At 46.7% G+C, this 135705-nt stretch overlaps 1 protein-coding gene across 5 annotated transcripts; it reads right to left on the bottom strand.

Annotated features, from left to right (window-relative positions):
* Window positions 1-14063: 14063 nt before the first annotated feature.
* Window positions 14064-127006, bottom strand: scaf11 (SR-related CTD-associated factor 11). Of its 5 annotated transcripts, XM_072485056.1 has the most exons (15): window positions 126803-127006; window positions 114356-114443; window positions 81028-81194; window positions 74623-74700; window positions 72582-72664; window positions 70458-70513; window positions 69970-70073; window positions 59435-59538; window positions 56816-56935; window positions 54264-54379; window positions 48186-51836; window positions 32524-32879; window positions 28959-29201; window positions 28059-28178; window positions 14064-15612 (listed from the first exon to the last, which is right to left on the bottom strand). In XM_072485056.1, the coding sequence occupies exons 2-15, from the start codon at window positions 114414-114416 to the stop codon at window positions 15466-15468; spliced, it is 5406 nt and encodes a 1801-aa protein (XP_072341157.1). In that variant the 5' UTR covers window positions 114417-114443; window positions 126803-127006; the 3' UTR covers window positions 14064-15465. The 5 variants fall into 5 exon arrangements, with proteins under 5 accessions (XP_072341157.1, XP_072341159.1, XP_072341158.1 ...); XM_072485058.1 differs by lacking the exon at window positions 28959-29201; XM_072485057.1 differs by lacking the exon at window positions 74623-74700.
* Between the last annotated feature and the right edge of the window lie 8699 nt (window positions 127007-135705).

The raw sequence follows: 135705 nt of genomic DNA, 5'->3' as shown, positions 1-135705 counted from the left end.
TCCTCGATGGAGCAGGGCAGGTTGCAGGTCTTTACAAAGTGATAGAACCGAGTGACCCCCGGGTGGCAGAGGTCTTCGTGGAGGGTTCGGAGACGGTCCACTTGTGCGTTGGTACACCTGCCGCAGGATAGGGCATCGGAAGGTTTGTTCAGGTTTCCGGGACGATACAAGATCTCATAGTTATAGGTGGAGAGTTCGATCCTCCACCGCAAGATCTTGTCGTTCTTGATGTTGCCCCACTGTGCATTATCGAACATGAAGGCAACCGACCGTTGGTCAGTGAGGAGAGTGAATCTCCTACCGGCCAGGTAATGCCTCCAATGCCGCACAGCTTCCACTATCGCCTGGGCCTCCTTTTCCACTGAGGAGTGGCGGATTTCTGAAGCATAGAAGGTGCGTGAAAAAAAGGCCACGGTTCTGCCCGCGTGGTTGAGGGTGGCCGTCAGAAGGGTCGCTCTCGACTTGGAAGGGGAGGGACTCGTTGATTGCGTGCATCGTGGCCTTTGCGATATCCGCTTTGATGGGGCTGAAGGCCTGGCGGGCCTCTGTCGACGGGGAAAATCGTGGACTGGATTAGCGGATGGGCCTTGTCCGTGTAGTTGGGGACCCACTGGGCGTAATAAGAGAAGAAGCCCTGGCAGCGTTTCAGGGCCTTGGAGCAGTGGGGGAGGGGGAACTCCATGACGGGGCGCATGCGTTCGGGGCCTATCACTCCATTTCGCACTACGTAGCCGAGGATGGCTAGACAGTCGGTGCTAAACATGCATTTTCCCTTGTTGTATGTGAGATTCAGGGCGTTTGCGGTCTGGAGGAATTTGCGGAGGTTGGCGTCGTGGTCCTGCTGGTCATGGCCGCAGACGGTGACGTTGTCGAGATACGGGAACGTGGCCCGCAAACTGTACCGATCAACCATTCGGTCCATCTCCCGTTGGAAGACCGAGACCCCGTTAGTGACGCCGAATGGAACCCTTAAAAAATAATAGAGCTGCCCATCTGCTTCGAAAGCAGTGTATTTTCGGTCGCTCGGGCGGATGGGGAATTGGTGGTAGGCGGACTTAAGGTCCACCGTGGAAAAGACCTTGTACTGTGCAATCCGATTGACCATGTCGGATATGCAGGGGAGAGGGTACGCATCCAGCTGCGTGTACCTGTTGATGGTTTGACTATAGTCTACGACCATCCTCTGCTTCTCCCCGGTCTTTACAACTACCACCTGGGTTCTCCAGGGACTATTGCTGGCCTGAATTATGCCTTCCCTCAGCAGCCGCTGGACTTCTGACCGGATAAAAGATCGGTCCTGGGCACTGTACCATCTGCTCCTAGTGACGACTGGTTTGCAATCCGGGGTGAGGTTCGCGAACAGGGAAGGCGGATCAACCTTGAGGGTCACGAGGCTGCAGATAGTGAGTGGGGGTATAGGGCCGCCGAATTTAAACGTTAAGCTCTGGAGATTACACTGAAAATCCAATCCCAGGAGTGTAGCAGCGCAGAGGTGGGGAAAGACGTAAAGCCGGTAGTTTCTGAACTCCCTCCCCTGCCCCGTGAGGTTCGCGATGCAGAACCCTTTTATCTCTACCGAATGGGACCACGCCGCGAGAAAATTTTTTTGATTACTCGGGTGGATTGGAAGGGAACAGCGTCTTACCGTATCAGGATGTATAAAACTCTCCGTGCTCCCAGAGTCGGTCAGGCAGGGCGTCTCGTAGCCGCTTACAAATATAGTTGTTGATGCTGTTTGGAGCGTTCGGGGCCGCGACTGGTCCAGGGTCACAGAAGCTAGTCGTAGTTGCTGCACGGGGCGTTTTCTTCAGGACCCGTGTGGCCGTCCATCTCAGGGTCCTTAGACGTCAGCCAAGATGGCGGCGTCCACGGGTTGCACACGGTCGGGGGTGGACAAGATGGCACCGTCCATGGATCCCACGTTGCCGGGAGAGCACAAAATGGCGGCGCCCATCCCTCCCGCATGAAGTCCGGGATCCAAGGTGGCGGCGCCCGTTGGCTGCACATGGATCGCTGGGGGGGGGTTGAGTTTGGGGTTCTCCCCCGGAGATCGCGGCTACCTCCCGGGCCTGGCACACAGCTACGAAATGCCCCTTTTTCCCGCACTCTTTGCAGAGGGCCGTGCAGCACATTCGGGAGTGTTTCCCCTGCCCACAAAAGTAGCAGCGGGCCTCCCCCCCCCCCCCCCCCCCCCCGGGGTGATCTGCCGCTCTGGCAGCGCAGGCCTGCCGGGGGGGGTTCGGTCGTGGCGGGGGTCCATGGCGCCCAAGGGGCTGCCGCGCGGTGGGGGGCGTAGGCGCGGGTGTTCTGTGACGCCACATCAAACGAGGCCGCGAGGGCCCATGCCTCTTTGAGGCCTAGTGTGTCTCTTTCCAGCAATCGCTGGCGAATTTGGGATGAAAGCATACCTGCCACGAACGCATCTCGGACCAGCAGCTCTGTGTGTTCATTAGCCGCAACCGATGGGCAGTTGCAGTTTCTCCCCAGTATCAACAGCGCATTGTAGAATTCGTCCAGCGATTCCCTAGGGATCTGCCATCTCGTCGCGAGCTGGTGGCGTGCGTCGACCTGATTGACGGGCCGAACGTAGATTCCTATCAGCATAGCGATCGCCGCCGGGAAATCTTCCGCATCCTCTATAAGCGTGTAGATGTCAGGGCTCACCCTGGCATGCAGGACCTGGATTTTCTGTTCTCCTGTAACTGTGCTGCTGGGGAACAAGTCTGCATAATAAATTGTAGCACAATCAATCACTCACGAGATGAGATGAGGAGTCGTCGAACGATGGCTTTATTACGCAAACTTGTTCCCCAGCAGCACAGTTACAGAATGTGGCTGCTGGGAGAACCCGGGCTCTTATACTCCGCTTTACTGGGTGGAGCCAGCAGGCGGCTGATCCAGTGTCTATCCACCTATAGCCTCTCAGCATACCAGGGTACCTTAATACCCCTAATACATACCACCACAGACGTGCAGACTCCACACAGACAGTGACCCAATCCAGAAATCGAATCTGTGACCCTGGAGCTGTGAAGCAACTGTGCTAACTTCTGTGCTACCATGCTGCCCACGGGTAGAAGATACGGGTGCACTCAAGAATATGAAACAATGCATAGATACCAAGTTGGAAGCCGATAGAAACAAAGTCTTCAAAGCGAAGGCAGAGGCCATTTCAGTGGGTGACTACGGGCGCTGGAGGCAAATGTCTCCTCGAAGAGCAACGCGGCGGTGATGTTGATGGCTGCTCGTCAAACATCGGATGGAAATGTCTAGCCAGAACACTTGAAAACAAGAACGAATGATTCGGCGAGTAGGACCAACAAGGGTTTGAAAGGCATGGAAAGAAATCAAATATGCCGAGAAGCACTGACCCTGAGCAACAAACAAGAAACAACTGGCACGATGTCGTATATGATGGCCTCGTGAAAGAAAATGATGAGCTTTTGAAATTGAAACAGCACCAGGCACTAAACATGAAGGAACAGAAGACACGAGCTGTGCTACGGGAGGAGAAGAGGGAACTAGAAATCCTGCAACTGGCCTCTCAACGAGCAGAAACAGATCATGGAGAAGAATTTGCAAATTATAAACCTGCTCAACACAAAAATGAACTTCCTTCAGCCAATTATTGAGTCTCTGGAGAGAGAGAAACCACATGACAGGGAATTGCTTTGCATTGGAGAACAAACTTATTCAGTCGAAAAAAGCATTTGAAGCAATAACGGAACTGCTGTGTTTAAACTGCAGAAGCTACACTCAAGATAGGTAAATTGCATCAGAAAATCAAGCAACTGAACATCCAGAAGGAAGAGCTAAATAGAGAGACAGGAGGTATAGAAATCTGCCTGCAAGAGAAAATGGCAGAGCTGCAAGTGGTGATGGATAATCTCAGGAATATTAAAGAACAGCAGCTCAGTGCAAAGAACAGCAGCTCAGTGCAAAGAACAGCAAACTCGAGCAACTACAAAAAAAGATGAAAGGGCAGTCTGACGATGAAGAGGTTAAAAAAAGAGCTGAGTATCCTGAAATTGATAGCATCAGAAGGGTCTGGATCACAGGACACATCCTAGTACTTCTGGAAAAAAAACGCTCATTGCAACCTAAAAATGCAACTCTGTGGATCGCCAAAAGTTACCTCAGTGATCCCATTCCAGCATTAGATCTCGGACAACAGCTCCAGCTCATAGTCCAGTGTATGCAAGATATAGAAACCGAGAATCAGAAACTGTGGGACTCACTTGAGTAATACAACAAGCAGTTTGCAGAAGTCAAGAATCAGGAAGCAACAATAAAAGCACTTAAAGAAACAATCAAATAAGTATGAGCAGACCTTGAGCAGCAAAGCAGAAAGCCTTGCTCTTGGGAAAGAGCAGACATTACGGAATGACTTCATGAAAAATGACGGGAAGTTGCAGAAGACTCAAACATTTTTGGCCTCCAGATTTGAGACTGATCACAAGGTCTTAGTATTACAAGCAGTCCTGGAATCAACTCAGACTGAGCCATGTGATTCAAAAGCAAAGTATGATGCAGAATCAACTGCCAAGTGGATTGTCATGGGAGTGTCCCTTTAAGAAAGGTTTTTGTCTTATCACATGGCTTCAGTTATGTCATTGTGTGGGTGGAGCTGGCCTGTGGTTCTGAGGTTTTTACTTTCGCTTTGAGTTTTGGACTGGTTTGAACTGCACAGGTTGAAAGAAGTGTCTCTCTATCTTCATTTTAAAAGCTGTTTCCAGACTGCTTGATAACTTAAAAGAGATAATTGCTTTCTGGAAGAATTCAAACCTGCTGTTTGGAAAAGTATCAATAACAGGTCTTACACCAGTAACAATGCCGTGTGCTGGGCCACACCTTTGAAAAGAGGTTTCTAGTTTTACTTGGATTTTGTTATTGAATTGGAACAGTTAAGGGGGAATTCATTAAGGGTAATACATAGATTACTGTAGCTGTGTGGGGTCTTTGTTTTTGTAGCTGATAAAAATTCTTACTGCGTGTGTTATACAAATGTTGACTAAAGTCGTAGAATAAAGCTTGTTTTTTTAAATTAAAAGCACCTAAGAAGTCTGTTGAATAACACCTGAGGCAGTCTCTTGAGCTCTTCCTAGTTAATTTCAACAAACACTTATAGGTCAGGTGAACTCCATGATATACTTTGGAGTTTTCTAAACCCTGGTCCACAACAAATTGGGGGCTCGTCCAGGATAAAAGTCTATCTTTCGTGATTGGGTTGAACTTAAAGACAGTGAGGGGTGAGCATATTTGCTTTTGCTTTTCAAGTGTTGTTTTCAAGTTTAAATAGGGAGTGTGTTGTGAACAATGGCTCTTTTAGAGGCTCAGAAGTTTTTGGGGGTGGAGAAGGTCACACGCAGTACCTTACAAACAGAGACTAAAGGAAGGCGTTTAGATTTGGAAAAACATTGCAGTTAACATTGATTGATTGATATTTATTGTCACGTACAAGTACAGTGAAAAGTATTTTTCTGCGGCCAAGGGAACGTACACTGTACATACATAGTACACAGAAGAATAATCGACAGAGTTCCAAATAGTGATTGGTCATAGTGTGGAACAAGGCCAAACAAGAGCAGCATAGGGCATCGTAAATAGTGTTCTTACAGGGAACAGATCAGTCCAAGGGAGAGTCGTTGAGGAGTCTAGTAACTGTGGGGAAGAGGCTGTTCCTATGTCTGGATGTGCGGGTCTTCAGACTTCTGTATCTTCTGCCTGATGGAAGGGTCTGGAAGAGGGCAAAGCCTGGGTGTGACGGGTCTCTGACAATGCTGTCTGCCTTTCTGAGGCAGTGGGAGGTGTATACAGAATTAATGGGAGGATGGCAGGCTTGTGTGATGCGTTGGGCTGAGTTCACCACTCTGTAGTTTCTTGCAATCTTGGACCGAGCAGTTGCCATACCAATCTGTAATGCAGCTGGATAGGATGCTCTCTATCGCACATCTGTAGAAGTTTGTGAGAGTTGATGCAGACCTGCTGAATTTCTTTAGCTTCCATAGGAAGTAGAGACGTTGTTGGGCTTTCTTGATACGGAAGCATGGGATTCAGGGTGATTTAGCAGTTTGGATCAGAAATTGGCTAGCTGGAAGAAGACAAAGGGTGGTGGTTGATGGGAAGTGTTCAGACTGGAGTCCAGTTACTAGTGGTGTACCACAAGGATCTGTTTTGGGGCCACTGCTGTTTGTCATTTTTATAAATGACCTCGAGGAGGGCGTAGAAGGATGGGTGAGTAAATTTGCAGATGACACTAAAGTTGGTGGAGTTGTGGACAGTGCGGAAGGATGTTTCAAGTTACAGAGGGACATAGATAAGCTGCAGCGCTGGGCTGAGAGGTGGCAAATGGAGTTTAATGCAGAAAAGTGTGAGGTGATTCATTTTGGAAGGAATAACAGGAAGACAGAGTACTGGGCTAATGGTAAGATTCTTGGCAGTGTGGATGAGCAGAGGGATCTCGGTGTCCATGTACATAGATCCCTGAAAGTTGCCACTCAGGTTGAGAGGGTTGTTAAGAAGGTGTACGGTGTGTTAACTTTTATTGGTAGAGGGATTGAGTTTTGGAGCCATGAGGTCATGTTGCAGCTGTACAAAACTCTGGTGCGGCCGCATTTAGAATATTGCATGCAATTCTGGTCACCGCATTATAGGAAGGATGTGGAAGCATTGGAAAGGGTGCAGAGGAGATTTACCAGAATGTTGCCTGGTATGGAGGGAAGATCTTATGAGGAAAGGCTGAGGGACTTGAGGCTGTTTTCGTTAGAGCAAAGAAGGTTAAGAGGTGACTTAATTGAGGCATACAAGATGATCAGAGGATTGGATAGCGTGGACGAGGGGACATAGCTTTAAATTGAGGGGAGATAGATATAAGACAGATGTCAGAGGTAGGTTCTTTACTCAGAGAGCCCTGCGACAGTACTGGACTCGCCAACACTAAGGGTATTCAAATGGTCATTGGATAGACATATGGACGATAAGGGAATAGTGTAGATAAGGGAATAGTGTAGATGGGCTTTAGAGTGGTTTCACAGGTTGGCGCAACATCGAGAGCTGAAGGACCTGTGCTGCGCTGTAATGTTCTATGTTCTATGAGTGGACCAGGACAGACTGTTGGTGATGATGACCCCCGGGAACTTCAAACTTTGGAGCCATTGATCGGGGGGGGGGGGGGGGCGGGGGGGGGGGGCATGCTATGGTTCCTGAAGTCGATGATCAGTTCCTTGGCCTTTCCAGCATTTAGAGAGAGGTTGTTTTCGGTACACCATGCAACCAAATGATCTATCGCCCTTCCGTAGTCTGATTCGTCATTGTTTGAGATACGACCCACTACAATCGTATCATCTGCAAACTTATAGATTGAATTGGAGTTGAATCTCGCCATACAGTCATGTGTGTACAGGCAGCACAGTAGAGGACTGAGCACACATCCTTGCGGGGCCCTGGTGTTGAGGACTATTGTGGAGGTGGTGTTGTTACCTAGCCTGACAGATTGCGGTCTGTTGGTGAGGAAGTCAAGGATCCAGCTGCACAGGGAGGGGTCCAGTCCAAAGTTGCAGAGTTTAGTTATTAGTCCCGTTGGGATAATGGTGTCCAAGGCGGTGCTGTAGTCTATGAACAGCCATCTGACGTAGGTGTCCTTGTTATCGAGATGTTCGTGAGTTGATTGTCGGGCCAGAGAAATAGCATCTGCTGTGGATCGGTTGCCACGGTAGGCGAACTGCAATGGATCGAAGGCCATCTGAGAGGCTGCCGTTAATCCGCCTCATGACTAGCCGCTCAAAGCATTTTATGGTAACAGACGTCAGGTCCAACGGTCGTTAGTTGTTGAGGCACGCTACCTTGTTCTTCTTTGATACTGGTATTATGGTGGTTTTCTTGAAGGAGGTGGGAACCTCGTGGCGGAGAAGTGAAGTGTTGAAGATATCTGTGATATCTGGTCAGTGTAGGCTCTGTGCTCGCCCAGGGACTCTGTCGGGGCCCGTCGCTTTCCGCGGGTTTACTTTCAAGAAGGCAGCTCTTGCCTCCCGAGGCTATAATAGTGGGTATCTCCAAGGCTGTTGTGGCAGATGGCACTGATGTATTGGCTGACTGAATAAAGCAGGCATAGAACTTGTTCAGTTCATCAGGGAGGGATCCTCCAGCCCCAGAGATTCCGCCTGGCCTTGCTTTGTAGCATGTGATCTCATGTAAGCCCTGCCATAGACATCTTGGGGTTGTGTCATTGGCCTGGGACTCTAGTTTGATCCAGTATTGTCTTTTGGCGTCCCTGATGGATTTCCGTACGTCGTACCTGGATTTCTTATACAGGTCAAGGTAGTCAGCCTTGAACGCCTCTGTCGGGAACTTTGGCAAGGAGTGGACCTTAAGATTGAGCCAGGGTTTCCGATTGAGGAACACCCGTATTGTCTTCTTTGGTATACAGTCCTCAACACACTTACTGATGAAGCCTGCATACTCGGAGCTACGAGGAGGCCGAGGCGGCAGGCCCAAGGCCAGGGTACTAGGTAGGGAGCCCCACCCTGTACGAGCTGGACTGAGCTCATCGGTCATTAAGGCCGAAGCCCAAAGTGAACGAGCCGCCAAGCGCAGTAATTATCTGCTTCCATAAGTTTTGCATGAAGGAGAAGGTATTAAGCTGGGCGAAGCAGGAGCGTGGGGTGCTGTGGGATGGTACTGCGGTTCGGATCTACCAGGACTTGACGGTGGAGTTGGCAAAAAGACGAGCGGTGTTTGGGCAAGTAAAGGCGGCTTTGTACAAGAAGGGGGTGCGATTTGGTGTGGTGTACCCGGCGAAGTTGAGAGTAACATATAACGCCAAAGACTTTTATTTTGAGACAGCAGAGGCGGCTGAGGCGTTCGTGAGGGCAGAAGGCTTGGGACAGACGTGAAGAGCGGAACTGGAAGAGAGACTGTGGACTGTGTTTGAGCGGCTGGAAAATGTACAAATGTTACAACTTTCTTTTTATTGATTTGTATTGAAATTTACTTCTCTTTGCATTGTTACAGAGTTCAAGTTAATGGCGTTCTGTGTTGCGACGGTTAAATGTTTTGTTAGTGAATTGTAGGGGTTGGATTGTTGGGTTTGTTTTGGTGTTTCTTTCTCTGGGACTGGGTGGAAGGGGGCTGAGAGGTCTTGGCGGGGGGAGCCACCCGCGCGAGCTAACTAATGTCAGTTAGTGAACGGGGGTGAAGTGAGAGGAGGGCTGCGGACGTTGGAGCCTGGATAGCAGGCTTCAATGGGCCTATGAGGCGAGCAAGAGGGGGGTGGAGGGATGGATGTTGGGGAATGTTTTTGGAGGGGGGTGGAAGGGGTTCGATGGTAACAATGGACGGGCGGGTCAGGCTTATGGGGCAGGGCCCGGTGGTATGATGATGGTGGATAAAAAAGGTGTTGGGGGGGGGGGGGTGGTGTGTGTGTGTGAGTGTGTGTGTGTGTGAGAGAGAGACCCCCCCCCAGTAAGGATAGTCACGTGAGCGGGCTAGGAGGTCCGGTCAAGGGTGCTTGCACATCTTAAAAGTTTGAAAGCCGATGTAGCAATGCTGCAGGAGACTCACTTGAGGGTGAAGGACCAGGTGAGACTTAAAAGGGGCTGGGTTAGCCAAGTGTTCCAAACTCTGCTAAACCTCATCAATACGAAGTCTTACAACACCAGGTTAAAGTCCAACAGGTTTGTTTCGATGTCACTAGCTTTCGGAGGTTTCACTAGGCATGAGTTTGAATCACAGGCATGTAAATTCAAACTATATACATATACATTGATTTCGAGGAAACTAGGTTTCACTACCATCGAAACCTCATCAAGTCAGGTCTCATAACTGGACCAGTGTACGCTCAAGAAAAATATAGATCAAGGTGCGTATAGATACCAAGCCTGTCTTGAGAGAGGAAACAGAAAGGAACAAAGGTTCTTCATGTTTCAGCAACAGATCTCTTAATAAGCAAAATGTTAATGATTCTGCAAAAATAGACCAAAGAAAACAAGTCAACCATATATTTCAAAACCACAAGCACAGGAAAAGACCACGTCAGGCAACAAAGGCGATTCAGCAGCAGCATCCTTCGAAAGCCTGATTGATTGAACTGATGAACAGTCACTTTTACATGACCAAAATCAATGTATATATATATAGTTTGAATTTACATGCCTGTGATTCAAAATAATTTTGACAGGAAGGATGTGATGATAGGTAGACTATCATCTGTATGTAATAGGAGTGGTTCATCATCCCTGTAAATGCTATGATCTGCATTATAAGTTCTACATTTTATTCTTGTAATTCTACCATCCTGCCAGCAGGTGGGACAGGTACAGAGTCCCAGGACCGGGGACATACCATGTGCTGTGGCAGAAGGTGTTTGTCAGGAGTTGTTAGCAGTCGCAGTTAGTACTAGCTCTGTTCTTTGTTCATATCAGCCCAATCAAAGAACTTACATAGGTGTCGTGGTCCATTATTAGGGGTGCAGAGAATTTTCTTTGTTCAACAGAAGATATTTTCCAGGATGTTATTTGTGATCCAGAACCTACATTTAAAAGGTGGATTTTTCCCAGAGTTCTTGAGCAAGCATGTTAAACGTTCATATATGAAAGTCTGATCAGAATTTCTATCCATTAATGTTTTGCATTGAGATAGGGTTTTTCTTTTCACAATGTGGTCATGACATCTAAAATGCTAGTCTATTTAATGAATTGCGACATGAAGTTTCCTGTTCTGCGGCAGTATTTTGGTCATCATGTGGGTTTTTCATAGGTTACCACTGTCTCAGCAGTAAGTGATGAATAGTATCAGGTGACCAGTGCCATTAAAAAAATAGAGTATTGTAAAAATTCTTATTTTCATCGCAAGGTGGAAGTATAACAGTGAAGTTCTTTTTATCAGATCATGGAGCACATGAAATGTGTAACAGTGCAGCAAACTACACCTACCCCATAATTGACCTTCACGATGGTATTAACTTTACCCCTCTTTACCCCCTCCCAAATATCTGCAGCGACAAACGTGATGTCAGGAAATAGCCTGAGTTTGAGCCAATGTCTTGGTCTTGAAGGGAGAGCAGAAAAATGTTTGTAAATATGTTTGTAAATAAAGTATTTACAGTGTAAACCAAAAGGGTTTTATTAATGTAAACTATGTACATCAAATAACAGGACTATTTACAAAGATAGGTCAGATACATTAATTTAGCAACCCGGGAAAAGAATACACACCTTGTTTAAAATTAAAGATAAGCAATTTTTTCCCTTAATTCATTCTATGCAACATTATCTGCATAAAGGGATCATGTTCAAGAGACTCGGAGGATTCAGTTAAGATGTGCTAAGGACGCTCGATTTGTGCAGATAACCATCAGCTAAACTGTCCTTATTGCTGAAAAAATCTGCAACCTGTTAGGTTGTAAAATTCCAGACATGGGCCTTTTGGAATACCCTGAATGCATCCTGTAAACTGCAGTTTGCAACTTCAACCCGCTGATGATCACGACTGTATGTAAGAGCATAACTATTGTATCCTGTTGAGCAATGACAAAAACAAGGCCATATCAAGTGCCTATCGTTGACACACTATATAACAAACCTACTGTTATTAGTTCATCAATACCCACTCAGTGGCTTCCACCTAAACCAAGGTCTACTTGTATTTGTTGGTGCAGAGATGTATATCTAGAAAGTATTGTGCCAAGCCAATTCGACTGAAAAAATATATGATCTTTTAAATGGTGCAACTGTAAAATCATACTCAATAGTATCATTACCATTGTCCCTAGTATTCCTTGGAAGACTAGTCAAAAATCTACTACAACAAAAACAAAATATTGGACAATCTCAGCAGGTCTGACAGCATCTGTGAAGAGAAAAGGGAGCTAATGTTTTGAGTCTGGATGACACTTTGGCAAAGCTGGGGCCAGCGATAGGTGGAGATTGATGAAGATGTTGAAGACGAGACAAAAGATGTAAATGGAGGGGATAAGAAGGGTGCTGATAGTGGCACAAAAAGAAATTATAATATGCGAATGGCAGAACAAAGATGAGCAAGTGGAGTAGGTAGAGGGGGAACAATGGTGAGGGGAAAACAGATCAATGGAAGAAAGGGAAAATTGGTAGAAATAAAAATGGGTTATTGATATGGGGATTGACATATTTGTTACTGATTATTGTTGGTGGGTGTAAATTTGGGCGAAAGTGCGAAAAAGGAGAATAAAGACATTTTTAAAAATAAAGAAATAAAAATGGGGAGAAGGTGGAGAGAGCTCAGTCTGAAGTTGTTGAACTCAGGGTAGCACAAGTGGATAGCATTGTGGCTTCACAGCGCCAGGGTCTGTGGGTCACTGTGCGGAGTCTGCACGTTCTCCCAGTGTCTGTGGGTTTCCTCCAGATGCTCCGGTTTCCTCCCACAGTACAAAGATTTGCAGGTTAGGTGGATTGGTCATGATAAATTGCCCTTAGTGTCCAAAATTGCCCTTAGTGTTGGGTGGGGTTTCTGGGTTATGGGGATAGGGTGGAGGTGTTGACCTTGGGTAGGGTGCTCTTTCCAAGAGCCAGTGCAGACTCGATGGGCCGAATGGCCTTCTTCTGCACTGTAAATTCTATGATCTATGAAGAGTATTAATGAATGAAAAATGTGAAATACTTGACTATTCCATCATTTAAATATATTTTAGCATAGAAACATAGGATGGTTACAGTACAGGAGGCCATTCAGCCCATCATGTCTGTTCTCACTTTTGAAAGGAATAATCATGTAGTTCCACTTCCCTGCCTTTTCCTGCAAAATTTGCCCTTTTCATATAATGATCCAATTCCTTTTTGGAAGCTTTAACTGACCCTGCCTCCACCACACGCTCAGGCAGTGCATTCCAGATCCTAACCAGGTGAGGAAAAACTTTTGTCACACATGTCCTTGTTGCTTCTTTTGCCAATTAACTTAAATCTGTGCCCTCTGGTTCTCGATGCTTCCAACAATGGGAACAGTTTTGCTCTATCTATTTCATCCGGACCCCTCATGATTTTGAATACCTCCCATCAAATCTCTCAACCTTTTCTTCTCCAATGGTTCATCTTCCCCATCTGGTTCACTAATATCCTTTCGGGAAGGAAATCTGCCAACATTACCTGGACTGGACTACAGGTGACTCCAGATCAACAGCAGTGTGGTTGACTCTTAAATGCCCTTTGAAATGGCTAAGCAGTTGAACGGCAATTCAGGTTGGGCAATAAATGCTGGCCCAGCCAGCGATGTCTACATCCCATGAATGAATTTAAGAACTCCCAGAGTCAACGCGTCCTCATCATGTGCCAGGCTCAGCCTGATAACAATTCAAGGTGGTTCACCGGGCACACATGACGATGGCCCAGATGAGTAGGTTTTTTGAGGTGGAGGACAGGTGTGTGATGTGTGCAGGAGGGTCCGCAAATCATGTCCACGTGTTTGGAGTGTTGGAAGGTCCAGGGGGCGAGAGAGGCTGATGTTTTGGCCTTTGCCTTCTTGGTAGCCTGGAGACGGATCGTATTAGTGTGGAGGGACTCGAAGCCCCTGAAATCAGGGGTATGGGTTAGCGACATGGCTGGGTTTCTCAGGCTTGAGAAAATTAAGTTAGCCCTGAGAAGATCAATGTTAGGGTTTGTTCGGAGGTGGCAGCCGTTTATCAAATTCTTCAGGGAAAACTAAACGGTTAGCAGGTTCAATTGGTGGTAGTGGGGTGGGGAGTGGGGTGGGGGTTAGGGAGCAAGGGAAGTTAGGTTATTTTTTTATTAGGCTTAGGCGGGAACAGTGAGAGATTGGGGGGTGTTAAGCACTGAATTATGTTTACATTTGTATTTGTATCTTTTGTGGTTATAAAACCATAAATGCCTTAATAAAATGTTTGTTATAAAAAAGAAAGAATTTAAAACTCTGTAACTGAACATCCTGATCCCTAGAATGATTCTTGGGATTGTATTCTAGTACCTCCACATCCTTCCTAAAGTGTGGTGCCCAGAATTGGACGCGGTACTCCAGTTGAGGCTGAACCAGTGGTTTATACGGGTTTAACATAACTAAAATGACTATTAGGAGATTGAAAATTATTTCACAAAGATTTTAATTTGGCATCTTGAAGGGCATAAACTGCTGGAGTCAATTTATTTCCCATATTCATTAATTCATAAAATTGAGAGAAGCTTTTTAGCAAAACTGACATCTGTAACATAAAATATACAACACATTGTAGTCCGATAAATTAGTTCTTTTCTCAAGTATGTTCTACTACTATGGAAGTGTCAAGCCTCTTGTAGCAGTAATGCAAACACATAAAGGAAAACCCAGTTCAGGGACATTCAAAAGCAAATGATCAGAAAAGGAAGGGATCAATGAATAAGTATGACTGCCTATTGCAAAATTCTAGAAAGATAACCAAAAACGAGAATCAACTTTATGGTATTGTTCTACATAATTATTAGCTCCAACACACAAATATGATTAAGCAATGCTGACAAAATTGATTTCGAATTTGTAGAAATTCAAAACGTGAGTTTTTGAAAATATTGAAAGAATACATTTCACTCAATAATAAAGTCCTCAAGCTATATGTGTGTGAATGATATTTCCATTGTACGGTCTAATCTAATCTCCTGGTAAATTGTCTATTGCCATGATTCGTATGAGAATTATCTGAATAACATCAGCTCCAAATATGAAATAATTACCGTGGAGGAATGTACCATCACTATCAACAGAATATCAATCAAAAATAATTCAACTTTTATAAAGGATATTTCATTTGGAGTAAAAATAGATTGACCCTGGATATATTTAAACCCATACATGTGTCCATCAAGACCCAGAAACTAGTTTGACAAGCAGCAGAAAATTTATTTTGCTCTGTTGGGCAAGTATTACAGAATACTCCTCACATTTTTAACCATTCTTTTCTGCTTTTCTCAAAAATGAAACTATAGAATCAAATCTTTTATCAAACATTTCCCCACTGAGCAACAGTCCGAGCAGTGTTAAGCAATCATCTTTGTTTAGACCCTATACGCACTAAAACAGCTGATTAGCCTCTGACGCAAGTCTTTAGTGCAACTACATGATCCAGATCCTTCCAGTTAAACCTGGAAGCTTTTGTACAGCATACAAACGGTTTACAAAAACACTTAACTAGAGTTAACAAAAAAAATAGCAAGAGATAATTTGATACATTAGGAATTCATCTAACAAATATCACATTTTATACAACTGATCTAGTGACAACCCACGTGAGGGGCCAGGGCAGATCATATTATACTTAAGTATCCTTACAACTCCAAATAACTAACAACAGCATGCTTTCATTTCACGTTATTGTGTTGTCTCAAATGTTTTGATTTTTAGAAAAACACCTAATCTTTGTCGGGGAAAAAAATATATGAACCAATAGATAACAAAGTTCCGACTCAGCATTCTATTTTGGGTTCATGTTAACACTGGCAACCAATCTGCTACCGCTTAAAAAGATTTGTTCCCAATGATACTGCATTCTTCAGGAGTTTGCTTTGGGTTCCCTTTCCTCGCGTGTTTGTATTTCTCTACATATGCTTTCACAAGATTGGCTACTTTTCCTGGGATGACTTCTCCACTCTTGCTATGGCAAACCTAAGGAACAAAACATACAAGATAAAATGAATCTATTCAATGAATTATTGTAAAATAATTACATTAGGGGGTGGGACTGCTGCCTCACGGCACTGAGGACCCGGATTCGATCCCTGCCCCGGATCATTGTGTGGAGTTTGCACATTGTCCCTATGTTTGCGTGGGTCTCACCCCCACAACCCAAAGATGTGCAGGCTAGGTGGATTGGTCACGTTAAAATTGCCCCTTAATTGGGAAAAGAAAAGAATTGGGTACTCTAATTTTTTTTATTTTTTTTAAACTGACGGAGAGAAAGAATGCTAACATAGGAAAATACTGACGGGTAGGTGGCTCAGCTACCACATAGACAGACAGCCATTGCGGAGGGAGGTAGAGATCAAGGATAATCCACCACCTACTGCTCAACTTGACAGGGGCAAGGGACTCTAAGGCAGCGACAAAAGCCTGAATATTGGAGGGGGATTTTTTTTTACGACCTGTGTTTTGATCAAATGCTGTGAATTCTAGCGCAACTTCAGAGTTTCAGCACCTGGCATAATCTTTGCCCACTATGACTGGTTGCACCATAGGAGTAGGCCCCAAAAGGCCAGCTCCCCATTCCATAAGACGATGGCTGGATTTTCACAACGCCACTTTGGTACCGTACCCCTCGATTTCCTTAGAACACAAAATTTGATCATCTCGGCCTTTTGTGTACACATCCACTGAGCACCCACGGTCCTCTCAGAACTTTTTGTTTCAATAAGATTGCTGTTGCCATTTTGATACCATTTCATTTTATGAAGGGGCTTGAAGAAAAATAAATCACTCCAATTTTCCAGGGCTTTCTTTCAGTTTTCTGCAACTAGCTCTACTCCTGTTTGGAGGCTGTATCTGTCACATTTTTTTGCTTTTATAGAGGTGTTCGTTCTTGTCACTTTTATTTACTTATTTGCAGATTAATTTAAAGAGACTTGTAAACTACATTATGTGGCACCTCATTAAGTTTGATACTCTGAGGCCAGGTTATAAATTGTTACGAGCTCCGTGGAGACCTTTAAAAATAAATTCAGACTTCCAGTTAATAGCTAAAAGGATAAGACAAGATTTCACTTTTAAGACTTTTACTCTAACAAAAGACTACCTGGTTTAACACAATGGGCTAAACAGCTGGCTTATAATGCAGAACAAGGCCAGCAGTGCGGGTTCCATTCCCGCACCGGCCTCCCCGAACAGGCGCCGGAATGTGGCGACTAGGGGCTTTTCACAGTAACTTCATTGAAGCCTACTTGTGGCAATAAGCAATTATTATTGTTATCTTTGTAGACAGCCACAAAACAGAAGTTTTCCCTTTTACTTTTAGCACTACTGAAATAAGCACACCACCAATATACTTTACACTGTTCTTTAAGTAGACAATTGATTCTCCAGGAACTAGTCCACGGTGATTCTTAGCTCTTAAGGGCTTTTTTCTGTTCTTTTCCTTTCTCAGCCTGGTAACCTGTAATGTCAGAACTGTCTTTCCCAGTGGGGTCTCTATTGGAAACAATTTTTCTAGCGCAAGTTAAGGCATCTTCCAGCCTTGTTTTAACTCCTCACAAATTTGGCCATTTCAATCCAAGCACAAGCTCTCGCCTGCATTCCTGCCCAGTGAATCACAATGTCTTGCCCACAAGTCCCAAAAGATGTGCTTGTTAGGTGAATTGGACATTCTGAATTCTCCCTCAGTGTACCCGAATAGGTACCGGAGTGTGGCGAATAGGGGATTTTCACAGTGACTTTATTGCAGTGTTAATGTAAGTCTACTTGTGACAACTATAAAGATTATTATTTAAGCTGGTATCCCACTGCCGGATCTAACCTCGTCAGAGAGTTCTCAGGGATCTCTTATAGTCTCTTTACCCTCTCAAAGCCCACCTCCATGGCAACGCTAATCACATGGGCCTTGAATCCAAGTAGAAGTGCTATGCTCGAGGCCCCAACTCTTGGGAGTAAGTGGACAGTTTAAAGCATGACTGTTTACAACCTGACATTCTCATCACTTTCCTGGGACTTGAGACTTGGTTTATCTACAGGCAGCTGCCATTGTCTCCAAGTGCGAATACCTTGCGCCTTCTTCCCAGGGAAACAATTTGGGGCCCCTATAATCTATTTAAACCACCGAGACTTGCTGTCAGGCAGACTGCCAGAACAGGTCACATGACCCCACCTTCATTTTACCTTAAAGGCACAATCCCAAAACAATTGTAGCAAAAATCAAATGGATGTGTAATTGAATCAAAGAAATGCAAGGACAAAAGGAGGCTAATTCATCCATTATGCCTGCTCCTCTGCAAACACAATCCTTTGGCTAGCTAGCTATCATATCCCTATTCCTGTTTTTTTCTTTACCGTCAAATATTTTTCCCCAAGTGTATAACTAACTTAAATAAAATGTACATGAAAGATGTTGGCAACCCAATCAACTTCAATTGTCACATGCAGTAATATGTTTCACATTTACATAAAATCATTGGTTCTAACCTCTTCTTGTGTGGCAATCATAGAATCCCTACAGTGCAGGAGGCCATTTGGCCCATCAAGATTGCACCGACCCTTCAAATGAGCAATCCCCCCCATGTCCAACCAACCATCCCTCCAACCCCATAATCTAACCTACATATCCCATGGCCAATCCACCTGCACTGTATATCTTTGGACCGTGGGAGGAAACCAGAGCACCCAGAGGAAACCCACACAGACACCGGGAGAACGGACAGTAACCCAAGGCCGGAATTGAACCCGAATCCCTGGCGCTGTGAGGCAGCAGTGTTAACCACCGTGCCATACTGTGCTTCTGGGAATGACCCTAAATTTATGCCCCTCGTCAATTCACCAACCAGTCAAAGCAAGCACGACTATTCAGTTACATCATCATAGAATCTACAGTGCAGAAGGAGGCCATTCGGCCCATCAAGTCTGCGCTGGCCCTTACAAAGAGCACCCTACTCAAGCCCACGTATCCACCCTATCCCTGCAACCCCCCACTTAACCTTTTTGGACACTAAGGGCAATTTAGCATGGCCAATGCACCTAACCCACACATCTTTGACCTGTGGGGGGAAACCGGAGCACCCGGAGGAAACCCACACAGACACGGGGAGACCGTGCAGACTCCGCAGACAGTGACCCAGCCGAGAATCGAACTTGGACCCTGGAGCAGTGAAGCAACTGTGCTAACCACTATGCTACCATGCTGCACATTCTTTTCACAATTTTGTAAAGCTCAGATGTTTTCTTAATCTTTACTACTCCAATGAATACATTCAGAAGCTTTACAATCTCTGGTCATTACAACACTCTTTCCTCCACTTTATCCTCAAATATATAAAACATTTCACTGACTCAGACGAGCCTCTGGCTTGTGACTCACCAAAATGGTGAAGGTTCATTGGGATGGTAAACGCATTGAGAGAATTTGCGGGGAGCACGGAGACACAAAGTCAAAGGCTTCGGAGAGAGCGCACAGATCTCCAATCATCTCATCTGCCCAACCCTCCATGTTACAGGGTCTGCAGATTGTGTGCATTAGACTGATCAGCTACTTCAGGGCCCATCAAACCAGAGTGGCAGCATGTAATCCTTGATGCCAAGGAATTGCCTATGATCATCCTATATTTTAAGTCAAGATAAAGCCAGATAACATTAACGGGATGTTTGAGGCAGGGCGGCACGGTATCAGTGGTTAGCATTGTTGCTTCACAGCGCCAGGGTCTGGGTTCAATTCCCGTTTGGGTCACTGTGCGGAGTCTGCACGTTTTCCCGGTGACTATGTGGGTTTCCACCCACAAGTCCCAAAAGATGTGCTTGTTAGGTGAATTGAACATTCTGAATTCTCCCTCAGTGTACCCGAACAGGCGCCGTAGTGTGGCGACTGGAGGATTTTTACAGTAACTTTATTGCAGTGTTAATGTAAACCTACTTGTGATACTAATAAAGATTATTATTATTTTATAAGAATCTATATAGGTCAGAGCCACCTAGGGAGGTGTTGGATATGGAGGAGTTTCTGGAGGGGTTGGAATGTCCAAGGTGGAAGGAGGAGGATTGGGAAGGGTTGGAGGTGCATTGTGGGTGGAGAAGGTGCAGACAGCTATTGGGTGAATGCAGAGTCGCTTCTGGAGACAATGATGCAAGTGTTCATTTCACTCTTACTAAAGAAGGTTAAGGACCCAGTAGTGTGTGGGTTGCATCGCCCAATTTCCATATTGAATGTGGATGCTAAGATCTTGGCCAAGGGTTTTTTGGCCCCCCCCCCCCCCCACCACGGCGGATGGATTTGTGGACCAGGAGTGGTCTAAAAAGAAAGGAGCAGTTGGAGCTGTACCTGCAGCACAGGAGATGACGGAGGGTCAGGGACCGGCCCTACCCTCTCAATGGTCGACAGAGCAGCTGGTGGGCTTCTTGAATGAGAGGTTCACCCAGCAGAGGAAGGAGAATCTGAGGGACCTGGCGAGGGTGGTGGATCCGATAAAGGCGGGGATCGACCGCCTGGAAAAGAGGCTGGAGGCCCAGAGTCAGGCAATGCAGAATGAGGAGGAGGCAGTGGGGGAGCACGAGGAGCAGCTTGCCTCGATGGTGGCCGGGTTGGGGCTGATGCGGGATAATCAGAGGCGGCTGCAGGAGAAGGCGGAGGGTCCCGGAGTCAGAATTTGAGGATCGTGGGGCTGCCGGAGGGCAGCGAGGGAACAGACGCTGGCTTGTATGTGGCTCGGATTTTCGAGAAGTTGCTGGGAGAAGGGGCTTTAACGACCCTTGGAAGTGGACCGGGCGTACAGGGCGCTGGTGAGCAAGCCGCAGGGAACGAGCTGCCGAGGGAGATGGTGTGCCTGCACCGGTTCCTGGATAAGGTCCGGATCCTGAGGTGGGTCAGGCAGACGAGGCAATGTACCTGGGAGGGCAGTGAGCTTTGTGTGTATTAGGACCTGGGTGCGAAGCTGGCCAAGGGGATAGCGGGGTTTTAATAAGATGAAGGCGGCCCTCTTCAAGAAGGTGGTGAAATTCGGTTTGCTGTACCCACCGCGTCTATGCGTGACCTACAAGGGGCGTGAGCTGTACTCTGGGATGCCGGAGGAAGCGATGGACTTTGTCAGGAACAATGGACTGGCAGGAGAAGGAGGACATTGATCTTTTGAGGAGATGCTCGCTTTCTGTGCCTTTGGGTTTGTTTTTCTATTCTTTAGGGGCCATTGCACAGTGTTTTGCCTTTGTGGGGGATGGTGGGTTGCTCTTTTCTGTGTGTTTGGGTTGGTGTTGTTTTGTTTGCACCGGGATAATGTTTGAGCAGGCGTGGGAGGGAGAAATCAGGGAATCAGCGGGGTTAGGATGTTAGGCGCCATGGGCAGGAGCTACCAGACTAGCTGGGCGAGCTGGGAAGTGAGCAGGTGGTTACTGTGTTGATGGGAGTTGGGTTGTTATCTTGTGGTGTGGGGGGAGGGGGGAAAGACTGCTGACAGGGGAGGTGTTTTTAAAATGTGGTATGGGGAGGGTCGATGACGGTGGGCATCCAAGGACAGGTCAAATGGGCCAGTCAAGTGGGCTCGTGTGTTCGTACATTTAAGGAGTTTAAAGGCAGACCTGGCTTTTTTGCAGGAAACACACCTGAAGATTGGGGATCAGACTAGGCTCAGGAAAGGGTGGGTAGGGCAGGTATTCCATTCAGGATTAAAAAGGAGGGGGTAGCAATACGGATTAATAAATGGCTGGTCTTTGAAGTGGGGTGGAGAGTGGTTGACTCTGGGGAGAGGTATGTTATGGTGAGTGGATAATTGGAAGGGATGCCGGTGCTGCTGGTGAAAATTTATGCTCCGAACTGGGGCAATGTGGAGTTTGTGAGGTGGGTGTTGAGGAAGATCCCTGATCTGGACACGCATCAGTTGATAATGGGGGGAGGGGGGGAATTTAATACATTTCTGGATCCCTGGTTGGATCGGTCGAGACCGAGATCAGGGACGGTGTCGGCGGTAGCAAAGGAGCTGAAGGGGTTTATGGAGCACGAGGGTGGGGAGCGAATCCGTGGAGGTTTGAGAGGCCGCGGGCGGGCGAAGGACTTTTTCTTTTTCGCCCATATAAGACCATAAGACATAGGAGCGGAAGTAAGGCCATTCGGCCCATCGAGTCCACTCCACCATTCAATCATGGCTGATTTCAACTCCATTTACCCACTCTCTCTCCATAGCCCTTAATTCCTCGAGAAATCAAGAATTTATCAACTTCTGTCTTACCAAGACACTCAACGTCCCGGCCTCCACCGCCCTCTGTGGCAATGAATTCCACAGACCCACCACTCTCTGGCTGAAGAAATTTCTCCTCATCTCTGTTCTAAAGTGACTCCCTTTTATTCTAAGGCTGTGCCCCCAGGTCCTAGTCTCCCTTGCTAATGGAAACAACTTCCCTACATCCACCCTATCTAAGCCATTCATTATCTTGTAAGTTTCTATTAGATCTCCCCATAACCTCCTAAACTCCAATGAATATAATCCCAGGATCCTCAGACGTTCATCGTATGTTAGGCCTACCATTCCTGGGATCATCCGTGTGAATCTCCGCTGGACCCGCTCCAGTGCCAGTATGTCCTTCCTGAGGTGTGGAGCCTAAAATTGCTCACAGTATTCTAAATGGGGCCTAACTAATGCTTTATAAAGCTTCAGAAGTATGTCCCTGCTTTTATATTCCAAGCCTCTTGAGATGAATGACAACATTGCATTTGCTTTCTTAATTACGGACTCAACCTGCAAGTTTACCTTTAGAGAATCCTGGACTAGGACTCCCAAGTCCCTTTGCACTTCAGCATTATGAATTTTGTCACCGTTTAGAAAATAGTCCATGCCTCTATTCTTTTTTCCAAAGTGCAAGACCTCGCACTTGCCCACGTTGAATTTCATCGGCCATTTCTTGGACCACTCTCCTAAACTGTCTAAATCTTTCTGCAGCCTCCCCATCTCCTCCATACTACCTGCCCCTCCACCTATCTTTGTATCATTGGCAAACTTAGCCAGAATGCCCCCAGTCCCGTCATCTAGATCGTTAATATATAAAGAGAACAGCTGTGGCCCCAACACTGAACCCTGCGGGACACCACTCGTCACCGGTTGCCATTCCGAAAAAGAATCTTTTATCCCAATTCTCTGCCTTCTGCCTGACAGCCAATCGTCAATCCATGTTAGTACCTTGCCTCGAATACCATGGGCCCTTATTTTACTCAGCAGTCTCTCGTGAGGCACCTCATCAAAGGCCTTTTGGAAGTCAAGATAGATAACATCCATTGGCTCTCCTTGGTCTAACATATGTACAGGATGTATGCCTGAATTGACTTTTCTGTGCTGGACAAGACACTGTTGGCGGGGTGGTCGACGTGGAGTATTCAGCAATTGCTGTGTCGGACCATGCACCGCACTGGGTGGACTTGCGGATACACAAGGGAGGGGGTCAGCGCCCACAGTGGAGACTGGATGTGGGGTTTTTTGTTGGACGAGGAAGTTTGTGAGTGGGTGAGGGCGGCCATTCGGGTATATGTGGAGCTATATGTGACGCTGAATGACACGGGGGAGGTTTCGGAGGCCACGTTGTGGGAGGCATTGAAGGCAGTAGTGAAGGGGGAGTTTATCTCGATATGGGCACACAGGGAGAAGGTGGAGCAGGTGGAGATGGAGAGGCTAGTGGAGAAGATCTTGCAGGATGACAGGATTAATTTGGAGGCCCCAGAGGCAGAGCTGTTCAGAGCGGTAGAAACTGCAGATGGAGTTTGGGCTTTTATCCACGGGGAAAGCGGTAGGGTAGTTGAGGAGGGCGAAGGGGGCGGTCTACGAATATGGGGAGAAGGCGAGCAGAATGTTGGCGCATCAATTGAGGAAACAGGAGGCAGCGCGGGAGATCGAGAAAGTGAAGGACGGGGGGTGGGGTTTAAGGGATTTTTAAAGTAGGCTGCACGAATTGGAATCCCCAGCTGGGCTGGAAGGGATGAGGCGGTTTTTGGAGGGGTTGGAGTTCCCGAGGGTGGAGGAGGACCTGGTGGAGATAGACCCCCATTGGGCTGGTAGGTAGAGGTGGTGGAGGAGCTGGAGGCGATGCAGTTGGGCAATGCCCAGGCCCGGATGGATACCCAGTGTAGTTGTATAGAAAGTTGTGTGGGTCCGGGGGCCTTTGCTGGTGAGGGCGTTTAACGATGCGAGGGAGCGGGGGGTGCACCCACGACATTATCGTAGGCCTCGATCACCTTGATTCTAAAATGCGACAAAGATCCGGAGCAGTGTGGGTCTGAGAGGCCGATCTCGTTGTTGGACACCAAGTTATTGGCCAAGGTCTTGGCCTCGAGAATTGAGGATCGTGGGCCAAGGGTGATAGGGGAGCACCGAATGGGGTTCGTGAAGGGGAGGCATCTGTTGGCCAACATCAGATTATTAAATCTGATATTGATGCCCCCCCGAGGATCGAGACGTAAAAGTGGTGGTCGCCATGGACAAGGAGAAGGCCTTAGATCGGGTAGAACGGGGATATTTATGGGAGATGCTGCGGCGGTTTGGGCAGGGATTTGTGGGCCCGACTGCTGTATCGAGCTCCGGTGGCCAGTGTGCAGACAAACTGGGTGAGGTCGGATTATTTCAGACTGCATGGGGGGTCGAGGCAGGGATGTCCACTCTCTCCATTGCTCTTTGCCTTGGCTATAGAGCCGCTGGGAGCGTTGAGGGACTGGCAGGGGATAGTATGGGGGGGTGGGGGGAATGGAGCATAGGGTCTCGCTTTATGCGGACGATTTGTTGCTGTACATTTCCGACCCTCTGGGAGGTATTGGGGGAGATTATGAGGATCTTAGAGGAATTTGGCCGGTTTTTGAGGTATAAATTGAACATGGGCAAGGGTGAGGTCTTTCCAATCCAACGAGGGGGCAGGAGAAGAGATTGGGCGAGATGCTGTTCTAGGTTGGGGGGGGGGGGGGGAGAGAAGAGAGCTTTTGGTACTTGGGCATTAAGGTGGCGCGTGAGTGGGAGCAGCTTCACAAGTTCAATTTGGCTCGGTTGGTAGAGCAGATGAGGGGGGACTTTAGGAGGTGGGATGCGCTCCCATTGTCATTGGCGGGGAGGGTTCAAACGGTAAAGATGACGGTCCTCCCGAGGTTCTTGTTCGTGTTTCAGAGCCTCCCGATTTTTAGTGGGGGAAGGTCGGCATGGCAGCGGATGGAGGCAGCCTCATGTAAGGACACGGGTTTGGCGGCACGGTTAACTCTGCCATTCTCACAGGCCAGGTACTCCACAAACCTGGTAGTGGTGGCAGCCCTGATGGTCTGGGGACAGTGGCGGCAGCACATGGGGTTGGAGGGGGCTTTGGTTTGGGCACCAATATGTGGCAATCGCCGGTTTGTTCCGGGGGGATTCAGAGGGTGGCAGTGGGCGGGGATCGGGTGGTTTGGGGATTTGTTTATCGACAGCGGCTTTCCGTGCTTGGAAGGAGAGTTGGAGGAGGAATTTAAGTTGCCCGGTGGAAATAGGTTCCGTTATTTGCAGCTGAGGTACTTTGTGCGGATGCAGGTATCGACCTTTTCGCTTCTGCTGCCCCAGGGGCTACAGGATAAGGTGGTGTCGAAAACGGGAATAGGGGAGGAGACGGTATCGTAAATTTATAAGGACCCGGTGGACTGGGAGGGAGCCCGAATAGGGGAGGTGAAGCAGAAGTGGGAGGAAGAGTTGGGTAGGGAGCTGGAGGCTGGGTTGTGGGAGGAGAGTTAATGCATCCTCGTCGTGCACCAGGCCTTAGCCTTATACAATTTAAGGTGGTCCACAGGGCACATATGACTGTGGCTCGGATGAGCAGGTTTTTTGAAGGGGTGGGGGATAAGTGTGGGCATTGTGCAGGGGGGGGCCCGCGAATCATGTCCATATGGTCTGGGCTTGTCTGAAACCTGGGAGATTCTGGCAGGCCGGTATTATGTCGGAGGTTCTGAAAGTAAGGGTGGTCCCGAGTCCAGAGTTTTGGTGTGTCAGAAGACCAGTGAGTCCAGGGGGCGAGAGAGGCCGATGTCTTGGCCTTTGCCTCCCTGGTAGCCCGGAGACAGATCTTGCTAGAATGGAGGGACTCGGACCCCCTGGCCAGGGTGTGGGTGAGTGACCTGGCAGGGTTTAATTAAGTTCGACCTGAGGGGCTCGGTGGAAGGGTTTGCCCGGAGGTGGCAGCCGTTTATCAACTTCTTTGGGAAAAATTAAGCTGTCAGCAGGGGTGGGGAGTTAAAAAAGGGAAGGCAGGGAGAGTCGGACTAGGTGGAGGTGGGTTAGTGGGGAATTTTTGTTGGGATGTTAGTTATCTAAAGCCATTTTGGCTGGTTTGGGGGGGGGGGGGGGGGGGGTTGTTCATTGTGTTAAAATTTATAATATAAATGCCTCAATCAAATCGTTTTTAAAAAATAGAGTAGAATGGGGTAATTTGTTTGCGGTACTGGAACGGTTTGGGATAGGGTCTACATTTGTGTTGTGGGTTCGGTTGTTATATAATGCGTCCGTACAAATAATGTGAATTCAGGATACTTTCAGCTGCATAGGGGAACGAAGCAGAGATGACCTATGTCCCCCATCTTGTGGGTGTCCTTGTACGCTGATGATCTCTTGTGCAGGCCGCATCAGGTCCCCACAATGGGAGACATCATGGTTTTTCTGACGTTTTATGGGGAGTTTTCAGGGTATAAATAGAACTGGGTGAAAAGTGTGTTTTCCAGTCACTCCACTGGGAGGAGAATGAATTTGGGGGGTGGGGTTACTATTCCATTTAATGGGTTCTCATTATAAGTACTTGGGTGTGCAGGTAGCTCAGGATTGGGCCCTGCTCCATAAGTTGAATTTTATGAGCTTGATGAGTAGGGACAAGGCCGATTTACAGAGGTGGGTATAGTCTCCCTCTGTAAGGACAATCAGTGAAGGTGAATACTTTACATGTTTTTTATTTCTGTTCCAGTGTTTGCCGGTTTTTCTGCCACAATCCTTTTTTGGGAGAGTGGAGAGATTGAATTTGTCCTTTATTTGGCAGGGTAAAGCGGCTAGCATTCAGAGGATGGTCCTTCACGTGGAGTGGCAGTCAGCAGGCTTGGCACTGCCGAACTTGATACATTATTACAGGGCAGCGAATGCGGAGAAGGTACTGGGGATAGAGTCGGGGTCATGTAGGGGGTCGAGATTAAGGGCGCTAGTGACTTAATCTGCGCTACCATTTTCTCTGGGAAATTATTTAGCGAGCCCAGTGGTGGTCTCTCCACTGAACATATGGAGACAATTTCGGCAGCACTTCCAAGTTGGGGATGGTCTCGAAGCTGGCACCAACTTGTGCGAACAGCAGATGCCATGTTTAGGGGATGGGAAGAGAAGGGGATGAGGGATTTGTTTCTGGAGGTGCGATTTGCGAGCCTGGAGGAGCTGTCGGAAATATTTGGGCTGTCGCAGGGAGATATATTCAGGTATCTACAGGTTCTCAATTTCGCGAAAAAGATCTTTCCGGTATTCCCTGTGGTGTTGCCTTCCTCGTTGTTGGAGAGGGTTCTGTCTCTGGCAGGGATGGAGATGGGGAGTGCTTCGGGATTTATGGTAGGATTATGGCAGAGGACGCAGTGCTTGTGGAGGGGGTTAAGGCCAAGTGTGAGGAGGAGTTGGGGTTGGAATTGGTGGATTGGGTGTGGTGCGAGGCCCTGCAAAGGGTGAATGCAAAGACTTGATGTGTGAGATGAGGGCTGATACAGTTGAAGGTAGTACATAGGTTGCACTTGACTAGGCTGAGCAGGTTGTTTGTGGAAGTAGAGGATGAGTGTTGTGGGAGGGTCCCTGCGAATCATGTGCACATGTTCTGGTCGAGCCCTAAGCGCGCTGGGTTCTGGGTCTGCTTATTTAATACATCGGCGATTCTGCAAATTGAACTGAAGCCCTGTCCCTTAGGAGCCATTTTTGGGGTGTTGGACCTGCCAGAGCTGCAGATGGGCTGGGATGGTTGTCCTGACATTCGCCTCGCTGATTTTTTGAAGTGGGCGCTGATGGGGTGAAGGTCACCTTCTCCATCCAGTGCCTCAGTGTGGCTGGGGGATCTTATGGAGTTTTTATATCTCGAGAAAGTTAAGTACACCACGAGGGGCCCAATTGATGGATTCTACTGGAGATGGCAGCCGTTCATTCTGTATATTGAAGAGCTGGTCACTGTTAGTTCTTAGAGGGGGGGGGGGGGGGGGTTCAGGGTGGTTTGTTATTGTTTTGCTGTTCTGTATAAAATTGGAAAAAGCTGAATAAAAATACTTTAAATAAAAACGGCTCAACAAATAACCAACTAATCAAGTGTGTAAATCCAAGGCACATAGTCCTGTGTGGTGAAGTTACCGTAATTCCCTCTCACAAAAAAATATATTTTCTTTCAATCATATTCTTCACCAGCATCAAGAATCTTGTGTAAAATTACAATCCATTTACCTTATCCACTGCCTTGCGGACAATTTCTTTATATTCATCCTTGGTAATGTCCTTCTTTTGGTAATAAGGCTTGATGGCTAGTTTCACTTCTTCCACAGCCCTTTCTTGAATAGTACATTTCTATACATTGGACAAGAAAAGTAGTTCACTTGGATGTTCCACGTTGAATATAAACCTCAGCAAGTATGGAACAGAAGGTTCAAGCTTCAGTCATATTTGGGCGGCAGGGTAGCACAGTGGTTAGCACTGTTGCTTCACAGCACCAGGGACCCGGGTTCGATTCCCGTCTTGGGTCACTGTCTGTGCAGAGTCTGCACGTTCCTGCCATGTCTGCGTGGGTTTCTTCCGGGTGGTCCAGTTTCCCCCCACAGTCCAAAGATGCGCGGGTTAGGTGGATTGGTCACGCTAAATTGCCCTGAAGTGTCCAAACTTTAGGTGGGGTTGCTGGGTTATAGGGATATAGTGGAGGTGTGGGCTTAGATAGGGTGCTCTTTCAGGGGCTGATGTAGACCCGATGGGCCGAATGGCTTTCTTCTGCACTGTAAATTCTATGAGCTATGAACCATCACCAACAGATGGCAGCAGTGGCCAAGGAACAATGATACTGAAATACAAACCAGGTGTATAATTTATAATTCACAGGCTCATAATCTTTAAGAAGATTACAAGCTAAGATGTTCACATGCAAAAATATATAGGTGGAAACAAATCCTAATCATTGGAAAAATAGGCATGCATCACACAAAACTGAAAAATAAAATTAATATCAGTTTCTAGATTCCTGGTATGTTCATATTATACAAAAACAATCACATTCAATCAACAATGTAGCGATAACTCTCCGATATGGGAACCTAATTCATTGGAAAATAAAGCAACCAAAGATACTGCTGGACTTGCCTTGTCCTTTTTGGGTTTTTCTGTTTCAAATTCGTCCTTCAAGCTCTCTCTTTCTCTTTCTAGTGTAGGTTTTGAATTTGAAAGAGCTGCAAAGACCTGTTGCACAGACTGAAAGGTTGAAGAGGAAATGTCTATAGAAAGTGGAACTTGCAATGTCTTGCCTGACACTCCAGTTGGAATGGGGATAGAGGCAGTACTGCTCTGCAAATCCACCTCGGGAACACTACATGGAGGAGGGATAATCTAAAAAGGAAGTGAAGAAAAAAAATCAAGTTCTTTGTAGTTAGCCATAGAAGCAGCAAAAAGAAAATTCACAAATACAAAAACACAATATTTAAACATCAATTTTATGATGTGCCAACAGGACTGGGAAAATCCAATGAGTGGCTTTCATTCCAACATTTTTGGGCTATTGTGCACAAACTCAGATCCTCATGTGCAACAGTGTACCAAAGAAACAGTCAGGTTGGTGCAGTGGTTAGCACAGCTGTCTCACGGCACCGAGGACCCGGGTTCGATCCTGGCCCCGAGTCACTGGCCATGTGGAGTTTGCACATTCTCCCCGTGTCTGCATGGGTCTCGCCCATACAACCCAAAGATGTGCAGTGTCGGTGGATTGGCCATGCTAAATTGCCCCTTAATTGGGAAAAGAAAAGAATTGGGTACTTTAAATTTAAAAAAAAAACAGGTCACATGCAGACAGAACTTAGTAGGTAGCCACCTTCCTAGGTCGTCATCTGATGTGATAATGCAATCAAGTATTGGGCATCATATTACATATTACGGAACATAGAAATCCTCACAGACCTTTCAGGAAGGCAGCAGGCTAACCCCATTATTTAAAAAAACATATTTACCCAATCTGAATTTACATAAAGACGGTAATCTGCTTATTTCTCATTTATCCATCCAAATATCCAGGACATGGACTCGTACAAATCCTGGATTCAACCTTTCACAACAAAATTGCAGGCTGTGACTGTGCCTTTAGAACCTATTAGCGCAATTAAATTGATTCAAAGTAAAATGTATCGTCACATGAAATTCAGCAACGGACGACAGTGAACATTGCTGGTGGGTGAACATGTCTTCTCAAAAATTATCAAACGAAGATTCAATGGGTTTTATGGTGAGCTATACGCCAAACCCCAGAAGGAACAACACAAGATGTAAAATTGTGTGACAACCAGGAAATCTGTAATGCTGAAAAAAAAACATGCTATCAAAGCTTTTCATTTTGCGCTCATCAGGATAATTCACAAGAAATTACCAACTGAGGGATCAACAATTTATATTATCTGAGTGGAGTTTACGGATTGGCTTGCAAGTGGATTCTGATTGGTAGAGGCATTGTCATGGAGACTGCAGCATGGAGCAGTTAACTACCCAGCTTTGTTCTTTTTAGATTATCCCTCCTCCTAGATGGCATAAGCAGACCTTCTTATAAATGTAATGCAAATCAAATACAAATATGTGCAACTATTCATTTATTAGAAACCCCCCAAGAATATCAAGATCAAATGCCCCAAGACCAAAACCACTTGAGCTGAAGTAGTTTTGCCATGTTACTTCCAATCTACAAACATAACTGTTTGTTATGTTACTATTTGAGCAATATGTAACTGGGCTGGTTTACCACAGGGCTAAAGAGCTGGCTTTTAAAGCAGACCAAGGCAGGCCAGCAGCACGGTTCAATTCCCGTACCAGCCTCCCCGAACAGACGCCGGAATGTGGCGACTAGGGGCTTGTCACAGTAACTTCATTTGAAGCCTACTTGTGACAATAAACGATTTTCATTTCATTAACTTTTTTTAAAAATCTCAGATTATGGGTGATGCTTTTATCGCCCATTGCCCACATTAATTGCTCATTGCAAGTTGCTCAAAGGCAGGGGTGGCTTAGGTCATTTTATATTACATTAATCACAAAAGCATCAACAACAAAGTACAAACTAGAGTTCTCCATGAGCTGGAGACAAATTCCCTCACATCATAGAATTTACAGTGCAGAAAGAGGCCATTCAGCCCATTGAATCTGCACCGGCCCTTGGAAACAGCATCCCTCTTAAGCCCACACCTCCACCGTATCCCCGATACCCCCACCTAACCGATTTGGACACTAAGGGCAATTTAGCATGGCTAATGCACCTAACCTGCACATCTTTAGACTGTGGGAGTAAACCGGAGCACCCGGAGGAAACCCACGCAGACATGGGGAGAACGTGCGGACTCAGCACAGCCAGTGACCCAAGCCGGAATCAAACCTGGGTCCTGGAGTTGTGAAGCAACAGTGCTAACCTCTGTGGTAGGGGTAAGTTTTCACAACAATTTAGAAGATGTATGGTACATGCTATAATTATTTGATTTATAGAATTAAATTTTATAAATTCATATGGTAGGTCTTAATCTATGAACTCTGGGTTACTAGTAAAGCAACACAATCATTTCACTACTGTGTGGTGCGTGCAAGCGCTAAATTAATCTTCACTTTAAAAAAAAATGATTTCATGGGATGAGCGTGTCGCTGGCAAAGCCAGAATTTGTTGCCTGTACCCAATTGCTCTACTTGTACCTTCTTGCACTGCTGCAGTCCAAGTGGTGCAGGCAGACCCACAGTGCATTTCAGAAAGGAGTTCCAGGATTTTGACCTAATGACAGTGAAGGAATAGTAACATAATTCCAATTCAAGATGGTGAGTGGCTTTGAGGGGAGCTTGCAGGTGGTAGTGTTCCCATGTGTCCACCTCTAGGTTTGAGGTGCCCAAGGTTTAGACGGTGCTGTTGAAGGAGGCGTATATGCATCTTACATTGGTCCACACTGCAGACACTGCGTGTTGGTGGTGGAGGGAGTGAATGCTTAAGATGGTGGATAGGGTGCCAACCCAGTAGGCTGCTTTTTCCTGGATGGGGTCAAGCTTCTTGAATGTTGTTCAAGTTGCACTCATTCAGGCATATGAGTATTCCTTCATATTCCTGACTTGTGCCCTGTGGAAGATGGACAGACTTTGGGGAGTAAGGAGGTGGATTACACACCTCAGATTTTTCAATCTCTTAACTGCTCTGTAGCCACAGTGTTTATATGGCCAGCACAGTTCAGTTTCTGATCAATGGAAACCTCCATGATGTGGTTGCCAATGCAATCCAACAAATTGCTTTGGCCAGATCTCATTATATTTTAAACAGTTAGAATGTGAATAGCATACATGATGTTGGAACAAAAACAGTATGTTAATAATGAACTTTAAAGAGCTTATATTAGACTAAAATGTACCAATGCTTTTCAAAGGATTAGAAGTCTGGATTAAGTGTACATAGGTGAAGTATATCCTCAAAAAGGTGTTTCTTAATCTGGAAGCATTTTTAACTTTCAATATATTAACTAATAAAAGAATCACAGAGAAAAATACTGTAATCATGCAAATGCAGCTAGCATTTAACTGAGTTACAAGCTTTCCAACTGACTGGAAAAGCAAACCTGGATAGTCCCTGTAAACATTAACAGAACACTTCCTCCAGCTCTCATTTGAACACAGTAAAACAGCATTTGTATCTGTCTGCAGAACTTACCTGAGGTTGTGCCATGTCATGCTGCTGAATTGCATAGTTCACTGATTGGGCTGGTGGAGGCGGAGGTGGTGGGGGAGGTGGGCTGTTAGGCAGGTTTCCAGCCATAGTTGGTTGCACTGCAGGAATTCCTGCATGCACATTCAGTGGAGGAGGAGGGTGGATGTATGGATTATGGAAATGCATTAAAGGGGGTGGTTGGTGGACGTTTATTGGATAGGGAAAGACGTTCATTGGTTGGGGTGGTGCATTCATTGGCTGTGGTAAAACAGGTGGATGCATCATATTAACTGGTTGCTGAGAACCATTCATTTGCTGATTTGCTTGGTCGCCGAAGGCTGGCACCCCATGTGATGAATCTGCCAAAAGAAAAGACAACCATTAATGGAGAGGTATTGAGGGCGTCTCGGGTCATTCTTCAGGTCTGTGACAATTCATTCAAAAATCTCTGTGAACTTTTGCCATTAACTTTTTTTTTTTAAAACTTCACCCAAGCACTTTGTTTGGATACACATTTGATATTACCTTATTAAATTAACCAGCAGGGCAAGAAGACGAAGGAAGGAGGAGGAGGCCGTCGCAGCACAGCGACCAGTTCACTTTGATGGGGGACGAGCTGCGGAGGGTGGTGGAGGTCAACAGAGGACTCCGAGCAAAGCTCGAGGACTTGGAGAACCGCTCGAGGCGGCACAATCTGAGAATTGTGGGCTTGCCCGAAGGGACAGCGGGTCCAAGGCCAACAGAGTACTTTGCTAAGAAGTCGGCGGAGCTGATGGGGGAGGGTGAGAACCCCTCCCGGTACGAACTGGACCGAGCTCATCGGTCATTAAGGCCGAAGCCCAAGGTAAATGAGCCGCCAAGAGCAGTAATTATCTGCTTCCATAAGTACTGCATGAAGGAGAAGATGCTAAGCTGGGTGAAGCAGAAGCGCAAGGTGCAGTGGGATGGTGCTGGAGTTCGGATCTACCAGCACCTGACGGTGGAGTTGGCAAAAAGGCGAGCGGCGTTCGGGCGAGTGAAGGTGGCACTGTACAAAAAGTGGGTGCGGTTTGGTATGGTATACCCGACGAAGCTGAGGGTGATGTATGATGCCAAAGACTTTTATTTTGAGACAGCGGAGGCGGCTGAGGCGTTCGTGAGGGCAGAAGGCTTGGGACAGACGTGAGGAGCAGAGATGGAAGAGAGACTGTGGACTGTGATTGGGGAGCTGGAAAATATATAAATGCTATAACTTTCTTTTTACTGAAGTGTATTGTAATTTACTTCTCTTCACATTGTTAGAGTTCAAGTTATTGGTTGGGTTGATTGGCATTCTGTGTTGCGACGGTTATATCTTATTTTAGTGAATTGTATGGGTTGGATTGTTGTTTTTGTTTTTTCTTTCTCTGGGACTGGGTGGGAGGGGATGGTATATCTTGGCGGGGGGAGCCACCCGCGCTAGCTAGCTAAAGTCGGCTAGTGAACGGAGGTGAGGTGAGAGGAGGGTTGCGGACATTGGAGCCTGGTTAGCAGGTTTTGATGGGCCTACGAGGCGAGCGAGGAAGGGGGAGGGGGGATTGGTGCGGAGAGATGTTTATTCGAGAGGAAATGTAGTGGGGTTTTTGGGAGGGGGGAAGGGGTTCGATGTTAATAATGGATAGGGGCGGGTCAGGCTCATGGGGCAGGGCTCAGTAGTATGATGATGGTGGATAAGAAGGGTGAGAGACCCCCAGTTAGGATAGTCACGTGGAACGTGAGGGGGTTAGGAGGTCCGGTCAAGAGGTCAAGGGTGCTTGCGCATTTTAAAAGTTTGAAAGCTGATGTAGCAATGCTGCAGGAGACTCACTTGAGGGTGAAGGACCAGGTGAGACATAAAAAGGGCTGGGTTAGTCAGGTGTTTCACTCTGGATTTGACGGAAGGGCTCGAGGGGTAGCGGTAATGGTCAGCAAAAGAGTACGCTTCCAGATGGAGAAGGTGGTGGCGAATCAGCGGGATAGATATGTGATTGTGACAGGGGCGCTGGAGGGGAGGTTAGTGGTGCTGTTAAGTGTACACGGTCCCAATTGGGACGATGTGGGATTCGCAAAGGTGTTTGGGGCCATCCCCGACTTGGACACACACGAACGGATAGTGGGGGTGGACTGGAACTTGGTGCAGGAGCCAAGGTTGAACAGGTTACGGCCGCGCTCGCTGGTCCCATCAGGGGGGCAAAGGCGTTGGCTGGGCTAATGGTGGAAATGGGAGGGATGGACCCTTGGAGGTTTCTGCAGCCGAGGGAACGGGAGTACTCCTTTTTCTCAGCAGTCCATAAGGTATACTTGCGGATCGACTTTTTCGTGGTGGGGAAGGCTTTGCTGGCTGGGGTTAAGAGGTCGGAATACTCGGCAATTGCAGTGTCAGATCATGCTCCGCATTGGGGGGATATGGTGCTGGAGAAGGGGGTAGCGCAGAGGCCGGGGTGGAAATTAGATGTGGGATTTTTGGGGGACCAATGTTCTGTAACAAAATTGAAATGGTAATTAAGGAATATGTAGGTTTCAACTGTACGGGTGAGGTGTGAAGGCAGTTATCTGGGAGGCTCTAAAGGCGGTAGTGAGGGGTGATGTGATTTTGTTTAAGGCCAGGGTGGACAAAGAGGAGAGGTTGGAGCCGCAGAGGGTAGTAGATGAGATGGAGGAGGTAGATCGGAGTTATGCAGAAGATGGGGACCCAGCGAAGCTGGAAAAGAGGAAGGAACTACAGGTGAGCTTTGACCGGCTATCTACCAGGAAGGCGGTGCGCCAACTGAGGTGAGCAAGGGGTGCAGTTTACGAACATGGAGATAAGGCAGGTCAGCAGGTCTGCTCTGGAGGGAAGCAGCAGCAAGGGAAATTGTTCAGGTGAGGGATAGGGCAGGGAAGTTGGTGGTGGTTCTGGATCTGATTAACAAGGTTTTTGAGGAATTTTATGAGAGGTTGTACAGGTCAGAGCCACCTGGGGGAGACCGTGAGATGCAGGAATTTCTAGATGGGTTGGAGTACCCGAGGGTAGGAGAGGGGGGGCAGGGCTTTATTAGAAAGAGCGATAGTGGAGCAGGAGATAAAGGATGCGATTGGGAGGATGCAGTCGGGGAAGGTGGCAGGGCCGGATGGGTTTCCGGTGGAATATTATAAAAAATTCAAGGATAAGCTGGCACCCCTGATGGTGGGGATGTTTGAAGAGGCGATAGGGAAGGGGGTGTTACCACAAACTTTGGGGCAGGCATCGATTTCCCTGTTGCTAAAAAAAATATAAGGATCCGACAGAGTGTGGGTTGTATAGGTCCATATCGCTTCTGAATGTGGACGCAAAAATATTGGCGAAGGTACTGGTGGGTAGGCTGGAGGAGTGACTCCCGAAGGTGATAGGTGAAGATCAGACGGGGTTCGTGAGAGGGAGGCAGCTCTTTTCAAACGTTAGAAAGGTATTGAACGTCATTATGGCACCGGCAGAGGGGAAGGAAACAGAGGTGGTTGTGGCACTGGACGCTGCGAAGGCGTTTGACCGGGTAGAATGGGGGCACTTGATGGCAGTTCTGGAGCGGTTTGGGATTGGACCAAGATTTGTGAACTGGGTAAAGCTACTATATAAAGAGCCGAGGGCGAGTGTCTCACAAACAACATCAGCTCGAGATATTTTACTCTCCACCGTGGGACTAGGCAGGGATGTCCTATGCCCCCCCTGCTGTTTGCACTCGTGATTGAGCCGTTGGCCATTGCATTAAGAAGTTCGGGGGTATGGAAAGGAATAGTGCGGGGGGGGGGGGGGGGGGGGGGGGGGGGGGGGGTGGATAGAGCATAGGGTGTGCTTATATGCCGATGATTTGCTGTTATACGTGTCGGAACCGAGGGAATATTGGAGCTGCTTTGAGTGTTTGGGTCTTTCTCGGGGTACAAACTAAACCAAGACAAGAGTGAGTATTTTGTGGTGTCTCGGCCGGGGGTGGGGGCAGGGGTGGGGGGCTGCCAATCCGTAGGGCAGGGACTCATTTTAGGTATCTGGGGGTGCAGGTTGCCCGGGAGTGGGGGGGGGGCTCCACAAGTACAACATTTCTAGTTTGGTGGGGAGAGTGAAAGCTGATCTGGCAAGGTGGGATGGTCTCCCTCTGTCACTGGCGGGTCGGGTACAGGCGGTTAAAATGAACGTATTGCCGCGATTTCGGTTTATTTTTTAATGCCTGCCGATTTTCCTGCCAAAGGCTTTTTTCAGAGAGATTGAGGGAAGGATTACTCCGTTCATATGGGGAGGGAAGGTGGCCAGAGTTAGAAAGGTGCTGCAACAGAGGAGAAGGCAGGCAGGGGGTTTGGGTCTTCCAAACCTAATGTATTACTACTGGGCGGCGAATGTGGAGAAGGTGCGGAGCTGGGTCAGAGGGGTTGATTCCGGACTTCCAGTTGCGGCTTTGCCTAGGTAGGTCTCACGTTCGGCAGCTCCCGCCAAGAACGGACTTTTGGGTCCATTTGAGGAGACCCAGCGGCCTGTACGACGGTTCCCAGTGTGGGAAGGTGAGAGTGTGGGTGCCGGTACTGTAGGGGCAGGTCCCCGCTGATGAAGGCGGGGGTTGGAAACCCGGGGTTGGGGAGCTGGGGTGAGGTCGCAGAAAAAGGGGCTGCGCCATAGGGGGTGGGGCCAGCTCGGAAGGAAAGCGCGGGCTTTTTCCCCGCGCTGAGGGGCGGGGCGGGGCCTGGGGGGGTGCTGGAGGAGAGTGCACGTTGATCGACGGGGGCAGGTGGGGGGATTCCCACACTGGGGGGGTCGTTGGAATGGCGGGAGTGGCCGGGGTCAGCAGGAGTCAGCTGACTTATGGGAATGTAATGGAGGGAGCAAAATGGCTGGACGGTGATCTGGTTGGGGGGAGGGGGGGAGGAGGGAAAGAGAATTGGGTTGCTGCTGTATTGGCCAGAGGGGAGCTGGAGGTAGAAGAGGGAGTCCGGGCGGGGGTCCGCCGCTTGGGGGACTGGAGGGCGCGGGAGGCACGGGCACGTGGCTGGCCTAATAAAGGGGATGGCTAGTCGGAGGGGGGGGGGGGGGAGGAGTAGCCCCCTGATCCGGCTGAGACCATGGAATGTGAGGGGCCTGAATGGGCCGGTCAAGAGGGCCCGGGGGTTCGCGCACTTAAAGGGACTGAAAGCAGACGTGGTCATGCTCCAGGAGACACACTTTAAGGTGGCAGATCAGGTCAGGCTGAAAAAGGGATGGGTAGGGCAGGTCTTTCACTCGGGGCTGGATGCGAATAATAGAGGGGTTGCGATACTGGTGGGGATGCAGGTGTCGATTGAGGCGATGAATATTGTGGCGGATAATGGAGGTTGATACGTGATGGTGAGTGGTAGGTTGCAGGGGACGCGGGTGGTACTGGTGAACGTATATGCCCCGAATTGGGATGATGCCGGATTTATGAAACGTATGTTGGGTCGGATCCTGGATCTGGAGGCAGGGAGCTTGATAATGGTGGGGGGACTTCAACACGGTGCTGGACCCAGCACTGGACCGTTCCAGGTCCAGGACGGGCAAGAGGCCGGCTGCAGCCAAGGTGCTCAGGGGGTTTATGGACCAGATGGGGGAGTGGATCCGTGGAGATTTGCCAGGACGGTGGCCAGAGAATTTTCTTTTTTCTCCCACGTCCATAAAGCCTATTCCCGGATAGATTTCTTTATAATGAGCAGGGCACTAATCCCGAAAGTGGAGGGAATGGAATATTCGGCTATAGCCATCTCGGATCACGCCCCGCATTGGGTGGAGCTGGAGTTGGGGGGCGGAGAGGGACCAGCGCCCGTTGTGGCGCCTCGATGTGGGACTGTTGGCAGATGAGGTGGTGTGCGGGTGTATTCAAAGATACATGGAGGCCAACGACAATGGGGAGGTGCAGGTGGGGGTAGTCTGGCAGGCTCTGAAGGCGGTGGTTAGGGGAGAGCTAATTTCTATTAGGGCCCATAGGGAGAAGAGAGAGGAGGGAGAGGAGAAGAGCGAGGAGGGAGAGGGAGAGATTGGTGGGGGAGATATTAAGGGTGGACAGGAGTTATGCAGAGGCTCCCGAGGAGGGGCTACTTAGGGAGCGACAAAACCTCCAAATGGAATTTAATCTATTGACCACGGGAAAAGCAGAGGCGCAGTGGAGGAAAATGCAGGGGGACGGTATATGAGTATGGGGAGAAGGCGAGCTGGATGCTGGCACATCAGCTTCGTAAGAGGGAGGCAGCGAGGGAGATTGGTGGAATTAGAGATAGAGGGGGGAATACGGTGCGGAGTGCAGTGAGAACAAACAAGGTATTTAGGGACTTCTATGGGGACCTGTATAGGTCTGAGCCCCCGAAAGGGGGGGGGGGGGAAACGGGGCGATTCTTGGACTAACTGAGGTTCCCGAGGGTGGGGGAGGAGCAGGTGGCTGGTTTGGGGGCGCCGATTGGGCTGGAGGAGCTGGTTAAAGGATTGGGGAGCATGCAGGCGGGGAATGCCCCGGGACCGGACGGGTTCCCAGTTGAATTTTACAGAAAGTATGTGGACCTGCTGCGGCCGTTGCTAGTGAGGACTTTTAATAAGGCGAGGGAGGAGGGGACCCTGCCACACGACAATGTCCCGGACGCTGATCTCGTTGATTTTGAAGCGGGATAAGGATCCATTGCAATGTGGATGGTATAGGCCGATTTCGCTCCCCAATGTAGATGCTCAGTTGTTTTCGAAGGTGCTGGCTACGAGGATTGAGGACTTTGAGCTGGGAGTGATCCATGAGGACCAGACGGGGTTTGTGAAGGGCAGGCAATTAAACACAAATGTGCGGAGGCTCTTAAATGTGATCATGATGCCCTCGGTGGAGGGGGAAGTGGAGGTAGTGGCGGCTATGGACGCGGAGAAGGCCTTTGATCGGGTGGAGTGGGAGTATCTCTGGGAAGTTTGGGTTCGGGGAAGGGTTCATAAGATGGGTCAGGCTGTTATATAGAGCCCCGGTGGCGAGTGTGGCTACGAACCGGCGGAGGTCGGAGTACTTTAGGTTGCACCACGGGACGAAGCAGGGGTGTCCCTTATCCCCCTTGTTGTTTGCACTGGCAATTGAGACACTGCTCATGGCACTGAGGGAGTCTAGGAACTGGAGGGGATTGGTCAAGGGGGGGGGGGAACACCAGGTGTCGTTATATGCTGATGACCTGTTGTTATATGTTGCAGACCCAGTGGAGGGGATGGCCGAGGTTATGCGGATCTTTAGGGAGTTTGGGGACTTCTCGGGCTATAAGCTCAACGTGGGGAAGAGTGAGCTCTTTGTGGTGCATGAGGGGGACCAGGGAAGGGGGATAGACGAGCTACCGCTGAAGAGGGCCGAGAGGAGCTTCCGATACCTGGGGATACAGGTAGCTAGGATCTGGGGGGCCCTGCACAAGCTCAATTTGACACGGTTGGTGGAACAGATGGAGGAGGACTTCAAGAGATGGGATATGCTGCCACTCCCCCTGGCAGGTAGGGTGCAGTCAGCCAAGATGACGGTCCTCCCGGGGTTCCTGTTTGCGTTCCAGTGCCTGCCCATCCTAATCCCCAAGGCTTTTATTAAACGGGGAAGCAGGAGTATTACGGGATTCGTATGGGCGAATAAGACCCCGAGGGTGAAGAGGGTGTTTTTGGAGCGTAGCAGGGACGGGGGGGGGGGGGGGGGGGGCTGGCGCTGCCGAATCTATGTGGCTATTATTGGGCAGTTATTGTGGCGATGATCTGTAAGTGGGTAATGGAGGGAGAGGGGGAGGCGTGGAAGGGGGTAGAGGTGGCGTCTTGTGTGGGTACGAGTCTGGGAGCGCTGGCGACAGCACCTTTGCCGCTTCCGCTGACAAGGTACACTACGAGTCCGGTGGTGGCGATGACTCTGAAGATCTGGGGGCAGTGGAGGCGACATTGGGGCGAGGTTGGGGCCTCGGTCTGGTCCCCGATACGAGAGAACCACAGGTTTGTTCCGGGTAGGATGGATGGGGGGTTTCTGAGCTGGCAGCGGGTTGGGATTAAAAGAATGGGGGACCTATTCATCGATGGGACTTTTGCGAGCCTAGGGGCGCTAGAGGAGAAATTTGGGTTACCTCTCAAGAATGTTTTTAGGTACATGCAAGTGAGGGCGTTTGTGAGACGGCATGTGAGGGAATTTCCGCTGCTCCCAGCACGAAGGATACAGGACAGGGTGATTTTGGGCGTATGGGTCGGAGAAGGCAAGGTCTCGGCGATCTATCAGGAACTGCAGGAGGTGGAGGAGGCCTCGGTGAAGGAGTTAAAGGGTAAGTGGGAGGAAGAGCTGGATGAATATCTGTGGGCTGATGCCCTGAGTAGGGTTAATTCTTCCTCCTCTTGCATCAGGCTTAGCCTAATACAGTTCAAAGTTGTCCATAGGGCGCATATGACAGGGGCGAGGATGAGTAGTTTTTTTGGGGTGGAGGACAGCTGTGTGAGGTGCTCGGGGAGTCCAGCAAATCACACCCACGTGTTCTGGACATGCCTGGCGCTGGAGGGGTTCTGGAGGGGCTTTGTGAGGACTATGTCCAAAGTGGTGAAACCCGGGTCAAGCCGAGCTGGGGGATAGCATTATTTGGGGCAGCGGACGAGCCGGGAGTGCAGGAGCCGAAAGAGGCCGGTGTTCTGGCCTTTGCGTCCCTGGTAGCCCGGCGGAGGATCCTTCTAATGTGGAGGGATGCGAAGCCCCCAAGGCTTGGATTAACGATAAGGCAGGGTTCATCAAGCTGGAAAGGATAAAGTTTGCCTTGCGAGGGTCTGTGCAGGGGTTCTCCAGGCGGTGGCAACCGTTCCTAGACTTTCTCGCGGCACGTTAGGTGGAGGTCAACAGCAGCAGCAACCCGGGGGTGGAGGGCGTTTTCCTTACTGGCGTGTTTATTTGTTAAATGGGGGTTATTTTATTTTGTTGGAAATCTCATGTATCATTTTTGCTTGTTTTGTGCTTCATTCTTTTTTTTGCTGGTTGGAGTGTTTTGTTGAAAATCGTTGAAAATTTGAATTAATATATATTTTTTTTAATAAAAAGAGGGGTTGATTCCCAGTGGGTCAGAATGGAGGAGAGTTTGTGCAGGGGGTCGGGATTGAAAGCACGAGCAACAGCGCCGCTCCAGATAGCCCCGGGGAAGTACTCAGGGAGTCCGGTAATAATAACTTCATTGAGAATTTGGAGGCAGTTTCGCCAACATTTCGGGTTGGGGGCAGGTTCAAGGGAAATGATGATTCAGGGGAACCACAGATTTGAGCCAAGGACGTGGGATGGAAATTTTCGGAAATGGGAGAAGGAGGAGATTAAGACACTAAAAGATTTGTTTCTTAGGGGTCGGTTTGCAGGGCTGAAGGAGCTGGAAGCGAAGTATGGGCTAGAGCAGGGGGAAATGTTTAGATACATGCAGGTTCAAGATTTTGCCAGAAAGGAGATACAGAGCTTCCCGGTGGAGCTGGCCTCCACATTGCTGGAGGAGGTGCTGACGACAGGGGGACTGGAGAAGGGGGTAGTGTCAGCGGTTTACGGAGCTATTTTGGAGGAGGAGAAGGCACCACTGGGAGGGATCAAAGCAAAGTGGGAGGAAGAGTTGGGTGAGGATATGGAGGAGGTGTTCTGGTGTGAGGTGCTCCGGAGAGTGAATGCCTCCACCTCGTGGGCAGATACAGTTGAAGGTGATATACAGAGCACACCTCACGAGAGCGAGGATGAGCCGATTCTTTGAAGGAGTAGAAGATGTGTGTGAACGTTGCGGGGGGGGGGGGGGGGGGCGCTAATCACGTTCATATGTTTTGGTCCTGTCCAAAGCTAGAGGATTACTGGAAGGAGGTTTTTAGGGTCATTTATAAAGTGGTGTACGTGAAACTGGACCTGGTCCCCCGGGTGGCCATATTCGGGGTGTCGGACCAGCCAGGGTTGGAAATGGGTGCGGAGGCAGATGTTGTAGCCTTCGCCTCATTGATCGCCCAAAGGCAGATCCTGATGTGATGGAGAGCAGCCTCTCCACCCTATACCCTGGCGTGGCGGGGGGACCTGTTGGAATTCTTGACTCTTGAGAAGGTTAAGTTTGAACTGAGGGGAAGGATGGAGGGGTTCTACAATTCTTGGGCATTATTCATCATGCACTTTCAAGAACTGGATAACATCGAACATTAGTTGGAGGGGGGGAAGGAGGGTTGGGAGGGGGGGGGGGCGGTGTACGGGTGATTCCTGATTCCTTTTTGTCATTTGTTTGTGTGAACATGCGGGCTAATGTTTGGGGTTTGGTGGGAGGATGGGATCGTTGTTATTGATATGGGGATTGACATATTTGTTACTGATTATTGTTTGTTGTTGATGGGTGTAAATCTAGGAGAAAATGTGAAAAAGGAGAATAAAAAATATATTTTTTTAAACTTATTAAATTAACTATACTTAAGACAAGAGAATATTGCCTCACTACACAAAGCTCTGGGTAGACAACACCCGAAGTCCTGAGTATATATTGGGTACCACACCTCTGTTAAGTACTTACAGGCTTGGGGGATAGCAGCACAGATTTCAGTCTCTGGAATTTAGATGGTTGAAGGGGAATTTGATCAAAGTTTTTAAGGTATTAAGCGGAACGGATAGAACAGAATAGAAGAAACTATTTCCGTGGTTACAGATTTTAGAACTTGGGGGCATAGTTTAAAAATCAGAGCCAAATTTTCAGGACTGAATAGAAATTTGTAACTCTCTTCTGGAAATGGCAATTGATGCCAAATCACACATTTAAACACTGAAGTTGATAGATTTTTGTATGTTGGCCAAGGTATAAGGAACACAGGGCAAGTCATATAGATGGAATTAGGTCACAGATCAGCTATGCTCTCAATGAATGATCAAACAAGTTTGATGCGCATTTAGCCTATTCCTGTTCCCAGAAATAGCAACTGTGTTGAATATATACATTGAATTCATACTTTGGACTATTTTGCATAACCCAGCAGCTGAAAGAAATAAGTGTTCAAATTGAAATGCCTTCTCTCCAAGCTCATTCACACAACATTCTCAATCGGACAAGATCATTAGATACGAGTTATGGAACCAGATGGAGCACCAGTGAGGAGTGAGGTTTTAAACTCTTGGTGGAGGGAAAATAGGAAAATTGTCTAGTATCTCAGATGGTGGATGTGGATAAGAAGCTGGCCAAGGGAGGTAAATTGTGTATGCATGATAAAGCATATATCCATTAAACATTCTACTGAAGTCATGTCAGACAGAAAGTTCCAATGAAGCACCCAGCAAAACCTGTCTAGGGAAGAACTAAGGGAGATCAACATTAGTAGAGAAATGGTGCTGGGAAAACTGATGGGATTGAAGGCGGATAAATCCCCAGGGCCTGAGAATCTGCATCCCAGAGCGCTTAAGGAGGTGGCTCTGGAAATAGTGGATGTATTGGTGGTCATCTTCTGGGATTCTATAGACGCTGGAACTGTCCCTGCAGATTGGAGGGTAGCTCACGTCACTCCGATATTCAAAAAGTGAGGTAGAGAGAAAGCAGGGAATTATAGACCAGTAAGCCTAACATCGATCGTGGGGAAAATGCTTGAATCCATTATAAGAACATAAGAACTAGGAACAGGAGTAGGCCATCTGGCCCCTCGAGCCTGCGCCGCCATTTAATGAGATCATGGCTGATCTTTGTGGACTCAGCTCCACTCTCCGGCCCGTACACCATATCCCCGAATCCCTTTATTCTTTAGAAATGCATCTATCTTTTTCTTAAAAACGCTTAAAGAAGGAGCCTCAACTGCTTCACTAGGCAAGGAATTCCATAGATTCACAACCCTTTGGGTGAAGAAGTTCCTCCTACACTCCGTCCTAAATCTACCTCCCCTTATTTTGAGGCTATGCCCCCTAGTTCTGCTTTCCCCGACCAGTGGAAACAACCTGCCCTCATCTATCCTATCTATTTCCTTCATAATTTTATATATCTCAATAAGATCCCCCCGCATCCTTCTAAACTCCAATGAGTACAGTCCCAGTCTACTCAACCACTCGTCATAATCTAATCCCCTCAACTCTGGGATCAACCTAGTGAATCTCCTCTGCACTCCCTCCAGTGCCAATATGTCCTTTCTCAGGTAAGGAGACCAAAACTGAACACAATACTCCAGATGCGGCCTCACCAACACCCTATACAATTGCAGCATAACCTCACTAGTCTTGAACTCCATCCCTCTAGCAATGAAAGACAAAACTCGATTAGCCTTCTTAATCATCTGTTGCACCTGCACACCAACTTTTTGCGACTCGTGCACCAGTACACCCAGGTCCCTCTGCACAGCAGCATGTTTTAACATCTTACCGTTTAGATAATAATCCATTCTGCTGTTATTCCTCCCAAAATGGATAGCCTCACACTTGGCAACATTGAATTCCATCTGCCAGACCCTAGCCCATTCACCTAACCTATCCAAATCCTTCTGCAGACTTCCGGTATCCTCTGCCCTTTTTGCTTTACCACTCATCGTAGGGTCGTCTGCAAACTTTGACACATTGCACTTGGTCCCCAACTCCAAATCGTCTATGTAAATTGTGAACAACTGCGGGCCCAACACTGATCCTTGAGGGACCCCACTAGTTACAGGTTGCCAACCAGAGAAACACCCATTTATCCCCACTCTCTGCTGTCTGTTAGTTAACCAATCCTCTACCCATGCTACCACTTTACCCTCAATGCCATGCATCTTTAGTTTATGCAGCAACCTTTTGTGTGGCACCTTGTCAAAAGCTTTCTGGAAATCCAGATATACCACATCCATTGGCTCCCCGTTATCTACTGCACTGGTAACGTCCTCAAAAAATTCTACCAAATTAGTCACACACGACCTACCCTTTGTGAACCCATGCTGCGTCTGCCCAATGGGACAATTTCCCTCCAGGTGACCCGCTATTTCCTCCTTAATGACGTGAGCTACCCTCCAATCTGCAGGGACAGTTCCAGCGTCTATAGAATTCCAGCATTTTCCCTACAATCGAAGTTAAGCTTACTGGCCTATAATTGCTCGCTTTCTGCCGACCTCCTTTTTTAAACAGTGGTGTCACGTTTGCTAAACAGTGGTGTCACGTTTATCAAGGACTTTATAGCAGAACATTTAGAAAGCAGTGGCAGGATCAGTCAGAGTCAGCATGGGTTTATGAAGGGAAAATCATGCTTGACAAATCTGTTGGAATTCTTTGAAGAGCTAACCAATACAGTCGACAAGGGGAGCCAGTTAATGTGGTATATTTGGACTTTCAGAAGGCGTTTGACAAAGTCCCGCATAAGAGATTATTGTGCAAAATTAAAGCGCATGGGATTGGGGGAAATGTATTGAGGTGGATAGAAACCTGGTTGGCAGAGAGGAAACAAAGAGTAGGAATTAATGGGTCCTTTTCAAATTGGCAGGCAGTAACTAATGGGGTACCACAGGGAACGGTGCTGGGTCCCCAGCTATTCACAATATAAATTAATGATTTGGATGAGGGAACAAAATGTAACATCTCAAAGTTTGCAGATGATACCAAATTAGGTGGGAGGGTGAATTGTGACGAGGATGCAGAGATCCTACAGCAAGATCTGGACAGGTTGGACGAGTGGGCAAATCAATGGCTGATGCAGTATAATTTGAATAAGTGTGAGGTTATTCACTTTGGAAGCAAAAACAGGAAGGCAGATTACTACCTGAATGGTTGTAAATTGGGAGGGGAGTGTGCAACGGGACCTGGGTGTAAGCATGCAGATGCAGCAGGTGGTATACAAGGCTCATGGTATATTGGCCTTCATTGCAAGAAGTTTCATGTATAGAGAAGGGATGTGTTGCTGCAATTGTACAGGGCCTTGGTGAGGCCACACTTGGAGTAGTGTACACAGTTTTGGTCTCCTTCTCTGAGGAAGGATGTTCTTGCTCTTGAGGGAGTGCAGCAAAGGTTAACCAGGCTGATTCCAGGAATGGCGGGACTGTCATATGAGGAGAGATTGTCTAAGTTGGGATTGTTCTCGCTGGAGTTCAGAAGAATAAGGGGGGATCTCATAGAGACTTATAAAATTCTAACAGGACTAGACAGGGTAGATGCAGGATGTTACCAATGATGGGTGTGTCCAGAACCAGGGGTCACAGTCTGAGGATTCAGGGTAAACCATTTCAGACAGAGATAAGGAGACATTTCGTCACAGTGGTGAGCCTGTGGAATTCATTACCACAGGAAGTAGTTGATGCTAAAAATTTGAATATATTGAAGAGGCGACTGGATATAGCACTTGGAGAATGGGATCAAAGGCTATGGGGAGAAAGCAGGATTAGGCTATTGAGTTGGATGATCAGCCATGATCGTGATGAATGGCAGAGCAGGCTCGAAGAGCCAAAAGGCCTCCTCCTGCTCCTATCTTCTATGAATCTATGTATGTATGTATCAAATTTTCATTCCATCAGTATGGGCTTACTTTGAATTAGGTCTTATAGATCAAGCGTTCCAACTTTTTCCCACTTCCTGGTTTCTCTTCATCCTCAGTGAGTAACTAGTGAAAGATTTTTTTAAAATGTGTTTTGTCATTCTCAGGGACTACGTTTCCACCATTGTCTCAATAGCAAAAGAATGACTGGCCACTGAAGGAAAACCGCTTTAGGCATTAATTTCAAAATTATTTGATAGGAATTCAAAAATGAAGCTTTGGAAATAATCCAGCATTCATACAGCTTACATATTGCTTTTAGATTGCATCTAAACCACTCTTGATCCTTTTTATTTGTTCTACACAAGAGTTGTGAACCGATGGCTTTTGATAACTCAAAGGAATGGATCCAAAGAAGTTTGATCTAATCATTTCAACAACGTCTTAATAGCTTCATCTGAAAACCATAAAGCCACAGGCCTACTTTCAAACAAATTCTTTAAACTCTTTCACAGTTTACAAGTAGATTACTGGGAAAAAGCATATTGATTTGCAAAATTATTTGCCACATGGGGAAAAAATCTTCAAAATGATCCTATATAGGACAAATTCATGCACTATAAAATCAGTAACAAATAAGGCTTTTTTAGGGCTCTAGAAATAGCATAAAATACAAAGTTACTGAATACCAATTCTACTTAAATAAAGATAATTATCAAAAAACACTAACGGTTAAAATGACATCTGGCTTTTAAAAACTATAATTTGCACGAGACTGTCAAACCAGCCATCTTATCCATCTCAGCCATGGTGTGTTACTGGTTGGAAAACCATTATAATTGTTTACTCAAACTGTGTGTGTTCTTGGCATGTTCTTTTCTTTAAAATTATTAAGATTAATTATTCAAATGTAGTACCCATTTACTGAAGGTAACAATCCTGTGTGATTCTGAAAAATAGATTTATTTCCTTGATCAAACACTTCGTAAGTTAAAATTCAGGAAAGACAATATTTTGCAGTCAGCATTAAAAATAACAGCAAATCCCTTGTCACCAAAAGCTACAGAAATCATGTTCCTTTGTAGAAAACAAAGTCAAGTTTCAATTTTCATTTTATTCTTGCTCATAAATTGTAAATATGGTGTTTGATAAAGAGTCTTAATTTTTTTTTTAAAAAGCAACCAGCAACATTTTCTCCAAAAACACACTTCAGCAGTTATAACAATAATTAACATAACTAGCACCACACAACATTTCAAGAGGTTTTTTGAAGTTTTCAAAAAGTAATCTATAACAAAAATACATACCTTGCTCTGCCGGAGCCTGGTACTGTTCCTCCTCAGGCCCTCGCCAGCTGGACTGCGCACTTGAAGCCTGCCTTCCCCTATTGGCGTAGTAATTTTGGACATCTGCTGGCAGAGTTTTCCTTGCATTCCAACTGGAGAAAGAGGACCATCCAGAACGGTCACGGACTTCAGAAGATGCATTTGAATCACCTCGCCCTCGCCATCTATTTTGCTGGTGGTCGTTATACCTACGGGGTCCAGTTCCTTGGTATTTCCCGGAATTATTTTGCTCGCCTGAGAAGTTTGGCCGTCGGTTCTGCCATGGCAGTTCGCTTTGGTCACCATGAAAGGAGCCTCCCCGAAAATGTCCACGACCACGTTTCCAACCAAAGTTCCTATTACCCCAAGAATCATCCCTTTCGTATCTATTTTCTTCCCATTTGACATCATTCCTGTATTCATTTTCTCTCATACTGACATCAGAAGGTGCCTGCAATTGTTCCATCACCCAATCAGGATTCCTGTCATCTATATACTCATTAGTACTTAGAGTTGACTGTTCATCTGGGTATCTGTTAGTTTGTGGAAATTCTCTACTCCTACTATCATTCCTGAATCTATCATATCCTCTTGGTCTTCCCCGGTCATTCATTCTGGGTCTCTCCTTTCCTCGAATATTTCTCCAGTTGTCATCCATGTATCGGTCTCTTCTTCCTGGAGAAAAACTAACTTGCTCTTCTTTGTCTCCAGAATCATATCTTTTTCTGGATCTAGATCTTGACCTAGAGCGTACTCTAATTTTTCTTCCTCTTTCTGCTTCAGCTTCCCTCTTCTCAACTTCACTTGAGGGCTCTTCCTTGTCTCTCTCTTTACTGGGAGACCTGGATTTTTTTCTGGGGGATGGAGAAGCTTGGTTGCTTCGGTCACTGTCATCTCCTTTTGAACGATTTCTTTCAAGTACAGGCTTGTCTGAATGACTATGATGGTCTTTACCTCCTGACCTGGACCTGGATCTTCCCCTTAACTTGGAGCTGGATCTTCCTCCTGATTTTGACCGTCCTCGTGATCTGGACCTGGACCGTCCCCGCGATCTGGAACCGGACCGCCCTCGCGACTTGGAGCCGGACCGCCCTCGCGACTTGGAGCCGGACCGCCCTCGAGACTTGGAGCCGGACCGCCCTCGCGATCTGGAGACGGACCGCCCTCGCGACCTGGAGCGGGACCGTCCTCGCGACCTGGACCTTCCTCGCAATTTGGACACAGACTGGCCCCGTGACTGGGACCGGGACTTTCGTTGTGATCTGGATCCAGACCCGGAACGTTCTAGCGACTTGGACCTGGATCTCTTTTGTTCTACTTTTCTTTCCCTTTCTGGAGACCAAGTTGTGGTTGCGGCATGGAATCTAGATTTGCGACGTGGCACATCTATTCCTTTCAGTTCTACGTTTTTCTTAAGTTCAATTTCAGGAGGTCCTTGCACTGCGCTCTCTTTGTTGGTATTTTCAACAGTGCTATCTGGCATCAAGATTGTGTGATCAGCACCAACAGAGAAAGCAGAACTGACTTCATTTACTTTTGATGTTTTTTGAGATTCATGTTCACCTTCTGACACTTGGTGGTCATTGATGGGTGAATCGCATTCCATAGCCACGACTTCAGTGTTGTCTGCATTAAAGTCCACAGCACTACTACTGCCCGTCCCATCACTAAACAATGCAGATTTGGTCCTTTTATCATCAGAGGCTTCATGGATCTCTGCAGTCATCTGATTGTGATCAGGTTCATCTGAGATTACTCTTTTTAAGCTTTCACCCTGTGAAATGTTTCTAGCTCTGTGATCGGATAATGGCTGGTCAATATCATTTTTACTATCAGGTGCTGGTGACGGTTTACTTAAACCTTGCTCCAGGTCTATCTCAAATTGCTCAGCTTTAATATTCCCAAAACTGAATTCACCTTTCAAGTTGTCATTCTCCATGAACTTACCAGGATCTTGAACCGATGACTGCTGACCAGTATCAGTCTTACAATCTGATATCTGCTCAGGTACACCTATAGCCTTTGTGGAGCCCATCTCAAATTGCTCAGTTTTTATATCCTCGGAGGCTTTTTCACTCTTTGAGTTGTTATTCTCCATAAATATTTCGGGAGTTTCTGCGTACTGTTGGACAATAAAACTTTTAGAATCAGATGTTTTCTCCACACACAAAACCTTCAGAGGTCCCATTTTTTTGAATATCTCAGGGTTGATATTCTTTAAAGACATTTTGCTCACCAGGTCACTATTGTCCATGGATTTTCCAGGAACTTCAACAAATGACTCTCCAGCAATGTCACTTTTACAGTCAGATGTATGGTTTTCTTCATCTGAACCATCTTTAACTTCTGCAGATTCCATTTCCTTCAATTGCTCAGAAATGATACTCTCTGAAGACATTTTACTTTTGGGGGGGGTACTGACAGCACTTTGTTCTGGACTTTTAACAGGTGACTGCTTTTCGATTTTACCTTCACAAGCAGGTACTTGTTCAGGATTCTCCATTGTTTCGGTTAGTTCTACTGTTTCATATTGTTCAGGATTTTGATCTTCTACAAGTGCCTTATTTTCCATCTCAGCACTATCTTCATTTGACGGTGTATTACCCTCACAAGCAGGTACGGGTTCAGAATTCTCCATTGTTTCTGTAAATTCTACTGTTTCATATTTTTCAGGATTTTGACCTTCTACAAGTGCTTTATTTTCCATTTCAGTCCAATCTTCATTTGATGGGCTTCCAAGATATTTTATCTCACCAATGCCTTGATCGCTATTAGTCACATCAACAGAGGTTGCATCTTCACTGAGAGAACAAATTCCATTTTTTGAACTACTCTGTTCATTTGCAAACGTTTCTTTGTCGCTGTGATCCGTGGAGTTTCCTGAGGTATTTTCCACACTACTTCCACAATTTTTATCATCAGTAGGCGAAAGATGTGAGTTTCCTGAGTCTTCAATATTAATCTGGTCAGTGATTGCTGCACAGTTTTCTTCATTGACAGAAGAGTTTTTATTTTCTACACAATCACATTCCTTTTCATTATTTTCTTCCTCATTATCCTTCTCCATTGATGTAATGTATTCGCCACAATCACGTTCCTTTTCGTTATTTTCTTCCTCATTGTCCGTCATTGATGTAATGCATTCACCACAATCATCAGGTGATACTTGGCTTGCATCACTATTATCCAGGTTTGTCAACAGCTTTTCATTAGGCGGTTGGGGCTGATATTCAGTTTCACTGACAAAGGGACTATCATTTGGGTCGGAACTACTAGAACTAGATTGCTTATAGGAACTACGAGTAACTCTGGTTTTCTTTTTATCAGGAGGAATTTTGCTTTGTTCTGTCTCAGATTTCCTTTTTGCCTTTTGCTTTCCACCTCTTTTAGGTGGAGTTCCTCCACATTCTGGAGATGTTTTAGGAACTGAGGTACCTGGGCTTGACTGAGGCTTTTGAGTAGAGCTGGCAGATTTGTCCAATTTTTCTGCTTTGCTGATACGCATTGATCTTCTTCTGCCTTGAGAAGCTTCATTATTCCCTGCATTAGTACTACCAGATGCTCCAGATATATTCTTTTTCTCTCCACCGCCTCTGGTGCCTGCAAGTGCACACTTCTTTCCAGGAAAATGAACTGGATAAAAATAAATAGCATTCAATCAATTATGGTCTCCTGATGCAAGCATTATAATATTGTTACTTTACTGAAAGCTATTTTATAAACTGAGAAAATGCCCACTTGCTGATTAACTTTAAAACACTACAAAAGGAAACTTGTTAGTTTTATAAAGAATCCCTCAAAGTTCTATTTCTCATTCCCAACTCATGGCAAAAAGGAGCTTCAGACAGCAAGAGTAGGTGGGGGTGGGTGCATGCGCGGCATAGCATGGGATATCAGTGTTGGGAAAGAAACACTTTCTTACTTCAAACTCTCCAGGTTAGATACAGTCAATGATAGATCCGTATCAGTTGCTTAAACTCAATCTCAGTAGAGCATTCCAACTTCCTACTCACATCACCCATCTTTGTGTTGAGTGACATTGCTAATTTAAGAGCAGTTTAGCAATGTAAGAACATGCCCTTTAGGAACTGGATTGACATTTCGCAAACTTAATTCACCTAGGACAAATGCATCTGGCAAAGAGAGGAAACTCCATCACTAGTAGCTGGAACAGGAAAACCTATGTCTTAAAGGTGAAATTACTATTTGCTAATGCATTACACCATTATGCCCTCGAAAAGAAATCAATACAGTAATGCTTATTTATCCAATTTTGTTAACCTGCCTTCTGAACACAATTGTGTTCTTGGGAGACTTGTTAGTTCCCTTGTCTCTGGTTGGAAGTCTGCAGATTCTAATAGCGAACTAATACTTCAGAGCATTATCTAGGGTGACACTGAAGTGCAGTATCAAAAGTGCATGGCAATATTGGGTTATGCTAAGTTGATATCATACCAGCCTTTTCATATGAGCACAAGATTATACATGCTATTTGAAAAGGGACAGGTAAATGGTCTGTGTCCTAGCCTACATTCTTCCTTTGGGCATTCAAGTCCTTTGTGTGTGCGAAATCCTGCTGTGCATGTCCATGGCAGGAGCCACACCTATTCAAAATAGTGCAATCTATGCAAAACACTAACATTTAAAAGACATGCCTGAGTGCTGTATGAATGCAAATTGAATATATTTACTCAAGGGCTGGATAGAAATTTTAATTTATTTTCTTCAGGCCAGCATTTGTTGCCCTTGATTGCCCTTGAACTGAGCGGCCTGCTGGGCAGAGAACAGTTAAGAGTGAACCACATTATTGTGGGTCTGGAGTCATGTGTAGACTAGACCAGGTAAGGATGGCAGATTTCTTTCCCGAGAGGACATTAGCGAACCAGAGGGGTTGTACACCAATCGTAGTTGTGATGGTCACCATTACCGAGACCAGCTTTCAATTCCAGATTGTTATTCATTTATTCATTTCCACCAAAGAGCATTGTGAGGTGTGACCCGTATCCCATGAACTGGGACATCTGGATTGCTGGGTAAAAGCAAATTACTGCGGATGCTGAAACCAAAGAGAAAATGCTGGAAAATCTCAGCAGGTTTGGCAGCATCTGTAGGGAGAGAAAAGAGCTAACGTTTCGAGTCCAGATGACCCCATATCCAGCTTTGACAAAGGGTAATCTGGACTCGAAACATTAGCTCTTTTCTCTCCCTACAGATGCTGCCAGACTGCTGAGATTTTTCAGCATTTTCTCTTTGACCTCTGGATTACTAGTTGAGTGTCATTACCGCTACAATAACTTCTCCCCACAAATAAAGATATTAAAATGAATAAACATATTATCTGATGACAAAGAAAGTTCTACAAAAATGTGCACGCAATCTAACAATTAATAAACATATTCCCTATGCATAACTTCCTGTGTCTATTTGCATTGACTATAGCCTTTTTGGCTGGTCTACCATCATGGTTTCTGTTACTTTACACCCAGGCAGTCAGTAAACCTGCTACCTAAAGCATGCAATTGATTGAATCTCATCCTCAAATTGAGCAGGTCTGATATTACTACACCTGTAGTTATGCTTTATTTATTCCATTAGAGGGGAAGCATTATATTTAGTATTCACAGGGCAGTTTTAGAGAAATGAAACCATGTTATTTTACAGTTAAATCTCTAATTTCAAAGACTTAAAGGCATTTATCAAGTTTGGAAAAAGAGTTTTTTCCACTGTCCTTTTATTTCATTTGGACTGAACGGATTTTCTAAACTTGACAGCAGGCTTGGAACAAATGAGTTTACAAGACTATCTATTTCGTATCTAACCTCACTTAATGGTTAAAAAGTTTGAGAAATTGAGATTGAAAAATTCAAAGTAATTAAGCAGAATGAAGCCGTAAAAGATCAAAAATTGGAAAAATTATTTTAAATAGCTGCTAACAAAACACTCCCAATTTTGGGTGTATAAGTTTGAAGCATAAATATTGAACAGTGCAAACCATAGAGGTTTTAAAATTAGGAAGTACCTAGATAGGGGTTGTCTTTGAGTTGGAAATAAGAATCTCACCAGAACGTCCCAGTGCAAGCAGATTTGATGGAAATGGAGTTTCTGACATCAGATCTCGCAGAGGGAGAGCGGTTGCTGCTTCATCATATTCAATAGAACTGAAGTCGATTCCACATCTGTAAAATAATCAAAAAATATTGTATTTTCTTTTTCTACATGTGGGGCAAAGGAAGTTGTACTGGTTCAAGAACTTGATCTCTGTAGATCCAATTAAGTTTCAAATGGTCAAACGGCTACTCTAGATTTACGCAAGGCGATCCACATGATACTGTTTCCACATGTCACAAAAATCAACAAAGCAACACAAATCAGACCTATAAAAAGGCTTAAACTGTTTAACAGACCCCTGCTATAGTGTCCAGAAAAGGCAAGATATCTATACAAATGTGGCTTTACGAATAGTAAGCCATGCCATAGAAAATTATTGGACATTAAGCATATTGGCTTTCAGAAAGCATTTAATGCTGACTTTACGCCTTTAGCTGATTTGCAAGGTCACAAAATTCAAGGTGAAAGTGTGAATTACAGAACTAATTATAAATGATAATGGCTCTGAACTGGGCCGCAATGGTGCCCCGTCTCCTTTGAGCATTTACTAATGATCTCACGAACATCAATGATCTTTAAGGCACTGTTGGTAAAATATTTTAGTTTGTGGAAGGCAAAAGTTGTACACGACAGAAAATTCAATATTTCAAAACTTCATAATTTGAAGAGACTGCCAGACACTTGACTACTGGGTAAATCGGTAAATACCACAGCACGATAAATAAACTTTGGCATACTCACTGATTAAACACTGTAAACAACATCACATTGTGGACACAATTTTCCAGCACTTTACACAACCTCAGGACATTGTAAACAATTCAGAGTCTTGGTAACTGTTACAATTTAAGGAGGCAAGGCAGTCTCTCTGCACATGACAAGATCCCACAAACAGCACTCCGATAATTGACCAGATAATCTGATATAGATATGCTGGTTGAGGGGATAAATGTTGGCCAGGACACCCAGAAGACTTCCCTGCTCTTCTTTGACCAGTGCTGTGAGATATTTCACACTCACTTGAAATGGCAAAGAGTTGGAGCAGAGTGACGACAGCTCTGACAAACTCTCACTTATGCACTGAAGCATTAACCTATTGGTTACACAAATTTCCCATATGGGATTTGACCCAAAAGCCTTCTTCTAAAAGGTCTTAGAAGAGCGATACCACTGACATACTGCTGCCGTTTTAGCCCATGCTAAAAGCACTCATCTCACGTTGGACTACATAGGATATATGGCACAGAAACAGGCCACTTGACACAAACAGTTCATGCCTGTTTATGCTCCACTTGAGCCTTCTCCCATCATTTCCCACCTAGATCTACCATTGTAACCATCCATTCCTTTCTCCTTCAAATACTTGTCTGGTTTCCCTATAAATACAGCTACGCTATTCACTTCAGCCACTTGCTGTGCTCCCGATTTCCACATTCTTATCACTCTTTAGGTGAAGAGGTTTCTCTGAATTCCTTAATGGGTTTCTTGGCGACTATTTTATATCCATGGTCTCTAGTCATTGCGCTTCCTCACATCTCTCTGTATCCACGCTATCAAACTTTTCATAATTTTAAAGACCTCTATTAATTCAAGAGGAAACATCCATCCTGTCAATCCTTTCTTGATATGTATTCCCTTACATTTCTTCTCTGCAACCTCTCCAATGCCTTTATATCCTTCTAAACTGTCAATATTCACATTATCTTGGATTAGAAAGACAGTTTTAGTTACTTCTTGGGTCAGTACTCCTAGCTGAGTCACAGGGATCAGCTCAGACCAAGATACCCTTCAATATAGAGTATAAATCCTACCAGCTACCATTAACGGATCCATCTATTTCTTAAATTAGTCTCTGGGCCTCATTCACCTTTGTTAGCAGCTTTCCAGTAGTAAAGGAGCTCCAAGGTAGTGCAGAAGAACAGGCTTATTATCCTCGCCACAGTCCAGGCCTATTATAGGAAGCCCCAGCACCACATTTGTTGAGAGGAGATACCTCAAACTAAAACCTTCCAAGTCTGTATGATTCAGCTACTCAATTAATAAACCTACTGAACTATTGGGGAATTGTGGATGTGTCCGAGGGGGAATTTTGTGCTGTATAATAGTTCGATGAATCAGCAATTACGGCATCAAATGCTCTGGCTCACCAGGAACACAATAGATGTGAATTTTAAAAAGTTGTTGACCGCCCTGGCAGACGTTAGTCTCCTATTACGGCAAAAGCTCTTACAGATAATCACGAAGATGGATAAAGATGAGGAAACTGAGTTTGCTTTGTAGTAAGACTTTAAAATAATAAAAGAAACATAGACAAGAGATATGCAACTGATATGCTAATCAGGCAAGAAATTAGAAGTCTTGCATCAGGGAGTTTATTTGGTTGAGAAGGAACTTAGTCTAAGCCAGTTGAGACATTTGGATAATATGATTTGTCAGAATAACTAATGGGCATTAAAAACAGTTTGTAACTGATAATTGAACTTCAACTTCACCCTGGTTTATACCTCAGTATTCCTGTTGTAAGAGCAGTGGAAGCAGCTCGCCATAGCAATCTAAGTGATTCGGGTCCTCTTCTCTTCTGTCTGATTAGTGGTGAAATTTCATACATGTCAACAAACTCTGTGCTACAAAAAACAGATAAAAAAGGTTCAAGTGGTTAAGAATAAAATGTAGAATTCAACTCACCCTAGTATAGTCAATGTTTCCCATCCAGTTGCAGAAACACTAGTTAAATTAAACTTGTGCCCCTCTCCAGTCTCTACACCTCCCACCAGCGTACTTCCTTTAAACTAGCCATCTGTCACATTTTATTTCTTGGTGAAAATGTTCCATTTTACTCCATATGAAATCCGACAATGCTTTGATAACAAACTTCTCATCCTTGTGCTCAAAACCCTTGTCCCTCCCAGCCTCTGTAATCCTCTCCAGCTCTACAACTCTGCGCCTCTCTGAGTCTGACCCGATGTACACCTGATTCCTTTTCTTCCACCATTGGTGACTGTGCCTTCAGCAGCCTAGGCCTTAAGCTCTGAAATTCCTTCCCTAATCCTCATCACCTTTCTATGCCTCTCTCCTTCTTTAAGTCGTTCCTTAAAACCTACCAATTTAGTGGACCACTTTATGTTGACTCCTCAATTACCCCTGTGGAAAGAATCCTGAATTCTGTGGAGCCTGAACATTTGATTAGCAAATTTCAGATCCAGCATTAGCACGTTGGGTGCTTTGCAGTCTTGGGAAAAGGACTTGGAAATCAATATTGAAGAGGAGAGATGGGGGTAATTTATGGGACTGTAGTAGTAAAGTTTGCTTGCCATAAAATGAAGGCGGGCCAGTCCCTCGAACTGAGCCCCTACTGCCCAGCCCAAGCTTCCCTGACCCCCACCTCGCCCTTGGCACCCTGGAGGAAAGTGTAGAGGGGATACTCGCCCCCTTGCCAACCTGAATGCCAGGTTGGCACTGCCAAGTGGTAGGGCCTGAAGGGAGAGGGGGGCTTTGCAGCGATCTGGGGAGGGGAGTGCAGCAGCATTCTGAGATTGGGGCGTCTTTTAGAAACAGTGCTCCGATCTCGGAGGTGCGAGACTTGTCAGAGAGATTAGGTCCCATCCTTCTCGGGTCCATCGAGTGCCCAGTGTGCCACTGAGTGGCCCTGAAACTCTGATCCTGCGTAAATTAATTTCTAAGTGCCATTGAATGGCATGTCAGGTTTGCTTCGAGCACCAGCAGGAATCACTCTGGTTTTTCAGTTGCAACATATAGTCTGTAACAGGAGAATCGCGCCTCTGGTGACTAATCCGGTGTTCCTGATTCTGGGTCATCCGGATTGGAGAATTACTGATTCTAACAGAATAAAGGCTGTACAATATGCTGACCATTGCATGCTTCTGGATCAGTGACAAATATTCTTAAATCCAGATTTGGCATAGGCTAATTATGGAATGCATCCCGATAGAATTCCTGACCTCTGCGATCTGTTCGAAGTTTGATGCATCCTGTAAAGTATGGGACCCCTATCTAAAATTCATAGGCTCCACATTGGCTGACTTACTCCTGTTGGTATTTCCATGAGCTACTGCATTTCAGTTTGCTCGTCTCGACATCGCAATACATAAAGGCAAGCATCCGGAACTGTTCTTCCTTTCTCACACTCAATTTGTTGATCCATTGTTGAATTGATCCATTATATAAACCAAAGGCATCGGTTTCTTAAGTATACTGTCATGAATTTATCCTGTCTTGCTTATTCCTATGTTTGCTATAACAATTTCTGTTCTAAACCTGATTTTGTTTGTTATTTTGTTGCGTTTATTGTAAAACAAATGGAAAAACATGATAGTTTTTTTTTAAAGAAACTACCAAATTGACCAAGCTTTTGGTTCCCCCACTCTTTTGCCCGGTGTCAAATTTAATCGGAAATGCTCTTCTGAAGTAGACGAGCACATTTCACTTCATCAAAGGTGCTACATAAATGCAAGCTGTTGTTGAAAAACTCCCCCTTAACTTCACTTACTGATACCCTGATTGCACAATTGCATTTAACTCATTAATTCTAAATAGAACATTTGCATTCAACTTAAGGCAATCTCAGAAACTTACCTTTTGAATTATACAAAAACTAAATGGGCCAGTCTATTCAAATCATATGCCCTGTCACAGCAAAAGTTTATTTTTTTCAGTTTGTTTTTTGAAAGGACAATAAAAATTGCACTGACTTCTTTTCACACCATTTGATTATTTTTCTTTCAAGACTTTAAAAGGTTTAAAAGCATCAGACACCTCCTGCACTTCAAGTCTTACTTTTTAAAATAAATGGTGACTTGTCAATTGCCCCATTGAAGCAAAATAGAATACTTATGAAAAGAAAAAGCTAATTTATTGGAACATGCAAAGTGAGATGTGCAAACAAAGTGTGCAATTTCTGCCATAGTCGCTTCATCATTTTACAATGTACAAATGAAGCAGACCGAGAACACCAGCAGGCTTCATGTATTAGAAAAACAAGTTTTACACGATTAACACACCTTAAAAAGTGTTTAGAAGCCTTAGCAGGCAAGACTATTCTCTTTAACTCTATAGTTTTGCAACTTCAATAAGCTGAGTAACCTTAACTTAGCAATGAGATTTACCAGTCTTCAGCCTGGGAATGGGACATCTCCGACTTCTCATATTGAGGACAGAAACTGTTGAGATCATTCCTCACACACAGCTGGTAACATGTTTTTCTGTTGATCTATTGAGGCAAAAGGGTAACTTTGTGAAAAAAAAAGCAAATTTATTGTAACTTGGAAGTGAGATGTGCAAATACACAAAGCAAACTAGCTTTTCTTCACACATTCGAAAAAATTATAGAATGGCGAGACCAGATTGCAATGTGCCAACCGTCCCCTTTATGAGCCAAAGTCAACTTTCAAACTCTCTATCCATGGTGCTCACACAGCAGTTACTAAAACACGGTTTCTGGCTGCGAGATGAAATTGCCCCATAAAGCATAGTGACTTGCCTCCACTGCACACACTAAGAAACAACATGCATGTATACAAAAAGTGAGCTGTGATGTAACAGTTATGTGATATGCAGCGAGCAATGAGCTTTCTGATCGAATCTGACATGTGGCAGGAAATAGCTACAGGGAAAACAGTAGTCCTTTGTATAGGATGTTCGGCAATTTGGATTTTTCAAAAGCATTTAATAAGGTGCCACACAAGAAGTCATTACATTAAACCTGGACTCGGGATTGGAGTATTAGTATGCGTTGCATATTAGTAAATGGACAGGAAACAGAGATTATGGATAAACTGGATATTTTTAGGTTGAGAGGCTGTATGTAACTACCAGGGTACCACGATGACCTGTAAATAACTGAGGCCAAGGTACTATCTATATTAATGACTTGGATGAGGTGACTGAGGTTGCTGACGATACAAAGCGAGGTAAGAAAGGTAATTGGTGAAGTTGCAAAGAGGCAGCCTAGGGATGTAGACAGGTTGGATGAGTGAACAAGTGCACTGCAGATGGAATACAATTAGGCAAAGTGCAAAGTTATCTAGTTTGGTAGGATAAGTAAAAAACAGTGCATTTTTTTGAATTGGGAGAAATTGGGAAATATTTGCATTCAGAATGACTTTTATAGGAATCACAGAAAATTAACATTTAGATGCAGCAAGCAATTAGGGAGACAAATATGTAACAGAACTTTCTTATAAGGGATTGGAGCAGAAGAGTAAAGATGTATTTTTACAATAATAGAGCATTGGCGAGGTCACAGCTGGAGTAGTGCGTGCAGTCTTGGTCCCCTTACCTAAGGAAGGACATAGGGGGAGTGCAGTGAAGTTTCACTGGGCTGGTTCTTGGGATGAGCGGACTGTCCTAAGAGAAAAGATTGAGTAGGCTAGGCCTGTATTCCCTGTAGTTTAGAAGAATGAGAGGTGATCACATTAAAATTTGTAAGAACTTGACAGGACAGATGCTGAGAAACTGTTTCAATGGACTGCAGAATCTAGCACACAGGGTCAGTCTCAGAAAAAGGAATTGGCTATTTAAAATCGAAATGGGGACAACTTTCTTCATTTAAAAAAATTAATTAAAAATGTTAAACAATAATTTGTCTTCCTCCTATTAATTTATGTTTCTCAAAGTTAAATTACATTGATACTAGTGCAATAGGTTCTGTCAGACTGTTGTAAAAACACAATTAGTTCACTAATGTCCCTTAGGATAGAAAACCAGTGGTCCCTATAGGTCTGACCTATGTATCACTCCACCAAACATCAACATGGTTGTGTCTTACATGCCCTCTGAAGTAACCTCTTTGTGTTGCTGGAACTTGCTGATGCAATGGTTTAAGAAGATGGCCAACCACCAATTTATCCGGGCAACTAGGACTTGGCAATTAAATGGCAGCATTGCCAGTGATCCCCGAGAATATAAAAATAAAACTTTCAAAAATGCACCAAGAGCATTTAAAATGACACCGAACACTGTTATTTAAAATAAAGCGCCAGCTTTGGAATCAGCAAGTGTGACTACTTGACAGTATTTATTATTTAGTAGCACCAATTATGCTTGTCCTGCAACATGTCTTGACAAACTGCTCCTGCAGCATGCATTGAAACCAAGGTATTGAGGTATTGTTACAGGAATTTTACAGGGATATTCAATGGATTTGTAGGGACAATCTTATTTTTGGAGAACATCAACATCCTTCATTTGCAATCTATTGTGTAACTGTACAAAACAGCAGATAGGAAATTATACCAGATAGTCAGTACATGAAAGTAAATATGCTCATTGTATCCTTATTATAATAGGTGGCTCGACAGGGAAGTGATGCACCCAAATATTTTTTTAATGTTGTGTAATGTGAAAGTACCTTTGGGAAATGGGTGCTTATAAATGGGTGTGTATATAAGTATCTTTAGTGAGTATCTTTAAGAAATGGGTGTTTAATTACTGCAGTGATGTCAGAGAGTGGGTGGAGCTGGGCTGTCTGTCAGATTTTTACTTTTGTTTTAGGCTGTTTGCTGCAGGGTGTGTTTTAGTTTCGTTTTCAGAGCTGGATAGCTTCAGTCACAGCCAGAAGGTGTATTAGATTCTCTCTCTATAATCTAAAGACTGTAAGTCGATCCTGGTGATTTAAAACTAATAACAGTAGTGATTTCAACCTGATGTGCTTCTGGTAAAAGCTGTTTTAAGTCTTTTGTATGTTAAAAGGAAAGCTTAAAGGATTACTTAGTGTTGTATTCTTTGGGGGTTGTATTTGAATTAATGGTTGCTAAAATGTTCCCTGTATGTTTTAAAAAGGTTAACTTGAGTTCATAGAAGAAACATTGTTTTGCTTTAAAAAATACTTTTCCATTTCTGCTGTACCACTCCTGTAGAGTGGGCCGTGTGCTCCCCATACCACAATCTAGTTAAAGTTGTGGGTCAGGTGAACTCCATGATACACTTTGGGGTTTTCTAAACCCTGGCCCATAACAAATTGGGGGCTCGTCCAGGATAAAAGTCTATCTAATGGATTGACATAGTGAACTTAAAGATAGTGAGGGGTGAGCATATTGTGGTTGCTTTTCAGGTGTGGTATTTTAGTTTAAGTGGGGAGTGTGTTGTGGACAATGGCTCTTTCAGACGCTCTGAAGCTTTTGGGGGTGGAGACGGTCACACGCAGTACCTTACGGACAGAGAGGAAAAGCAGACTGTTAGATTTGGCAAAAACATTGCAGTTAACATTACCTGACAAAATGCGAAAAGATGAGGCAATTATGGCGGTAGCTAAGCATTTGAAGTTGCCTGAGATACAGTTTGACTCATTGGAAATGGCAAAAATTCAGTTACAAATTAAAGAAATGGAACCTGAGAAAGAATTAAAGCAGCTTGAATACGAAAGAGCGAGAGAGGAAAAAGAAAGAGAAAGAGCAAGAGAGAGAGAGAGAAGGAAAACAGAAAGAATAGCCTAGGCAGACCAAAAAGAAAGAGAAAGGGAGATATAGATCAGATAAAAAGATAAATGGCAGATGATTATGAATTAGTTCATAAATCAAACTTGGTTTCTGACATCAGTTTCAGCCTGTGAGGGATAGAAACGGGGAAATGAGAAATACTCAAGTGGTAAAGGTAAAGGTGATCTGATCGGAGATAATAAGGAGAGTGTACCTCAGATTAAAAAAGAAATCCAGGAGGGTGGAAGAGACATGAAAAGTTTCAAATGTTTTCACTGTAATAAACTAGGCCATGCGAGGTCTTGCACTTTGGAAAAAAGAATAGAGGCATGGACTATTTTCTAAACGGTGACAAAATTCATAATGCTGAAGTGCAAAGGGACTTGGGAGTCCTAGTCCAGGATTCTCTAAAGGTAAACTTGCAGGTTGAGTCCGTAATTAAGAAAGCAAATGCAATGTTGGCATTTATCTCAAGAGGCTTGGAATATAAAAGCAGGGATGCACTTCTGAAGCTTTATAAAGCATTAGTTAGGCCCCATTTAGAATACTGTGAGCAATTTTGGGCCCCACACCTCAGGAAGGGCATACTGGCACTGGAGCGGGTCCAGCGGAGATTCACACGGATGATCCCAGGAATGGTAGGCCTAACATACAATGAACGTCTGAGGATCCTGGGATTATATTCATTGGAGTTTAGGAGGTTGAGGGGAGATCTAATAGAAACTTACAAGATAATGAATGGCTTAGATAGGGTGGATGTAGGGAAGTTTTTTCCATTAGCAGGGGAGACTAGGACCCGGGGGCACAGCCTTAGAATAAAAGGGAGTTACTTTAGAACAGAGAGGAGGAGAAATTTCTTCAGCCAGAGTGGTGGGTCTGTGGAATTCATTGCCACAGAGGGCGGTGGAGGCCGGGACGTTGGGTGTCTTTAAGACAGAAGTTGATAAATTCTTGATTTCTCGAGGAATTAAGGGCTATGGAGAGAGAGCGGGTAAATGGAGTTGAAATCAGCCATGATTTAATGGTGGAGTGGACTCGATGGGCCGAATGGCCTTACTTCCGCTCCTATGTCATATGGTCTAAAGGAAAGCCCAAGTGAAGCGAAGGAGGTGCAAAAGATTGTACAGCCTGATCAAGAGGTGATTGATAAGAAGGTGCCAGATCTCATTAAAGAATTTACTTTTGTGGGTAAAATTTACTCATGTGTATCAGGAGGAGCAGGTAAAGAAGTCACAATTTTTAGACATACGGGAGCTAGTCAATCTTTAATGGTAAGAGATGAAGAGTTATGTAGTTTGGGAAGAATATTGCCAGAAAAGGTGGTAATATGTGGAATTCAGGGTGAGGGGGTCAGCGTTCCATTATATAAGGTAAGGTTGGAAAGTCCAGTGAAGAGTGGTGAAGTGGTAGTCGGAAACTATCTTGTCCAGGAATACAGTTTATCTTGGGTAATGATATAGCTGGATCGCAGGAAGTGATGCCTACTGTGGCTGATAAGCCAGTGTAAAATCAGACAACTGAAGTGTTGAAGGACGAATATCCTGGGATTTCTCCGGATTGTGTGGTAACAAGGTCGCAAAGTCACAGGTTAAGACAAGAGGAGGAATCAAAGAGTGAAGATGAGATTGAAGTGCAATTATCAGAAACAATTTTTGATCAGATGGTTGAAAAAGAACAAGAACAGGTGGAGGATGAGGCGAATATTGTTTGTTCAGGAAAATTGGCGGAGTTACAACAGAAAGATGTAGAAATAAAACGGATGTATCAGAAAGCATAGACGGAAGAGGAATCAGAGTGCATACCAGAGTGTTCTTCCAGTAAAAGTGATGTCTTGATGAGAAAATGGAGACCTTTACATATGCAGGCAGATGAAAAGTGGGCAGATGTTCATCAAGTAGTATTGCCGGTAGGGTATAGAAAGGAGGTGTTGCGAGTTGCACATTAGGTACCAGTGGGAGGTCATTTGGGGATAAGGAAAACTCAAGCTAAAATCCAGAAACATTTTTATTGGCCTGGACTACATAAAGATGTAGTTAAATTTTGTCAATCATGTCACACATGTCAAGTGATAGAGAAACCTCAAGCAGTGACAAAAACCAGCGCCCTTAATACCCATTCCAGCATTTGAGGAACCTTTTACAAGGGTCCTAATTGATTGAGTAGGACCGCGTCCTAAAACAAAAAGTGGGAATCAATATCTTTTGACGATAATGGATGTCTACTAGATTTCCAGAGGCCATTCAAGTACGTAATATTACAGCTAAAAAGATTGTGGAGGAGTTACTTGAATTCTTTACTAGATATGGACTACCCACAGAAATACAATCAGATCAAGGATCAAATTTTACCTCGAGGTTATTCAAAGAAGTTATGGATAGCTTAGAATAAAACAATTTAAATAAACTGCGTACCATCCAGAATCGCAGGGAGCGTTAGAAAGGTATCAGACATTAAAGACAATGTTGAGGGCTTATTGTCACGATTATCCAGAGGATTGGGATAAAGGAATTCCATTCGTACTGTTTGCAATTAGGGATGCACTTAATGAGTCAACCAAATCTAGTACTTTTGAACTAATTTTTGGTCATGACGTAAGAGAACTACTTTAATTGGTTAAGGAAATATTGGTGAGTGAGAAATCGGAAATTACATTACTGGATTACGTGTCAAATTTCAGGGAACGATTAAATTGGCTGGAGAATATTTAAAAGTTGCACAAAATGTGATGAAACGGGTAGCGGACAAGAAATCCAAAGTTTGTAGTTTGCCAGTGGAAATACTTGGCGCGATTCTCTCTCCCCCCACCCCCCCCCCCCCCACACCGGGTGTGAGAATCACGGGGGCGCGGCCCCGACCCCCTCACGCGATTCTCCCCCTGAAACCAGCGCTGCGCTATTTGCACCGGGCCGCTCGGAGAATCGCCGCAAAAGGCAAGCAGCAATTCTCCGGCCCAGATGGGCCTAGCGGCCGCTACGACATAACAGGTCGATGGATGATGTTGTCTATATGGACTTCAGTAAGGCCTTTGACAAGGTCCCTCATGGTAGACTAGTACAAAAGGTGAAGTTATACGGGATCAGGGGTGAGCTGGCAAGGTGGATACAGAACTGGCTAGGTCATAGAAGGCAGAGAGTAGCAATGGTAGGGTGCTTTTCTGATTGGAGGGCTGTGACTCGTGGTATTCCGCAGGGATCAGTGCTGGGACCTTTTGCTGTTCGTAGTATATATGAATGATTTGGAGGAAAATGTAACTGGTCTGATTAGTAAGTTTGTGGACGACACAAAGGTTGGTGGAATTGGGGATAGCGATGAGGACTGTCAGAGGATACAGCAGGATTTAGATTGTTTGGAGACTTGGGCGGAGAGATGGCAGATGGAGTTTAATCCGGACAAATGTGAGGCAATGCATTTTGGAAGGTCTAATGCAGGTAGGGAATATACAGTGAATGGTAGAACCCTCAAGAGTATTGAAAGTCAAAGAGATCTAGGAGTACAGGTCCACAGGTCACTGAAAGGGGCAACACAGGTGGAGAAGGTAGTCGAGAAGGCATACGGCATGCTTGCCTTCATTGGCCAGGGCATTGAGTATAAGAATTGGCAAGTCATGTTGCAGCTGTATAGAACCTTAATTAGGCCACACTTGGAGTATAGTGTTCAATTCTGGTCGCCACACTACCAGAAGGATGTGGAGGCTTTAGAGAGGGTGCAGAAGAGATTTACCAGAATGTTGCCTGGTATGGAGGGCATTAGCTATGAGGAGCGGTTGAATAAACTTGGTTTGTTCTCACTGGAACGAAGGAGGTTGAGGGGCGACCTGATAGAGGTCTACAAAATTATGAGGGGCATAGACAGAGTGGATAGTCAGAGGCTTTTCCCTGGGGTAGGGGGGTCAATTACTAGGGGGCATAGGTTTAAGGTGAGAGGGGCAAGGTTTAGAGTAGATGTACAAGGCAAGTTTTTTTACGCAGAGGGTAGTGGGTGCCTGGAACCCGCTACCGGAGGAGGTGGTGGAAGCAGGGCCGATAGTGACATTTAAGGCGCATCTTGACAAATACATGAATAGGATGGGAATAGAGGGATACGGACCCAGGAAGTGTAGAAGATTGTAGTTTAGTCGGGCAGCATGGTCGGCACGGGCTTGGAGGGCCGAAGGGCCTGTTCCTGTGCTGTACATTTCTTTGTTCCCGCCGTCCACCCTTGATCGCTGCCGGCGGGAACTCTGCGGGAACGCTGGGGGGGCGGGTGGCCTTTTGGGGGGGGGGGGGAAGAGGGGAGCTCCTTCACCTGGGGGAGAGGGGGGCCTCCGAAGGGGTCTGGCCCGTGATCGGGACCCACCGATCGGCGGGCCGGCCTTTCCCCTCCCGGGCCTACCTCCTTCCACGCGCGGCCGCAGAACACCGGCGCCATGTTGGTGAGGGGCTGGCACGCGTAAGAAGTTCCCCGCGCATGCGCATGATGGCGTGGCCCAACAGCGCATGCGCAGGATTGGGCTGCCCCAACTGCGCATGCGCAGGATTGGGCTGCCCCAACTGCGCATGCGCAGGATTGGGCTGCCCCAACTGCGCATGCGCGGGTTGGCGTGGCGCCCATTTGGCGCCACGTAAGGATGCTGAAGTGGCGTGAACCGCTCCAGCGCCCTGCTGGCCCCCTGTGGGGGCCTGAATAGGTTGTGCCTGGGCCCTGTGCGCACCGTCGTAAAACGCGACGGCGTTCACGACGGCGCGGGCACTTGGTCCGCACCGCGGAAAATCGCCCCCAAAGTTTTAATATTGTTACCAGTGGTAGGTGAACCTTTAAAAGCTAGGTTGTGTGGACCATATCAGATTGAAAGGAAATTAAGTGAGGTGAATTATGTGGTAAAAACACCAGATAGAAGGAAAACTCACCGAGTGTGTCATGTGAATATGCTTAAAAGGTACTTTGAAAGGGAAGGAGAGAAAAAGGAGGAGGTTTTAATGATTCTAACTCAAAGTGACAAACCAAATCCAGATGACTGTGAATTTGACATACCTCAAATTAAATTGGAAAACGAGGATCTTCTTAAAAATTGGGATAAATTGTTGAGTTACCTTCCAGAGGAAAAACGAACTGACCTGAAAGAGTTATTGATATCACATGGGCAAGTGTGTGGAGATAAATTGGGAAGTACTGAAATGGCTATACATGATGTAGATGTGGGAAAGGCTGTTCCGATCAAACAACATCCATACAGACTTAACCCTTTAAAATTGGCACAGAGATTGAGAGTATGCTTAAAGATGGCATAATTGAAGTGGGTTGCAGCCAATGGAGCTCACCCATAGTGATGGTGCCTAAACCAGACAGTACCCATCAGTTGTGTGTGGACTATAGAAAGGTTAATGCAGTTACAAGAATGGACTCTTATCCTATCTCACGATTGGAGGATTGCATTGAGAAAGTGGGACAATCAGCTTTTCTTTCCAAACTGGATTTACTTAAAGTTTACTGGCAGGTACCTTTATCCGAAAGGGCGAAGGAGATTTCAGCTTTTGTGACTCCAGATGGTATATACCAATTCCAAGTTATGCCATTTGGCATGAAAAACACACCAGCCACATTTCAACGGTTAACTAACAAATTTGTTTCAGGATTACCCAATTGTGCGGTATACATCGACAATCTGGTAATTTTCAGCCAGACATGGAAAGAATATTTACAACATCTGATTAGTTATTCGATCGAACTCAGGAGGCGGGTTTGGTGATAAACCTAGCCAAAAGTGAATTTGGAAAAGCCCACGTCACTTTCCTTGAGGAGTTTACGATACCCTCAAGACGAAGGGAAATAATGTGAGTTCTTGGCATGAGTGGATTTGATCGAACATTTGTGCAAAGGTTTTATAGCGTGATTGCTCCACTGACGGACTTGCTGAAGAAGCGTAACAAATTCCAGTGGACAGCGGAGTGTCAACAGGCATTTGACTGACTGAAAGCTGTGATAACCAATGCTCCTGTGTTGGAGAATTACAAGGAACTCTGTGATCAGATTGAACTAAAGTATCTGACTTTAAAGAGAAATGCCGAGGCGTAGAGAAATGGACGGATCGTGCAGAGACCTTCTTGTTCAAAGAGACTGTCAATCGAGAAGGATTTCAGTTGGAAGAAGACGGGGGAAAAAACGACTATATTATTATACCTGTTTGCGTGTTTGTTTTTTGAAACGAAAAAGTATATTAACTGTGTGCATTTTTTAAAGGATAGTGAAAAGGTGAAAAATGAAACAATCTTAAAGTTGATGGGGTTGTATATTTCGTGGGGGGAGGTGGCATGTTTGAGTACCTTTGAGAAATGGGTGTTTATAAATGGGTGTGTGTATAAGTATCTGAAGTGAGAGCACCTTTAAGAAATGTGTGTTTATTACTGCAGTGATGTCAGAGAGATTGTGGAGCTGGGCTGTCTGTCCGCTTTTTACTTCCGTTTTATGCTGTTTGCTGCAGGGTGTGTTTTAGTTTAGTTTTCAGAGCTGGATAGCTGCAGTCACAGCCAGAAGGTGTATTAGCGTCTCTCTGTAATCTAAAGACTCTAAATCGATCCTGGTGATTTAAAACTAATAACAGTAGTGACTTTAACCTGATGTGCTTCTGGTAAAAGGTGTTTTAAGTCTTATGGATTTTAAAAGGAAAGCTTAAAGGATTACTTAGTGTTGTATTCTTTGGGGGTTTTATTTGAATTAATGGTTGCTAAAATGTTCACTGTATGTTTTAAAAAGGTTAACTTGAGTTCATCGAATAAACATTGTTTTGCTTTAAAAAAATACTTTTCCATTTTTGCTGTACCATATCTGTGAAGTGTGCTCCCCATACCACAATCCAGTAAAAGTTGTGAGACAGGTGAACTCCATGATACACTTTGGGGTTCTCTAAACCCTGGCCCATAACAGTTGCATTGATGTTTTTCAATTCCTCGATTCTTGGTAAAGTCACCAGATGTATTAACAAATTTACCTCAAACAAAATTATGCAAAGCTTATGGGTTCCTTCAATTTAGGTAACGCTTTAGAGTATTAAAAGATTCTTGATTAACAAGGGGATGAAAGGTTATCAGGGGTAGGCAGGAATGTGGGGTTCAGCTTATAATTGGATCTGCCATAATCTTATTGTATGGTGGAACAGGCACGAAGGACCAAGTGGCATATCCATGCTTCGAATACGTATATTCACACACATAACGCACCATTATCTACCACTCCGCAATCCTTCAACTAACCTTATTTTTACTCTTCTTTGATGTCCTGTTCCTTTTGTCACAGGTCATGATTAGTACGCTTTGTATTTCACAAAATTCTGTTTGTTGCCAAGCAGCACAGTTTCCTGAAGAAGAAAAAAGAAACTTCAGTAGCCTTCTTCACTGCACATTATTGTGATTGACAAAATAGTCAATTACGGGGAGCATACGTTCTTCAAAGTCTATTGTAGGACTCAAGTTCCTTTTGGCTTTTGCATATTTTGTCATTTACAGTGCCAGGGTTATCCCCAACAAATAATGCATTAGCTAGCAAGGAGGCTCATGACAGAATAACCATACATGGACTCAGGATCAAGCGAAAGCCCTTTCCTCCCTCTGGATTTCATGCTAGACCTATGTCCAGACAAAAATCCAAATCCTTCCCAGAGGCTACAAAGAAATTGCCTTTTCCAAGCTGGTTTGTTTCCTTCCAACTTATACCATCAATACAAAGCTCATTTGTTACTTACTTTCGCATTTTCCCGTTAAGCATGTGCATAACCCATCATTCAAGACAATATCTCCTCTGTAATTTGAAAAAGAAAAACAGATAAGGTTTTTTGAAAGCCTTAAAAAGCAATGAGCTGCACTTTGCTATAAAAATGATGGCCATGCCAACAGTGCACATTGTTATTAAGTCTCAATCAAACATTTACTTCTGGAAATGGCACATGCACAGTTAAATGGGGAAGTCACTGCCCAAGTTGCGTGCTTACCCCAGAAGCTGCACTATTCCACTACCTTGCTGAGAGACTTGGCATTGAATTAAATGGAACAGTGTGAAGTTACTGCACTTACACAATATATATCCACAACACTCACCAGAAAAAATTCATTTGAGTCAAAGGAAAATTGTTAATGGTAAGAGAATATTAGTTCTGGCCAAAAAAGTCTCTCTGAAACCGAAAACTAATTTTTGCAATTATTATTCATATTTTAAAAACCTTTTTCATCTCTTTTATTCCCCCCTCTCTATTATCTTTCATTCCCTCTCTATTTGGTGGTCTGTACCTGATTTGACACAGACTTAAATATTCTAACTTCCTTATTCATACTCTGCACCAATCATTAATGATTCTTCACTCTGACTGATTAAGATGCAGTTACTTGCCCTGTTCAAACAAGACCCAAATTCCCTGGAGAGAGCCCTGCGCCTAGTGGCTCTATAATTGTAGTAAATTCCAGTGCAAAATCTGACTAAAAGTCTGTGGTCAAACAAAAGTATACAGAATGGTTGGCACAGTTAAACCACCATAGAGAGCATAATCCAGACCATTTATCTTTATGAATTAATATGAATCAAGTGCAAAAATTCCCATTAGCTATGCCAGGTTTCCTTGTGGTAGTGAACTTGGATCACTACTTTTAGCCACAATGATGCAGAAAAATTATTTTATGGTGTGTCCATTATAGTTGTATAGCCTGCTTGAAAATGTGGTTTGGCTGTGCAGAATAGGCAATGTTATGCAACGGATATGAAAACAGGCCCAGAGCTACTCAAGGCGGACAATATTTGAAGATACTATTAGTGCAGAACCATTATAGCTCCTTTAAAGCATTAGGGAACCAAAATTATTTTTTAACCAAACTGCGCTTAAATTAATTCACACTGGCCCAGCCACACAAAATCACTATCACTAAAACAACCCAATCTGACTAGTTTCCAGAGTGCTTTATGAATTCACAGCAGCATTAAATCACTGGAAATATAGTTACCAAAATTCTCAGCGCATCTAATTTTTATTTTATAAGATTAATAAGTTCAGCTCCTACATAATTATGCACACAAACACATACTTTTGCAAAACCACCAGGGTTCCCACATCTTACATGAAACAGTTTTTCCTGTACCGCTTTGCAATCCACAAATCAAAACTTAATTAAGTATGGAAACATTTTTTGGACGTTCTGAATTCTCGCTCACTGTACCTGAACAGGTGCCATAGTGTGGCGACTAGGGGATTTTACAGTAACTTCATTGCAGTGTTAATGTAAGCCTAATTGTGACACTAATAAATATTATTATTTCAGTCATGCCTAATCCTGGATCTCTAGCTGTACATCTTCCTGTTTCTCCCATTATTAATATGGCACACTTAAAAAAAATTATATACTAACCAATAGATTAACAGTTACTGAGCCTTGTCAGTGATATATCAGCAACATTGGTAAAACAAAGCTGGGCACTTGGAAACTGATCATATTACGAGCTCTGGCAAGAATGGAAACAATATTCCAGCCTTTTATATATGTACCTGCATTAGGGTGGGCCCTTGTCCACTATCCCCACATGTAAAGTGCACGCAGTATAAAGTAGTATTAGTAAAGGTCACACAAGGTCCAAATAATGGTATCTGAAACAACCATTAAGCTTTGCAAATACACATCACTATATCTACAAAGCACATCCATATCTAGTGACTAAATAAAAATGTTCAATGATTGCTCAGAAACTAATAAAATCGAATATTCATTAACCTTTTTGTTTCAAAACCAAGTTGCCACCCAATTTTGGTTCTACCCTAACCCATGTTCAAATACATTTATTGTAGATTATAAATAGGTCTAAATTTTAATATTTTGGCAGTGCCTACCTTGTGACACTATGACAGTGCTCTTCATTGCTGTCTTCCTTCTGTTCTCTTGAATCTTTACTAAAGCTCTGCTTCATGGGTAGCTGAAATGTCATAAAAACAGCAGATAAAATTATACATCATTTGTAATTAATTCATTAATTTTACTGTAATGAATTAATTTATTTTACAGTTCCAGAGTTTGGCGGCAGAAAGTGCAAGATTCCACTCAATCCTGGGGTGAATTGAAGAGGTGGTGGTGTTGTGGTTCTCAGGAGGAAGTCCTGCCTGGTAGTCACTTCTGTGGTTACCACCAGTTTCCAGTGTGTGTGTGGGGGGGGGGGGCTTTCGCCAAGTTGATGATCCTCCAACAGCAGCTGATGTGTGTGACGGTGTATGACCCTGGGAATAGTCCATCGTGTACAGCACCCTGCTTCATGGAGGACACACCCACCCACACGCAGACCACTGCCTGGTGAACTTAAGAGCAGCACGGTAGCATTGTGAATAGCACAATTGCTTCACAGCTCCAGGGTCCCAGGTTCGATTCCTGACTTGGGTCACTGTCTGTGCGGAGTCTGCATATCCTCCCCGTGTGTGCGTGGGTTTCCTCCAGGTGCTCCGGTTTCCTCCCAGTCCAAAGATGTACAGGTAAGGTGGATTGGCCATGATAAATTGCCCATAGTGTCCAAAATTGTCCTTAGTGTTGGGTGGGGTTACTGGGTTATGGGGATAGGGTGGAGGTGTGGACCTTGGGTAGGGTGCTCTTTCCAAGAGCCGGTGCAGACTCGATGGGCCGCATGGCCTCCTTCTGCACTGTAAATTCTATGATCTAGGAAAAGGTGATAAGGCACGGTTCAACTATTTGAAACATTCTGTGGAAATGTGGCAAGACCCATTCATTCTTTGCAACACCGGGGATAGGTAGAACCTCAGAAGTAGTTGCACTTGGTGTTTATGTACCAAGTATCTACGCACAGCTTGATGCAGCCAAGCACCAAAGTACCCATCAGGATTAGGGCGATGGTGAGCATGTTTTTCCCACCTTTATAGAGGCTTGTACATGGCTTCCCTGCAAAGGTGGTTCATTTTCGACCTCCAGATGAAGCGGAAATAGCCCATACCCGAGCCATGTACATTAACACCGAGAGTGCGTTACTCCTGATGACCAGGTTCTTACTTGCAATAGAAAGAGAGTGTCGCTCCAACATAAGCAGTTTGTTTCATTATACCTACTCATTCCTTACTGACAGATAAGTACAGGGGTCTCAGCAAGAGGGGAGCTTGGGGACTGGATCAAAATGGTCAGGGGGAAAGGTTAAGTGGGAGTGGGCTGCCTTCAATGTGCCCTGGAGCCCTAAAGGGGATTTTGCCACCCATGGCCCAACATCAGCTGGCACAGCTAAAGCTGCTGGGCTTCCTGCACGGTGTAGGCCTACACTTGACATGGGCAAAATACCAGTGGTGGTGGGATGAGACCCTTAAGTGACCATTAATTCATTACTTAAAGGTCTCAATAGACCCAAGGGCAGACATATGCACGCTGGATTTTACATGCCCTTCCTGCCTTCTAACCCACTGGCAGGAGAGCATATAATCCAGCCCTAAGAACAGGCATTCTTGTGCCTTATTTCAATGGTTATTCATCTGAATTGCCTTTTGCCTGGATTCACTGTATATGGGATATTCAATCTGTACATATATGAACATAGAACATACAGTACAGAAGGAGGCCATTCGGCCCATCATGTCTGCACCGACCCACTTAAGCCCTCACTTCCACCCTATCCCCGTAACCCAATAACCCCTCCTAACCTTTTTGGTCACTAAGGGCAATTTATCATGGCCAATCCACCTACCCTGCACGTCTTTGGACTGTGGGAGGAAACTGGAGCACCCGGAGGAACCGGAGCAGAGGGAAAACGTGCAGACTCCGCACAGACAGTGACCCAGCGGGGGATCAAACCTGGGACCCTGGCGCTGTGAAGCCACAGTGCTATCCACCTGTGCTACCGTGCTACCAAATATAACCTATATATTGAACTAAGTATCGCTATCTTACCTTTGCGTTACTCTTTATGTTAGCTTGTTGGTAAATCACACTGAAAGGCTTACGGTCTATTGGGCAACAACCGCGTTTCTGTAAGACAGATACACTTACTTCCATTTGTATGACTGCTTTTTACACTGTCTTCAATTATTATATTCAATTAATATTAGCATTTTAGCCAGATAACCATTCACTGCTGATAGGTCGTCACCACAATCACGCAAATTGTATAATGGAATGGTTTAATGCTCAGTTTTCGAATTCCAGTTGTGCCAGTGACTTGGGCCTTTCCCATAGAATGTTGGATGGGCAATATAGTCCTGTGTTACTCCCATTTCTCCTGTTCTCATGAAGGGATGGGGAAGGGGAAAAAGGAAAGCATTGTCACCTGGTCAGTAGGCCATTCAGCCCATCAAGCCCATGCTAGATCTCGGTAGAGAAATTTGGTCAGTCCAATTACTCTGTTCTATCACAGCAGGCCCTGCAAGTTTATTTCCTTTTAGTGCCCTTGCAATTTCCTTTTAAAATCATTGATCGTTTCTGCTTCCACCATCCTTGTACAGCCAGCTCCAGGTCATTTCCACTCGCTACATAAAAACACTGTTCCTCACATATCCGCAGCCCAAAACCTACAGCACCACTGGTGCCAAATCCTTCTCAAAAGCACGTCATAGAAAATTAATGGCTCTAGGTGAAAGCAGTCATTATTTTATGCACATGTTCCCACAACCAACAATAAGATAAATATGAATCAATTTTTGGTGGTCAGGAGCATCTGAAAATAGGAAAGAAGTTAATGTGTTTGGAATATAACTCTTTGCTAGCATACCATCCTTTTGACAAGGATGGATAGATTTGATCCATTCTACTTGAAGCTCTTCCAAAATCTGATGTCTTCTCAGAATGAAGCAGTTTCACAACCGGCTTGAATAATATGTTGGTGCAGATGTTTCATAGAATCCTAATAGTGCAGAAGGAAGCCATTCGGCCCATGAAGTCTGCGCCTACCCTTCGAATGAGCACACTCCGGCGTCCACCCCGTCCTATTCCCGTAACCTTACCTGCACATCCCTGAATAATAAGTGGCAATGTAGCATGACTAATCCACCCAATCGGTACATTTTTGGACTGAGAGGGGAAACCGGAGCAACCCAACGCAGACACGGGAAGAACATACAAACTCCACAGTCACCCGCAGTTGGAATTGAACCCAGGTCTCTGGAGCTGTGCGGCGCTGTGCCATCGTGCCGCCCCATGTTTGTGAGTAGACTCACTTGCTTGAATTTATGCTGCAGAATCAAAACTTCATTCCTACATTTATCAGCGGCTCTTGTATTCAATCCAAAACAACAGTTAAGGATAATTGACCCATTATGAATTTCACAAACATACATTAAGGAGCAGTCTACAATTCTTGTGTAAACACTACTCAATTGTGAGTTTTGCAGATTAACTAAAGTCTACCTTAAATCCAAGAAACAGAAAACAATAAGCGTCATGACTATTATCGTCTCCAGTTTGCACCTTTGCAAGCATAGAATATAGAAAAAGTATGTCTTCAGATCATAAGGAACAGCATCTACTAACAAGAGGTATTAAATTAAGAGAAGATTGTTTAATCGGATCGCAAATGGCATCGATATTCAGGAATTGGCAACATGCAGATCATGTTACAATTAAACACCCCAACTGACTGACTTCAGTGAGAACTTTGATTCCATATAAGTTATCAGCTGAAATACAACAGCACCATATAAATCTTTTCACAGGGAATAAAAAACACCAGTTCTTAAGGTCTGCACCAGCAAATGCAACCTTATAAAAAAAGACTATATTCAAATGTTCTTTCTTCCATTAGCTCTTTTAAATCACAATACAAATACAAGTCAAATTTTCAGATCTGAATAATGAACACAGCAAAATCGACTGCACTCTCATGCCGTAAGAGTCGGAACTTGTACACCACTGTAATTCAACACATTACCAGTTGGCTGGCACTCGGCAAAATCGAGCATGGCCAACAGAAACACGTTTTATTTTCCCAGTCGTTTTAAGGATTTTCCAGAGACTTTTGGCATAATTTTAAGGATTTCTAGGATAATTTGTATTGAAAAATAAATTGCTCAACACTCATTCTGAGCATTTATAATACAGTGCATCAGAAATGCAAAGAAAGTTTAGCTGCTTCAATAATTTAAGATGCCTTTATTGCTCCACAACTCCTCTGTAATTGGGATGCCAAAGAAAAGGCTGAAAGAAGCTTACCTGCTAAATTCCTCTCCAGCATTATTCACCAAGATATTTCAGTTTTCACGCTGGAACTTAACTGACCTCCATCCTTCACCCCAGTGTCCCTGCCAATCTCTCAGCCAGAACCCCTGGGGCAAAGAGTAGACATCAGTGGTACAAATACTGTAAACCAGGAAATATTAGCACATAGCACACTCTTTGGGACCCAACATTGCCAGTACTTTCACACAAACAGAATTTCACTTAAGAGATTTCACTCAGCACATAGGGAAGAGCAAACTAACGCTGCTCATCTTACTTAGCACACTAGGAATAAGGTAAATTTATAATTCAGACATGAATAATTTACAACCAAAATGAGTAATTTAAAGTTTCAAGTACTGGGTGTCCTGTTAAAATATCCCATTAGACAACAGCAAATATTTCCTGATTTACAGCCCATAGACTGCATATCTGAGGCCACAATGACTAATTTTTCTTCGTTGCACAGGGAAAAACAGCAAAATCTGACATTTAGGTCACTCCAAAAGTACTTCAAAATAAAAATGACTTGCAGGTTAGCCAACATCCTTACTGTGCCATTACTCATGGAAGGAATCCATATCACATCAAAAAGCCCAAGAGGAGGAAGTTACCATTTCCATCCCCACAGCCCCCTTCCCCCACAATCGCCTCACCTTTCGAATAAGATAATTGTTCACTTTATGCACGCAGCTGGATTTTGAACCCTGATCACTCAACCACGCCATTTTGCTGAGGCGCAAATCCTTCAATAATGGCATAAATTGTGAAAAGTTATCACAAAATTTTTCGCACAAACTGCATTCAGTGCAACTCACGTTTCCAGAGTCCTTTTGCGCTGGATCTAAAATCATTATTCTAGAATCAGGCCCTGCCCAGACCAGCCACACCCAGGGTGAATTAGTCATCATTGGGAGTTCCTGCTAATTGCCTTTGTTTGTAGGCCTTTGATGAGGCCCCAAAAATAAATTGGAACTTTTGGGCACAAGGATAGGAATCGATGCATTTTGAAAAGAGAATGACGTTTTTGTATTTACTCAATAACTCACTACTGTAGCGCAATTTAATTAGAAAGCAGTTTCGTACATTTGCGAAAAGTAATTTTCAGTCAGTTAGAATCAAGATTATTCATTGGTGATGGATTTAAAATGGTTATTTTTTTTGTGATGAATCCATTTTCAACTGTAGTATTCAAATTTTACCAAATTACCACTCTTAAATATAATCAAGAAATATTTTTGGAATCAAAATGTGTTTTTTTTTTTAAACCACATTTTAAAATGCTGTCCTTGACTGATCTTACCTCGAGTGATATGCCAATGAATTTAAGCAGAAAGCCAGGATTGGGAGGGAGATACCCATGCTTTCAAAATAGGAGAACCATGCACTGGAACCATGGATTGTGACCATGGGGGAAACTCTACCATCTAATAATCTTGCACTTAAAATTATGCTTGACAGATTATTCCAGGATAACTATTGTTAGCAATGAAAGAAAATTCTTAATTATTTGGTTTTAAATTTATTATTCACTAATTTCTCTCTTCTAATCCTAATCTCTTGCTTTGCTTTAAATAAACATTTTAGATTTGTCTCGTCCATGTCATTTAATATTTTCTATACATACTTCTGTGAAGTCTCCCTCCTTATTACTGCATCGCCCAGCCCTCAGGGTTGTGAAGGGCGAGGTTTTCAATTATTTTCTTTTTGCCTTTTACAGGTAGATCGACTTGCGATTCCCTGCATTCTTTCCAATGTACATGTATTTTTTGGTGACAAAACTGAACACATTACTCTGAATATGGTCTGACTACAGCAGTGTTAAATCTTAACTTCACCTATACAAAGGTGTATTATATGGCCCAGGCTTTGAAATCCCAATATTCTACCAGTCTTCCTTAAACTTATTTTGCCAGTGTCTATACAATGCAAATGATGGGTCTACCATCATTTTGAGGTACATTTCCAAGTGACTCACCTACAATTTAAATGAGCATTTTTTTAACCAATGCTCAATTGAAATTTAATCTAAATCTACAGACCATTTGTTACACCCTCTATCTCTGTAGCTTCCCTTATATTAGTGTTGCCAGAAATTCCATGAAAACATATATTTGGTTTTGTTATTGAGGTAAAAAATGTAGTCTCAAAACAAGAAGGTTCCTGCTGAACACTGATTGAGGGCAGCACGGTGGTGCAGTGGTTAGCACTGCTGCCTCACGGCGCCGAGATCCCGGCCCTGGGTCACTATCCATGTGGAGTTTGCACATTCTCATGGGTTTCGCCTCCACAACACAAAGATGCGCAGGGTAGGTGGATTGGCCACGCTAAATTGTCCCTTAATTGGAAAAAAATTAATTGGGTACTCTAAATTAAAAAAAAAACACTGATTGATCAGAAACTTTCCCCATCATTGAATATCACTTCCCAAGAAGCATCTTAAAACATATTGCTAAAGTTCAAATATCAAGGGGAGATTCACCATCTAATTTATCTACTGAAGTATTCAAAGAAGCTAAAAATGTTTGAGCAGAAGAATCTTCCCCATCCAAACTTTTCCAGTTTTTAAATTATCTTTAAGCAGGGATTTGCCCGAATAACTGCTTGCATTATTTTGTCGCTATGAAACTATTTTTCAAATTAATAAAATATGACTGGATTCATATTCAATGCATCACCTTAACCACCAAGATTTAAGGATCAAAAAAGAAACAGAAATTCAGAAGAATGAATTAGTGTGAATCAAAGTTAAATCAGGTATACAAGGAGAAATAGAAAGGGTAAGAAAGAGAGGAGAAACAAATAGAATATAGTAAACAAACAGATCATTTACAAATTGCTAACAATTGATCACATGCAGGAATGAGACTGAATACTTTAATTGGTTCTTATTCTGGATCAGGAAGATTGATTGACATTGCACTCACAATATCATATAATTAAATTGGTACTTATACTCTTCGTCAACAGATAGTTGTGTGAGGGCGGCACGGTGGCCCAGTGATTAGCACTGCTGAGGACCTGGGTTCGATCCCGGGTCACTGTCTGTGTGGAGTTTGCACATTCTCCCCGTGTTTGCGTGGGTCTCACCCCCACAACTCAAAGATGTGCAGGCTAGGTGGATTGGTCACGCTAAATTGCCCCTTAATTGGAAAAGAAAGAATTGGATGCTCTAAATTTATTTTAATAAAGATACAGTTGTGTGGTGCACAGTAAAAGGAACAAAAGGAGCCCATTTAGCCCCTCAAGCCATTCATAGATCATGGCTCTTCTGTAATGTAAACCCATATTCCTGCCTTTGTACCTTTTCCTTACCACCTTTGGTGAACAAACACCTATCATTGACTTTGCCGAAGAGAATTCCCAACTTCTACCACCTTTTTGCATGTAGAAGTGTTTCCTAATTTTGCTCCCGAAAGGATTGGTTTTAATTTTTAGGCAATGCTCCTGGTATAAGAATCCCACCAGTGGAAACAGTTTTCCCCTGTCCACCCCTTCAGTTCCTCTTAATAGATTACAAGCTTCAAACAAATAGCATTCTAAATTCCAAGAAATACAACCCTATGTAACTCATGGGAAGGGGGTTAAGAGCATTTTAGCAAAGCAACTAGCAAAGTGATCTCAATCCACCAGCAAGTTCTGGAGATTCTGAACTCGAGCTGCATCTCTTTACCCTCTGAACTTGCACATTAATCAGGACGTATGCTGCCAACATTCTGTTATTTCCAGCATGACCTGGTCCACTATATCAGTAACTATCACAAGATGCATAATATTTCGATAGTTAATCTTCTCCTGTATAGGATATATGCATTCAATCAAATGAATCCTAAACTGAGGGAATGCAACTCCTATCACTCTTCTTCCTCCTGCCATCCTTCCATCTCCCACCCACTGTCAGCGCCCTCACACCATAATCCTGCTAAAGTGTACACCAAAACATGTATTTTGAGAACTGCTGCTCATTTGACTCAACTGTACTATTTTTATAGATTCATTATGTTAATTTCATAACAGATCACTCACCCGTTGCAACCAAATGAGGTTCACCTTATTCACTACTATATTTTCATTTCACTTCCATACATGAAGTTTTTAAAAAATATGTTTATAATACTGTTAATTAGGAGTTAATATTTTTCTTACTTCAGCCCACGCAAGAATGCACCTCAGGCAAAAAATGTGAGAACAGCTCTCAGGAACAGCCACTTCTTGTTCCACAAAGTGGTTCAGGCAGATAGGACACCAGTCAATTTGACCAGTTGTTGGAGCAAACACACCATTATCAGCACATTCTTGATCATTTTCTCCACCTGTTAACAGAATCAGAAAAATAGTCTCAAAGAGCACCAACTCAAAGTAAACAATAATCAACCACAATCAGACTATGAAAAAGGTGAACATTAATTCACGTTAACATTAAACTCATCACCTTAAACCATGATCAATATCACCAATTATACAAGTAACTTGCAGTTGATGCAATTTATATATCTGCATATCTTCAGTCACAAGAAACTTAGTAAATATTTCTTCTTTTTATTTTCCATATTTTATTTTTCGTTCTTTCCTATTCAAACATATTTTCAGTCAAGTTGCATTTTCACAGTGCTTCCTGTGTTTCTCCAATGCCAATTTCCTTAAATGCCAAGATATTTCTGTGAGAAGTAACAACTAAATTATTTGTAATTTTTCATTGCTGTGATGGACATTTTGAAAATGTGTACTTAAGTTTTCAAACCCCCAAACTTAAACAGCAAGGGGACGAATGCAAGAACAGTATCTTGAATGTATTTAAGCAAGGTCATCATCGATTCCTTATATTTTTGTTGTGTTTTTTGGAAATACCATTCATTATTTTGCTTCATATATTCTTCTGTCCCTTCCCTTTTTCTGTGAAGCAATCTTTCAGACTTTGTGAAGCTTCTAGCATCTGTGTTTGTATTAACATGCATTGAGCACATGTTGCAGATACAAGTTTATCAGAGGCAACAGTGCCACAAAGGCATTCCTAAGCTCCTTAGTAAAGACAAAAGTTGGCAAACCAACACTTTAGAAACATACAATCTTAAAGATAAATATGCCAAAGCTTCACAGCTGCATTGCTAGAACTCAGGCCACAGTTTGGAAACTCCCTGCTGTAAAGTATTGAAAGGTTTCTGTATTTTAGGCTTAAGATCCATTGCAGGGTCAGGGTCTCCAATAAGTAACAGGCAGCTTATCTCATTCTAATCTTGAGTCATTATTATTATTAGTGAATAGCATATGTAGGTACGTTAGAACATCATCTCCTAGTATGCTAGCAAATGGATTATTTGCTAATCCATTTAGCACCATGAACTGGTTGGAGAAAATCATGGGTTCCAGAGTGAAAGAGAGTCTAGTAGTTTGGATGAGGAATGAAGTCCTATTCGGCACTTTAAAAGACTCGTTCTATTGCCTAAATTCTCTGAGTTAGGGTTGAGTGATATTTAATGTCATATGAAAATTACCAACTAAAGTGGTCAAAGGACACATGCAGTCTCATTTTGCAAATGTTTTGGTCAGGAAGGTATGCATGTGTATTTTAGTCTTTCAGAAGAGCACTTTTCAGATTGAGGTAGTACTTAATGCTTACAAACCTATCCCTGAAGCATATCTGTTGGAATTTCAGACTTTAAACAAAGACCGAATGAAACATTTTCAGAATTTGCTAGGGAAAAAGAAAAATTGTGGGACAGGTGGTTTTGATACCTGAAGTTAGAACAAAATTTGATAATATGAGGAAGCCAATAATACTGGAAGAATTTCAAAATATCATCCAAATAGCTATTGTTACATTTGAAAGACCATGAACTTCTACAGTAAAGGAAGCTTCTACGGTAGAGGAAGCAGCGGTTCTGGCATATTATTATATAGGCAGCTGGGGCAGTATAGCTCCAGTTGTAAACTAACAGGGATGCTGGAGGAACAAAGCTTTATGAAAATGAAATGAAATGAAAATTGCTTATTGTCACAAGTAGGCTTCAAATGAATTTACTGTGAAGAGCCCCTAGTCGCCACATTCGGGCGCCTGTTCGGGGAGGCTGGTACGGGAATTGAACCCGCGCTGTTGGCCTGCTTTAAAAATCAGCTCTTTAGCCCTGTGCTAAACCAGCCCCTCTGCCTTATGGAGAAGGCATAAGGCGTTCCACTCAAGAAAAACAGTGCAGAGAATAAAAAGGGTAAAAATAAACTAGTATTACTTTATTTCCATAAGACAGGGCATCTCAAAGCCCATTGTTGGAAGTTGAATGATAAACCAACAGCAATTGTAGGAACACTTGAGGAATCCTCAGAAAAGGCTGTACCATAAAAAGGGGGTTTTAAACCATAGCTGTGACACAGGTGAAACATTTTCCCTCAGAACCTATGGGGATATGGTAAGAACTCTTCCTTGACTAATACAGAAGGGAGCGCTACTGGAGGTTCACAAGGTTTTCTCGCGAAGGGAGAAGTGCTCACTTTCTCCTCCAACAAAGCAAGTTAATATTTTGAGAGATCAGTCATAGATAATGGCTGATGATTCCAGATAGTTTGATGAAGAAAAAAGTATTAACAGGAGTATGACTGGGATTTATGAACCTGTTCCCCTGCTAATTCCCTTCCCTCCTTTATGTTGATACGGTCCAGCTCAGGTTCATTCTTCCTTTCCTAGGCATCAATCTTTGGTGATAAAGCTCAATGACATTACCACCCATTGATTCTCGCAATGCCCATTAATACATTTCCCACTCAACTTGCCGCCAAGGTGCCATTTTCCCTTTAATTTAGCAAATTGATGCATGCACTAAACTGGCTATCCCTCACGAATGGCAACCATAGCTGCCTGAAAATCTCTTTGTCAGGTAGAATTTGAAGGACATTGAAGGATATATATCCCGGTGTTTTTGGAAAACAAGTAAATCGTGAATTTTGAAGACTTCCTGTTTAAGAAAATTGACTACTGGTTTTGTCAAAACTCAGTTGCTTTTATACCATCTATATCCGTTGTCTCTATCTAGGCAGAATGAGCTCTGTATGCATTTTAAGACAGGTGGCAAGTATTTGGGCATGGCTTGTGGAGATCTAACAGCCTAATGTGTAATCCTGAGGAAACCCAGGAACTACTTTCAATCACATAATAATCATTAGACAATTTCCAAAATGAGCCTATATTTTATTTTATCTGTCTCCCCCCCCCCCCACCCACCCCCCCCTCAACAAAACAACAAGAAATTTACTTAGCAAGGACATTGCAGACCAAACGGTTTTACAGGACCTAGGAGCAGGAGCAGGCAATTCATCCCCTCAAGCCTGGTCTGCCATTCAATATGATCATGGCTGATCTCCTCTTGGCCTCAACTCCACTTTCCTGCCCGTTCTCCATAACCCTTCAACCCATTACTAGTTAAAAATCGGTCTATCCGCTCCTTAAATTTACTCAATATCCCAGCATCCACCGTAGTCTGGGGTAGTGAATTCCACAGATCTGCGACCCTTTGAGAGGAGTAATTTCTCCTCATCTCACCTTTAAATCTGCTACCCCTTGTCCTATAACTATGACATTTCATTCTAGATTGTTCCACAAGACCAACATTCTTTCTACGTCTACTTTTATCATCTTCATCACCTCTAATTCTTCTAAACATGATAGAGTATAGGCCTAAACTTCTCAATCTCTTCATAAGAAAACCCCCTCATCTCTGGAAGCAACCTAGTGAACTGAACTGCTTCTAATGCAACTATATCCCTCCTCAAATAAGGGGACCAAAACTGTACACCGTACTCCAGGTGAAGTCTCACCAATGCCTTGTTCAGTTGCAGCAACGCTGCCCTACTTTTATACTTAATTCCTTTAGCTATAAAGGCCAAATTTCAATTTGTCTTATGACCTGCTTTACCTGCATGTTAGTTTTCTGCGCTTCATGCACGAGAACGCCCAGATCTCTCTGCAACAAAACATTCTCCCTTTCAATTTCCAAAACACTTTCCATTTAGATAAAAAGTCACCTTTTCATTTTTTCAACCAAAATAGATAACCACACACAAACACGTTAAACTCCATCTGCCCACTGACCTAACCTATCTATATCCATTTGCAAATTTCTTATTTCCTCATTGCAATTTACTATCCAACCTATTTTAGTGTAATCTGCAAATCTGCCTATTCTATCCCTACATTCGAGACATTAATATATATTGTAAATAATTCGGGCCCAAGGACTGAACCCTGTGGCACCCCACTAGTTACATCTTGCCAACCAAAAAAAAACATTTATCCCGACTGTCTCCCTTCTGTCGGTTTCCCTTCCATCCAAGCTAATAAATGACCCCTAACCCCATGTGATCGTATCTTATAGATTTCATAGAATTTACAGTGCAGAAGGAGGCCATTCGGCCCATCGAGTCTGCACCGGCTCTTGGAAAGAGCACCCTACCCAAGGTCAACACCACCACCCTAGCCCCATAACCCAGTAACCCCACCCAACACTAAGGGCAATTTTGGACACTAAGGGCAATTTATCATGGCCAATCCACCTAACCTGCACATCTTTGGACTGTGGGAGGAAACCGGAGCACCCGGAGGAAACCCACGCACACACGGGGAGGATGTGCAGACTCCGCACAGACAGTGACCCAAGCCGGAATCGAACCTGGGACCCTGGAGCTGTTAAGCAATTGTGCTATCCACAAGGCTACCGTGCTGCCCTTGTGTACTAACCTTTTCAGCAGCACCTTATCAAATGCCTTCTGGAAGTCCAGATATGCTCATCTACAGGATCCCCATTATCTACTTGCCTTGTTACATCAACTCAAGCAAATTGGTCAAACCCGATTTACCCTTCATAAAACCCCGCCAACTCTGATAGATGGCGTTTTGACTTTCCAAATGCCGTTAATACTTCCTTAATAATGGATTCTAACAATTTTCTAACGAAAGATGTTAAACTAACTGGTCTATAGTAACCTAATTTCTGTCTTCCTCCCTTTTTGCATAAGGGCGTTACATTAACATTTTTCCAATCCATTGCCACCTTTCCTGCATCCAATGTGACTCCCTTTAAGACACTTGGATGTAGGCCATCAGGCCCTGGGGACTTGTCTGCCATCAATCCCAATAGTTTGTTTAGGGCTTTTTCCCTATTGACGATGATTGCTCTAAGTTCTTCCCTTTCTATTACCTCTGCTTTACCTGTTACTATTGGGATGGTACTAATGTCTTCCACCATGAAAATTGAGGCAAAACATTGATTGAGCATCTCTGTCATTTCAGTGTTCCCCACAATCAATCCCCTGTCTCATCCTCCAAGAGACCAACATTCACTTCAGCTACTTTTACCTTTTATATACTTTTGTATGCTTTTGCTATCCTTTATATTTTGCTCTGGTTTTGTTTCATAATTTACCGTTGCACTTTATTCCTTTTTTAGTAACCCTTTCTGGTTCTTTATAAGTTTCCCAATCTTCCAGCCTGCCACTGACCTTTGCAATATGGTATGCCTTAGTTTTGCTTTGTACCAAACACTCAGGTTATGTGCATGTATAAAAGCAAGTTCAAGTTCAAAGGAACCACTAGTTTTAATTAGATACCAAATTCAGAGGCGCAAAGTTGCACCCCGACTCGGAAAGATTCGATCCTCCCAATTGTCCACCGGGTAAATGCATCACAAGTCTAGTCCTGAGATATGGACTAAGAGTGTAAAAAGCAAATAAAGTAATAAGCACCCACTATAGAGTTGTGTCAATGTTTATGGATCTTAACCATCAAGATGGGTTCCAAAGCTAGGGCTTTTTTCACAATACTCTTCAAAGAGATGTGATTTAAAGTTTTAAAAACGATGGAAGAGAATAAATTCTGTCCAGTTGGCAAATTATTTGAGATCAATCATTTGGAAGACAACTATAAAATAAAAAAGCAAAAAAAAAAAGATTGAAGCCTATTTATCGTGCAAAGGACTAAGGAACTCAAATTTAGGGATTTGAGCATAAGATGCTATGGAGATATGAGGGGGAACTTTATTTACGCAAGTAAAGGAAATTGGATGGGGAGTGAAATGACAAGGTATACTCATATCGCACACATTATTCTGTCGAGGATAAAGGAGAAAGTACAAATGTCAGATGCGAGCAGCTGTTCTTTATGTGAAGGCAATATTTGCAGAATACGGTGTCATAGCAAGACTGAAGCTCTTGGGAGTAATAGGGAAAATCCTCCACTGAGGGTCAGGCATGTTTAAAACCCTTGATAGTCATATGGGGAATGATAATACTGGAGTTAATCTTCATCTGCTGACAAGTTTTCATTTAGAGAGAGAAACATTCCATTCAGTGTACCTCCAATAAAAACCCTATTTCAGCCTGCTCCTATATATGAGCTCACACAAGTTCCCAATTAATACCTATAATCTGAATAGAATTAACGTCCAATTGTAACTGGGGCTATGCACTGTTAATTTCATAGTATTCAGCCCCATTTACCACTCCTTGAATAATGAAGTAGTTCTTGCCCATCTACAGTAAGAATAAACAAGTAGATTTGGGCTGCCTCGTAATGACCACCTTGAACAAGAGGCATCACCATAGTTGAGTGCCCCGTTACCAAATCCTCTGGCTCATCATTAGCCAGAAGCTGGACCGGACCAGCCACATTGCACTGTGGCTACAAATCAGGGCAGAAGCCCCTCAAAACCTCTTTCAACTACATGGCCCAAATCATGAACGTGTTGGAATACTCTCAATTGCCCAAATTGACACGACTGTAGCATTTAGTAAATTCAACACCACCTAGAACATTAGTGCCTCTGCCTGTGGACTCACCCCACAACGGTGGTCACATTATAGTTTTACTATATACAATCCACACGATCCATTGGCACTGGCCAATACCCTAAAATGCGAGGGTGCCATCACGACTTGGGCTGCAGTAGTTCAAAAGGAACATCAATCACCAACTTCTTAGGACCTTGCCAGCACTGACCACATCCAGGAGCAATGTGACAAACAGGTCTCGGCATTAAAAGAAAAACCTCACCAACCAATTACCAACTTGTAGAAATTTTAATATTTCAGATAGACCATGGAACGATCTGCTTTCACCTTGTTCCAATATTGTGATTATTTAGAGAATTAAATCAGAGATTATAGCCCCCCAAAAATCACATCTTAAGTACAAACCGTTGCAAATATTTGAATTGAAAAATTAAATATAATTTGGCTGCGACAAAACTGACATTAGTCTGCTTTTGATGGGAACACTGCCTCTCTGCTACAAAGATCCTGGGCTGGATTCTCTGCACCGCCACGCCACTTTTCAGCATCGACCCGCCGGCGGGATTTTCCGTTACGCTGGTCGGTCAATGGGGTTTCCCATTGTGGGGAGCCCCACGCCGTCGGGAAAGCCCAGGGGGCCGGCAAAACGGAGAGTCTCGCCCCCTATACAGCAATAATCAAAATTCAAATGGAGGCAAATCTTGGGCGTGCGTCAGTTCAATCAAATGATCTCAGCTAAAGAAGCTCATTTTATGCATGTTATATTGTAGCATCAAAATGACAGTAAACTATATTTCAGGTCTAGGTGCTGTGGAAACATCTGTTCGCTCAATTATGTCGAGAGCACCAGGTGCAACAAAGTATAATCTCACATGTGCTACTGTTTTCAAATCGCACAGACGCAATTTCTTATTCGTTCACGGGATGTGGACGTCGCTGGCTAGGCCGGCAAATATTGTCCATCCCTAATGTCTCCTGAGGTGGTGGTGGTGAGCTGCCTCCATGAACCAGTGCAGTTCATGTGTTACAGGAACACCCAGTGCTGTTTTGAAGTTTCACGATTTTGATCCAGCGACAGTGAAGGAACAGCAACATAATTCAAAGTCAGGTGGTGTAACTTGAAGGGGGACTCTATTTTGAGGTGATAGATGCCGCAGATTTGGAAGGTGCAGTCGAAGACACCTTGATGACTTTCTGCAGTTCATCTTGTAGATGGTGCACACTGCTGTACTGTGTGTCAGTGGTAGATGGAGTCGATATTTGTGAATGGGGTGCCAATCAAGCTGGCTGCTTTGTCCTGGATGGTGCGAGTTTTGAGTGTTGTTGGAGCTGCACTCATCTCGGCAAGTGGAGAGTATTCCATCACATTCTGAATTGTGCCTAGTATATGTTGGTCAGGATTCTAGGAGTCAGGTAGTGAGTTACTCGTTGCAGGATTTCTAGCTTCATGTGATCACAGTATTTATATGGCAGGTCCAGTTCAGTTTTTGGTCAATGGCAACCATCAAAGATACGAATAGTGAGAAATTCAGCGATGATAATATGTTATGGGCCAGGGTTTAGAGAACCCCAAAGTGAATCATGGAGTTCACCTGACCCACAACTTTTAATAGATTGTGTTATGGTGGGCACACGGCCCACTCTACAGGTGTGGTACAGTAGAAATGGCAAAGTATTTTTTAAAGCAAAACAATGTTTATTCTATGAATTCAAGTTAACCTTTTTAAAACATACAGGGACCATCTTAGCAACCATTAATTCAAATACAACCCCCAAAAATACAACACTAAGTAATCCTTTAAGCTTTCCCTTTAACATCCATAAGACTTAAAACACCTTTTACCAGAAGCACATCAGGTTAAAGTCACTACTGTTATTAGTTTTAAATCACCAGGATCGATTTAGTCTTTAGATTACAGACAGAGATTCTACTACACCTTCTATCTGTGACTGCAGCTATCCAGCTGTCTCGCTTCAGCTCCAACACTGAAAACAAAACTAAAACACACCCTGCAGCAAACAGCCTAAAATGAAAGTTAAAAGCTAACAGACAGCCCAGCTCCACCCACTCTGACATCACTGGAGTAATAAACACCCATTTCTTAAAGGTACTCTCACGACATATATTTATACACACACCCATTTCTTAAAGGTACTCTCACCTGACACCCCCCCCCCAAAAAAATAAAGTGTCAACTTCAAAGATGGCTTCATTTTTCACCTTTTCACTATCCTTTAAGAAATGCACAGTAAACATACATTTTCATTTCAAAAAACGACACACGCAAACACATATAATAATATAGTCCATTTCTTTTTTTTCTTCTTTCTCCAACTGAAATTCTTCTCGATCGACAGTCTCTTTGAACAAGAAGGTCTCTGCACGATCCGTCCATTTCTCTACGCCTCGGCATTTCTCATTAGTCAGATACATAGTTCAATCTGATCACAGAGTCCCTTGCAATTCTCCAACACAGGAGCATTGGTTATCACAGCTTTCAGGCAGTCAAATGCTTTTTGAAAGTCTGCTGTCCATTGACATTTTTGACGTTTATTCAACAAGTCCATCAGTGGAGCAATCACGCTACAAAACTTTTGCACAAATGTTCGATCAAATCCACTCATGCCAAGAAAGCGCATTATTTTCCTTTGTCTCGAGGGTATTGAAACTCCTCAATAGCTGTTGGTTTCACATCCCGTGTGACCATTTCACCCTGTCCAATTGTATGGCCAAGGAAAGTGACTTGGGCTATTCCAAATTCACTTTTGGCTAGGTTTATCACCAAACCCGCCTCCTGATGTCGATCAAATAACTCCATCAGATGTTTTAAATGTTCGTTCTATGTCTGGCTGAAAATTACCAGAACGTCGATGTATACCGCACAATTAGGTAATCCTGAAACAACTTTGTTAGTTAACCGTTGAAATGTGGCTGGGGCGTTTTTCATGCCAAATGGCATAACTTTGAATTGGTATATACCATCTGGAGTCACAAAAGCTGAAATCTCCTTCGCCCTTTCGGATAAAGGTACCTGCCAGTAACCTTTAAGTAAATACAGTTTGGAAATAAAATGATTGTCCCACTTTCTCAATCAAATCCTCCAAACGTGGGATAGGATAAGAATCTGTTCTTGTGCATTAACCTTTCTACAGTCCACACACAACCATTGGGTACCGTCTGGTTTAGGCACCATCACTATGGGTGAGCTCCATTGGCTGCAACCCACTTCAAATATGCCATTTTTAAGCATACTCTCATTCTCTTTGTTAACCTGTGCCACTTTTAAAGGATTAAGTCTGTATGGATGTTGTTTGATTGGAACAGCATTTTCCACATTTACATCATGTATAGCCATTTTAGTACTTCCCAATTTATCTCTACAAACTTGCCCATGTAATATCAATAACTCTTTCAGGTCAGTTTGTTTTTCCTCTGGAAGGTAACTCAACAATTTATCCCAATTTTTAAAGAAGATCCTCGTTTTGCAATTTAATTTGAGGTATGTCAAATTCACAGTCATCTGGATTTGGTTCGTCACTTTGAGTTTGAATCATTAAAACCTCCTCCTTTTTCTCTCCTTCCCTATCAAAATACCTTTTAAGTATATTCACATGACACACTCGGTGAGTCTTCCTTCTATCTGGTGTTTTTAACCACATAATTCACCTCACTTCATTTCCTTTCAATCTGATAAGGTAACAAAACCTAGCTTTTAAAGGTTCACCTACCAATGGTAACAACACTAAAACTTTATCTCCACTGGCAAACTACGAACTTTGGATTTCTTGTCCGCTAACCGTTTCATTACATTTTGTGCAACTTGTAAATGCTGTCTAGCCAATTCACCTGCTCTATTTAATCGTTCCCTAAATTTTGACACGTAATCCAATAATGTAATTTCCGATTTCTCACTCACCAATTTTTCCTTAATCAATTTAAGTGGTCCTCTTATCTCATGACCAAAAATTAGTTCAAAAGGACTAAATTTGGTTGACTCCTTAGGTGCATCCCTAATTGCAAACAGTACGAATGGAATTCCTTTAACCCCAATCCTCTGGATAATCGTGACAATAACCCCTCAACATTGTCTTTAATATCTGATGCCACCTTTCTAATGCTCCCTGCGATTCTGGATGGTACGCAGTTGATTTAAATTGTTTTATTCCTAAACTATCCATAACTTCTTTGAATAGCCTTGAGGTGAAATTTGATCCTTGATCCGATTGTATTTCTGTGGGTAGTCCATATCTAGTAAAGAATTTAAGTAACTCATCCACAATCTTTTTAGCTGTAATATCACACACTGGAATGGCCTCTGGAAACCTAGTAGACACATCCATTATCGTCAAAAGATATTGATTCCCACTTTTCATTTTTGGATGCGGTCCTACGCAATCAATTAGGACCTTTGTAAAAGATTCCTCAAATGCTGGAATGGGTATTAAGGGTGCTGGTTTTATCACTGCATGAGGTTTTCCTATCACTTGACATGTGTGACATGATTGACAAAATTTAACGACATCTTTATGTAGTCCAGGCCAATAAAAATGTTTCTGGATTTTACCTCGGGTTTTCCTTATTCCCAAATGACCTCCCACTGGTACCTCATGTGCAACTCGCAACACCTCCTTTCTATACCCTACCGGAAGTACTATTTGATGAACTTCTGCCCACTTTTCATCCGCCTGCATATGTAAAGGTCTCCATTTTCTCATCAAGACATCACTTTTACGGTAATAACTCTGGTATACTCTCAGATTCCTCTTCCGTATATGCTTTCTGATATATCTGTTTTATTTCTACATCTTTCTGTTGTAACTCCGCCTATTTTCCTGAACTAAAAATATCCGCCTCATCCTCCACCTGTTCTTGTTCTTTTTGAACCATCTGATCAAAAATCGTTTCTGATAATTGCACTTCAACGTCATCTTCACTCTTTGATTTCTCCTCTTGTCTAAACCTGTGACTTTGAAACCTTGTTACTACACAATCCGGACACATTCCAGGATATTCGTCTTTCAACACTTCAGTTGTCTGATTTTCCACTGGCTTATCAACCACAGTAGGCATCACTCCCACCTGTGATCCAGCTGTATCATTACCCAATATAAACTGTATTCCTGGACAAGATAGTACTCCTACTACCACCACCACTCCTCACTGGACTTTCCAACCTTACCTTATATAATGGAACACTGCTCCTCTCACCCTGAATTCCACATATTACCACCTTTTCTGGCAACATTCTTCCCAAACTACATAACTCCTCATCTCTTACCATTAAAGATTGACTAGCTTCCGTATCTCTTAAAATTGTAACTTCTTTACCTGCTCCTGCTGATACACATGAGTAAACATTACCCACACAAGTAAATTCTTTAAAGAGATCTGGCATCTTCTTATCAATCACCTCTTGATCAGGCTGTACAATCTTTTGCACCTCCTTTGCTTCACTTGGGCTTTCCTTTACTACTTTAATAAACTCCACTGTCTTATCCTGTTTTACTATATCAGCCTTCCCAGTGCTTTTCTTCAACCACCAACACTGTGACTTTACATGGCCTAGTTTATTAGTGAAAACATTTGAAACTTTTCATTTCTTTTCCACCCTCCTGGATTTCTTTTTTAATCTAAGGTACACTCTCATTATCTCCCATCAGATCACCTTTACCACTTGAGTATTTCTCATTTCCCCGTTTCTATCCCTCACAGGCTGAAACTGATGTCGGAAACCAAGCTTTAATTTATCAACTAATTCATAACCATCTGCCATTTCTGCTGCTAATCTTGCAGTTTTAACCCTCTGCTCTTCCACATGAGTTCTCACTACATCAGGAATTGAACTTTTAAACTCCTCCAAAAGTATAATTTCTCTGAGAGCTTCATACGTTTGGTCTCTTTTCAAAGCCCTTATCCACCTATCAAAATTAATCTGTTTGAGCCTTTCAAACTCCATGTATGTTTGACCAGGTTCTTTCCTTAAATTTCTAAACCTTTGTCTGTAGGCTTCAGGCACTAGTTCATATGCACCTAAGATGAATTTTTCACCTCCTCATACGTCCCAGATACCTTCTCTGGTAGTGAGGCAAACACTTCACTAGCTCTACCTACCAGCGTTGTTTGAATCAGTAATACCCACATGTCCTGTGGCCATTTCATTTGTTTAGCCACCTTCTCAAATGAAATGAGAAAGGCTTCAACCTCCTTCTCGTCAAACCTTGGCAATGCTTGGACATATTTAAATAGATTCCCACCAAGTCTTCGACTATGACACTCTTTCTCACTATCCTCATTACTATCCACCAACTGTACGTTTCCCTTTACGTCTGCCAACTTTAACTGTCATGTTTCATGGCCATTTTCTGAAGTTCAAACTCTTTCTCTTTATCTTTTTCCCTTATCTGTATCTCCCCTTCTCTTTCCTTTTGTTCTGCTAGGACTTTTCTTTCTGTTTTCATTTCTTCGCTCTTTTTCCTCGCTCTCTCTTTCGTATTCAAGCTGCTCATGTTCCATTTGTTCAATTTGTAACTGAATTTTTTGCCATTTCCAATGAGTCAAACTGTATCTCAAGCAACTTTAAATGCTTCGCCACCGCCATAATTACCTCATCTTTTCGCATTTTGTCAGGTAATGTTAACTGCAATGTTTTTGCCAAATCTAACAGTCTGCTTTTCGTCTCTGTCCTTAAGGTACTGGGTACCTTTTCTCTGTCCGTAAGGTACCATCTCCACCCCCAAAAATTTCTGAGCCTCTGAAAGAGCCATTGTCCACAGCACACTCCCTATTTAAACTAAAATACCACACCTGAAAAACGCCCACAACATGCTCACCCCCTCACTGTCTTTAAGTACACAAAGCCAATCCAATAGATAGACTTTTATCCCGGAGGAGCCCCCAATTTGTTATGGGCCAAAGTGTATCATGGAGTTCACCTGACCCACAACTTTTAATAGATTGTGATAGAGGGAGCACACGGCCCACTCTACAGGTGTGGTATAGGAGAAATGGAAAAGTATTTTTTAAAGCAAAACAATGTTTATTCTATGAACTCAAGTTAAACTTTTTAAAACATACAGGGAACATCTTAGCAACCATTAATTCAAATACAATCCCCAAAGAATACAACACTAAGTAATCCTTTAAGCTTTCCTTTTAACATCCATAAGACTTAAAACACCTTTTACCAGAAGCACATCAGGTTAAAGTCACTACTGTTATTAGTTTTAAATCACCAGGATTGATTTACAGTCTTTAGATTACAGAGAGACTCTAATACACCTTCTGGCTGTGATTGCAGCTATCCAGCTCTGTCTGGCTTCAGCTCCAACACTGAAAACTAAACTAAAACACACCCTTCAGCAAACAGCCTAAAATGAAAGTTAAAAGCTGACAGACAGCCCAGCTCCACCCACTCTCTGACATCACTGTAGTAATAAACACCCATTTCTTAAAGGTACTCTCACTACAGATATTTATATACACACCCATTTATAAACACCCATTTCTTAAAGGTACTCTCACATGACAAATGCCATTGAATGTGAGAGCACAACTGTTAGAATCTCTCTTGTTGGGGGATGATCATTGCCGAGCACATACGGTGACAAGTAACATTCTAGCCATATCAGGCCAAGTCTGAATATTGCCCAGATCTTTCTGCACTTTTTCAACCAACAAGCTTTCCCAATGTCTAGCAATATTCCAATAGGCTAGCCCGTACAGGGAGGAGGCAGCTTCAAACACCAAGCCTGCTGCAACCAGAATAACATGCTCACCTCTCTAATGCAAGCATTCACAACAACATACCCGGCAATGTGGAAAATTGCTCAGGTGTGTCCTGTACATAAGAAACAGGGCAAATCCAACCCAGCCAATTACCACCCTATTAGTCTACTCTCCATCATCAGCAAAATGATGGAAGGAGTCATCAGTAGCAGCACTTACTCAGCAATAACCTGCTCACGGACGCCCAGTTTGGGTTCCGCCAGGGTGACTCAGCTCATGATCTCATTACAGCCTTGGTTCAAACATGGACAAAAGAGCTGAATACCAGAGGTGAGAGTGACTGCCCTTGACATCAAGGCAGCATTTGATCAATATAATAACAACCATAATCGCTTATTGTCGCAAGTAGGCTTCAATGAAGTTACTGTGAAAAGCCCCTAGTCACAACATTCCGGCGAGGCCGGTACCGGAATTGAACCTGCGCTGCTGCCCTTGTTCTGCATTACAAGCCAGCTGTTTAGCCCACTGTGCTAAACCAGCCCCTGGTTTATGGTATCAAGCATGGCATCAAGGAGCCATAGCTAAACTGGAGTCAATGGGAATCAGTGGAAAACTCTCCGCTGGTTGGAGTCATACCTGGCACAAAGTAAGATAGCCGTGGTGGTTGGAAGTCAATCATCTCAGCTCCAGGACATCACTAAGAGTTCCTCAGGTTAGTGCTCTAGGCCCAACCATCTTCAGCTGCTTCATCAATGACCTCCCTTGCATCATAAGGTCAGATGTGGGGATGTTTGTGGATGACATTCTCCTCGTGTTTGCATGGGTTTCCTCCGGGAGCTCCAGTTTCCTCCCAAAGACGCGCAGGTTAAGTGGATTGGCCATGCTAAATTGCCCTTACTGTCCAAAGGGGTTGGGTGGGGTTGCTGGGTTACAGGTCCAGGGTGGAGGTTTGAGCTTAAGTAGGGTTCTCTTTCCAAGGGCCGGTGCAGCTTGATGGGCCGAATGGCCTCCTTCTGCATTGTAAATTCCATGTCTATGTCCAGCAGCATTCGCAACTCAAGATAATGAAGCAGTCCAAATATAGCAAGACCTGGACAATATCCAGACTTGGGTTGACATGCGACAAGTTACATCCACGCCACTAAAGTGCCAGGCAATGACCATATCCTACAAGAGAGGATCTAACCATCGCCCCATGACATTCAATGGCATTACCATCGCTGAATCACCCACAATCGCTTTTCACAGTAACTTCAATAAAGCCTACTTATGACAATAAGCGATTATTATAATTGACATGCCAGGGATTACCATTGATCAGAAGCTGAACTGGACTAGCCATAGTAATACTGTGGCTACCAGGGCAGGTCAAAGGCTAGGAATCCTACAGCGAGTAACTTGCCTCCTGACCGCTCCCGCCCCCCTGCAGCATGTCCACCATCTACAAGGCACAAGTCAGGAGTGTAATGGAATACTCGCCACTTGCCTGGATGAGTGCAGCTCCAACAACACTCAAGAAGCTCAACACTATCCAGGACAAAGCAGCCCATTTGATTGCTCCTCCTTACCACAAACATTCAAACCCCCCACCACTGACGAACAGTGGCAAGATGCACTGCAGTAACTCGCCAAGGTTCCTTAATAGAATCTTCCAAACCCACGACCACCACCATCTAGGACAAGAGTAGCAGATACCTGGGCTTCCCACCACCTGGAGATTCCCCTCCAGGTCACTGACCACCCTGACTTGGAAATATATCACCGTTCCTTCACTGTCGCTGGGGCAAATCCTGGAACACCCTCCCTAACAGCACAGTGGGTGTACCGACATCTCAGGGACTGCAGCAGTTCAAGGAGGCAACTGACCACCTCCTTCTGAAGAGCAACTAGTGATAGGCAATAAATGCTGGCCTATCCAGCTAATTAATTTTTAAAAATACAAATTCATATGATCCCAGATGACAACTAATTTATTTCACCAACTTCAAGGTCAGAGACAGCAACAAAAATATGTGATATATGAGAGTTACAGGTGAAGGTTAAGTGAGCGTTTCACACAAAATAAGCACAGCACACATATTCAAAATTACATCTGAGACTTATGTGAAGACATCATGTTGCAATAGGAATTAGGTTTATAATGCAAGATTTGAAAGCAACATCAGCTTAAAAGCCAATACAAGGATTGAGTAGGAATGTAATCTATAAAGTTTGATTTTGCTCTGGGTTTCTTAAAATGGTTAACTTCCATTGTAAATTTGAAGTGGGATTGTAACTGAAATACATTTATAAAAGTAACTTAATTGCTTTTCTGCAGTTTTTGTGTGTTCCTCTCATCTGTTACAGTTGCTTGTTATGATTTCAAGTCAATTTCTCTGCAATTGCTGACATTCATGCTAACCAGTAGGAGTCCCTCAGGGCAGTGTCCTAGGCCCAACCATCATCAGCAGATTCATCAATGACCTCTCCGTCATCATAATTTCAAAACTATGTATGTTCACTGGTGATTGCAGAATGCTCAGCACCATTCATGACTCCTCAGATGCTAAAGCAGTCTGTGCCCATATGCAGCAAGTCTAGACTCCATTCAGGCTTTGGCTGACGTGTGAATCCAGCAATCTCCCCATGACATCCAACGCCTCTTGCATTACTGAATCCCCCACTATCATCACCTTGGAAGTTAACATCGACCAGAAACTGAACTGGATTATCCATATACATACTACGGCTCCGAGTGCAGGGCAGAGGCTAGGGATTTTGAGTAGAATAACTCACCTCCAAACTTCCTAAAGTATGTCCACCATTTGCAAGGCACAACTCAAGAAAGTGGAGCACTTGTCTGGATGAGTGTAGCTCCAACTACACAAGAAGCTGGACACTATCCAGGACAAGCAGAATACTTGATTGTCACCCCACCCACCAACTTCAACATTCGCTCCTTTCACCATCAACGCACAGCAGCAGCAGTGTGTACAATCTACAAGATGCACTGCAGCAACTCACTAAAGCACATTCGACAGTACTTTCCAAACCCGCAACCTCTACCACCTAGAAGGACAAGGGCAGCAGATACATGTGAACATCACCACCTGCATCATTACCCGAAGTCCTAGAATCATAGCCTTTACTGTGCAGGAGGCCATTCAGCCCATCGAGTCTGCACCAGCCCTTGGAAAGAGCACCCCACTTAAGCCCCACGCCTCCACCCCATCCCCTTTAACCCCGTATCCCAGTAACCCTGCCTAACCTTTTTGACACTAAGGGCAATTTAGAATGGCCAATCCACCTAACCTGCACATCTTTGGACTGAGAGGAAACCGGAGCACCCGGAGGAAACCCACGCACACACTGCGAGAACATGCAGACACCATACAGACAGTGACCCTGGAGCTGTGAAGCAACTGTGCTAACCACTATGCTACCCTGCTGCCCTCACCCTAAACACCACTCAGACTTGGAACTACATCGCCGGGTCTAAATCACGGAACTCCCTTCCTAACAGCATTATGGGTGTATCCACACCACACAGAATGCAGCAGTTCAAGGCAGCAGCTCACCTCCACACTTACAATGGGAATTAGGGATGTAAAATAAATTCTGGCCCAGCCAGGCACATCCACATCCCATGAAGGAATTTTTTAAAAGCGTGTTGATCTCAACTTTTTTTCTGGGCTGGATTTCAGACAAAATGATAGACCAGCTTCAATATTTTTACAAAAACAGCAAATGCACATGATTATTTTGATGGCTTTAGCAATTAATATACAGTGAATTATATAGAAAATAATGGGATACTCAAAATGATTTGTCAGCAGCAATACTACAGAAATGACAGCAGAGAGATAAATGCTTTTAATCTTACAACTAGCATGGATGTCACATGTCAATTGTCATAAAGTATGTCAAATAAGGCAAAGAAGGACAATCAGTTTGGGCTAGTTTCATCTAACCGTGAACTACCAAATTACCCACCTGCAATCAGGTTGTTTGAGGTAATAACTGATTTAGAACTGAAATATGCTTCACTCTCCATGGGTTACGTGATAAAGACAGCTCTGTGCAACATTAATCTAAACAGATCAGGAACAGTTTTTGATTGAATATTATAACACATTATGCAGCCAGAGTACATCTACTTTGCACAATTGATTTTAGAATACTTAAGTTGAAAGGCCAATTTATTCTCGAGTGTCCTGGTTACCACTGCCTTTGAAACCTTGCCCTATATTCTAAGAAAAAAAACGATGGCCACTTGTGGAGTACATATATTCAGTTGTTATCTTAATACCTATGAACCTGATCTCTGAACCATTTTTCTCCTTCAGCTCCAAAACGTTTGATTGAGACATAGTGAAACTTGGATCAATATAAATAATGAGACCAAAATAAAGCATTAAAGGAGGTATATAAATGCATTGGAGGTTATTAAAAAGATTCACTAGGGTGATTAGTCGAGGAAGGGATTGTCTTATAAGGAAAGGTTGAACAGGCTGGGTTGATAGTTGCTGGAATTAAGAAGAGACAGGTGATTATATAGAAACATAAGATTCTGAGGGAGCTTGATAGGGTAGATGCTTGGGGAGGGTGTTTTCTGTCCTAACAGAATATAGAACTGGGGGCAGTTTCAGAATATGTGGTCATTGATTTAAGATGGCGATGAGGAGGAATTTTATCTTTGAGAAGGTTGTGAATCTTTGGAGTCTGAGGCATTGAATATATTCAAGGTTGAGATAAACAGATTATTCCACTGGATGGGAGTCAAGGGTTATGAGGAACATACAAAGGTTGTTAGCAACATAATGTAAACAGATTGTAATCTTGCTGCCTAATGGTTCCTAGTTCAAATGGAAAACGTAACATATAGCTGCTTCATGATCCAGCATGTCAGGGAAGTTGCAAGAGGCAGTGCTTTTCTTGACTTGGTAAGTAACTCAGATAATATAGAGGGAGTGGAAGCTATGACACTCCCTATATGTCACATTTGGCTTCTGCAAAATCTTTGTCATCCCACTTTGTTGGGAACACCCTTGTTCTTCATCAAGCAGCATGTCCTCTGATTCACTGTATGTAATTCTAAAGGAAGATTTGCTAGTGTTACTTGTAACGAGGCTATGCCCCTTTATTTTTGAAAATTATTTTTCAATTGACTGGAAATATTGCAATTTGAACGGAGTCAGAGCAAACCGAATGCACAGCCACATTCCAAGGTGAAAAACAGACAAATCACCCTCGGTAAAGTGTGAAGAGAGAGAGACATATCCTATAACCCAGGCGCCTACCAAAATTCTGTCCATTTCTCACCTGCAGCTTGGAATGTGGCAGTGCATTCAGTTTGCCCTAACTCAGTCTAAGGAAGAGGCAATAAAATTGCAAAAACTGGATACTGGAACAATGTCTGCCACAGGCAGAAACACCCCAAATCCCTTGGAAATACACAATGGGTGAAGTATTTCAAAGCAAGACTGCCCAGCCACTAGAGAGAAGGCAAGTGACACAAGCAATATCAAGAAAGTCCTAAGCAGAGGAAACAGGCTGACGGCAGCTCGCTCTCCCTCTCTTTTGGATTTAGAATGGCACCTAGATCTAGAAGTCAATTCTACCAGTACACCGAGGTCTCACAATAATTGCAATATCTTCCACATCTGACTTCACCCAAGAAATCAGCTAACCTATATTAGCCGTAGCATTTTTAATCTATGCCTCAAGGACACAACCATATATTTATTAACTTTATTTTTTGTTGAACGTTTAGCTCCCCTTCTGATATCGGTGTGTGTGTGTGTATGTGTTTCTTTGTGATGGCATGAGGGCCAAATGGGTGATGCGGTATTATTATTTTTCTTGGGTTTAGTGGTTAATAAGTTTGCTCTTTTACTCAAGAAAATCTTATTTGGCTAGCTCCTTAAATAGTTAAACACATTTTGATTTAGAAAAAGCACATCCCTGCATAAAAGAGACAAACCTTTGTCATGACCAACCAAGGAGGGTGAATAGACGAGAGCCACTTGGTTGCAACATACTTTTAATAGGCTAAATTTGAGAAAATTAGAGCTTAAGCGCAATGCTTGGGGTATTTGATTCATAACATTTCAGGGATGAACAAGTGGGACAGTTTTAATGACATAATGCTGAGCATACAGGATTAATTAAGCACACCCACAATTAGTAATATGCTAAGCAACCTTGATCGCAGTCAATGAGCAATTTAATTAGACAACAAAAAGGTAAAAACCTACATGACAAGAGGATAAAGCAGAGATAGATCTGGAAAATATCATAATGCAGATACGAAACATGAAAGAAATTCTTTTAGTTTTAGAGAATAAAAAAAGAAATGAAAGCCCTAAAGGATGCTAACCAGAATTAAACGGAGGATGAGCACAAGCATATTCTAGTTCATATTAAATGACTGTTTAAGTATTCATTAGGGAAGGCAAGAACATGGCTTAAGTATTCCAAGTTGAAATTAACGAGACGTAAACAAGGTGGAAATTCTAAACAAGCTAAAATCCCCTGGGATGGACCAACAAGACACAAAAGATGATACTTGTAAGCCATTGAAGGAGTCACTTGGTGTTGGGGAGATGCAGAGAAGTTGGAAATAAACAAAAATTTTCAAAAGGTCCATTTTCAAAAAAGGAAACAAAACAGATGAAAGCAACAGCAGGTTAATCTGTCATGTCTCAATGCTCTGCAAAGTAATGACACTGATCATGCGTAATTCTGAGAATGATTTGTATCACAATAACCCAGGAAGCAGCACTCAATGTAGATTCAGAAAGGTAATATTGCTTGACCAGCTTCCTTAGGTTTGTTGATGATGTAGCATCCCAGGTAGGGTGTGGAAGGCCCTATTTGTGGTGTACCTTGACTTTGAAATGGCACTTGATAAAGCTCATGAAAGGTTAGAACATTTAAGGTAGTGAGGATTTTCATCCTGCTAATGAAAAGGAAAGTGAGGAATTGGTCAGCACCCGAGGATAGTTCCTGCTTGGGGGGGGGGGGGGGGGGGGGTGTAGGCAGAGACAATCATCATTAGAATTTCTCTTTCTAAATTAACTATTGTTAGCAGGTGCTCAATCCAAATTGATTGATTACATCAAATCAGATGGGGAAATTGCACTTGAAGAGGTGGATCAGATACCACAAAATATACAAAACATGTAAGTAAACAGAAACAATTTAATACAAACAACAAGTTCAAAGCATTGCACATCAGATGGTGTTGGGGACAAACCCCTAAAAGTTTCAATAAACTCAACAATCGGCATCATCTAACTACAGACACTTTGAATCAACAAAGCAAACAGAAGGCTGAACTACATATTTAAAATAGTAAAATTGAATTGAAGATGGAGGGCATCATGCTGAAATTGTACAGTGCTCTTTTCAGACCACACCTTGATCACAGCGACTTGTTCTGATTCCTGAAACAAAAGAAATTAATTCAAGCCATGGAGACAGTTGGACAAAGAGCCACAAGACTGAACACACGAACAACTAATTAGCAGGAGTCGGCTATTCTGCCCCTTGAGCCTGCTCTGCCATTCCATAAGATCATGGCTGATTTGACTGCGGCTTCAACTCCACTTTCCTTCCTTCCCCATTACCCTCTGACTCCTTTGCCAATCAGGAATCTATCTGCTTTAAGAATATTCAATGACCCTACTTCCATTGTTGTCTGGACAAGTGTGTTCCACAGATTTGCCAAGAAAATCTCCTCTTCCCCATCTTAAAAGGGAGATATTTTTAAACGGTGTCCTTAGTTCTAGTCTCTCTCACCAGGGGGGGAATCCTCTCAGCATCCACCCTGTCAAGTCTCCTCAGGGTCTTAACATGTTTCAATATGATTGCCTCTCATTCTTCTAAACTCCAATGGATAAAGGCCCAACCTGACCAACCTTTTTTCATTGGATAGCCCCCTTATCCCAGCAGGCAGTTGAAGGAACCTTCTCTTAATGCAATTAAGTTCTTTCTGAAATAAGGAGAACACAACTGTACACAATTCTCTAGCTACCCTCCACAATTGTAGTAAAAGTATCACTACTTTTATATTCCATTCCCTCTGCAATAAACAACAACATTCCGTTTGCTTTCCTCATCATTTGCTGAAGCTGCAGTGTTTGCAATTCAGGTACCAGGACACCCAGGTCCCTCTGTACTTCAAGAGTTCTGCACTCTCTCCCTAGTTAAATAACATGCTACATGCCAAAGTGGTCAAGTTCACATTTCCCCACATTATACTCCATCTGCCAAATTTTTGCCCACCTGCTTAACCTACCTATATACCTTTGTAGACTCCTTAAGTTGTCTTTACAACTTACTTTCAAAGCTATCTTTGCTTCATCGGCAAATTTAGCACCCATACATTCGATCCCATTATCCAAGCTATTAAAATAGATTGTAAGTAGTTGAGATTCCTGTGACACTCACTTATTAAATCTTGCCAACCTGAAAATGACACATTTATGCCTAGATTGTCCCTGCCAGTTAACCAATCCTCTATTCATGATAATATCTTACCCCCACATCATGAACTCTTTATGTGGCACCTTGTCAAATGCCTTCTGGAAATCTAAGTACACCACATCCAAAGGCTCCCCTTTATCCATGTTGCTTGTTCCTTCCTCAAAGAATTCCAATAAATTATTGAACTAAATACTCGAATAAATGAATTGTTGCATTAAAAGATCAACTTATGAGAAACTGGAGGAGGGGGGGGGGGGGGAGAAGATGTGCAATGGCATAGTGCTATTGTCACTGAACTAGTAACGCAGAGACCCAGCATGATGCTGTTCGAATTCCACCGCGGTAGATGTTGAACTTTGAATTGATTAAAAATCTGTAATTTAATGGTGACAATGAAACTATTATCGATTGCTGTAAAAACCCATCAAATTCACTAATGTCCTTCAGGGAAGGAAATCTACCATCCTTACCTGGTCTGGCATACACATGCATCCAATCCCACAGCAATGTGGTTGACTAGTGGGGCATCACGGTGGCGCAGTGGGTTAGCCCTGCTGCCTCACAGCAGAGATCCCAGGTTCGATCCCGGCTCTGGGTCACTGTCCTTGTGGAGTTTGCACATTCTCCCCGTGTTTGCGCGAGTTTCGCCCCCACAACCCAAAGATGTGAAGGGTAGATGGATTGGCCACACTAAATTGCCCCTTAATTGGAAAAAATGAATTTGGTACTCCAAATTTTTTTTTATTTTTTTTTTTAAAGTGGTTGACTAGTAACTGCGCTCTGAAATGGTCTAGCAAGTCACTCAGTTCAGGGCAATTAGGGTGGGCAATAAATGCCCATCTGGCGACGCCCACATTTCATGAACGAATAGAAAATCTAGGCTTGGCGGCCTGAAAAAAGGCAATCTGAAAGGAGCACATAAACTAGTACAGGAAAATCCAGAACACTAATGAACTTAAAGCATTATGGCTAGGGTAGGACAGGAGATTTCGGGTTTAACTAGAAAAGGGCAAATTTAGAATGGAACAGAGCAGAGTCCGGTAGAATCAGGTAAAACTGTGGTGTCATTTTGTGAGGATTGGAGAGGGGAAGGAGTAGTGTAGTTCTTAAAGAGTACGGCAAGATGAACTGAATGATCCTTCTCAGCTGCATCTTTCACATATTGTAGTGTCACTGAAAACACATTTTGATGACAAATGAAATTTCTACTCCCAGGGAGGAAGTGATCGAGCGGGGGAACCGTGGTTTACTAAAGCAGTCGAAACACTTGTCAAGAGGAAGAAGGAGGCTTATGTAAAGATGAGACATGATGGTTCAGTTAGGACTCTCAAGAGTTATAAGTTAGCTAGGAAGGACCTAAAGAGAGAGCTAAGAAGAGCCAGGAGGGGACATGAGAAGTCTTTGGCAGGTAGGATCAAGGATAACCCTAAAGCTTTCTATAGATATGTCAGGAATAAACGAATGACTAGGGTAAGTGTAGGGCCAGTCAAGGACAGTAGTGGGAAGTTGTGCTTGGAGTCCGAGGAGATAGGAGAGGTGCTAAATGAATATTTTTCGTCAGTATTCACATAGGAAAAAGACAATGTTGTCGAGGAGAATACTAAGATTCAGGCTACTAGACTAGAAGGGCTTGAGGTTCATAAGGAAGAGGTGTTAGCAATTCTGGAAAGTTTGAAAACAGATAAGTCCCCTGGGCCGGATGGGATTTATCCGAGGATTCTCTGGGAAGCTAGGGAGGAGATTGCTGAGCCTTTGGCTTTGATCTTTAAGTTATCTTTGTCTACAGGAATAGTGCCAGAAGACTGGAGGATAGCAAATGTTGTCCCCTTGTTCAAGAAGGGGAGTAGAGACAACCCAGGTAACTATAGACCAGTGAGCCTTACTTCTGTTGTGGGCTGTCTTCTTGAACTGCTGCAGTTCATGTGTTGTAGATACATTTGTGGTGGGAGGGAGTGAATGTCTGAGGTGGTGGATGCGGGGCCAATCAAGCGGACTGTTTTGTCCTGCATAGTGTCAAACTCCTCGAGTGCTGTTGGAGCTACATTCATCCAGGCAGAATACATCATCACATTCCTGATGTGTGTCTTGTGGGTTGTGAATAGGCATATGATCTGCTCTTGCCGACACAGTATTTATATGACTGGTTTTGTTGAGTTCCTGGTCAATATCAATCCCAGGATGTTGATAGTGGGGGATTTGATGGTGACGGTGATGCCACTGAATGTCATGGAGAGATGGTTTGATTCTCACTTGTTGGAGATGGTCATTGCCTGGTAATTGTGGGGTATGAGTCATTCTTGCCACTTTATCAGCATGTCGTGCTGCATATGGGCACGGGCTGCTTCAGTAAGTGGGGTGTCATGAATGATGATCATTGCACAATTAGCAAACATCCCAACTTCCGACCTTATAATGGAAGGAAAGTGAAGCTGAAGATGGTTGGGCCCAGGCCTTGAGGAACACCTGCAGCTGTGTCCCTGAACTGAGATGATTGACCTCCCAACACCAACGACTAGCTTCCTTTGTACTTAGTATGATTCCAACCAGTGGAGTTTCCCCTCTGATTCACATCAACTTAAGTATTAATAGGGCTCCTGATGCTGCAGCTGGTCTCACAAAATATCAACAACAAAATGTAAAAGGAACCCAATAGAATTAAATACAAAATACAACCCAGTGCCCCCCTCCCCCCACACATAAATAATATATTAACAACCGCCGAAACACATAGCAAACATATACACGCCCTCAGATCCCCCAGTATAGACAAACACAAATAAAATAGAACCCCCCCCCCCGGGTTGCTGCTGCTGCTGACCATTGTCTACCGTTCTGCCAGGAGGTCCAAGAGCGGTTGCCACCGCCTGATGTACCCTTGCACCGATCCCCTTAAGGCAAATTTAATAAACCCCGCCATATCATTGATCCAGGATTCCACGCTTGGGGGCCTCATATCCTTCCACTGAAGAAGAATCCTTCGCCGGGCTACCAGGGACGCAAAGGCCAGAATACCGGCCTCTTTCGCCTCCTGCACTCCCGGCTCCTCTGCAACCCCAAATATTGCGAGCCCCCAGCCGGGTTTGACCCTGGATCCTATCACCCTCGCTACTCCCTTCCAAAATTCCTCCAGCGCTGGGCATGCCCAGAACATATGGGTGTGGTTTGCTGGGCTCCCTGAGCACCTAACACACCTGTCCTCACCCCCAAAAAAACCGGCTCATCCTTGTCCCGGTCATGTGTGTCCTGTGCAGCACCTTAAATTGTATGAGGCTGAGCCTCGCGCACGAAGAGGAAGAGTTCACCCTCCGGAGGGCATCTGCCCACATTCTCTCCTCGATCTCCTCCCCCCACTTACCTTTCAGCACCTCCACCGAGGCCTCCTCCTGCATCACCTGGTATGTTGCCGAGAACGTCCCCTCTCCAACCCACGCCCCCGAGAGCACCCTGTCCTGTACCGTGCGTGGCGGCAGCAGCGGGAATTCCACCACTTGCCACCTGGCAAACGCCCTTACCTGTAGATACCTAAAGGCGTTTCCCGGAGGGAGCCCGTACTTCTCCCCCAGCTCACGAACCTCCCATCCACAAACAGGTCCCCTAACCTTCTTATCCCTGCCCTGTGCCACACCGAAAACCCTCCATCTATTCTCCCTGGGACAAACCGGTGGTTCCCCCGTATCGGGGTCCACCCTTCCCCCCGTGCCTCCATTGCCCCCAAATTCTGAGGGCAGCCGCCACCACCGCACTCGTGGTATACCTCATTGGAGGGAGCGGCAGCAGCGCCGTTGCCAGCACCTCCAGACTCGTACCCTCACAAGACGCCGTCTCCAGTCTCTTCCATGCAGCCCCCTCCCCCTCCATCACCCACTTGTGCACCATCGCCGCATTGGCGGCCCAGTAGTACCCAGAGAGGTTGGGCAGTGCCAGCCCCCCCCATCCCTACTCCGCTCCAGGAACACCCTTCTCACCCTCGGAGTCCCTCACGCCCACATAAACCCCGTTATGCTCCTGTTGACCCGCCTAAAGAAGGCCTTCGGGATAAGAATGGGGAGGGACTGGAACAGAAACAAAAACTTTGGGAGCACCATCATCTTGACTGCACCCTACCTGCCAGGGACAGCGGCAACGCGTCTCACCTCTTAAACCCCTCCTCCATTTGCTCCACCAGCCTCGTGAAATTAAGTCTATGCAGGGCCCCCCAGCTCCTGGCCACCTGGACCCCCAAATACCTGAAGCTCCTCTCCGCCCTTTTTAGTGTGAGCACGCCAATCCCCCTCTCCTGGTCCCCTGGATGAACCACAAACAACTCACTCTTCCCCAAGTTGAGCTTGTACCCTGAGAAATCCCTGAACTCCCTGAGGACCCTCATTACCTCCGGCATTCCCCCACTGGGTCCGCCACATATAGCAGCAAGTCGTCCGCATAGAGAGACACCCTATGCTCCTCCCCACCCCGCACCAGCCCCCTCCAGTTCCTCGACTCCCTCAGTGCCATAGCCAGGGGTTCAATCTCCAGTGCGTAGAGCAGGGGGGACAAGGGACACCCCTGCCTCGTCCTTCAATGCAACCGAAAGTACTCAGACCTCTTGTTCGTGGCCACACATCGGGACCTCGTACAACAGCCTAACCCACCTGACGAACCCCTCCCCAAACCCGAACCTCTTCAGCACCTCCCACAAATACCCCCACTCTACCCCACCGAATGCCTTCTCAGCGTCCATCTCCACCTCCCACTCCCTCGCCGGCATCATAACAACGTTCAGGAGCCTCCGCACATTCGCGTTCAACTGCCTCCCCTTCACGAACCCAGTCTGGTCTTCGCGGATGACCTGCGACACACAATCCTCAATTCGCGTGGCTAAGACCTTCGCCAGAACCTTGGCATCTACATTTAACAATGAAATCGGCCTGTAAGACTCACACTGCAGGGGATCCTTGTCCCGCTTCAGGATCAAGGAGATCAGCTCCCTTGCCTCATTGAAGGACCTAACCAGCAACGGGCCCAACAGGTCCACATATTTTTTGTAAAATTCGACCGGGAAACTGTCCGGCCTCGGTGCCTTCCCCGCCTCCATGCTCCCTATCCCTTTGGCCAGCTCCTCCAAACCAATCGGGGCCCCTAATCCCACCACCAGTCCCTCCTCCATCTGCGGGAACTTCAGTTGGTCCAGAAGGCGGCCCATCCCTCCCTCCTCCAGTGAGGGCTCGGACCGATACAGTTCCTCATAAAAGTCCCTGAAGACCCCATTGATGCCAACCCCACTCCGCACCACACACCCCCCTATTTTAACTCCCCCAATCTCTCTAGCTGCGCCCCGCTTCCGAAGCTGATGCGCCAGCATCCGACTTGCCTTTTCCCCATATTCATAAATCGCCCCGTGGGCCTTCCTCCACTGTGCCTCCGCCTTCCTGGTGGTCAACAGGTCGAATTCAGCCTGGAGGCTACGCCTCTCCCTCAACAGTCCCTCCTCCGGCACCTCCGCATACCTCCTGTCTACCCTCTCCATCTCCCCCACTCCCTCTGCTCTCTCCTCTCCTTGTGGGCCCTAATGGAGATCAGCTCTCCCCTAACCACCGCCCTCTGCGCCTCCCAGACCATCCCCACTCGGACCTCCCCGTTATCGTTGGCCTCCAGGTATCTCTCTATGCTTCTTCGGACCAGCTCGCTCACCTCCTCGTCCGTCAACAGCCCCACCTCCAAGCGCCACAACGGCCGCAGGTCCCACTACTCCCACAGCTCTAGGTCTACCCAATGCGGGGCGTGATCCGAAATGGCTATCCTAGACCTGGAGCGATCCAGTGCCGGATCCAACACCGTGTTAGTCCCCCCCCCATTATCAGGCCCCCCACTTCCAAGTCAGGGATCCGACCCAGCATGCGCCGCATAAAACCCGCATCGTCCCAGTTCGGGGCGTACACGTTGACCAGCACCACACTTTCCCCTTGCAGCTTACCACTTACCATTATGTACCTGCCGCCATTGTTTGTCACAATGCTCAACGCCTCGAACGACACCCTCTTTCCCACCAAGATCGCCACCCCCCCGATTTTTGGCATCCAGCCCAGAGTGAAACACCTGGCCTACCCACCCCTTCCTCAATCTTACCTGGTCTGCCACCTTCAGGTGTGTCTCCTGGAGCATGACCACATCCGCGTTCAGCCTCTTCAGGTGTGCGAACACCCGGGCCCGCTTAACCAGCCCGTTCAGCGCCCTTACGTTCCAGGTTATCAGCCGGATCAGGGGGCTACCCGCCCCCTTCCCCCGCCGACTAGCCATAACCCCTCCTCGGCCAATCATGCGCCCGCGTGTACCCCACGGTGGCAGACCCCCTTCCCAACCCCCTCTACTCGCTCCAGCTCCCCCTTGACCATACCAGCAGCAACCCGGTTCCCCCCCCACCCCCACCCCCCCCCCCACCAGCAGCAACCCGGTCCCCCCCCCCCCCCCCCAAGCTAGGATCCCCCCCTAGCTGCATTGCACTCCAGCAAGGCAGCTGACCCCGGCCGCTCCTGCCTCTCCTTCGACTCCTCCCATTGTGGGACTTCCCCTCCATTACCCACCAGCAGGCTCTCCGCCTCCCTCTTCCATCCCAAGCGCAGGAAAAAACCCACGCTTCGCCGCCCCGGCCATCTCCAGCCTTCAGCGCGGGAAAAAGCCCGCGCTTTCCACCTGCCCGGCCCCGCCTCCTCTGTCGCAGCTCCCTTTACAGGCCCAGTCCCCTCACCCCCGACTCGGGCCTCCCCCGCGGGGCCTCACCCTTCCCAACCCCCCTACCGGCCATCCACCCCCTACTCCGTTTACTTGCCCCCCTCCAAGAGCCCACCTGACAGACCCAACCAAAACAGTGCCCAACCCACCCTAACCGAATCAAAACTAAACAAGAACAAAGAACCCCCCCTCAAAATGTAACACAACAACCACAATCCCAGACCATCCCCACACCTGACCCTCAGTTTGTGTCCAGCTTCTCGGCCTTAACAACGGCCCATGCCTCCTCCGGGGACTCAAAATCATGGTGCTGGTCTTTGTAGGTGACCCACAGACACGCTGGCTGCAGCATGCCAAGCTTCACCCCCTTCCTGTGCAGCACCGCCTTCGCCCGATTGTACCCGGCCTTCTTCTTCGCCACCTCCGCGTTCCAGTCCTGATATACTCAAACCTCCGCATTCTCCCACCTGCTGCTCCTCTCATTCTTGGCCCAGCTGAGTACGCACGCCCGATCAGCGAACCGCTGAAACCGCACCAACACCACCCGCGGCGGCTCGTTAGCCTTGGGCCTCCTCGCCAGCACTCTATGGGCCCCTTCCAGCTCCAGGGGCCCCTGGAAGAACCCCCCTCCCATCAGCGAGTTTAACATGTGACCAGATAGGCCCCCACGTCCGACCCCTCCAGCCCCTCCGGGAGGCCCAGGACCCGCAGATTCGTCCGGTTCGACCGATTCTCCATCTCCACGAACTGTTCCTGCCATTTCTTGTGGAGCGCCTCCACCTTTACCGCTAGGCCCAAGATCTTGTCCTCGTTATCTGAGATGTTTTGTCGGACCTCGCGATCGCCACCCCCTGGGCCATCTGGGTCTCCAGCAGCTTATCAATAGAAGCCTTCATCGGCTCCAGCAGGTCCGCTTTGAGCTCCCTGGAGCAGCGCTGGATAACCTCCTGCTGCTCCTGCGCCCACGCTGCCTGGTCCCTGCCCGCCGCCATCGTGCTCTTCTTCCCTCGCACTTTCTTTGGCTTCACCACCACTTTTTTTAGTCGCCCCGCTCCTGGTCCAAGCCATACACTGTCGGGGAAATGTTGCAGTCTTCTTCTCACATCGAGAAATGTCGGAAAAATGCCGTTGGGGGCCCTGAAAAGAGCCCAAAGGTCCGTTCCAAGCTGGAGCTGCCGAATGTGCGACTTAGCTCTGCATAGCCGCAACCAGAAGTCTCACTGTCACTTTCAGCTTACATAATAATAATCTTTATTGTCACAAGTAGGCTTACATTAACACTGCAAGTTACTGTGAAAAGCCCCTTGCTGCACACTCCGGCGCCTGTTTGGGTACACAGAGGGAGAATTCAGAATGTCCAATTCGCCTAATAGCACGTCTTTAAGGACTTGTGGGAGGATACCGGAGCACCCGGAGGAAACCCACGCAGACACAGGGAGAACATGCAGACTCCGCACAGACAGTGACCCAAGCCGGGAATCAAATCTGGGACCCTGGAGCTGTGAAGCAACAGTGCTATCCACTGTGCTACCGTGCAGTACTCTAACATGTGGTCAACTCTGAATGCCCTTTGAAATGACCTGGCAAGCTACTCATTTGTGAAATCACTTTAGATCATGTCGAACAGCAATAAGCCCCACTGTGGGCTGTCATCAACAACAAGATTGTGTAATACAACCTGAAACCTCATGCTGCTCACTTCTGTCACCAATAAACTGGCAGATAATTCATGGTTCAACACGAAATATAAAAATATAAGCCGTGAGTAGTACTAGGCTTAACTCAGAATGAGACACCAAGTTAATGAAGTTACAATCTGTGAACTAAATACCAAAAGCGTCATTTGCAGTCAGAGATAAGTGGTTCCACACCAAACAGATGGGATCAAACTCAATAACGTCACTGGATGTAGTTGAGAACAGCGGTGGACAATTAGATAACATAAGGAGGTGGTTCCATAAACACTTTCACATAAGTGCCAGGCATTGACCATTGCCGACAAGAAACCCACGATAGAGATTCACTAGGCACCATCATTACCTGGTTCCCCACTGATAATATTGCAGTGGGAGGAGAGGGTCACCATTGACCTCAAGTTGTGTTCTGCGACAAGTGGCTTACTTCCTTAACCCCCCAGGTTGTTCCCCAACTTCTATAACATTGAAAGCACAAGTGTGATTAAATAGAGCCTACTTGCTTGGTTGGGTACAGCTGAAACAACACCTATGGAGCTTAATAGCATCCAGAACAGCGGAATTGACACAGTTACAAATAGATTCAATGTACATCCTTTCAGTACCAATGCACTGTGGCTGCAGTATATAACATCCATCGGATACACTGATGTAGCTCAGCAAGCTTACTTCTTCAGCACCTTGAGACCACCATCGCCGAGGATGGCAAAAATAGCAAGATTATAGGAATACCAGCAATCAAAGTTCTGCCCTAGCTTACATCCCATCTTGACTTGGATATTTACCACTAAGTCTTCATGAGTGCATGAATTCCCTACCCCAATCGTGGGAGCAACCACTTTGGAAGCGACAGGACTGCAGTGGTTCAGAAAGGCTGACTGGTACCTTCTCAAGACAGCAAAGAACGGGCACCATGCAAGCGCCAAAATCAAATCAGCATTGTTATGAAAAACAAGTCATCGAAACAGACGGAGCAAAAATACGTTAGCTAACTGTAGTTCAAAACCAATTTTTTTTTAAGTGCGCATGACAAGAAGATCTATTTAAGTAATAATTTTCAACAAAGTACCAACCTTGAAAAACCAGAAGTCCTTGATGGAAATAGGCAGCATACTGAAAACTCTGTCAGTAAATAATACTGACATCAACAAGATGATGTTTGGAAAAAAAACTTAAAACTCCTTTATGGCCATTTCAGCAGCTGCCGTTTGTAAGCCTGGGGGCAGGATCCTCCGTCCCGCCGCACCCGTTTTCTGGTGCAGCGCGCTCCCGCCGGCAGTGGAATTCTCCGTCCCGGCAGCCAGCCAATGGGGTTTCCCATTGTGGGTACCCCCACACCTTTGGGAAATCCGCAGGCGTGAGTGCACTGCCGGCCACACGGAGGATCCCACCGACTGAGAATCTAGCCCTATACGTGTGCAAGTATTTGTTTTCAACAAAAATTACATCTGGGCAAGAACAACCTTTGCACAAATTATATTCTTCACATATCAACTCTGTCTAAAGCCTGTGACATCTGTTAAAAAAGGAAAACAGTTGACTACCAGAGTCGAGTGGAATTGCGATTATTCAATATAATGGAGGGGATGTCCCAAATTACTGTAGACTGCGTATTTCAGTTCTCCAACAGCACTCACTCATATACCCACTAGCAAGATAGGCCTGCTACAATTGATCAGCTGATTTTCCATTTCACAGCCTCACATGCCCACATACACACAGAAACCCAAAACAGTTAGCCCAAAGTACCACACAAACCCTAGTTTTAATATTAGTGTTACACAGTAGCTGCTACTCTCCAACCATCCATCAGCAGCCCATCTTCTGAAATAAAAAAGATGGCAGACCAGATTATCACCAGACTCCCATTAACGGCAAAAATAATTTGATAATGGAGAATGCAGTTTACTGGGAGCATGGATAATCAAGTTCCCATCAATACTTTAAAATGCATTTTCACTGTAGTGGGAAAACAATCTTTCCCTCGGTATTAAAGGTTTATTCCCAACACAGCAATTGATTACAAACATAATTAAAATGTAAAACATTTCTGATTCACAGTAAAGTTTTCAAAGTTGGCAGGCACACATCACAAAGCGAATAAACTTACCTTCTAAATCTTCATCCTTTTCTGGAGCTGCTGCAGATCCAGTTAACGTCTTACGTCCCATCTTTTACACTCAGTTGATAATGCAACACTGCAAATTAAACAAAATTTAAAGGCAATTGAAGTTCAAGACTTCTAACACAAAATAGGTAAGCTCTCTCAATACAATGCAACAGGTTTCTTATCCAGAGCCAAACAAAGAACATCTGCACAAAGTTGTGTTGTTTTAATAGCTAGAATGGCTTCAATTGTCCACCTGAGACTTGAGAGGTCCTAATAAAAGATAAAATCATCAGGTAGCTTATCTGCCAGTGTTTTTGGCATAGTTATGGGGTTGCTGCACCACCTCCCAACTAAAGGATGGAAGCAGGGTAAAGAAAGATAAATGTTACTGGTAGCATTTGATGCAATGCAGTGTATACAAGGTTGGTTGGCACTACACCCATTTAACATATGGTCCTCTATGCCAGGCCTCCATATGTACAATTAACAAGGTATAAGCCAGTCCTCCTTAGGAAAGATAAGATTAATTATGTTTAATTGACTTTCAGTTCTCATTTCTCACAACTGCCAATTAAATGCAACTGCTTTCCAAAATAAGAGCACTTAACAGTGGAAATTCTAATTAATTCAAATAAATACATAAAGCAGCAAAGGCTTCCTTTCAAGCAGTCTTGTAAAGCTATCAGTTTGTCCAATAATCAAATCATTTGTTATAAATGGCCACTGATCTACTCTGATGACACTAGTTGTGAAATATTGCCTTAGAACATAGTGCAGAAGGAGGCCATTCGGCCCATCAAGTCTGCACCGACCCACTTAAGCCCTCACTTCCACCCTATCCCCGTAACCCAATAACCCCTCCTAACCTTTTTGGTCACGAAGGGCAATTTATCATGGTCAATCCACCTAACTTGCACGTCTTTGGACTTCTACTCCAACCGTATGTTTTTCTCCAACTCAGGGAGTCTGTCTTATAATGTGCTAATACTCACAACTGTCAGGTGGTGCCCCACCCCCTCGTTTAAAGGAAGCGCCAAGAGCCCCAGGGGAAACATCAATCTAATCATATATTTCAATTTAACCCTGCCATGGCCATGAGCTCATTACGGCAAGTGACAAAACGGAATTGGATATATCAATTAATTTCTATGACAAAACAAAAATGGCTGAAATTACAAAGGCTAATATTACAAAGAATAGCGAGTTCACTAATATCCTGTCGAAAGGAAGTCTGCCATCCCAGGGGCTTGAGCATACCTGCAGATAAAATGGAGATGCTTGGCCATGAGGCCAACTCGATACAGAAGATTAGAAGCAGATTGTAAGCCTGTTCAGTAATTGCTTTACCATATCCCTCAGGTTGACCACCTACCCAAACCCCAGCCTTTTAATTAGACACAGATTGTCATGAGGCCTTAAGTAGACGATTCAAAGTACTAACCTGTCTTCTACACAGATGCCAACTGACCAGATACATACTTGCTAAATAAATGTGTCAGACTGTACATCACTCTACATGAACATATGAAATAGGAGAAGTAGGCCATTTGGCCCCTTGAGCCAGCTGTTCTCTATGTGCCCATTTCCACATGCCCCGTCTATCCCTGATAACCTTGGATTCCCTTGCCCAACGAGAATCTTTCTACCTCCGCCTTAAAGATATTCAGTGACCTTCTGCGTCAGAGAGTTCCAAAGTTGCACAACTGTCCGACAGGGTTGCAAAATAAAAACAACAAAATATTCCTTTCATTAGGCTGACAACAAATGTGTAGAATTACAATTTTTCCATTGATAAATGTGTGTAAGCATCTAGATTGCGTGATTAAAATTAACCATTCCTGAGTGCACCTGTTCCCCTTTAACATCTCAGTATATATCTGAACATTACCACCTGAAGGGTGATTTCCCAACATGCACACTTAATACCAAACTTTTACAAATATTTGTTTTATGTTATTTACAACACAGGAGGCGGTCGTTCGGCACATCGTGTCCACACCGGCTCCCGAAAGAGTTACCCAGCTAGTCCCATTTCCCAGCCCTATCTACGTAGCCCGCTAAATTAATCCCTTTCAAATATGTATCCAGCTCTCTTTTGAAACCTATTATGGAATTCACCTCCACTCTCCCAGACAGCGCATTCCTAATCCCAACAATTCTGAGTAAAGACGTTTCTCCTCACCTCACTCTTTTGCTGACTATCCGGAAATTCTGACCCTGACATACCTCAATAAGGTCACCTCTTAATCTTCTCGGCTCCAAGGTATCCAAAGAGGCTGGTTTAGCACAGGGCTGAAAGAGGCTGGTTTAGCACAGGGCTAAAGAGCTGGCTTTTAAAGCAGACCAAGGCAGGCCAGCAACACGGTTCAATTCCTGTACCAGCCTCTCCGAACAGGTGCCGGAATGTGGCGACTAGGGGCTTTTCACAGTAACTTCATTTGAAACCTACTTGTGACAATAAGCGATTTTCATTCATTTAGGGCAGCACGGTAGCATTGTGGATAGCACAATTGCTTCACAGCTCCAGGGTCCCAGGTTCGATTCCGGCTTAGGTCACTGTCTGTGCGGAGTCTGCACATCCTCCTCGTGTGTGCGTGGGTTTCCTCCGGGTGCTCCGGTTTCCTCCCACAGTCCAAAGATGTGCAGGTTAGGTGGATTGGCCATGATAAATTGCCTTTAGTGTCCCAAATTGCCCTTAGTGTTGGATGGGGTTATGGGGATAGGGTGGAGGTGTTGGGTAGGGTGCTCTTTCCAAGAGCCGGTACAGACTCGATGGGCCGAATGGCCTCCTTCTGCACTGTAAATTCTATGATCTATGAAGGTGAACAAGCCCAATTTCTCCAATCTTTCCTGGTATCATTCCAGTAAATATCATTTGCACTCTCTCCAGGGCTTTAACATCCTTCTTTAAATAAGGTGCCAAAACTGAACACATGGGGCAGGAGTCTCCGTAATCGGCGCGATGTCCGCCGACCGGCGCCAAACAGTCCGGCATTGCGCCGCCCCAAAGGTGCGGAATTTCCCGCATCTTGAGGGGCCGAGCCGTCAGCTTGAGGGGCTAGGCCCGCGCCGGAGTGATTTCCGCCCCGCCGGCTGGCGGGAAAGGCCTTTGGCAGCTGGCGCAGAAATGGCTTTGCCGTGCGACGCATGCGCGGGAGCGTCAGCGGCCGCTCACGGCATCCCCGCGCATGCACAGTGGAGGGGGTCTCTTCCGCCTCCGCCATAGTGAAGACCATGGCGAAGGCGGAAGAAAGAGAGTGCCCCCACGGCACAGGCCCGCCCGTGGATCGGTGGGCCCCGATCACGGGCCAGGCCACCGTGGGGGCACCCCCGGGGCCAGAATGCCCCGCGCCCCCCCCCCAGGACCCCGGAGCCCGCCCGGGCCACCTTGTCCCGTTGTTCGAAAGGTGGTTCAATCCACGCCGGCTGGCGTGGGTTGACAGCGGCGGGACTTTGGCTCATCGCGGACCGGAGAATCGCCGGGGGTGGGCCCGCCAACCGTCGCGATTCCCGCCCCCACCGAATCTCTGGCGGCAGAGAATTCGGGACACGGCGGGGGCGGGATTCACGCCAGCCCCCAGCGATTCTCCAACCCGGTGGGGGGTCGGAGAATCGCACCCAAGATTTGTAGCGGTGTAGCCTCACTTCCTTGTTTTTTTACTGTGCCTCTATTTATAAACCCAAGGATCCTATAATCCTTCTTAACAACTGTTTCAACTTGCCTGGCCACCTTCAGAGAATTATGCACTTGAACCTCGAGGTCCTTCTGCACCTGTACTTCCCTCAAAGTTGTACCATTGAATCTATACTGTCCCCCCCATGTTACTTCTACCAAAATGTTCATCTACCAGGTGTCTGCCCATTTGGCCAACTTGTCAATGTCACTTTGAAGTCACTCAGCGTCATCCTCACAATTCACTATTCTGCTTCTCTTAGAATCATCTGCAAATTTAGAGATTTTGCCCTCAACACCCATTTATAAATCATTTATATAAATCAGCAAAAGCAAGTGACGGCCAGTCACCCAAGGCTGGAAGTGAACCTGGGACCGTGGCTCTGTGAGGCAGCAGTGCTACCCACTGTGCCTCCATGCTGCTCAGTCAGTAATCAAATCATTCCAAATGTACCCTTGGTGTGAAGTCTTCAGTGAGTTCAGGAATATTTATACCAAGGGCAGGAAAGAGCTAAGAGAGGTGTTTTTTATGTAAACAGTCAAAAACGAAGACCTGATTTTTATTTGAAAAACCATATTACCTTGATGTTAATCTACAAGGTACCAAAAGCGGTGACAGATAAACAGGAAGTGGCAGTACATGCAACTATAAATAAATGGCAATGCTGAGACATCACAAGTCAGCAAATATTTGTTAAATAATATCTACCAAGCTGTACATGGAATTTAAAACACCCATCGTCAATAGGATTCAAAATAACAAATAAGTGAACTGATTCTTAGTCTGCATTTACCGGTACTTTGGTTCTAGTAGAAGTGAAAACTGAAAGAGAATAGTGATTTGGAAAGTTTCAAACAATGCTATTAAAGAGTTTAGTTTGTTTTGTATCTAAAGTGTATCGTATAAGATTGCTTCAAAGCAGTAAACAATTTAGGCATTGGATGGGTAAATCATTTAACAGGAGCCATGACCAAATAACAGTTCAGCTTAAAATGTGTAATAGACAACCGCACTGGGGTGTATCAACTCCAATCGATTGAACACATCACGTTTCTGTCGATAATGTAGCCGAAGACTTCCGGTTGCGGCGATGTGGAGCTAAACCAAACGTTTCGGCAGCTCCGGCGACAACGGACTTTCGGGCTCTCCAGAGGAGCCCCAACGGAACTTTTTTGAATTGATCCCGTGTGGGAAGGTGCAGTAAGGTCCCCCCTTACGATATATGGCCGAGATCAGCGGTGGAGCGGCGAAGAAAAGAGGCTCTGGAGCAGCGGCAAAATCGAGGGGGTAAAAGCAAGATGGCGGAGGGCGAGCAGCATGGGGGCCGGACCAGCAGGAGTTCCTCAAGCGCTGTGTGGAGGAGCTGAAAAAGGAGGTGCTGGCGCCAATGCTGTTGGCGATCGAGGGGCTGAAGGAGACCCAGAAGACCCAGGCGGTGGAGCTTCGTGAGGTGAAAGATAAAATGAATGACAACGAGGACGAGATCCTGGGCCCGGCGGTAAAAATGGAGGCGCACGAGGCGGTGCACAGGAGGTGGGCCGAGAGAATTGAGGTCCTGGAGAACAGGTCGAGGAGGAAGAACCTCCGGATTCTGGGTCTTCCCGAAGGAGTGGAGGGAGCTGATGCCGGGGCGTATGTGAGCACGATGCTCCATGCGCTGATGGGCGCGGAGGCCTCTCCGACTCCCCTGGAGCTGGAAGGGGCTCACCGGGTCCTGGCGAGGAGACCCAAGGCTGATGAGCCGCCAAGGGCGGTAGTGGCAAGGTTCCATCGCTTCGCGGACAAAGAAAGTGTGCTGAGATAGGCCAAGAAGGTGCGGAGCAGCAGATGGGAGAACGCGGTGATCCGAGTTTACCAGGATTGGAGCGCGGAGGTGGCAAGGAGGAGAGCTGGCTTCAATCGGGCAAGGCGGTGCTGCATAAGAGTCAGGTTCGGCATGCTGCAGCCTGCGCGACTGTGGGTCACTTATCAGGACCGACACCATCATATTCAAACGCCAGAAGAGGCTTGGACCTTTATTCAGATGGAAAAACTGGACTCGAACTGAGGGGATGTGGTTGTGGGGGGAGATGTTGGTTGTATATGGGGTTGTAAATATTGGCAAAGAATAATTCATGGGTGGGATGATGGATGGGGATGTGGGTAGAGTTCTGGTTCAAATTCCTAAAATTTCCCTTTTTTTCTTTTCTGTAGACGAGATGATGATGGTGGGGAATGTGGGCGTCGGTGCTGTAGGGAGGTGAGACTCGGGGATGAGGGAGCTGGGATAATGGCTGCAACAGGAGCTGCGCCACAGGGGGCGGGGCTGGTTCAGGAAAGCGCGGGCTTTTTCCCGCGCCAAAAGGGGGGGGGATGGAGGAAGGCAAGGAGGAGAAGAGACTCCCACACGGGGAGATCAACGGGAAGGCGGGGGAAGCCGGGGTCAGCAGAAGTCAGCTGACTCACGGAAGTAATATGGGGGGAGCAAAAGACCTAGATGTGGATCTAGCGGGGGGAGGGAGGGGGGATTCTAGGGTTGCTGCTGCACTGTCCGAGGGGGAACTGAAATGGAAGAGGTGGTCGGGGCGGGGGTTCCCCGCCTGGGGGACTGGAGGGTGCGGGAGGGGCGAGCACGGGACTGGCCTAAGATAGGAGATGGCTAGTGACCCCCCAATCCGGCTGATCACGTGGAATGTGAGAGGCCTAAATGGGCCGGTTAAGGGGGCCCGATTGTTCGCGCACCTAAAGGGACTGAAGGCAGACGGTGTAATGCTTCAGGAGACACATCTGAAGGTGGCAGACCGGGTCAGGTTAAGGAAGGGATGGGTGGGACAGGTGTTCCATTCGGGGCTGGATGCGAAGAATAGAGGGGTGGCAATACTGGTGGGAAAGCAGTGTCGTTTGAGGCCAAGAACATAGTAGCGGATAAGGGAGGCCGATACGTGATGGTGAGTGGTAGGTTGCAGGGGACGGAGGTGAATGAATATGCCCCGAACTGGGACGATGCTGGATTCATGAAACGGAAGTTGGGGCGAATTCCAGACCTGGAGGTAGGGAGCTTGATAACGGGTGGGGATTTTAACACGGTGCTGGACCCAACATTAGATCGCTCCAGATCTAGGACGGGGAAGAGGCCGGCTGCGGCCAAGGTGCTTAGGGGGTTTATGGACCAGATGGGGGGAGTAGATCCGTGGAGATTTGCCTGGCCTTTGGCCAGAGAATTTCATTTTTTCTCCAACGTACATAAGGCCTACTCCCGGATAGATTTTTTTGTTCTGGGCAGGGGAGAGTTAATCTCCATCAGGGCTCATAGGGTGAAGAGAGAGGGCAGGGAAAGGGAGAGGTTAATGGGGGAGATTTTAAGGGTGGACTGGAGCTATGCAGAGGCTCCTGATGAGGGACTACTCAGGGAGAGACGAAGTCTCCAGATGGAGTTCGACCTGTTGACCACAGGGAAGGCAGAGGCACAGTGGAGGAAGGCACAGGGGGCGATATATGAATATGGGGAGAGGGCGAGCCGGATGCTGGCACATCAGCTCCGTAAGAGTATGGCAGCGAGGGAAATAGGCGGAGTCAAAGATGGCAGGGGAACTACGGTGCGGAGAAAGTGAATGAGGCTTTTAAGGCCTTTTACGAGGAACTGTATAGGTCCCAGCCCCCAGGGGGAAAAGAGGGGATGCGGCGATTCTTGGACCAATTGAGGTTCCCAAGGGTGGAGGAGCAGGAGGTGGCTGGTTTGGGGGCGCCAATTGGGGTGGAGGAGCTGGTTAAAGGACTGGGGAGCATGCAGGCAGGGAAGGCCCCGGGGCCGGATGGGTTCCCGGTGGAGTTCTATAGGAAGTATGTAGACCTGTTAGCCCCGTTGCTGGTAAGCACCTTCAATGAAGCAAGGGAGGGGGGGGGGGACCCTGCCCCCGACAATGTCGGAGGTGACGATCTCTTTGATCTTGAAGCGGGATAAGGACCCACTGCAATGTGGGTCGTATAGACCGATCTCGCTCCTTAATGTAGATGCTAAGTTGCTGGCAAAAATGTTGGCCACGAGGATTGAAGACTGTCCCGGGGGTGATTCACGAGGACCAGACGGGATTCATAAAGGGTAGGCAGTTAAATACTAATGTGCGAAGGCTCCTAAATGTGATAATGATGCCATCGGTTGAGGAAGAAGCGGAGGTAGTGACAGCCATGGACGCGGAGAAGGCCTTTGATCGGGTAGAGTGGGAGTATCTCTGGGAAGCGTTGAGGAGGTTTGGGTTCGGGGGAGGGTTTATTAGTTGGGTTAAGCTCCTGTATAAAGCCCCGGTGGCGAGTGTGGTCACGAACCAGCGGAGGTCGGAGTATTTCCGGCTGTATCGAGGGACGAGGCAGGGGTGCCCCCTGTCCCCTCTGCTGTTTGCATTAGCAATGGAACCTTTGGCCATGGCGTTAAGGGAGTCGGGGAAATGGAAGGGGGTGGTTCGAGGGGGAGAGGAACATAGAGTGTCGCTGTACGCAGATGACCTGTTGCTGTATGTGACGGATCCAGTGGAGTGGATGGTGGAGGTAATGCAGATCCTACGGGAGTTTGGAGATTTTTAGGGCTATAAGCTCAATGTGGGAAAGAGTGAGCTCTTTGTGATCCATCCGGGGAACCAGGGAAGAGGGATAGACGACCTACCGTTGAGGAGGGCGGAAAGGAGCTTTCGATACTTGGGGATTCAGGTAGCTAGGAGGCACTGCACAAACTTAATTTGACGCGGTTGGTGGAACAGATGGAGGAGGATTTTAAAAGGTGGGACATGTTGCCACTCTCGTTGGCGGGTAGGGTACAGTCGGTTAAAATGGTGGTCCTCCCGAGATTTCTTTTTGTATTCCAATGCCTCCCAATTGAGATTACTAAGGCCTTCTTTAAGAGGGTAAGCAGGAGCATTATGGGATTTGTGTGGGCGAGCAAGACCCCGCAGGTAAGGAGAGGGTTCTTGGAGCGTAGCAGAGATAGAGGAGGGTTGGCGTTGTCAAATTTGGCTGGTTACTATTGGGCAGCCAACGTGGCAATGATCCGTAAGTGGGTGATGGAGGGAGAGGGGGCGGCATGTAAGAGGTTGGAGATGGCGTCCTGCAAGGGAACGAGCCTGGGGGCGCTGGTGACGGCACCGCTGCCGCTCTCGCCGACAAGGTACACCACGAGCCCGGTGGTGGTGGCAACGCTAAAGATCTGGGGGCAGTGGAGACGGCACAGGGGTGCGACGGGAGCCTCGGTGTGGTCCCCGATCAGAGACAACCATCAGTTTGTCCCAGGAAGGATGGACGGGGGGTTTCAGAGCTGGCATCGGGCAGGGATTAGAAGAATGGGGGACCTGTTCATTGACGGGACGTTTGCGAGCTTAGGGGCGCTGGAGGAGAAGTTTGGGCTACCCCCGGGAAGAGCTTTCAGGTACATGCAAGTGAGGGCGTTTGTGAGGCGGCAGGGGAGGGAATTTCCGCTACTCCCGGCACAGGGGATTCAAGATAGAGTGATTTCGGGCGAATGGGGCGGAGAGGGCAAGGTGTCGGCGATATACCAGGAGATGAAAGAAGTGGGGGAGGCTTTGGTAGAGGAGCTGAAGGGTAAATGGGAGGAGGAGTTGGGGGAGGAGATTGAGGAGGGGCTTTGGGCTGATGCCCTAAATAGGATTAATTCCTCTTCCTCGTGTGCCAGGCTTAGCCTGATACAATTTAAGGTGGTTCATAGAGCGCATATGACGGGGGCGAGGCTGAGTGGGTTCTTTGGGGTGGAGGACAGATGTGGGAGGTGCTCAGGAAGTCCGACGAACCATGTCCATATGATTTGGTCATGCTCAGCACTGGAGTGGTTCTGGAGGGGAGTGGCGGGAACAGTATCTAAGGCGGTGAAAGTCCGGGTCAAGCCAAGCTGGGGGCTAGCACTATTTGGAGTAGTGGACGAGCCGGGAGTGCAGGAGGCAAAAGAGGCCGGCATTCTGGCCTTTGCGTCCCTAGTAGCCCGGCGAAGGATCTTGCTAATGTGGAAGGAGGCGAAGCCCCCCAGCGTGGAGGCCTGGATAAATGATATGGCTGGGTTTATCAAGTTGGAAGGGATAAAGTTTGCCTTGAGAGGGTCTGCGCAGGGGTTCTACAGGCGGTGGCAACCGTTCCTGGACCATCTCGCGGAGCGTCAGATGAAGGTCGGACAGCAGCCACAGCAACCCGGGGGGGGGGGGGGGGGGGGGGGACGGACGGACATCGTTCGTGGGTGGGTGGGGGGAGGGGATGGAGTGGGGGGGGGGGGGAAAAGGGGGGTTTCTCTGGGGGGCATTTGAGCAAGAAAACACATGAATGATCCGGAAACTGACATGTACGGGAAGAATCCACTGTACAAAGTTCTGTATCTTATTGACTTGCCATGTTCATGTCTTGCCACGCGAGTTCTCTTTCTTTTCTGTGTTATGGGGGGGGTTTGAAAGGTGGAAAATATTGTTGAAAAATTCTTAATAAAAACATATTTTTAAAAAAAAGATAATGTAGCCGAAGAGGTGGGGCAATTTTATAGCACAAATGGCCAAACTCAGCCCATTGGAGCTAGCAGTTTATTCCATTCCTTTGCCCTCTCTCCAAATCATTGTCGATTTATTTCGTCAGTTTACCCTTTTTAAAAGGTGGTATGAATTGGTATAGAAATAGACAGATACAGATTACAGAAGTGAAAGTATTGAGCAGGAAAGTGAAACATGAAAACAACAACCGAGAGTTTTATTGCAAATTGCAATTCTCCACAACACAAAGGGGTGACGATAGTTTCCAATTGCTCCATTCCAGCCATCCTGACACTTCTGATTTATTCTCAATTCCCACCCCTGCACTCCCCCTCCCCAAGGGTGGAGATTATTCTCAATCCTCCCCATGTGAGGTTATTCTCAATTCTCCCTGTTGAAGATTATTCCCAATACATCCCGATGAAAATTATTCCCGATACGCCTCGGTGACAATTGTTCCCAAACCTCCACGGGTAAAGATTGTTCCCAATCGCCCCCCCCCAGAGGACGATTATGCCCAATCTGCCCCCCCCCTCCCAGTGAAGATTAGTCCCAATCTCCCCTCGGTGAAGAATATTCCAACTTTCTCCCACCCCCAAATGAAGAGTATTCTCAATTCCCCTTCCCACAGTGAAATTATTGCCAATCCTCCCCCGAAGATTATTCCCAATTTCCATCCCCATCGTGAAAATTATTCCCCCCCCAAAGAATATTCCCAATTCCCCGGGTGAAGATTATTCCCAATCCCCCCCCCAGGTAAAGATTAATCCCAATCCCCCCCAGGTGAAATTCCCCCCACAGCGATTACTCCCAATCACTACCCCCAAAGTGAAGATTATTACCAATTTCCCCCTCCCGATGGTGAAGATTATTCCCAACCCCCCAGGTGAAGATTATTCAAAACACCCCCCCCCCCCCCCCCCACGGTGATCATTCACAATCTCCCCGCCCCCTCCCCCCCCCCGGTGAAGATTATTCCAAGGCCCCCACCTGGTGAAGATTGCTCCCAATTCTCTCCCCCCCCGCCCCGGTGAACCTTATTCCCTATTCCTCCTCCCCCCCGGGTGAAGCTTATTCCCTATTCCCCCCCCCCCCCCCCAACCGGGTGAAGATTTTCCCCAAATCTGTCCCCCGGTGATAATCATTCCCAATCTCGCACCTCCAGGTGAAAATTAATCCCATTACCCCCCCCCCCCAGTGAAGACTATTCCCAATCCTCCCCCCTGGGTGAAGATCATTCCCAATCACCCCTCCTCTTCCGGTGAAAATGTTCCCAATCCTCCCCATCGCGGGTGAAGATTAATCCCAATCTCCCCAGGTGAAGATTTTTCCCAATACCCCCCCCCCCCAGGTGAAGCTTATTCTCGATCTCCCACCCACCCCCACTCCACCCCCTCCCACAAGATGATGCCCAATTCTCCCCCCTTCCAGTGAAGATTATTCCCCAATTCCCCTCCCCAGGATGAAGATTATTCCGAATCCCCCCACGCCAAAGATTATTCCCAATCCCTATTCCCCAGGATGATGTTTAGCACAGTGGGCTAAAACAGCTGGCTTGTAATGCAGAACAATGAATGCCAGCAACGCGGATTCAATTCCCGTACCGGCCTCCCCGAACAGGCGCCGGAATGTGGCGACTAGGGGCTTTTCACAGTAACTTCATTGAAGCCTACTTGTGACAATAAATGATTATTAGTATTAAGATTATTCCCAGTCCCCCCCCTCCCCCCCGACGGAAGATTATGCCTAATTCTCCCTCCCCCAGTGAAGATTATTCCCAATCCCCCTCACCCCGGGTGAAGAGTATTCCCAGTCACCCCCCCCCCCTCGAAGATTATACCCAATTCCCCCCACTGGGGTGACTATTCCCAATCCCACTCCCCCCGGGGTGAAGATTATTCCCAATCACCCCCCCCGTCAAAGATTATTCCCAATTCCCCCCCGCAGGGGTGATTAATAATCCCCCCCCCCCCCCGGGTGGTGGATATTCCCCCCCCCCCTCTCTGGTTTGTGTTGTTCTCCCGCCCGGGGCGGCCCCGCTGCCGCCTCGCCCTCTCCGCCCTCCCGGCCTCTCCCCGCCCAAACCCCGGGCCGTTTCTCGGCTCCGCCGCGTAAACAAAGCGGCCGGGGATTCAGGGCCCGCGCTCTCGGGGATGGCCCAGCCGTCAGACTACCCTGAGGCCGGGGCTCTCGCCCTCGATCCGGACCCGGCCGGAGGCCCAAGGCGGCCGCACACGCACTTTGTAAAGTCCCGGGGCCCGAGCCTTGGGCGCTCCCGCTCCTACCTGAGTCCGAGGCCCCGCTCTCTCCGATCTAGCTCAGTCCCCGGGGCCTCATGTGATCATCGTCGCACCGACCCACAGCTGAATCCGACTAGAATGCGTCCGTTCCCGGCCCCCGAGCGCCTGGGGAAGCGACACACTCACTGCGGAAACCCGGGGCCCCGAGCCTCACGGCCACATGTCGCTCCGACTGGGGGAGGGGAATGGCAGTCCCGGTGTTGGCCATCAGCGGCGCTGCGTGCCTGCAGTCCCTATACTGGCCATCAGCGGCGCTGCGTGCCTGTAGTCCCTATACTGGCCATCAGCGGCGCTGCGTGCCTGCAGTCCCTATACTGGCCATCAGCGGCGCTGCGTGCCTGCAGTCCCGGTGTTGGCCATCAACGGCGCTGCGTGCCTGCAGTCCCTATACTGGCCATCAGCGGCGCTGCGTGCCTGCAGTCCCTATACTGGCCATCAGCGACGCTGCGTGCCTGCAGTCCCTATACTGGCCATCAGCGGCGCTGCGTGCCTGCAGTCCCTATACTGGCCATCAGCGGCACTGCGTGCCTGCAGTCCCGATACTGGCCATCAGCGGCGGTGCGTGCCTGCAGTCCCGATACTGGCCATCAGCGGCACTGCGTGCCTGCAGTCCCGATACTGGCCATCAGCGGCGCTGCGTGCCTGCAGTCCCGATACTGGCCATCAGCGGCGCTGCGTGCCTGCAGTCCCGATACTGGCCATCAGCGGCGCTGCGTGCCTGCAGTCCCGATACTGGCCATCAGCGGCGCTGCGTGCCTGCAGTCCCGATACAGGCCATCAGCGGCGCTGCGTGCCTGCAGTCCCGATACTGGCCATCAGCGGCGCTGCGTGCCTGCAGTCCCGATACAGGCCATCAGCGGCGCTGCGTGCCTGCAGTCCCTATACTGGCCATCAGCGGCGCTGCGTGTCTGCAGTCCCGATGCTGGCCATCAGCGGCGCTGCGTGCCTGCAGTCCCGGTGTTGGCCATCAGCGGCGCTCCGTTGCCTGCAGTCCCGGTGCTGGCTATCAGCGGCGCTGCGTGTCTGCAGTCCCCGTGTTGGCCAACAGCGGCGCTGCGTGTCTGCAGTCCCGGTGTTGGCCATGAGCGGCGCTCCGTTGCCTGCAGACCCGGTGCTGGCCATCAGCGGCGCTGCTTGTCTGCAATTCTGATGTTGGTCATCAGCAGAGCTGCGTGCCTGTAGTCCCGGTACTGGCCATCAGCTGCGTTGCCTGCAGTCCCGGTGCTGGCCATCAGCGGCACTGCGTGCCTGCAGTCCCGGTGCAGGCCATCAGCTGCGCTGCGTATCTGCAATCCCGATTTTGGCCATCAGCGGCGCTGCACGTCTGCAATCCCGGTGTTGGCCATCAGCGGCGCTCCGCTGCGTGTCTGCAGTCCCGGTGCTAGCCATCAGCGGCGCTGCGTGTCTGCAGTCCCGGTGTTGGCCATCAGCGGCGCTGCGTGTCTGCAGTCCCGATGCTGGCCATCAGCGGCGCTTCGTTGCCTGCAGTCCCGGTGCTGGCCATCAGCGGCGCTGCGTGTCTGCACTCCCGGTGTTGGCCATCATTGCCTGCAGTCCCGGTGCTGGCCATCAGCGGCGCTGCGTGTCTGCAGTCCCGATGTTGGCCATCAGCAGAGCTGCGTGCCTGCAGTCCCGGTGTTGGCCATCAGATGCGCTCCGTTGCCTGCAGTCCCAGTGCTGGCCATCAGCGGCACTGCGTGCCTGCAGTCCCGGTGCTGGCCATCAGCGGCGCTATGTCTGCAGTCCCGATGCTGGCCATCAGCGGCGCTATGTCTGCAGTCCCGATGCTGGCCATCAGCGGCGCTATGTTTGCAGTCCCGATGCTGGCCATCAGCGGCTCTTGAATCGGGGCACTGGACACACGAGAATAAACTGCGATTCCAGATTAGCCACAGGGCGGAACTGACGGTGGCAGCAATGATATTTGATCCAATTTGCAGTTGCGGATGCTTTAATTGAACATGTACTGCATCAAGGGAAAGTGGAGCATGACTGCAATCATCATGTGGGCGGGATATGTGCAGGGTCTTGGCTCCTGATTTGGGGCTAGACTGGGTGGGGAAACCGCCATCCTTCCGGGAATGAAGGTGAAGGGATGGGGCGGGGCCTGGGGGCTGAGGAAGGGCGGGGCCTGGAGGCTGAGGAAGGGCGGGGCCTGGGGGCTGAGGAAGGGCGGGGCCTGGAGGCTGAGGAAGGGCGGGGCCTGGTGGGGTGAGGAAGGGCGGGGGCTGAGGGGGGCGGGGCCTGGGGGGCTGAGGAAGGGTGGGGCCTGGGGGGCTGAGGATGAGCGGGGCCTGGGGGCTGAGGAAGGGCAAGGCTTGGGGGCTGGAAGAGCGGGGCCTCGGGGCTGAGGATGGGCGGGGCCTGGATTGAGGATGGTCGGAGGTTGGGGCCTGAGGATGGGCGGGCCTGGTGGCTAAGGAAGGGCAGGGCTTGGGGTCTGAGGATGGTCAGAGGATGGGCTGGAGGCAGAGGATGGGCTGGGGGCAGAGGATGGGCTGGGGCTGGGGGCAGAGGAAGGGTGGGGCCTGGGGGCTGAGGAAGGGTGGGGCCTGGGAGCTGAGGAAGGGTGGGGCCTGGGGGCTGAGGAAGGGTGGGGCCTGGGGGCTGAGGGTGGGGCTTGGGGGCTGAGGAAGGGTGGGGCTTGGGGGCTGAGGAAGGGTGGGGCTTGGGGGCTGAGGAAGGGTGGGGCTTGGGGGCTGAGGAAGGGTGGGGCTTGGGGGCTGAGGAAGGGTGGGGCTTGGGGGCTGAGGAAGGGTGGGGCTTGGGGCCTGAGGAAGGGTGGGGCTTGGGGGCTGAGGAAGGGTGGGGCTTGGGGGCTGAGGAAGGGTGGGGCTTGGGGGCTGACGAAGGGTGGGGCTTGGGGGCTGAGGAAGGGTGGGGCTTGGGGGCTGAGGAAGGGTGGGGCTTGGGGGCTGAGGAAGGGTGGGGCTGAGGAAGGGTGGGGCTTGGGGGCTGAGGAAGGGTGGGGCTTGGGGGCTGAGGAAGGGTGGGGCTTGGGGCTGAGGAAGGGTGGGGCTTGGGGCCTGAGGAAGGGTGGGGCTTGGGGCCTGAGGAAGGGTAGGGCTTGGGGCCTGAGGAAGGGTGGGGCTTGGGGCCTGAGGAAGGGTGGGGCTTGGGGCCTGAGGAAGGGTGGGGCTTGGGGCCTGAGGAAGGGTGGGGCTTGGGGCCTGAGGAAGGGTGGGGCTTGGGGGCTGAGGAAGGGTGGGGCTTGGGGGCTGAGGAAGGGTGGGGCTTGGGGGCTGAGGAAGGGTGGGGCTTGGGGGCTGAGGAAGGGTGGGGCTTGGGGGCTGAGGAAGGGTGGGGCTTGGGGGCTGAGGAAGGGTGGGGCTTGGGGGCTGAGGAAGGGTGGGGCTTGGGGGCTGAGGAAGGGTGGGGCTTGGGGGCTGAGGAAGGGTGGGGCTTGGGGGCTGAGGAAGGGTGGGGCATGGGGGCTGAGGAAGGGTGGAGCTTGGGGCTGAGGAAGGGTGGGGCTTGGAGGCTGAGGAAGGGTGGGGCTTGGGGGCTGAGGAAGGGTGGGGCTTGGGGGCTGAGGAAGGGTGGGGCTTGGGGCCTGAGGAAGGGTGGGGCTTGGGGCCTGAGGAAGGGTGGGGCTTGGGGCCTGAGGAAGGGTGGGGCTTGAGGGCTGAGGTAGGGTGGGGCTTGGGGGCTGAGGAAGGGTGGGGCTTGGGGGCTGAGGAAGGGTGGGGCTTGGGGGCTGAGGAAGGGTGGGGCTTGGGGGCTGAAGAAGGGTGGGGCTTGGAAGCTGAGGAAGGGTGGGGCTTGGGGGTTGAGGTAGGGTGGGGCTTGGGGCCTGAGGAAGGGTGGGGCTTGGGGGCCTGAGGAAGGGTGGGGCTTGGGGGCTGAGGAAGGGTGGGGCTTGGGGGCTGAGGAAGGGTGGGGCTTGGGGGCTGAGGAAGGGTGGGGCTTGGGGCCTGAGGAAGGGTGGGGCTTGGGGGCTGAGGAAGGGTGGGGCTTGGGGGCTGAGGAAGGGTGGGGCTTGGGGGCTGAGGAAGGGTGGGCTTGGGGGCTGAGGAAGGGTGGGGCTTGGGGGCTGAGGAAGGGTGGGGCTTGGGGGCTGTGGTAGGGTGGGCTTGGGGGCTGAGGTAGGGTGGGGCTTGGGGCTGAGGTAGGGTGGGGCTTGGGGGCTGAGGTAGGGTGGGGCTTGGGGGCTGAGGTAGGGTGGGGCTTGGGGGCTGAGGTAGGGTGGGGCTTGGGGGCTGAGGTAGGGCGGGGCTTGGGGGCTGAGGAAGGGCCGGGCTTGGGGGCTGAGGAAGGGCGGGGCCTGAGTATGGGCAGGGCCTGGGGGCTTTGGAAGGGCAGGGCCTGGGGGCTTTGGAAGGGCAGGGCCTGGGGGCTGAGGAAGGGCAGGGCCTGGTGCCTTAGGAATATGGGGCGTGAGGAAAGGGCTGGGCCAGGGTGCTGAGGACAAGGTGGAGCCATTGGCTGAGGAAGGGAAGGGCAGGGCTGAGGGAGGGCAGGGCCTGGTGCCTGAGGAAAGGATTTGTCTGGGGCTGAGGAAGGGCAGTGCCTGGGGTCTGAAGAAAGGGTTGGGGCTGAGGAAGGAGGGGGCTGAGGAATGGGTGGGCCTCGGGTCTGAGGAAAGGGCAGGACCCAGGGCTAAGGAAGGGCAGCACCTGCGGGAAGAGGAATGGTAGGGGACTGAGGAAGGACAGGGGCTGAGGAAACGGTGGTGCCTGAGGAATGGGCAGGACCTGGGGCTGGGGAAGAGCGAGGCCTGGGGGGGCGTGTCTGAGAGAGGGGCAGGGCCTGGGGTCTGAGGAAGGGTGTGGCCTGGTGCCTGTGGAAGGATGGGGTCTGGGGGCTGTGGAAGGGCAGGGATTGGGGGCTGAGGAAAGGGGGGGCTGGGGCTGAGGAAGGGGTGGAGCCTGGAGGCTGAGGAAGGGCAGGGCGTGGGGGCTGAGGAAGGGTTGGGGCCTGGAGGCTGAGGAAGGGGTGAGGCCTGGTGCCTGAGGAAGGGCAGGGCCTGGTGGCTGAGGATGGGGGGCCTGGGGGCTGAGGATGGGCGGTGCCTGGTGGCTGAGGAAGGGTGGGACCTGGGGCAGAGGAAAGGTGGGGCTTGGGGGCTGAGGAAGGGCAGAGCTCTGGGGCTGAGGAAGGGCGGGGCCTGGGGGCTGAGGAAGGGCACGGACTGGGGGCTGAGGAAGGGAGTGGCCTGGTGCCATAGGAATGAGTGGGGCCTGAGGGAAGGGCTGGGCCAGGTGGCTGAGGACAAGGTGGAGACGTTGGCTGAGAGGGCAGGCCTGAGGGAGGGTAGGACCTGGTGCCTGAGGAAAGGATGGGTCCGGGCCTGAGGAAAGGGCGAGGCCTGGGGCTGAGGAAGGGCAGAGCTCTGGGGCTGAGGAAGGGCGGGGCCTGGGGGCTGAGGATGGGCGGGGCCTGGGGTCTGAGAATGGGTGGGGACTGGGGGCTGAGGATGGTCCAAGGCTGGGGGCTGAGGATGGGCAGGGCCTGGGGGCTGAGGAAGGGCGGGGCCTGGAACTGAGGAAGGGCGGTGCCTGGGGTCTGAGGAAAGGATGGGGCCTGGTGCCTGAGGAAAGGGTGGGGCCTGGTGCTTGAGGAAGGGCGGGGCCTGGGGGCTGAGGACGGACGGGGTTTGAGGAATGGGTGGGCCTTGGGTCTGAGGAAAGGGCGGGGCCCAGGGCTGAGGAAGGGCAGGGCCTGTGGGGGATCTGAGGGTGGGGGATCTGAGGAAGGGGCAGGGCCTGGGGTCTGAGAAAGGGAATGGCCTGGTGCCTGTGGAAGGACAGGGCCTGGGGGCTTAGGAAGGGCGGGCACTGGTGCCTTAGGAATGGGTGGGGCCTGAGGAAAGGGCTGGGCCAGGAGGCTGAGGACAAGGTGGAGACATTGGCTGAGGAAGGACAGTGCTGAGGGAGGGCAGGGCCTGGTGCCTGAGGAAAGGATGGGTCTGGGGCTGAGGAAAGGGCGGGTCTGGGGCTGAGGAAAGGGCGGGGCCTGGGGCTGAGGAAAGGGTGGGGCCTGGGGCTGAGGAAAGGGCGGGGCCTGGGGCTGTGGAAGGGCGAGGCCTGGGGGGGTGCGTTCTGAGGAAGGGGCAGGGCCTGGGGTCTGAGGAAGGGTGTGGCCTGGTGCCTGCGGAAGTATGAGGTCTGGGGGCTGAGGAAGGGCAAGGCCTGGGGGCTGAGGAAAGGGGGGGCTGGGGCTGAGGAAGGGGTGAAGGCTGGGGAAGGGCAGGGCATTGGGGCTGAGGATGGGGGGGCCCGGGGGCTGAGGATGGGTGGTGCCAGGTGGCTGAGGAAGGGCGGGGCCTGGGGGCAGAGGAAAGGTGGGGCTTGGGGGCTGAGGAAGGGCAGAGCTCTGGGGCTGAGGAAGGGCGGGGCCTGGGGGCTGAGGCAGGGCAGGGCCTGGAGGCTGAGGAAGGGTGGGGCCTGGGGGCTGAGGAAGGGCACGGCCTGGGGTGTGAGGAAGGGCGGGGCCTGGTGCCATAGAAATGGGTGGGGCCTGAGGAAAGGGCTGGGCCAGGGGGCTGAGGAAAGGATGGGTCTGGGCCTGAGGAAAGGGTGGTGCCTGGGGCTGAGGAAAGGCAGGGATTGGGGGCTGAGGAAGGGCAGAGCTCTGGGGCTGAGGAAGGGCAGAGCCTGGGGACTGAGGATGGGCGGGGCCTGGGGGCTGAGAATGGGCGGGGGTGGGACTGAGGAAAGGATGGGGCCTGGTGCCTGAGGAAAGGGTGGGGCCTGGTGCTTGAGGAAGGGCGGGGCCTGGGGGCTGAGGATGGACGGGGTCTGAGGAATGGGTGGGCCTTGGGTCTGAGGAAAGGGCGGGGCCCAGGGCTGAGGAAGGGCAGGGCCTGGGGGGGTGTTCTGAGGAAGGGGCAGGGACTGGGGTCTGAGGAAGGGCGTGGCCTGGTGCCTGTGGAAGGACAGGGCCTGGGGGCTGAGGAAGGGCGGGCACTGGTGCCTTAGGAATGGGTGGGGCCTGAGGAAAGGGCTGGGCCAGGGGGCTGAGGACAAGGTGGAGACATTGGCTGAGGAAGGTCAGGGCTGAGGGAGGGCAGGGCCTGGTGCCTGAGGAAAGGATGGGTCTGGGCCTGAGGAAAGGGCGGGGTCTGGGGCTGAGGAAAGGCGGGGATTGGGGGCTGAGGAAGGGCAGGGCCTGGGGGCTGAGGATGGGGGCCTGAGGGCTGAGGAAGGGTGGGACCTGAGGGCTGAGGAAGGGCGGGGCCTGGGGGCTGAGGAAGGGCGGAGATTGGGGGCTGAGGAAGGGCGGGGCCTGGGGGCTGAGAATGGGCGGGGCCTGGGGGCTGAGAATGGGTGGGGCCTGGGGGCAGAGAATGGGTGGGGCCTGGGGGCAGAGAATGGTCCAAGGCTGGGGGCTGAGGATGGGTAGGGCCTGGGGGCTGAGCAAGGGTGGTGCCTGGGGTCTGAGGAAAGGGTGGGGCCTAGTGTCTGAGGAAAGGCTGGGGCCTGGTGCTTGAGGAAGGGCGGGGCCTGAGGGCTGAGGAAGGATGGGGTGTGAGGAATGGGTGGGCCTTGGGTCTGAGGAAGGGCAGTGCCTGGGGTGGGGGGTGGTCTGAGGAAGGGGCAGGGCCTGGGGTCTGAGGAAGGGCATGGCCTGGTGCCTGTGGAAGGACAGGATCTGGGGGCTGAGGAAGGGCAGGGCCTGGGGGTTTAGGAAGGGGGAGCTGGGGCTGAGGAAGGGGTGGGGCCTGGGGGCTGAGGAAGGGCAGAGCCTGGGGGCTGAGAAAGGGCGGGGCCTGGGGCTGAGGAAAGGCGGGGATTGGGGGCTGAAGAAGGGCGGAGCTCTGGGGCTGAGAATGGGTGGAGCCTGGGGGCTGAGAATGGGTTGGGCCTGGGGGCTGAGGATGGTCCAAGGCTGGGGGCTGAGGAAGGGCAGGACATGGGCTGAGAAATGGGTGAGGCTTGGTGTCTAAAGCTGTCTGGAGCTTGATATTCTTAGAGTCATAGAGTTTTGCAGCCCATCGTGTCTGCACTGGCCATCCACCACCACATTCGCATTAGGGGTCAAATTTAATCTGAAGCAGGCACTCCCAGGTGTGTAGTTGTTGCTGTCATGGAGAGTGGCTGCTGCTGCTCTCTCGCTCTGTTGCTCATCAATTTGCTGCCTGTTCCCAGTGCTGTTTGCTGCTGAGCTGACTGGAGAAAGGAGGAAAGATGATGTTGCTAAGTTTGGTTATCTCTTAATGTGTTGCCCGTTGGGTCTTTACTGAATTTGCTCTGTTTCTATAACCTTTGCTCTAGAGTCGCCAGGTATCTTTATGATACCGCCACGAGGTTCAAGTACAAGTACTGATCAATAACTCAACACACTAATTAGTAAGATTCAAATCAAAACAAACACATTTATTATACACAGCAAATCACTACTCATGCATAAACTCTACTTTCTAGACTATTCTCTATCACTAAAAGGCCTATACTTAGCTTTGGAATTGGCCCACTAGGTATGGGGAACAAATGGGCTTTCGTTCGATCTGAGTCTGCAGGATTCAAAAGCTGGTATGGACTAGTAGCTAGGAGCACCTATCTCGTAGCGTGCGTTGACTGGAGACTTACTTGGTTGTTGCGGCAGCTTAGGCTGTTCACTCTCGAGGGTTGATTCGAGTTGCTGAGTGACCCTGCCAAGAAGGACGATTTGAACCTGGGGACTCTATAGTCCCCAGGGGCTTCACGCCCCTTCGGGGCGGACCCCGTATCTGGTTTCAAGTGATTGGACAACGTTCCGATCACTTGGATCGATTTCTCCAATACTGGAGTTGTTCCCTGATCGCTGGGCGGTCCCTGAGTGTCCGTTGGCCTTCCTTTGTCTTGACTCCTGCTGGCGCCGAGGAGTCTGGCTTGGCCTTATTCACGTTCCATGTTTCAATTGTACCTGGGGATCGCTCATTAGTATGCAGATGGCTGTGAGTTTCA

Source organism: Scyliorhinus torazame, chromosome 19, assembly GCF_047496885.1.
Source record: "Scyliorhinus torazame isolate Kashiwa2021f chromosome 19, sScyTor2.1, whole genome shotgun sequence".
Taxonomy (NCBI): domain Eukaryota; kingdom Metazoa; phylum Chordata; class Chondrichthyes; order Carcharhiniformes; family Scyliorhinidae; genus Scyliorhinus; species Scyliorhinus torazame.
The sequence above is the reverse complement of the archived record's forward strand: the minus strand, read 5'-3'. Positions and strand labels throughout refer to the sequence as shown.

What these genes read in the sequence shown, in the direction of transcription:
- scaf11 (XM_072485056.1), bottom strand. Translation starts at nt 114,416, where the DNA reads ATGGGACGTAAGACGTTAACTGGATCTGCAGCAGCTCCAGAAAAGGAT. An exon ending in CAAAGAAGAGTAAAAATAAG is followed by an intron (nt 59,539 to 69,969) that starts GTTAGTTGAAGG and finishes TTGCCTCAATAG; the next exon opens with ATCAACAGAAAAACATGTTA. An exon ending in AAAAACCCAAAAAGGACAAG is followed by an intron (nt 28,179 to 28,958) that starts GCAAGTCCAGCA and finishes TCCAATGTATAG; the next exon opens with AAATGTACTATTCAAGAAAG.